Below are 135,632 nucleotides of genomic sequence, written 5' to 3'. Positions count from 1 at the left end.
ATAGAGAAGAGTAAAAATCTGTATACGTGTGGGTGTTCGCGGCAAGGTGTACGGGGGATAAAAAGAGGTGTGCGTCCGTCTCCCCCTCCCCCCCGTCTGGAACACGAAGCGTATCGGTCTACCGCGGACCCGCTGGACACGTCGAGTCCTTTAGCTAGCTCGAGACACTTTTTGGCCTGAACGAAGAACGGTTAAAAAAAAAATATAAAAAAAGAAAAAAGAAATTGAGCGGCTTCGCGCTCGGTGAATGCTGATTCTGGAACCCATTCGGGGAGACGCCCTAGCGATTGGGGAAGAGCACCTAGTGCGCCATCTCCGAGATGATAAAAGCAATTCGCGAACCCTTGGCTATGTACCGATACCTTTCGTCTCAACAAACGATGCTGGTGCTCGTGATATCGGGATCGCCTAGAAACCACTTAGATCTGTACGCGAACTCAACGTACAGAAAAGGAATTTTGTATTGCAAATAAATTTATGCAGAATGAGATTAACATGAAATTGAACGGCCATAGACTGTCATTACGTCGTAATAAGTTCTGCATAAATACATGAAATTGCTCAATTTTATTTTATACGTATAATTGTTCGATAAAATATTACGCATTTATTACTTATTATTCGCCATTTATCATATTTCATTATTTGTTTTGTATTTTTAATCAACTTTTTGCTAATAAATTATCGCGCCACAATTAACCTTTTATTTTAAACGCATTAAAAAAAAAAAAAAAAAGAAAAGAAAACTATTAAACTTTTATTACTTGTATAAACGTAAAAATAGAGAGTAAAACGAAAAGCACATGTCTCTTAAGTGTGACACGGGTGTTTAATATGTAAGCGTAAGTTTGACATGAAATTAATTACAGCTAAAGGAAAGTAGTAGTTGTGAATTCCATGGTCAAGGTTTTCTCGTCTGTCTTACCGATTGAGCCTTTTCAGCAATAAAATATATTTTATTTAGAAATAAATTCACAAATTTCTTGATTAAACTGCTCTTTAATTATAAAAGAATAAATTACAATTTTATAATAATTACATATGGCAATTTATAACAGATAATGAAAAATTTAATCTAACTTTCTTGAGGTATAGGTTTCGTGGTTGTGTACTGATAGAATAATCATAAATTCAATAACAACCTTTTTTCTTTTAACCCCTCTGATAATTGCGATTCGTAATTTTGACAGTTAAAAAATATATAAATCCTCTTACGTAATGATTTAAAGCAGGCGTGTAAAAGGTTTGTTTGCGAGTTATGAGAGCTTTTTTTCCTCTTCGTTTAATCGAGAGAAGAAGAGAGAGAAAGAGAGAATACGAGAGAAATGAAAGAAAAATGAGGAAGATAAAACAAGATAAACGCTAAGGTCTCGCTCATAAAACATCGCGTACATATTCGATGGCGTCATTTATTCATCGTCACTGGGAATTAAGATACAAGCGGTTGCAAAAGTGGGATGTCTTGTGCCCGATAATTTTGGATAGATAAACGGACAATGTCACGGAGAACCGTAATAAATTGATAAGTAAAGCTGGGAAAAGTATCGAGTTACATATTGTGCTCTTCAGAAACCTACCGCGTTTAATCGGTCGAGTAAAATCTTGACGTACAAGTTTAAATATATATATATATTTTTTTTTTAACTATCATTTTAATTACTTAACGCACTTCGCTTCGTAACGTGATGAAGCTCGACGATATTGTAAATATCAGAAACGCGGGAATTATTAAGTCGCCGCCGCGCTTATTGCAGTCGCAAATTTTTCCCGTAGCAACAAGTATTAAAAGTCCTTCCACCCTTGATATTGCTCAAAGCGTTAATTACTGGTTTACTTAATTAAGCCTCTATCGACGACGCGTATACTTGCGGCGGAATTTTTTTTTTCTTTTTTTTTTACGGTAATAATAATAATAAAAAAAACTTTATGTAGATAGCCAACACTTTTTAAGCAGTAACTAAAATCTTGTTAAGCAAATTAGACCGTAATAATCGTGCAATTAACTGTACAAGAAAGTACTAAACCTTAATATCAATAAGAATCAATATCTGGCTTCTGAATGCAAGATGCACACTTTACATATAACAAGTGCATAATTTATAATTAACGTAATTAGACGAATAAATACATAACGAGGAATATTAGTTTTAATTCCTTTTTTCAATCTTCAGAGATACTACCGTACAGTAATAACAATTGTTTTGTTAATCAAATCGCGTAAGAATCAATCGCCCGCGTCTCTCAGGGAACTCGGCTTTGGGCTTCGAGCTTCATTCTTGTCACAATGCGTCCGTGCACTCGGCAACAATTATAAAGTGGCAATCGCCAAAGCGCGCGGCGTCGAACAAGTCGGGTACGTGACAGCCGGCCGATCGTCTGACAGCCGCGACGTCGGTGACGTAATGACGTGCGGAAGGTCCGGAACGTGCGGAACGAGCAAAGCACGGGCGTGTGACAGCGACGGTCCCGCGGACGCGGGGCGCCGGGCCTTTTAACGACATCTTGCAGAACAAGAGAGCGAGATAGGATGCAAGGACCGGCCGGCGAGAGAGAGCGAGTCGAGGCGTCGCGAAAGGAGCGGGGCAAAACGGTCGGACTTGCGACTCGATGCGTTTTACTGCTGCTTTACGGCGGTTTATTGCGCCATCAAAACATAAAATGCCCGGTCGGGAAGCGTGCATGCGCGTGGGTACACCCCCACTTCACTTTTACCGCCGACTGCCGGTTAAACTGGGCAACATTCCCCCGATTTCTTGCCTCGTGGAACGTTCTTGGTCCGGCCATCTCGGATTCTCTCCTCCGCCGCTCGCCCTTCTCCCCGTAGCCCCTAAACGCGGTCACTGGCTCTCCCCTGCCGCTTCCCTTTTCCGTCCCGCCGCCGAAGTTCACGCCCTTCTTAATATCGCAAATTCCGCTCACCACGTCCATTCCTGCGTCTTCCTCGCAGACTCCGTTTTCCACTTTCGAATCACCGGAACGTAATTTTTTTTCCCTCGGTAATATAATTACGAGACTTTCCTTTTGTGTCAAACGTAGCCACAAAAATACGCGTAAGCATTCTTTAATTAAAAAAAAAATAATAAAATAAAATAAAATAAAGATCGTATCGATAAAATCGTAGGAGATCTAGGAAATCTTATCGAGACATCTTCGTTCGGTTGTTCATTAGTCGCGCTGCAGTTATCACCCGAAATAACCCGATGGACACTACGAGAGCGCCTTTAATGAAGGAGGAATACTCGCGAGAGCAAATTCCGTTTCCTTATCGCGCATCGGCGTTCGCCGTGCGGCAGTAACGACGGCGACGATGGCGAACGATTAAAATTCTCTATACGATGTAATTTCATCTCCAATTTCGTCCCCTTTTTCCCTCCCTCCCCTCCCCCCTAGCGCTGGTCGTTTATTGCTCGCGGCGATAAGAATCGATGGGCAAAATTAAGGCGCGGGTTTATAGTTTCGCTCACAATTGCGACGCCCGGCACAATAATATCAAAGGAAACGGCGCGAGATACCGCGATGCCATTTACGCGAGTTCGCGTCTAACAGAATAAACGCGGCTTCTCGTCGCGTTTCGCTCCCTCTCGATTTTCATTTCGGCCATGCGATAATGGACACCGAGATGCCGGGACGACGCGCGCCTTCGGTGGCTGCGAGAGATGCGTTATGGGAAATTTATTAGGCCGTAGAGTTCGTAAACCGGCGAGGCTTGCGCTGCAAATTTTATTAATCGCACGCGCGCGCTCGGTCGTAACCGAGCCCGAAGGTATTTTAGAATTGCGTCCTACATAATTTGATTCTTATATCTGTTTAACGTCATCTGTGTAATTAACACCGGCGATAAACTTGGTGCTGCGGCACGTCGTAGCCACGATTCACTGTGCACGCAACGTAAAAATTGCTTTAAGATTTTTTTTTTTTTTTTTTTTTTAAGAAATCAAAAGTCTCAATAATTATCTTGCCCGCAAAAGTACGGAAGGCTAACGCGAAGACGAAGGTGAACCGAAGTCTGGCTTTTGTGCGAAAATCAATAATCCTGCGGCAATCGTCTCTCTCTGGCCATTTATGATTAGCTATATCGAAACACTTTTCCATTTTCATTAATATTAATAATTTTATTCAAATATATAATCGCAAATAAAAAAAATTAGCGCATTACACAAATAAAGAATTCAATTAAAGTAAATTCTAATTAAGTTATACATATATTAATTATTAAATTAACGAGTGACGTTCTTTTATTGAAATCTTTTCGAGGGGGAAGAAATTTTTCAACGACAATTCCGCCGAGATAAAAATTAATAAAGAAGGAAAAGGGTGAAATACTTTTATTATGCAGTAAGAAATTGCGAAATTGTTGGGTTACAATAGTGTCACCTAGCGTGGGGTAAAGAAACCGTTCTGAACCACACGCACCCTTCTGTGCCGCGCTTTCAAGCTTCTCCGCAGGACCGGCCGATCAAACAGGATTCGATTAGCAAAATCCTCCCTTACTCCTGTACCCCGTAGTTTTCGTGAAAATCTAAGGTATACCCTCAGAGATAAATAGTTCTCCCGAATGTCACCAGGGTGGCGTTAGAAAAATCCGTCAGCGAAATACGTTTCGCTGACTTTTCCATCATTATGACGTACAAACGAACAATTTCCCGTTAAACAATAACGATAAACGTCTGTTTCTTTCAACTTTTGTTCTTTATTATTTTACTAGTCGACGATATTAAATGTAACTTGTTCGCGCGCGCATATTTCGAGATAACGAACGCTTTTACGAGTTTGATATGAATTTTAATGTACTTGGGAAAGCGAAAAATTCCACGGCTCTTACCACACTATATTGCATCTACGTAGCTGTGCCTAACCTATTGAGAAGTTATTCATTGAATATAAATTACGTACATGTACACATAAGTATGCTCATTGTTGGCGATAAACGCCAAGGAGCTATAAACGCGTCTTCCACTCCTCGAGATTCGTACGAGTAATAATACTTAATTTCGCGCCGTTGAAAAATCTTCGTTATGTTCGGCTTGCTACGTTATAAAATATCGCTTTAAATTATTAATAATTATCGCATCTATTAATTTAATTTCTCGAAGAAGGCATGAGGATTTATTAACAATCTTTTTGCAATTATTAACGCTCGTGAGAGAATTGAGATATTCTATTATTAATATATTTGATTTTTAAAATGCAATACACCGCGCTCGATTAGAATGGACGAACATGTGACGTTCTTCGCCGTGTCGTCGAAAACACGTGGCGGTGGTATCCCTCAGATATCTAACGGCAAATCGACCGGCGGTAGCTGTCCGTTGACTGACACATTCATAAAACTTTAACTGCTTAATAAAAGCGTTATACGAGCCACTGTCTCGTGTAAAAAGTCAATGGCGAAAGTCGAAACGTCTCTCATAGCGCGTCGAGGCGCCGGCGTTTCAAAGTGGTCGAACAATTTCTTCGTTTTTCTTTCTTTTTTTTTATGCAAAATGTACATTCTTTGCATGCCGATTTAATTTTGACATTAAGTAAACGCCGTTGCGAGTCGATGACAATTTTCCATCGCCAATGTAATTCAGTCTTAACCGTATATTTTGCTAGATTAAAATTAGTTTCCGGAAAACTGATCTGTTTACGCAACATTTTATTTATTTTTATGTTTGGATCGTTATCTAATGACTAGCTAGCCTATCCGTAGTTTATCTCGTGGCTGTCTAGCTAAACTGTTCAGAATTACGGCAGAAATGTAACGTTTGAAACGTCTTATAACGAGCTAAAAGAGTTAGATATTTGAATGTTTCTCGCCGCATACTAGTCTACCGCGCGTATTGACCTATGTTGACGCGCGTTCGACTGTCGAGTCCGTCGGGCCAGTCGAGTCCTCCGCCCGCCGCCCGCCGTCCGCCGTCCGCAGTCCGCGGCCCGCGCCACGTGCACCGTGCCGCGCTCGCGATGGCTGCCAGCTGAGGTAAACATCACACACACACGCACGTGCTTCCAGTCGACCACGGCAGTCGTCTGGCCCGGCGGACTCTGAGTTGAGCGCGCGTTGGCATAGGTCACAACGAGCAGTAGACTCGTACGCGACGAAAAATGTTTAGATATTCGAGCTTTTTTAACTTGTTATTACCTAATAATAATTATTTCGCCACATGACTCGCGCTGGACATAAGTTAGACGGATACTAAACATTTTTTTTTAACGAGAACCTTATTTTTATAATTCTATACAATAACGACGAGACATTTAGATTATCGCTAAATAACAAGAAAGTATACTTTCTTATAAATTATCGTCAGCATCAAGCTAATTATTAATTAAGGAATATATTAATCTGCGCGATTTAACCATTAGTTATAAAAATTAGAATAGCTAAATGAATCTCCATTCGGGTATATTTGCATTATTCGTGTGAAAGTTTAATAATTCCGCGTTATTGAGAAACTAAGTTCTTGAATACTAGTCAAACGGTCTTTCAGGGTGACATAAAATAAAGTACATAGGCGCTGCTCGAATCCATAGAAGGGTTGCGTGGTTGGCCTTGGAGGGTCGTTTGCACCGTTCTTGACCGTACCGCACGGAGTGGCCACCGTAGAGCGCGTTCCTTCGAAGAATGCATGAATCTCTGTGGGTGCATTATGCTTATTGCAAGCGCACAGCACATATGAATTCGATTGCGAGTATAAGAAATAATTTTTTTTTATCTATCCTCGAGATGCCACGCGAATACTAGGGATATTCCAGATTATTATACTTTTTTTTCAAACCGAATTGTTTAAAATACATGAGTATCTAAGCGTACGTTTTGACGAAGATATCTGACGTGCGAATGTAACATAGAATATGCAGTTTCGTCTCGGTTACATCCTGCTTCGCTCTATGTTTCATTTCGAAGTCGAATGCAAACTGCTATTATTGCTACGTGTTAGGAATTTTCATTGAAACTCTAGATTGGCGATGGCATTCGTATCGACAGCATGTGAATGGAAAGAAATACGATGGGAAACGTCATAGAATATAAAATATCAAATGCGCCAAAAAGTAAAAAAAAAGAAAAAAAGAAAAACAAAACGAAACGTGACGTCTAATATTATATTTTCTAAAATATTAAAAAGTATTCAATTATAATCTTCAAATTAAAAACCGATGTAAAATACAAATAAATTTTTATTTTACGTAACGTTAACGGGAAAGGCGTTAGAGACGTAATTAAAAGTTTCTGAATTAATAGCGCGATAAGGCAATTTTAAGTGAGGTGTGAGGCGACCCGTCGCGCGTAAAAAAATACGTAACGGCAAACGACATTTAACAATGTGCATTCAGCGGGACTTAACGCGACGGAGTTATAGTTGCTCGATAAGGTTGAGAACCCCCATCGAATTTACGATGTCGGTCGGCGGATGATCGCTCGCGATTGCACGGCCTTGTGTCGTAAAGCGACGATGACGTAGGCTTACTACGTGCGTGCACGCATATGGCCGCCTCCTGACATCAACCAAAGTGTGTATAACAAAGTGCAGGATTATCCCGGCACCATAGTGACTTTCCAAAGCTCGGTTTCCCAAGTAACCGCGTTTGAATAAATAAATAACACCTTTGAAATCAATACTCAATTCCCTTAAGCTTCAAATACCGAGAGTCATATGTCAAGAAAATTACGTAAACTTTTTTTACGAGCCGCATTCTGCGAGGCCCAAAAACTTATTCAATTTTTTTTTTTTTCTCCCAAAAAGCACGCGTTTAATTCACACGTCGCGTCGTCGAGGGAAATTATTACATCCGATTATTAGCATAATCGTGTTTTGTGAGCCGTGTGGAAAAAAAACGCTTTGCGACAACGCGGTACTGCGATTTTTGTTAGAGAAAAGTTAGACTTTATCAGCTCGTCGCGCCTCTCTTATGTTCGCGGACGCGAGATTGTAGTAAAATTTAGCCGCGACTATACTAAATTCGATAACAAACAACGGCAGAAGAAAATAAGTTCTCCGCCAAAGTACGTACGATAGAATCCCATTCGGATAACGTGGACGGCGTACACAGGCCAGAAGTATTTAGTACGAGCGTATAATATCGTGAAAACGAAAACCGAAGGCACATGGCAGGCAGTCTTGCTGCATTCGAATGATAATTGCGCCTGGATTTCTTATCTACCTCCTTTACTTTTCGGTTCCCGACTTAAGTGTACCAAAGAGAGAAAGGGAAATTATTTAATTTGCGTGTAGTATACAAATTAAGATAATGGCAAAATTATACGGAAACTGTCGCAGATTTCTTTCTTTCTTTTTCTTTTTTTTTTCCTACGTATTTTTTTTTTTTTTTACAACGCGAAAGAACTAATCCATTTTTATTATAGACATTAAATTTGTTTGATTTCTTTTTAACTTACAAATAATGATATTAATCTGCCCGAGAAACTTTTATCGAGATATATGTATTTATTAAAACTATTTAATTCATTTAATAATAAAATGTCAGTAAAAAAATTTTGTAATATTTTATTAAAATAAAATGCTAACGCAAAAGTTAAATGATTTCGAGCCCGCCATTTCGGTTCGTTGACCATCGCATTATTAGTCATGACGTCGCCATTATGCCTCGGATATAGTGGAGATAAAAATACCGCGGCAACTGTGGCCGCTACGCCATTCGTAACGCAGGATTTTATGTGTATCTTGCACTGTCGGGAGTTACGTCCTGGCGCCTTCTATTAGTTACAAGTGTCGTGCCGCTATTTTTATTGCAAAAGATTCGTATTTTTACACCTCGTCCCAGCGAAAAGTCGTTCGACCACGATTGGAAGAATAAATTTATTAATTCGTCATTATTCTACATCGCAAAAACGTTAGAAGAGCGGTTTCGGCATAGGTACGTGTTAATTCGAGAATTGGAGAAAAAAAGGAAAAAAAAAAAAAAAAAAGAAACGGTCTCTGAGTTGTTTGATCGAACAAAATGGGACAGGGCCGAATGACAGAAAGCAGCCGCCGCCTCGGGCTTCGGCGGGCGCCTTCGAAAAATCTCCCGACGAAAACCACGGCGAACCCCTTAATCTTTGCTCTTCGATAAAGTGACCGAGAAGCGGAGCGGCGCTTCTTGCGCGAATGAAAAACAAGAATCGTGGACCGACGACGGCGGAAGGGCGGGAGTCGAGAAAAAGGGACGGCGATAAGTAAGAGTGCAGTTCGGAAAAGGATATAAAAGGGAAATATATGATAATGCGCCCCGGGGTGGCTGGCTGTGCTCGTCTCCGCGAGGGCAGAGGAGAGGAGGTTGGGAGAGCTAGGGGTTCGAAATCGCCGGGGGTTGGGCGTGGTGCCTATCGCTAACCCCCGTTCCCACCACCGGCCTCTCGCCCCGTACCTCGCCGACCTCCTCGCCACTTGATCTCCGCCGACCAACCGCTCGCACCCACGGTGGTCGATACCACCGGGCCGCGTGCCCGACAAGCGTCGCGACGCCGGAATCCTGCGCCCGTCATGGCCGCCATCGCGTACGTACGTGTGTCCGCGCGCCCTCGGCTCGTCCCAGGATTCACCAATTCCACACCGCAGCATCGGTAAGTGACACTACGCCGCTAATTCCCGTCGCAATAACGTCGGAATCCGAATGGGCGCGTTGTTTCCAATCGCGGGCGACGTCGGCGCGATTAATCCGAACGGTCTTTTTATACGGCTCGCTAAAAATAATCAAAAGAAACGCGGTAGTAGAGATACACCGTAGGACTTGCAACGATTCGGGTGTCGTATCATTTTGTAACGTCCCGGCAAGTGAGACGCGCCGCGTTGCACAAGCTCGTGACCTTAAATCCGGTATTGATCCATACTCGATAATGTATAGCTATCTTACGTTTAAAGAACGTAACCGCAGCTAATCGAACCGTACAGTCACCTGACGTACTTGAGTTAATAAAATTAAAAAAAAAGAGGGAAAGGGGGGGAATAAAGCTCTTTAGCTCAAAATGAATAATTTAGCACAGTCGTGGCGTTCTTCTCGTAAAGTTAAAGAATCCGAGCAATTTACAAGTGCTATCGAGTCAAAAGTCACCGGAAGATCCTGAAGAGGAAACCGTTGAGCAAAGCCTGTCGAAGCAAAGCGGAGTAGAGAAGCAAAGCAGAAGGAGTCAAGTTGTTTATTTGATGGCGCCATAAAAGGCCTCTTTATGTTTATCTCCCATTTAAAACGCTCGCATAAAACCAGTGACTGCACACACAAACCATCAGCCGGGCATAAATCATGCCGTGAAACGGAGTGTGTTTGAGAGTCACCCCGATTCCGATACGTACGAAGTAAGAAAAGTAATTCCCCGCGTCACAACGTTAAGAGGAGATCGCGATTATGCTTAAGGAACATCGACATTCATTGCGCCATATTACTCCGTATCGGACATGTGTTATTAGCACTAACACGATGACAATATGATCAAACGCCAGAACTCATCATTGGAAGAAAATATATCAATAATATTTCAAATAACGCCTACACAATTTCGTATATTATTTTAATATATTAATTAATTTTTTCTATAATTTAAATCGCCGGGTTTTTTATTTTTATTTTTTTTTTTTTACACGTATTTATACTAGCAAAAAAAGTATTTTCTGGCTCGTCCCCCGGTTTTCAGCACAGGTAAAAAGAAAAGAAATTCCAACTGACGTAAAAGACCGTAGAACGGACCATGTCCTTGCCCTGCCATAATAAAAATCAAAATCGATTACTGTCTTGAGAATTTTTCTTTTTTTTTTTTTTTTTTTTTTTTTTAACTTAACCGGACAGGACCTTCAGGTGGAAAAAGAGCCGCGTAGTATCGCGCACACAGCTCGTAACTCACTAAACTGTGCCTCGTTGGGAAACGTTAGGTACACAAAGGATATCGGCACGAAAAATCTCCGCATATAAAGCGAATCCTTTCACGAAAAGCGTCAAGCCTCGGCGTCAAACATTGATATTGCAAATCTGCTTGGAAACTCGCGCGCAAAGTTATTCGGGCTGATGGGCTGCCGGTACTTCATATATTAAAATGAAAATAGAACAGAGATATAAATATTCACACATTTCGTTCGTACTTCGCCAACAGTCGCACACGTGTAACTTCATTTTATAACAGTGTCTCCGAGAAAAACACGTTCGCCGCATATGAAACTTTTTTTGGTCACGAACAACGGCGTATTGGTACAAATTCGTGAACAGCCGGAAAATTTTTAACAAGTCTCGGTATCGGTTGAAAAGAAAAAAAAAAAAATCCCCGCGGCGCTATTAACCGCACTTTGGACCAAGCCAAGGCTGCGAAACCCGGATCGACAACGAGCGGTCAGCGGGAAAGGGTTGTTTTGTGCGTTTTACTATCGAGGCACGTCAAGGCTGAGGCACCACCGCGGCGAGCACTAACCCTTCCTTCCGTACATACAAGCCCAAGGAGATCCCCCTCGGCCTTTATCCCACGGAGAATTTAACTGCCGCCCACCATCCGGCATTCAAAATTACACAGTGCCCTTTTTCCTCACCCAGGTACGGTGAGGAAGAAGGAAAAGAAACGACATAACGCCTCGACAGTTTTTTTTTTCTTTTTTTTTTACGATAAAGGGTACGAGATGATGCACATTCTGTCCCGCTGAAAATAACAGAATCTCCGTCTAGGACGTAGGGAGGCCTTGGCGTGTCGTAAAGGGGTAATCAGCCTGCCTCCGAACCTTGGCTGCAATACCTCTCTAGCATGTCCCATCCCGCGTTGTAAGTGCGTGCGTCAACCGGTGTGCCGGTGTCGAGTAGGTATGCGTGTCGCGTCGCTGCGCTTCTGTCATTCTACCGGTGAAGTTTGTCTAAGAAGCACGGATCAACGATCCATGTGGTCCCGTGACGTAGGCCGCGTCCGTGCAAACGGTCCCGCGAAATGTGCGCAATTTTCATCGGTCATCGGTAGCCGCGGTGGTGCTCAGTGAGTTGTGCAGTAAGGTAGTCAGTGAGCTCTAACTGGGTTTTAACGACCTATGTGTCTACCAACAGCGAACCTTTTGTTTTTTAAACAACGTCGCGTGTAGCGACTTCTTCTCCGCGTTACTTTAAATATTGTCGGACGCAGAATTAATTAGATACGGTTGTAAGTATATATTTAAGTATCCCAGAGCCTCTTCAAGTTCCTCTTTCACACTGGTATCGCGTTCAGTAAATTCTCACGCCCGACGGCATCGTCGTTCTAGATACCCTTACAAACATCTTAAATACGAATACTTCAATAACACGTAAATAATTTTAACGAGCGCCATTACGAGCCGTTAACAATCAAGTACAGGCTAATGTTCTTAGGTAATTACGACATTTTACTTGTCAAGGAGTAATGATTATGATTAATGAGCGATCGAGCGGTGACGCACAGCGTACTTGGCATTTACTTGGCCGCAATCGTTATCGAAGGGCATAAAAAAAAAAAAATAAAACCATTAAAATAATTAATTAAAATAATTGAACAGCTCAATATTTTTTTTTTTTTTTAATTAATAACCGTTCATGTCATCGTTTTAAATAACATAAAGAAAGCGCAGGAATGGCGATGTTCGTTTTTATACGCGTTTGTAAATTTTGTATGCGTAAGATTTATATACTCGAATCAGTTTCGGTATGTATGATTAAGCTAGCACGCAAGATCTCACGACATAAATATTTCCGTTCTTCATTTTAATGAGACCTGTCTTAACGGGAGATAGTTTTCGACTACGCTTGAAGCACAAGCCGCATTCCAATTCCATACGGTACTCGGAGTCCTTTTTTTTTTTCCTTCTCTTCTTTTTTCATTTTGGTATCAGTTGCGCCTTGATAACGTCACGGACTTAAGTGTGGCCATAATAATAATTTCGAGCGCCATGCTGCAAGCTTTATTCGACATTCCATTACCTTTTTGCTGACTCCTTGCCGACTCGCCAGTTATTATTATTACGAATATTGCGGCGCGATCGGTTTTCTGAACGTCATTTTGGACGCGCGGGTTATAATTAACTTAATTTTCCTCGTGATCTTTTTTGCAACTACGCCGATGCCTCTGCCTGCTTTTTGCGCGAACTGTTTCGTATCGCGAGCTATGTAAGAACGTGGAAAATCGAGACGCGTAAATGTTGAGCGAGTCAACAACTCGAATGATTAACGAACGTAATAATTAAGTACTTTGCTCGCATTTAAGTGTTCTAAAAAGAATTTGCAGTTTAGACTTAGATAAACAATTATGAAATAAAATATATTATGTGCTCGTTATTATAAATCGTGTTTAAATTTCATAAAGCGCATAATTACCAGCTAATTAAGTCCCCGGTATTAATTTATTGTACACCAAACGGAGAAATGGTGACCCGTTAATGAACTATAATGCACAAGTAAGACGTACTCAAGGTTATCATTTATATTAAAAAATTGCGCACTTTCTCGTTACTCGTGCAATTAACGCGCACCAAAATTACGAGAAATGATTTTCAAATGCCTCCTCGGGGACTTCGTTAATGCCGTTTCTGTATTAAGCAATCTGTTGGCGCTGCACAACGACGGCACGAATATCCATATATTACGTATTAAAATGCTGAGATTCGTGTCGTCAATTATTTTACAGTTAATAGCACGTCGCGGGGAAGAAAAGGACGGCGGGACCGATAAAGCGGGGAGAATACGAAATTGTTAACGACCGGGCGGCCGATCAACGGAACGAGAGATGCATAATTGGTTACGTAACCCCTCTATCGCCGACGGGGGATATATATTTTGCTTCGCGACGTCGCGCGAGGTATCGCGGACGGGGCTTGGTCCAGCGGATAACATCACAGAAACCGTCACTTCCTTCGGCAGAGTCGTAATTTTGCGGTCGCTATTAATAAGCGATATCGCTGGCGATCGTTTCGATTATCGTACAATAACCGGGGCCGTATACCGCGCGGTTTACTCCGCTCGTCGCGCACTCGGCCATGTTAGTTAGCAGCAAAGACTTGAGCGTCTCGTGCCTACGCCATTCCGTGCGCGGCCCTAAGGACGTCCCGCCGTCGCTTTCTCGCGCGTATGTGTGCGTACGTGGACCCGTGAGATGCACATGCGGCCATCTTGCGCGCGCGCGCGTATACGCGCAGCCTCCGCGGCTCGCTGGAGCCGGATGATCCCCTACGGTTTTCGAAGGCGGCGGTAGCGTTCACGGCTACCGGTCGGCCATTCGCGCGAACCTAACTCGAAATCCATCGGGGACCCTTGACGCCACCGACGTCGACACGGTGAGTGCTTTTGAATCTTCGGCTCGCTACTTCGCCGATTTCTGAATATATCGCGAGCGAATATCTCTTATCGGGATCGCCACGGATACGACGTCCCGTCGATCCCGGCGAACGCGTTCTCGATCATATTACATACATATAAATTGCGGCGGTGATCGGAGATTACATCGGGCAAGCAGTCGGGCGGTGATAAATTATCCGCTATCATGGAAAACGTCATATTCATATGTAGATGAGTCCGCGTATCGGGTTTGCGAAGCAATCAAATCGCTTTCTTTATGCGTTATGCAGTTTTTACATAATTACGCCCGACGCGACAATTACTTGTTTACGCGCCCGCGCACGTTATATTTAGACGGAGTGACGCTTGAAATATACCTCCTTCCGGTCGGCAAATCACTTTCAGTGTACTGCGAGCGGGTTGCGCGCAGACACACGCACAAATACGGGGATCTCCGGGGTTGCCATAATTAGCGGTTGAGAGAAGAAAACCGTCGGTGCAGCTCGAATCAAGACTCGCGGACGGGTTCGGGGGAGGGGGGGAGGCACAGTGGGCATCGTGGAGGCAGATACCTTTTGGTCAGCAGTGGCAATTTCGGCAAAATCGTTTCGAGTCCTTTACGGATGAACGGTAAAGAGGATACGGGATGGAAGAAAGAAGAAGGAGCGGCGGAAAGCGCGAGAGCAAGGTAGAAAAAGCAAAAGGGTGGCCAGGGGGATGAAAGAGAACAGAGGGATTCGACAATCCGGGATCGGGCGAAATTAGGTGGGCGTATTTCGCCGTTGGTGGAAAAAAGAAAGCAAAAAAAAAAAGGACGCGACTCTCCCGATTCATTACCTCACGTTGCAGAGTACCCTTTATGATCTTCAATCTCGGTAGGTTCGTCGAGCGGTGCCGTGAACGAATTTATTCGCCGATCGCGGGACGTGCGTCGGAAGGTTAGAAATACATAAAAATTACGCAGGCCCGAAATTAGATTGCCAAATGGACTTTAAAGACGACGCTTAAATTTCGACGCCAGACACACAATTTGGGAACGAGGCTGCTCGATCACAGTGGCGCATTATAGCGCACGATAATTACACAAGGCAATGCTGATATAAAATATCACCGCCTCCGTGCCATTCCTCTGATAAAACGGTAGTAAATACGGTGGAAAACACACCGCGATAAGGATCTTAAGAGACCGTACGCTTTATTAATAGTTTTCTCGCGTGCGATCCGCGACGTTAACTCTCCCGCTTCCTTCCCCGTTCGCCGCTTCAATTAGCCGGATGAGCGCGGATTGCAGGCCGAATATGTAACGGGCACAAAAAGCGCGAGATGCGAAATGTTAAGCAGGCGGAAAATTCAGCGGGACGCCGCGGGTGGGAAAAAAGCACACATCGCTGGACAAATTCTATTCCGCGTGACGGTATAAATTAGCCGGCGTCTATCTGCTTAACAATAAATACATATTACATTAAGCGAACAATGGAAACGGCCGTTTCGCGTGCCCGGCGTGGTTCTCCCCGCTATGCAGATACCGCGACATAATTCAGCATTCGCTTAAGCGGCGAGATTTTGCCATTTACAAAACCGATAACAGCGCACGCGAGCGCGCTAATATTTAAGCAGTCGAGAATTAATTTTATCTAAACATATATTGTTACATTCAGCCGACCACGAAAGTTACGCTTTTCATAATTAATTGCTGCTAAATTATTCCACGTTCGGCTATTTCGTCCCGAAGCCGTCACCCCGCGGCCGTTCACAGCCGTATAACAATTCATGCCTTGTCTCCTGCATCTAGACACCTACACATATTTTTTCCGATAGGTTGAAACTCCTCCCCATGGAAAATTGCAATATAGTAATTTCGCAATCGTGCGAATCGGATACATGTATATTATATTATATCGTATGCCGATATAACAGTGCGTCCGAGACGTGCGCGGCCGAGGCCGACGCCGAGGCCGTCGAAATCGAAACGACCCGCCGGAGGATTCTACTTATGTAACTTATAATTTGGGGATTTACGCCGCCGCGAATACCTCGATAAATCTCATCTAACAGCGCGCTTTACGAGGTCATTCGCGTTTAACGATCATGTTAATTTTCGCATTCGTAATTTCCCGCATTGATCCTTATCGCGACGGGCATTTCGGTCAATGATGGGGCAATTTGCGGGCCCGCCGGACTTGCGCGATTATCCGACGTGCGAACGGACCGACGATCTCCGGTCACTTTTGTCACTCGCCCGGAGTACTTTAAATAATATCGAGCCGTCAGGCCGTCCAACTACCTCCCTCCCCTCGCCGTTTTTTCTAAGACCACGAATTTAATGGACGTCCAAGTCGCAGGGCATAGCCTTTGTCGCGCAGTTGTTGCGACGCGGCACGCGAGGCGTTATAAAATCTCTCGACGATTACTCGTACACCGATCTTCGAAGATAGGATTTACACGACGTGAATAGAAAGAGGATTTTATGTTGCCTCTTTTGTCTTGTAAAGCGCGCATAAATAATTGTAACTGCATAGATGCGAGCGATAGACATGTCTTTTCTTTTCAAATCGCTCATATACTTAGCGTCGCGCGAAATTATTATTATACGTGACTAAACAGTCGTAAAAAAAATTAAAATGTGTAGAAATTACGCGAATAAAATTGACAGCGAACGCTTCTGATATTTGTTGCCTGTAAAGTGACACAACCAAGCAAGCAGCCTTACAGTTGAATAGTATCGATTCGTAAATTTCACGCAAGTATTATTATTAATAAACAACACGGTGCCGCGTGTAGAAGTCCACATTGAAAATGCGCGCAGCTTTCCAGATCCGCATAAGTAACGAAACTTCTTCAAAGGGGAAACTTTTTTCAGAGAAACAATCGGCCTTCGTACAATTTCTTTTACGACGCGGTAAGTGCAATTAGGAGCAATGTAACAATAATAGGCGCTCACAGTACCTGCAGTGCAAACACTTACCTATCATTACCTGTCTTCTCTCGGGTGCCATTACCGGCCTTCCGTGCAATTTAGCCAATCTCTCTGCATTTTTCCCGTGTGATTTACTACTTTCGGCGCTCTTACTTAGAATACGCTTTATTCATCAGAAAACAAAAAAAAAGAGAAAAAAGTTCTCTTCTACATTTCGTTGTAGGAATTAAAAAAATTGAAAGTTAAAACTAAATCTTTGCGGAGTATAGCTATTATTAGACTAGTCAACAGTGGAGGAATTAAAATATTATTGGATCGTTCTGTCCTTTTCGTGCTTAGAATATATCACCATTTAAACGATAACGAAACGACGTTATTAACTGTTATTCGCCAACTGGAGTACCAATTGCTCGACTCGGAACTGCGGAGAATGCACAATTTCGCATGCAAACGTAATAAACCGTGTTCGGCACTCGGGTAACCAGTGAGCCGCATTCCCATTCCAGAAACGTGCGACTTTACTAATGCCACCGCGCTCAGCATCGTAAAGAATAGTCGGCAATTAACGTTAGAAACTATGCGAGGCTAAACGAACGCTTTGTATAACCCTCCGTCTATTATTTAGAAAAAATAAAATAAAATAAAACGTAGTCACAGAAAGAAATTATTTAGATTAATAACTGAATATTTCTAATATTAAAATTTATATTTATTATTATTTAATTCGGTCAAGAGATCCCATAATTGCCTTCTAAGTATATTTAAATAAAATAATCATCGTGTTTAGCTCAGATCGACGTTTCCGTATCGCTGACGTTTCATAAAATGGGATTTAATGCCCTCATAAATTGCTCCATCAAACGGTACCAAGCAGAATTATACCGCAGAGATTAATCGAACTGAATTCACTGCACGCCTCGCGTAGGGCGCACTCATCGGGATCGGGTCTCTCGCGATCAAGTGGAGGCGTCATAAAGCGTGTTCGACGTCTGAGGCTCGGTTAACCGCATTCCCATTCCAGAAACGTGCGCGCCGGTCGAGCGTCGCGACGGCTGGAATCGTAAATAACACTTCAGCAATTAGCACACGCGACCGGGAGGGCGTTTCCAGCCCAGGGAGCGGTTATATCCCCACGAATCGTGGCCCGAATATGGGATCCTCGTAATAATAAGGATTACATCGGAGCCCACGAGGCGTCTCACCCCTCAATGCGAACCCTTCGGTTATCTTTGTCGAGGCACTTAGCTCGACCGTTTCGGAAAGGCTCGGGCGGCGGAAAAAGTGCGCGATGTGGTCGTTCGGGGTTCGCTGAACCGCTCGGAAAAGATCCCCCGCCAAAAAAAGAAAAAAAAAAAAAGAATTAACCTCGACGTAACAGGCCCGGGCCTTTCACGAATCCGGAGCCCGTTCGAATCGGAGAAATCGACAAAATAACACCCGATGAGACGCGGCCAAGCCATCCGCACATTTATTTCGATCGTTTGCGGCGATGAAGGTAAACGAGGAGTAGAAGCGAAGGTGTTCAAGATGAAAATTCACCGAACGAATTAGCCGTAATGTATGCACAGCACTTTGCAAGTCTTCATTGAAGAATATGGCCGGCCAATCGACTTACGTCCTTGTCAATGCAACGCGCCGAGCACCGATCTCACCGGAGAGAATAATTTAATTAATAATAAAATTGCTCGGTTTAGAAATAATTGCAGTTTAACAACGCGTAGAAAACATTTATATGTATATTTCTTTTTCTATTGCAACTGAAGAGTCGGTTGCTAAACGAAAAATATACCTATTACACGCAATCGGATACTTTTAGAGAGGCGACAGTTTGTTTCTCCAAAGCCATTTACGTGCACGGGAAACAGTATACGTTACATTCGGGTGAAAAGTTCCGCTATCGCTGGAGACCGGCGTGCATCCTTCAGTTATTGCTTACTAAAATAGCAGCACACGTCGTAAAGTGACGTCATCTAATGAACCGCGTATTAATATAGTATTTATAGCAGTTCCTTGCTCGTAAAATCTCCAGATCAAACCGATAAATATAGAAACCAGTTTCCGATGTGTTTCCGCCAGTTTGATAACAACAATCTTTAGACAATTTTAAAACCGGCCGAAAATAAATCAAATGCCAACTTCTATGATATAAATAATGTGAAAATATCTTCAAATATTATTTCGGTATGCTTATAAGAAACGTTCAATAGCCTGCGTCCAAGTATCCCGCGTGCAATTTAATATTGGCCAAGTCTTGCTACCGAACAACAGCGACATTTCCGGCAAGTCGGTGCCAGTTTCACATATAATGTAGCGCACATATTCGCGTGCCCTATTTTATTAACCCTCTAAATTAGATACGTAACGATGTCACGGATTTTCGTCCCGCGGATGAAGCTGAACGGCGCGACGGGAAAGTAGGGGGTGGGCGGCATAAAAGGGAAGATAGGACATAAAATCATGAAAGTTCGCAAACTCGTGCGAACGGCCGTTCGAACGTCCAAAAAGAAAAAAAAAGGAAAAAAGAAAGAACGAGAGAAAGGAGACGTCTGGAGATCGGTCACGAACCGACGAAGAAGGAACGGTGCTAGGATAGCCAAGGGAGCGACGCAGAGAGTAGGAAGGGGTGCGAGGGAAGGACGCGGCTCCGGAAAAGAGAGAAGGGGGTAAAAGTTTCGCTCGTAAAGCGAATGGAGGCAAAAAAGGAAAATTACATTAAGAAACTCGGGCGTAGTCGGGTGTGATGGTACTCGGTTGCTGGCATGCAACATGGTGGGCTTTCCGAAGAATGATCTCCTCTCTCTGTTCGCCTCCGGCGCTCCTCCTCCACTTCCATTTACATCTCTAAGCGAACGCAAGATTAGTTCAATTTGAGTAATTTCATTGCCGTTGCAAATTACCGCCCGATGCAATTACATATAACTATTCGCAAAGATATTCTATTTAGCATGCTCTAGCACGCCGCGACGTCATTTTTAATTAAGCCCGCGTATTAGTTTCGTTAAAATCGCGGAACCGCACGCGACGGGTGTATTCACTTTTAAAATAAACACAGGCCGGTATTAATTTAGGATAAAATCTGCGGAGTACAATGGGGGAAGTGCTTTAAGGGCCTGCTGCCCTTTACGTACAAACGGAGTGTAACAATAAACAATGGAATTAAGCTTCGGCGGCTTCGAGGTTGAGGAGGGGCGAGAATAGAAAAATGCGACATGTCTTATCTTGCCTACGAGTTATCGCCGAACTGGAGTATGCAAATTATATAAGAAAGGGTCGCGAAAGTGAAACGAAAAATAGGGAGAGACCGTCTACACGCAAAATCGAGATACGTATCGAATCGCCATAATATGTCACGTAATAGAAAAAAAAAAAAAAAAAAAAAAGAGTAAACGGACACGCAGTGCAATAGGCACTGCACCGGAAGATCCAGACGCGTTGGAAATATCTGCGGGTCGCAATAATAACAGCATTGTAATGCGCGAACAAAGAGGAAGCGTCGGGAAGAAGCCCCCGTAATGTCCTCGTGGAGATTCGAGCCCGAGATTAAACAAAGGAACGGTAGTTTCGTAGCGAAGGGGGAGGCGAGAAGGGCGAGGGTGACGGCTAGCTTCACCTCGCGCAGTAGTTAGCTTCAAGTACAAGAGAATACGTATAGGCGGCGGGCGAAAGAAGAGGCCAAGAAGAAAAGGGGAAGGACGGCGAGAAAGAGAGGAGCGAGAGGGAGGAGTTGCACGAGCGAGAGAGACGGCGGGATTGTCTGCATATAAAGTGGACGGGAAATGAACCGGGTTACATCGAGTCGGTAGGTAAAAGCGTGTGTCGGGGGTGCCTCACTCTCTGCGAAGTTTGCCCGCCTTTTTACTTGGCGTATATTTCGTTTACATAGAGTACAACGCTCGCGCAAACGCGGATGTATCGCACGGGGAGAAGGGGATGGTTTTCTGCGTACGTATATGTATGTATAATGCATACGTGTGCATGTATACGTGCAGAAGCGGGTGGGAGAGCGAATAGAAGGTCGAAGCCTGGTTAAAAGCGCGCAGGATGCTCGCAATGGCTAGCCATTTTCAACTTTTGCTATCGCGTAGCCGAGAATGGAAAATGGAGAATCTCGTCGGCGAAATATACGCCTGAACAGAGCTCATTTAGTTCGAAAGTTTCTCGAGGATCTCTGCGAATCTCTCTCCGTATGTCTCTCTCTCTCTCTCTCTCTCTCTCTTTCTCCTTCTGTCCTCTTCTCTTTCCTTCCCCTTTCTCGCTTAGCGATCTCTTCCGTCTCCTGCTCACCATCTTCGTTACCTCTATCAAGATCGCGGATAGCACAGCGGACGACATCGAACACGTCGGTGCGTAGTCTCAACTGACAGATAAACACCAGGATATGACCAATACGCCCCCGTCGAAACAATCCCCCGCGGTATCCCTGCATGATCTCGCGGGGCGTAATTATCCCTTTGTTTCCGCGCGGGCGCAAGGCGTTTTAATTTGCAAATGAAATGACACGCGGAAACGGACCGCCCGCCGCGGCGGTTCAATTAGAGAGATTCGAGACACGGATGTTCCACATTCCTGCGGCGCGGTTTTCACGATGGAAGTTACCGGCACGTTTCGCGCGCGGTCCGCAAACGGAGAACTTTTGTTCGCAGCTGCGACCGAACGTCCTTACGATCCGCTCAGGTGCCGGATATATCGAATACCTTTCTCGAACCGGCTCACTCGGCACCGCCGGTTTTTAGACAGATTGACATAAGACGACAATCCGCAATTCAAGGCATAAAACTAGCCATTCGTCGCGGGTCCCCGAGATATAAATTAAAACATAGGCCTCGCTGATAGAAACGGGAGGGGACAGCTCGATTTGCGATTATGCACATCGCCGACTGAGCCCGCGAGCGCGAGCTATGATCGGCAAAAAAATCCGAAATATAAATCCCGCTAATGACAAGCAAATAGAATACACGAGGCTGGAATGTTGAGAGGACCAGCTTAACGATCGTCAAAAGTCAGGGAGCCCGGTCGTAAATTCCCGTATGACGTTTATAGCCGGACACCTCGCGACGGGAAATTCTCGCTAGACGAGAATCCGAGCCGCGCGATGATCGTTAATCCGATCGGCCGGCGATGAGTACGAATTGGACTTTAGCATGATTTAACTTCTGCCGGAATAGGCGTTTGTTTTGCAATAATTAACGTCGCGCGGGATCACCACGGAAAGACGTTCATGGCAATTTCGAGTTTAAGGCTTTCTGGCACGTTTCCAAATAGAGGTGAAATTTTCTAGTAAATTAAACCAAATTCACCACAATTCGCGTGGAGTTTTAATTAACGACGAAGTTTCCTATCTTTAAGCCGACCTATCCCCGCGTCAAACAATTTCAAAACTTCGGCAGAACTCCGTTAAGAGATGAATATGATAAATAATACGGGTATTGTACATAACGTTTTTTTTTTTTTATTATATTACAAAAAAAAATTTCATAAATTAATATTCAATCTAAAAAGTACGTAATAATTTTTTTTAATCGACACTTTAATAACGATAAAATTAAATAATCGCAAATATCGGATATTTTGCACAACTAGCTCTTTTCGCAACTTACTCGTTCACGAACTATTTCCGGAACGATATCGGGTTCCATCCACGTTTGATCCTGCTCGACGAAATCTTCTCGGCGACTGAACGCGAATATAGAGATGCCAGTACAAACTGCAGCAACGACGATTCGCGGGAGATGGGACAAAGTAACCGTAAAAATTCCCATGACATCGGTAATAACGGACGTGCTCTTAGCGATGCGAATCCGTTCGTGACAAAATTGAATCGGTAAGAATCCATAAAACTTTCGCGACGCACTCAATTGTGAAAATCCAATGTCTAATAGCGAAATGCATCTGCAGATTTTTGTGCGGTTCTTTTTTTTTCCTGGAACTTTGTTCATCCGCCGCGCTCGAAAATAAGTCTCTTATACTCCAAACGTTGCGCTTTTAATTAAATATTTATTAAACAACAATTATACGAAATTGCACGCATTTCTATATTAAAAATATGAATCTTGAGAATTAATAAAAAATTAATTTTACTTTTTAAAATACTAGACGTTAAAGAACACATCGTTTTTAACGCGCCTCGCATGATTTTGATGTCTCGAATCACGCATTTTTCAGCTAAAAATCGAATAAATAATAACAGAGTTCCGTACATACGTATGTAGCCGAGAAGTACTTATATTAAGTTCGGGGAAAAGTATATTACATGCCGAATATGTAAATCGCCCTAAGATACGTAGTCGAGCTATTTCGAAGATTCTTGCGGGAGAACGGACGATTCGGCCGGCTCGTACTGGAAAAGGTATAATCTTCGCCTATGGGTGGATTGTGGGAAGCCGGAATGAACGAGTAAAAAGGACACGAGGAATCCGGCTGAACGTGTGTGCGCATGTATGCGCGTAGTACGCCCGTAGTGATCTTCTATCGCCGCCGATCAATACCTTATAGATACTTCGAAAGGCACGAAGAAAGTGAGAAACGGCGATCGAATGTATTAGATTCTTTCTCTCCTTCTGAAAAAGATATACACGCCTTTGTACTTGTCTACGGTTCCTTATAAAAATATGTCTTGCATTTATTTTTAATAATTTTAACAAACTTTATAATTGTATTATTTTATAAATAATTTAAGAAAAAAATTCTGGACATTCTAGCTTTGAAAAATTAAAATAAATTGTTCTACGTGCACGTACGCTTGAGCATTCGCGTCCAGTCTACAATGCAGGTTCTCGCCTTTCGATATTAATTTAATTTCGCCGAGGGTTCGAATTTTAACAAGCAAAATAGAGTTCACAACAAATTGTCACTTCGTAGAGATAAGCCGCGCCGTTTCAAAGGTTCTCGCAAATTGAGAACAATTTGCTATAAGGACTCGTAGTGCGGCCTGAAAGAAAAGAAGAAAAAAAAGAAAAAAGAAAAAAAAAAAGGAGCCGACGTCACTTCAGAAAATACGCATTACGGTGCCTAATAATCGCGCGCCAGTTGAGAGCATGATGGCGGCACAAGGCGGGGCTCTCCGCGAATATTTCTGTCCGCGTAAGTAACTTAAGAGCGGGAGAGAAAGAAAAAGCGCAGGAGAGAAGAGAACCGACGGGAACCGCGAAGGGGACGGGAAAGAGCGAGGCGGACAGAAGGGTAAAACGGCAGGTCGAACGTAATCGTTCCTCGATTCAGCCAAAAAGGGGAATCCGACGTTCCAATTCCACTGCCGTTCTCCTTCCTGCTTTAATTAAAATCAGGAGTTGACGACCGGCCGCCGCGCGTCCTACCTTTTTAACAAAAACGTAAAACGCCGTATCTTAATGCGGTGGAATTGTTTTCGTAGCCACTATCGCGAGCGTAACGGCGACGATTTCATCCGATATACATATTTCGCAAAGCCCGACCGGCTAGCTCGCACAAAGTTTGTGCAACGGAGCCATTTATCGGTTATTCCGCCTATTCCAGGGTACGTCGCATATAAATAGATAATGTCCGACTCGAGCGTAACACCATCTCGCGAACGTAAAATTTATCCGAAAAAGAGATTAATTTTTCTTACTGTTCCTACATTTATGCCTGATATTCTGGTTGGCGAATATTATAAGAAATTAGAAACTATCGATGAAATAAACCGTCTATTTTAAACATTTTAATGGACTTTATCATATGCAGCCGTGAGTCTTCCATTCGCGCGCAATATTTCTTTCGGCCGCGTGTACTATTTTTTTTTTTTTTTTTCTATTTCCACTTTTACTCTATTGACTCAGGGGAAGCCTCAGTTTTCAAGTCTACGCTCGATAATGTTTATCAGCGCCGTTAATAGCGCATTTCTATTTTCGGGTCCGCGTCGTAAATTGTCCGTTATATTTCACCGCGGGGTGAGAAAACTCGGAGAACAAGCGCGCGTGAAACAATGATGTGCACTAACCGGACTTGAACTTTCGTAACGTGATATCGCGAGATAATCGCAACCGTGTTCTACGTCATGCATTACTGTTTGTATCGTGCGAAGGGTCAGCTGCAGAGGGAGAAAAACGGAGAAAAAGAAAGAGAGAATGAGGGAGAAAGGTGGAGAGATTCACAGAAAGCCGGCGGAAATAAAGATGAGGGTATAGGTGTCGGGGGATGGACCATTCGCCGTGACCATCCTATGAAGCCGCGTACGCAGTCCGGGGTATAACAGAGATGCCCTCCCCTGGCCCCTTTCCACTTTCAGTACGGGGAAGTTTTATTGGAATAAAGGTTATAAGTGGAAGAGCGTGTGAAGAGGAGCGTATATATTCCTTCAGTTGTGGTATAGGGAAAAATAACGTGGAGGCGGAGAAACGGGTTTAGATATTAAAGATCAGCGTGTGGAGCTTACCGAAGAGCGAGGAGGAAAAAAATACAAACCCGCCGATTTATTTTTAAGTGATTAACGGATCAACCCTCCGTTCGAATATAGCTCTCCGTCGCTTCCCGAACGTTATCCTCGTTATTTACGCCGATACACCCGGCAATAAGTCACTCTCGCGCGTGACGGAAGCTGTGGAAAGCTGCACGACGAAAATGTAAAAACAAAACGAGCCGCGTAATCTTAATGAAACGCTGTATTTTCGCAGCAGCCATCGTACACGGTCGTATATCGTGCAATAAGTGATTACACGTCAATCGCGAACCACCCAGTTACATTAAGTAGAGTTAAGTGCAGGTTGATCGTTACAAAAAAGAAAAAAAGAAGAAAAAAAAAGAAAAAAAAAAAGCGAGAGAGAAAAGAAAATCCGCGAGCGAATATTCGAGCGTTGCATTAGCTTTATCTCGGCGTATTCGTGATTCATGCGAGCTGTAAATAACGAGCCCACTTCGAGAGTATCTCTCTCGTTCTATCTTTCTCCCGCTCTCCCTTTCGGACTCTGGTATGTGCGTATCTAAGTTTGCAAGCGAACGACGCTAGATCGTCTTTCGCTCGATTCTCGAATATCCCATCCTAACTCCCTGCCGATATCTCCTCCACCTCCGCCTCCTTCCTTTCCCTCGGCAACCCCTCGCGCTTTTCCTTTGCCGCCTCGCTGCAAGTCTCTCTCTGCCCCCCTTTTGAATCCAGTGCGATATCAACGGATTACCTTACCGGAGGTAATAAGGAAGATAGCAATACTGTTAAATCGATACGTCCCACAGACAGAGCACCGTCCTGCTCGCCGATCCCTTTGAGAAGCGTCGTTGCACGTGCTCGCGAACACGGCGCGGCACGGCAGGGCGGAATCGCCGCGCGCGATTTGAAAAATATCCGGCCACGCTGGCCCACGCGCGCGCGATCTTAGAGAGAACCGGATACGTATCCGTGACGCGTCGCGCAGAAATAAGATATTATAATCCCGCGGACGATCATAAATATCGTACGCGGTGACGCGGGCATTACACAAAGTAGTAAAGTCGCGGGACATGTTACACGGAGCGCCGGCCGCCGCGGCGCGGCCCCGCGACTTGTTTGGCACCGCCGGCCGGCTTGACGGAATATTTCCTTCATTTTTAATATTCTTCTCTCCCTTTTTGCCGTCGGGCATTCGTACCCGCGCGTAAACACGTCGCCCGGTCAAATCCAGCGCGCGATAGCGCCGGCACTAATTAAAGCGGTATCGCTCGTAGATCGTGCGGCTCTATGTATATCTCATTTGATGTTGTTAACAGTTCCAAATAAACGTAATTCGATGAAGAGTACACCTGACAGCTGAAAGAACGGCGAAAGTAATATTTTACACGTATTATTTACGACTACTTGAAGCTTCGAATGTTGTTTCTCGCTGCACTGTCTTTGAGTCATCCTCGCTCTTATGCATTGTCAGTCAGTTGTAACAGAAACGTGTCCTGTTCACGGAGGCGATTATCGCTCGGGTACAATAGCGTTTCTACAACACGTCATATTTTTTTTTCCTTTATTTTTTTTTTCTTTTTTTTAGTACCTATTACTTGATCCCGAGAATTACCACGTGCTGTACCTTGCAATGTAGACAATTTTCACCCGTGTTGCACACGGCTGTGCACACTTGTGCATTTATATTATATTTATGTTATATAGAATTATTTAATATTTCCTTCGCGACGGCGCAGCACGCAAAATTGCAAAAATATTTGCCGACTGTCCTAAGTTGCCGGCATCATCTATTTTTGGGTAATATAGAGTACCTCTAAATTATCAGCAGCGCACGTTCGCAGCGGGCGAATGCCATGTCCATGCTTTCACCGAACGCGTGGATATCGCGACGCGAAGGGACAATTATAATGCGCCCTCGGTCATCTCTATTCCGTGCACCCTCCCCCGATACTTTCTCGCCTTTTTTTTGCCTGTACTTCGCTGCGAAATGAAACTGCGATGCATGCACACTGCCCGCCCCGCGTCTCCCTTTTTCGTTCCCCTCGCTCGACGGCCGTCTCTTTTCTCGCTCGTCCACCTCGCGCTTCTCCCTCTTTCGAAAGAGCTCTCTCTCCTACCCCCGCGCCTCCACCGACCGAAGCTGAATACGTTCGCCGTTCCAACCCCTCTTCTCCCCTTCTCTTTTCCGACGGTTTTTCTTCCTCTCCGTCGCCCCAAGCGCTTCGAACCCCACCTCGCCTCCACCTACCAGCTCTTTCTCTCATCTGCTACACCGCCATCCCTTCCCCACCTTCTGTTCTCTTACCAACCGGGCCGCACGAGAATACATATTTTACAGGCATTCATGATGGCCGCCGCACATCTGTGCGAACCTGCCTGCTGGGCTGCCTCCAGCTCGCCTCGGGCAAGCTTCGCCCCCTTCGAACCAGAGCGATACCGGATCTACCCAGGACTCCTAACTCCGTTGTCTCTCTTACTCTCTTCAATTGCAATCCCGCACCATTTAGATGTATTGTAAAAATCAGTAATTTGCCCGGCTTTCGTTTTACGCATTTGCATCTCCGTGATTTTGTAGAAGCATCAGATTATTATCTCCCACTCGGTAAGCGTTATCGATACTTCGAAGAATAAGTAATGCATAAAAATAAATGTGCAGCACGTGTGGAATGCTTCTTCGTAAAGGGCTTATTAGAATTAAGAATAGCGAAGCGCGGCGAAACGTTGAGGACCTTAATCGAAGGAGCGAATGCGCAAATGTGAAATATCGAGCGATATACCTTCGCGAGATTATAGACGATTACCAGGAATAAAACTCTGCGAGATAGATTTGTGAAATTAATGAGCGTTCGAGAATGCATATAAAATAGAGGAATAAATTGTAAAAATAGATTTATTAATATTTTCTATAATAAAATGTTTTAGCAATTTTATTAATAATATCGATAGGTTAAATTATATAATAAATACATTAACTATCCTACGCCACGTATTAATAATAATCCCTCAATGGTGATTTCTTTCAATTACATAATTAAGAGCTACCATGCAACAAAATTTACATATATATTTATTCAATACATACGCTCACGCTCACGCAATACAACCACCTTACCTACGACGTGACACTGCGTTACGTTTAAAGCCAATTTCGCCGTCGCCGCCGCGAAAAAGAGGACGGATCTGTATTACATCCGCACGAAACGCTACCAGAAATTGCGGCCGTAATTGCGTAATAATTCTGTTTCGCGGCCGTAAGAAAACCACGGACAATAAGTAAACGGGTGCGCTTTTGTAGGTCAATTGCTCCTCACTGGACGGCGTTTTCGGCCAATTTGCTTGCAGATGGACGGCGCGCACCGATAATCATTATTATGACTATCAAATCCGAGGTTGATATATGTGTCTCATAATCTATTATTTCTGCGCGGTCCTTAACCCATTACGCTCCGGACGGTACGTATTTTCGAGAGAAACACTGCCTCGCCCTCCGATTTTACGACGGCACGCCGCGAGATGCGCGAGAAGTTATCGCCACCGATTTTAGTGTGCCTACGTACGCTTATGACTACATCGGTTCCCGAAGGCGCAAACTTAACAGGCCGCGTTAAAACCTCGGGGGAAGATCGAGTTTTCTGTCGGTGGCCTCGCTCTCGTTTCTTCTTCTTCCCTTTTTTTTTTCTTTTTTTTTCCTCTATCTTTTTCTCTTCCTTTTTCGCGGAATCCGGACGATTAAGTTCGGATTTTCATGGTGACGTTCTACGGCCGTGCTTCTTTACGCAGCATCGCTTAACTAGATACCGTGGAATTCCTTTGCATATATTAGGATTTCAGTCGCGAGATATACAGTGGCGCAGAATCGGGGAAACGTATGAATTTAACGAGATGAAGAAATTAAGGAAAGCGATTATATGTATTGCCCGGCTTACACGTCCAGCAGGTCTTCGATGTATCGCTATGAAATCACGCTCTAAACATCTTATGGAGATTAAGGTTTTAAAATTTAATCTAATTACATTGTTAAATATGTTGTTTCACAAATCAATAATATTAATTTTCATGAACAATATTATAAAACGCACGCAATGACAGCTTGATTAAAAAATGTGTATCTAAATTCTGTTTAGTTGCCAAAAAAAAAAAATTAATAAAAAAAGATGTTTTTCTTCTTAACGATTCAAATAAAATTCATTAGTTAATTTACATTAACTACTCTGTTATTGACGTTAAAATTCAAGAAAGATTATGTAGGGTCCAATGAACTATTTACGGAGAAAATCCTCTCTGAAATGTTGATCAATTTTGTTACTTTTATAAGATATCGTAAAGGAATGTAACAGGTTCTGGGAGATATGATTGAATATATTGATACTAGAATACCAAGCAAATGGCAACCAAATCAATGAAATCGTTGGTTTTTCTTAATTATATTTTTGTAATAATTTTTTTTTTTTTCTCTCAAAATAATCAAAAGTGATAAGGAACTTATTTTTCTCGGGAGTAATAAAATTAAGAAACAAGAACGAGATGAGTCTAAGGCAGCTTAATAACTCGATCTAATGTTCTCGTTAAACTCGCCTGCACGCAAGGAGGGCGAACAAGAGATTAACTGACTACGATTGGAACACTTAGCTTCTTCAGCCAAATTCCTCTTCACGACATCGCTTACCACGGGCTTAAATACACGTACGTGTACGCACGTGCTATGTGTGAGACGCCGAAAAGAGTCTATAAACGAACGTTTTGGATGCGTTGTACAGATGGCAGCAGCTAACAAGGTATTTCGTGTAAAGGTCAATATTTGAAGCTAAGGAACTTATCGGGGATTTTCACAAAATAGAGCTAATCGTTCGGAAATTTCTCAACATCTTCTAATCCCACGGACCTTTCGCCTTCTAATTAATTTATTATCAAGCTTCTCCGACCTCGTAATAAATCGTTAGCCGTAGAAGATCCCGAAACGAAAGGTGTTCCTTGATCTGAAGAAACTTAATTCTTTCATTCGTACTTTTTTATTTTAATTTTTTTTTTTTTTTTTTAAATTAATTTTACACGCGTGATCTGAGGTTGAATGTTACGTAACGTATCTCAATGTCTCGTTGAGCAAATTTATCAAAGCACGTGGAAAAATCTGATTTATCTGTTCTTTGAATACGCAGAATACGTCTTAGCGCACGCGATCCTCGTTCCGCCCGATTTACGAGCAAACGGCTCGTCGAATTAATAATTTTCACCGCCGCGGGGTTTTCGTGGCGAGCTCACGAAGTCGTAACCTTACCTGCGTACACTAGACAAAGAGTAAGCTGAAGAGATGCCCGTGAACGCGAGTGAGAAACGAAGGGAGAAGGTAAGCGGGACCGAAACCGCAGGGGCAGCTTGCAGCATCTTCTCTTTCCTTCTTACGCGTAACAGAGCGCCGTCAAATAAAAACGTCACGAATTCAGGGGCGAAGAGTTTCCGAACGAACGTCGCCTGGTGGCGCCAGCCTGCACCACGCTTCCTGAGCCCACGGGGGAGTTGCGTAAAGCTCACCCGGACTCGCTGTCGCACGCAACGTCGGCGGGAATGGTGGGGAAGCTGAAGAGGAAGGCGATATCGCGCGCACACACAGAAACGCGGCGAAATCAAATCGACGCCAGCGCGTTTCGAAGGAAGGGCGAGAAAGCGGCGAAACTAAGCGTCGAGAAAAACAGAGAGGACACCCGCAGGAAGACAGTACAAGAGAGAAAGAAACGCACCGGGGGAAGAAAGAGAAGAGGAATTGGAAAAGAAAGAGAGATAAATAGAAATTCGCGGGGTAGATGAAGGAAACGTAGACAGGCAGACGGAGCGAGAAGGGTTGATCGATACCGATAAGAACGAAAAAGATAGAGCGGTCCCGAGAGAAGCAGAAGGTGACGGAGGAAGCGGAGACGATGAGCGCGAAGGGAAAAGAGATAAATGAACAGGGTGGGCGAGAGAGAGAAGGAAAATGTCGCTCGGAAACAATGGGAAGGACAAAGAGCGGTGGCTCGAAGCGGGAGGGTGGAGGCGCGAAAGGGGAAACGGAACGAAGCGAGAGGGGTTGGTCGACCCTGCGCGTTATCAAGAGCCGCCCCTCCCGGTCGTCCCTACATCCACCCCGACTTTATATACCCCCCGTGCATCTAAAGAGTACGTGCACTCGTGTGCGGCGGTGGTGAACACCCACACAACGTTGACGTGGCTCGTCCCTAGACGCGGCCGGGCGCAGAGCGACGCCGCATGGCGTCGGCGTCGCGAGGCCGTCCCGGCACTAACTTCTCTAAACGACGGCATCGTCGGCCAACCGCCGCCGGAGGAAGCCGCTTCTTCGTGGCTCGTAACACGTTCCTGGACGGGACACCGGACCGGGACGCCCGGACAGATCGGCGCGCGTACGAAGGATCGGGGGGCACGAGGAGACCCTGACATCCGCGAGTGACGTGCAACGCCGAAGCGCCGCGACGCCGACAGTCGTCCGCGGGACGCGTCACGGTCGTCTCACGGGAGACCGGAGGCGCCTGTTCCAGCTGCATCGTCCTCCAGTTGGCGTTTGACGTATGAACGACACACGTCTCTAATCGTCCCGTCTCATCTTCCAGCGTCGGTTTTTCTTTAGTTTTATTTTATTTTCTTTTTTTTTTTTTTTTTTTTTTTTTTCCCTTTTTCGTTCCGCAGCCGCGCGCATTCTTTCCCATTCTATCCGTTCCTCGTTCTCTACGCCTCCCCCATTTTCGTCTCGTCTCGACTCGCCCGTTCTTGATTTCGTCTCTCTTTCTCCACGATTGCGCCGAGCGCTCTGTCCTTCGCATCGAGCCGCGGACTCGGCGAATCGGCGAACGAAACGGACGGAGCGCATCCACCGTGAACGTCACTCGTAGCATGTAGACCGAGCGGAGCTGTCATTCGTACGTCGCGAAGACGAGATCGGAGTGCCTTCTGTGATTCACAGTCCCGAACGCCCCTGCGGACTCCTCAGTGTGCGGTGTTCGACACTTGCGTGTCGGAAAACGGACCCCACGTCATTTCACATATCGGTTGATTTCAGTTGGCGATGGACTAGGAGAACTACGTGATACGGCGATGCCTCGAAAGTTTATCCGGTCGCAAGGAGAGAAAGGGGATGGAAACGCAACGAGTAATGACAGGAGGTCAGTATGCTTTCGACGAAATTTCTCGTTTTATAATTGACAAATATTTCTAGATGGTAGCACACGATCGCGCACGAATGTGTGGGTAACAAATGCATGCTCGTTGGGTAGAACGAATATTGATCGATTGTCACGCGGGGCTGCATCACATTTCGGCGGAAGATTTCCGCAACGGCCCGAACAGCAGGCAACCAGTCTCACATCTCGGCACGTTGGGCTTCGAAACTCCACGGGCTTTCGGGAATCATGGGTCGCGCGAAGACCAGGTCATTTTATGACCGATTAGTCATCGTTCTTTTTTTCTCTCTCTCTCTCTCTCTCTTTCTTCACGCAGGATCCTTTTAACAACGCGTTGCATAAATCTCTCCGGTCTACCGTTTCCGCGGGGCCGGGACGAAAACTTTAGAATATCCCGCAACCTGACCATTTGATAATTATTAATAACCTAAATGTTGTTTGTGTATATAGGCAAACTCAAGATGGCCGTGAAAAACGAATTACATGGACTCCCGCTGCATGCTAAACGATCAATTGGACTATCACGTTACTTGCGCTTCCACAGAGGTCGGCAAATACTCGATAAGCCGTTTCGTCTCGCGATCAACTAAAACTTAGCCAGAAGCGAAATTGGTTTGCGGTGAGAAAACACGTGAGCGCGATTATTAATATTAGATTATTTAACGTGGTTCATTTTAAGATTAACCGGACTTTTTATCTGGACTAGGGATGGAAGGTATTAACATATCGAGATTCTCTGCCGTTTCACGCCAGCGATTCCAGAAGGTACAACGTTACGTTCACTCTACGCGAGGCAGGATTGCTGTCGACTTTATCGGGCTCTGCGTCCATGGTGGCCACCCGACGATGCGTTATCCGATGAGGAATGTGAAACCCCCTGTACGTATACTGAATGTATCCTGAGTGTATTCCTGTCCGGTATACCTTCAGTATACGTAACAGGAGGCTACACCGAACAACGTTGGACCTCTTCGCCGGCGCGGTTCCCAATTCAATCAATAATCTCCGTGCTATTAAATATAACTTTAAAAATACGTAGAGATTAATCCGAAACGTAATAATTTATTCATCTAAGACGCCGCATAAACTGTATTTTAAACAATAAATATAATTAATTAAATATAATTAATTAATTACCTTAAGAATTTTTGATGTAATAGATTTCGCTACGTATGTCTGCGCATCAACGTTCGGAAATTCATTTAATTGTAATAATTGTATTAATAAAAGAATTATGAATACAATTATATGTATAGTTATAATATTATATTAATCACGTAATCAGTAAAAAGATCTGTACATTATGAAAATTAATGTATCTTTGAAAAAAACCACAACCATACCATGAATATCTTTACATACATGCATATCTTTAAAAATTTCGTGCATAAAATTTATAAGAGATTTAAAACTATTCAAAAAGATATTAATTTTTCATTAACTGATTTCCCGAATGCTGAAAATCTCCGTTTGTAAATATATTTTACAAGTATTTTAACTTATAAAAATATCTCTAAATTATATTATACTATTTATCTAAATTACATCATGTATTTAAAACGTATATCAAATAAAACACAATTACTTTTTAATGTTAATTGGAACTACGGCAGTCAATGTCTTATCTTGCAATTAGTTACAGAAAGATGTAGAAAAAAAAAAAAAAAGAAATATATTCCATTATTTCATAAATAAAATCCAAGAAAATATACGCAATTTTTTTTTATCTTTATTCTAGATTAAAAAGTACTTGTGTTTTTTAAATTCACAGCTGTTCTATAATTCTTCTAAATCAATTATTCGCTTGGAACGTGCAAAATGTAAGAGACAAAACTCAATTTTGTCACGAGTGGAAGGCATAAGGCTCACAGATAAATTTTTTCGGGCATAAATAAGAAGTATATTATTCTATTCAAAGATGACATTTTTAGAATAACTCTTTCTTCGAACTTTATTATATGGGAGCAAGGTTGAAACTTTCCCTTTTAAAGCGATCATAAAAAAGGTTGAAAGGGAAAGAAAAAAAAATTCAGGGCAATATTACCGTCAGTTTAAGCGTTTGCAATTGGTAAAAGGGTTAAAGGAAGTAGCCAAGCGCGATGGAAATAGAAGAATTTAGAAAGTTGAAAAAGGGTTGTCTAACGGGGAGGTAGAAATTTCACCTTTTCAGAAAACGTGTTCGGAGCTTACTCAGTTTCCGTCAGTTAACGAACGAGTTTGCACGATCGGAGGATGTTTAAAGTATCGCAAGAAGGTGTCGGCAAAAATTTACAATGACAGGTACGCTAATTATTTTATTAAACTTACAAAACGATCATTTGCACGTCTTTATGTTAGTGGCCAATTTCTAAAAATCTAAAACTGTAGACTGTAGTTTTAACCTTTCATCACAGAATGTTTTTAAATCCATTTTTCTGCAATAATTTAATACACTTTAATGGTAATGAAAGAGAATACAAAAAAATATAATATTTTATACAATAAAATTTATAAAATTCCAACTATATTCACTTCTTTGAGATAATATAAATGTAAAAGACAAGATGCAGATAATATCTATCATATCCTATTTACAATATTATTGTAAAATAAATTAATAAAGATATTTAAACGACTAACGATATCGTAAATTTGGTTTCGAGATATATTGTCGCGGTTTAAAATATTCTTCTTTTTAAATTAATTAATATTTCATAAAATAATAAAATAAAAACTACTGTTGATTCAAATGACTATCGCGAAATAGAGTCTCGCGAAGTTTCGGGCAACGCGAAACGTGCAAAGGGGTTTAGAAAAATTATTTGAACCTCCCCATTTTTTTTTACAAACGAGGTACCGTGCCATCGTCCGCGAGCGCTTTTCCATTGCGGGCACGGTGATATCTAGAACATCGAACTCGTGAAATAAATTTCACGTGGCTCCGCGGACAGGGAACGCGAAAGGGTCGCATAGCCGGAGGATGACTCCGAACATGTCCGACAAACATGAGGAATAATAAAAAATAAACCAAACTTTACTTGCGGGGAGACCGACGGGGCGAGATAGGAAGACTGGGAATTCGCCGGAGAGGCGCGGGGGAGGGAAAAGGCGGAAGGTAAAGATAGGAGCACAGAATTCAGAATGAGACGGACGAGGACGGGAGAAAACGTGGAGGACGAGAGGAACCGAGAGAGGCAGATGCGTACGCGCCGGGGGGGATGCCGGATAAAGATAGCACCGAGGGGGAAAGGAGATGGAACGAGAGACACCGCGATGAGGTAAGACGGAAATGGAGAAGCCGGTCTCTCCTCTCTTTCTTTATCTCTCTCTGTTTCTCTTTCCCTCAACTCACGGCCAATGAGTCGCCGTCGTTTTGATGGCCCAACCCTCGCAGCAACATGGCCGCCAAGTGCAAAAGGGAGTTAAGCAAGGGTTAGGCTAGACTCGTCCTTTCTGGACCCGTCGCTTTTGTGAGCGAGCTGCGCGCACCGGGAGTGGGGTGGGACACGCCGTCAGCCATCATGGGATAGGAAATGCAACGCTCCGTATCTCCATGGTTCTGGCAACTTTTGAAATAATGGAAACGTAATCCGCGACTTCTGCGTCTAAATAGTCGCGATGGTCGCCGCTATTCACCGGTACTTCGCGACGGGTATCGCCTTAATTGCGCCGCGCTCGGGCGGAAGATATTCGATATCGAGTGCGCGTGAATTAAGTTAACTAATTCCGCAGAAGTTATCGTACATTAGAGATCTTCGTGATACATTTTGCCGCGGAGCTCGCAAAAAGGAAAAAAGAAAAAAAAATGTTGATCGTCGCCGTGTAAACCCGACGGGCGATTTTTCCGGCAGCGATTTCGCTGCGAGTGAGAAACGGGATTAGTTTATATCGCGGATTTTTCCTCTGGAAGAAAAAATAAAATAAAATAAAAAAAACAGCGGTTTGCCGAGCCTGTAGCATGGTCAGGTTGAATCGCGCGCAATGGGAAACGAAAAAGCAAACCGGTCGCTGACCGCTACCAAAAGCGGGTCTGATAAGTCGGCATTTTTTATGTCGCTCGCACGATTACGCATACGCCGAATGATCAATGGCTTCTTATCCGTAAGTTCCCAATAATTGGCTTCTAATACGCAAGTTTCTGCTCGGCGAGCACTAACGTTAATATTATTGATCTGCGATGGCGTATAGATAATTACCGTAGAATTTTACGAAAAACGTAAGATAAGCTGGCGCATTAAAAAGATCGACCGATTGCATATTTATTATCTACTTTAATTTAAAAAAAAACAGAGTGTAAAAAGTTGTCGCTTCGTTCTTGAAAAGGGATCCGTAACCGTTTTACAGGTACATTATGAAATGACATAAAGTAATATTCATATTCATAAATATTCAGTAGCATTAAATATTAACATGATAATTAATATACCCGATTGGAGTTGAACCTTGATTTGATTCTTTAGATTAAACTTCATTTAATGTCCTCTATTGCAGCAGTGATTACGATTTTCCAGAATATTAGATTTATTCTAAGCAATTTAATATTATCATATTTATTCGTTTAAAAAATAAATACATACACGTAATATATTTAATAAGTCCAATTATACGGTTATAAGACACATTTTTAATGTTTCAAAAATTGGCGATTTCGTAGTGTTCGCTTGAAAAACGCGACTTTTGAATTGGTCCACGACACACGATATGCATTTAAAGTTTATCAAAATCGCTGGCGCTCGCGCATGTTTCCGCGTTAGATCGTAAAATCGGGAACGATAAACGTCTGTCAGTTACACAAAACGAGATACGTGACGACACGCGCGCACCGTGAGAGTATTAAAGCGCCTTAAAATGCCTCGAAACATCGTGGCTCGCGCGGCGGAATCGCAAAAGTTCGGTGCGGAGAGAAGCGCGAAGGCTATGACTTAACGGCGTCAATTAATTCGATATAAAATGAAGGCGCAATTACCTCGCCCGTCCGACGATATTAAACCTGGAATTCATAGCGAATGCCGGTTTTGCTTAATTAATTTCTTCCTCGCGGCTGACTTACGGCGAATACGCGACGGGTTATTAATCCGTACACGTAAATATTTGTTCGCGAGCAGCGTGTCAAAAATCTACGAGACCGTTTCGCTTTCCTGCGCGAGGACCTACGTCGCATCGGCGATTCGGCGTAACGTAATATTTGACAAGCACCTCCCGCAAGAGACGCAAACATTTTACAGCCGCGCGGCGGCGCATAAAACTCTAGATTCATAAGGGATTTTATCTTATCTGAAAACGCGATCGACGCCGAGTGTGAATCGAATCCGCGCTTGGGGTCGCATTTTTTTTTTTCCCTCCCCTCTTTTTCTTTTTGGTAAAATTGTATTAATATCAGCGCGTCCGCGAATTTGCGTTACAAGCTTTCGTCCATTAGCGCACGTACGATCCTATCGACGTACGCGCCAGACTGTCGCGATGGGAGAGTCTCCTCTGTCGTCCGGAAGGCAGAAGACGAGGGAAGACGCGCGTAAAAGAGAGAGGAGATAAGAAGAGTGTCGGCTCGTTTTTCGAATACGAACGGCCATCGACGGTATCGGTTACTATAAATTGCGAAGAAAATCGTACCTATCCGCCGTAAAGGGTGAAGTAAAATAACGAATTAACGGCGCAGGGTGTGTCGCCGCGTGCAAAAGTGCCGGCGTTCCGATGGCGCGCGTTTCCGAAACTGCGGGCGTCGCGGCCGCCGCCACCGAGATCTCGCCGAGCACGAATGTGAATTTATAATGGCACTGCACTTCGCAGCCTGCTTCTTACGAGCAGGCGGTAAATTACGTCTCCGACGATTAATTGAACGACGATCAAAAGGCTAGATTTGGGGATGAGTTCGCGAAAACGCGCAAGGAAGTTCATTTAATTCAGGGGCTTATAATTCTTTAAGAAAATATATGTATATCAAACGGCATTATTATAAAGCAAAAATGCATACATTACATACTGATAAAAAGTTATCCGTGCCAGTCTTTTATTCGAATAATTCAACGAAACGGAAGTGACGTTTCAGATATAACTTACAGAATCATTTTCCGCATTAGAACCAAGTTCTCGTCTCCCTTCTGCATCGAGCAATTTCGAGATTTATTGATGCTAATTAAGTATAATTCTAAGTTCCGCGGTATTTTACGATATACGGGCATGACACGCGCTGCTTGAGGATATACAATTTGCCAGCCGTTCTCTTCGCCTGGCAAAAATGAGTAATGTGCCCCGTAATATTATTTTCCGTCGATACGCGTGCCCGGCGCGATGAACAACGAGGGCCTCCTTAAAGCCGATGCATAATCGCAACGTCTATATTTTACGTTTTCCTACAGTTACGGTCGGCATAAAGTACAGCTAAGAGGATACTCGCAATTAAAGCTATAATAAAACACGTGCGGTTTCGCCTCGGCGCGGCCTCTTCCAGCATCGTCGTTTTAGAAAGTCGGCGGCGCCCGAGAAAATTGCTGGGATACCTGGGCCGTTACGTTACAGCTCTAAGTCTCTCGCGGATGCAATCCATTTCTTTGATACATTGTCATTTTTATCCCGGCGTAATCGTCCCCGCGCGGATCCTTTACGGGCGCGCTCGCCCCGTTGCACCATTTTATATGCATGCCGGTTCGAATTACTCGACTATAAAAACCGCCTTCGCTGCTTCGGTTATTTTGTTTTTTTTTTCTCTCTCCTTTTTTTCTGCTTCAAATTTAAATTACGTTCATGCGAAATGAGACGAGCGTAACGCTGCTTTAACGGTCGCTACCGCGAATCATGATGAATTTCTCGCAACCCATTGCCTCGGCATACCGTTACCGGAAAATCCGCGCGATTACGTGCAATCATCATCTCTGCGCGCGCTGTGGCATCGACATTGTTTTAAACTTACCGGGCCGTCCGGGCGATTTCGACGACTTAGCATGTCGGTAATCTGTAATTAAAAACGAGAGAAGAGATTATTAATTAAGAGTCTCAGCTTTTTATAGTTATTTAGCATGGAATAAAATGCTTAGAGTATATGTATCTTTGAATATATGTACGTATAAATTTGACTGCAGTGATTATTTTACAAAGCGCATCGCTGATTATTCTGTGAAGATGATATATGGGAGCACGCGGGGGGCAAAGTAGCCTGGACTAGTGAAAGCTGCATCACGGATCGACCGATGCGACGCTTGACTTCTCGCAAAAAAAAAAGGGAAAAAAAGGGTTGAGAGAAAGTTTCTTATTTACTGCGCTGTAAAAACGCCAGCGAAAGGGTTCCTTCTTTTCGGGGGCTCCGGATCTTTCTATCGAGTCTGTCGCCGTCGGCGTGTCGCGATTTCTCCGGCGGTGCGCTTTTCTTGCGAGCGACGAAATTTGAACTTTCACGTCTCGCCGGAGACGCGCCGAGAATTATTTCGCCGAATGTCGAAGCGTAGCTGAGCCTGGAGAGAACGCTTTGTAGTAGAAAATATTGTCTCGAAAGAAATTCTCGGCGTTTAAAATAACATACGGGATATTCGTCTCTAGCTCGGTGGTGAAATCGCTAATTGGCCGCTACGTGCCGCAGTAAATATGCCGCAGTAAATATTCCGGTAATATTGACGGCGGAGATGCGTGCAGTGCGCCTAATAGAAAGTTTAATTAAGGGATTGTGTGTCAATGGGAGACAATTGCGCGAAAGCTGAAGACATTTAAGCGCGATCATAGGTTGGGGTATCGCCTCGCCACCATTACGTATCTCGGGGCTCGTATTCGCGTGCACCTAATCGGGTGTCCTCCATCGCGGTTTCGCCATCGCACGAAGCCCTGTGCGATTTATGCGTCCGTCGATGTCACCCCCTGGCTCCGTCAAATTTGCGACTGGCACGTACATAACTCTCGACTAGCATCGGTAAATATACTTAACTTTAACCCTTGATTAAATGGAAATATGTATAAATGTGAATCTCGGGTTTATCAATGAGAAAAAAAAATTCCTCCTAGTCGGGTAATAACTTCAAGAAATTTCCGGACCCTTATCGAAACGCAAAATTAATTTCCGCGGTTAATTTGCAATCGTACGAAACTGATTATACATCAAATAAGTATTCGCGGGATACTTTCTCGTATCATTTCTTTCATTTCTTTTTCTTTTTTTTTTCTTTTAATGATTGCGAGTCGTGTGTTTATTAATAGTTCGCTAATAAAGTGCCGCGATTAGTACAGTTGTAAACGTCAGCGTCGACGACATTATTGTAACTTTACAAGACATTAACCTACAATACGCAATCCTTCTCTTTTCTCTATAAAATCATTCGTCAAGCGTAATCATTCCTCTTTTTTAATATAAATCTTTTTTATGGTAATTAAACTGCCTTGAAATCCATATAAAACCCATTTAAGCTATCTAATGGAGCAGACTTCCTTTCTAGATTTACAAACATTGAATAATAAAATTCTTATTTTCGCAATCCACGTGGTGGCTTGTAGTAAAATATTTTAATCGGCTATGTAATTAAATAATCGTTGAGAATATTAATCGCCAGGCACTTTTCCTTTAATAACGCCACTTTAATCGTGAATATAATATTGCAAAACCAATATCTCGCAATTTGTTACACAATTTTACTAATAAAATTTTCAATTCAAGTTTTGCCTGAAAAAGTAAACTGCCGGGAAGAGCTGCAGTTAATTATTTATTAATTTTTTGCATTTGTCACGTAAGTCATTAATTATTCTGTCATCGAAAATTGCGCTAATATTCCGTTAAGCCAGCCACATTGTTGCAAGGCGATTCCAATAGGACACATCAAACATTAGCGAGCCGTAAGATAAGAACGCACTAGATAAGTATCTTTATGAAACATAGTACATGGTACAACGTAATAGCGGCATGTAACCTCGGCAATAGACTGCAGTAAATGACAATTTTCTAGACCTAGATAGCACGCGGCGCAGAGATGGGGAGGGCTGGGAGGAGAGACTGTTATAGATTTATCACCGCGCCTCGCGCATTGTCTACGTCTCGAACAGAGGTATAAATCCTCATTTTAAAACGCCACAAACTGTCTGCACCTAACAGTTTGCTCATCCCCCACATATATCGCCGCGCTCCTGCTCCCCTTGGACACGTATCCGCGTTCTTTACAAGATGCATCTGAAGAAAAGAAATAGACGTCGGCTTAAAATAAGAAACCATCCAGGTCGCACCTGTTACGACGTAAATTACAAAGGTGGTTCTTTCAAACGTTAGAAATTGACGTTCGTAAATTAGAGGCTTAACTCAGAAAATCGCTGCTTCAGTGATTAACGATTAAATTGATTATTTCTGTAAACGGGGAAAAGGGGAGAAAAGCAGAGTACTTGGATGTCGTAGTATACGTCGTCGTTCGCGAGTTCAGGTTATTCGAGCTGAACAATGGTACCGCGGAAACAGCGATTTATTGAGAGAAATAGGGAGAAACCTTGGCAAAAAGTCGGGCGCATAGAGAGGGACGAAGAAATTACTCGTCCCGTAAATTTTCAGAGAGCGCAACTACGCGGGCAAACAAAAACTTCGGGCCAGACCGGGCGTCTTAATCGAGAATCGATACCACCGTTCGTTTTCTTCGGGTGGTTCTGAATTTTTTATAAAGAGCTCTCGTGAATGTCGGCCGTTCTTCGGCGGGATTCTTGGCCCCGTCAATTTTTATGCGCTCCAGACACGGCGGACGGATGCTGCGCACGCAAGAAATACAAATCGAGATCGAATAATTGCCGCACTCGTGCATAAAGTGCTTTCTATTTCGGTGACGAGGGACCGGGCTGTGGCCGCGAGATCTACGTAAAAATTTTGCCAAGTCTCAATTGTTGTTCGCGTACGAGTATTGTTGCAATAGATTATTTTCCAGTGCTTTTACTAAGCAAAGTAAGTAATTTTCAGTATTTATTTGGAAAATTTTGTAAGAAGCCCGGGTTAATAAAAAAAAAAAAAAGAGAGAGAGAGAAAAAAAATGCGAAGCGGACGTTCGGTGCGTCGACGTTCTTACACGTAAAATTATTAACATATCGCGAGGCTTAATGAGCCCATGTGTATGCGACGCGTTTGTGCGTAAAGTGAGAAGGCGCCTATGCAATTATTACAATCCTTTTGGACTTTACTAAAAAGATGCTAATGAGGTCTTACAGGGAGGAATTGCGAAAAACGGATAATGTACAACGAAAATATGCCGCACGTAGGTACGTAAGATAGCACGGAATATCCTTCCAGAAAGGCAAAAATATCTTATGGACGTGTAATGTGGAATATCGCGATATATCGTAAATATTGCGTAGAGATTCGGAACTCGGTGTACTGTTAATCGGCAATAAAAAAATATTATTATTACTACATTGACGCAGCAGATTGAGGAGTCTATTGGGCGAGGATAAAAGAAAATTCAAAAATGAACGTCGAGCATTAAAGAAAAAAAGAACAAAAAAAATAAAAGAAAAAAAAAGGAAAAGGAACATTCGCAAACACTGTAAAGCGCGTAATTAACTATTTTTTAAATAAAACACTTCTATCGAGCGTGCGGGCAACGTTCCGCGTTAACGATTACAACAACTCGTAAACATTTCAGAAATAACTAATGCTTCGTTAAAAATATTTCAAACTGCAAACGCTCGCCAGATGTGCAATAAGATATTGAAACATCCCATAAGATGGAATCTGAAATCCCCGTGACATTATAAAAATTTTCTCATTTTAATTAAAGACTCCATCGCGAGCAATTAAGTGCGGTCACGTGGAACCGGGAATGCTGAATGCAGAAACGAAATGGAGGCGGTGGAAATAAAGGAGAACATTTCGGCGATATTGGCTCTCGAGTTGTCGGGAATCGGATGCAGAGATATTTCGGAGGGAACCAGGGCATTCCGGCCGCATCGGTTAGTTCAATCGCGTACTTTTATGGCGTCGCCTTCGTTCCGAATAATGCTGAGGCATCTTTCCGCGTAAGCTCCCGCATATGGAGAGACCGATCCCGGGCGAGGCACCTAATTTGTATCGATGCATAAACGGAAAAGGCAGTTCCGCTCTACGTATCGACGGGCGTTATAAAGGCGCTTACCGAATTTAAAATAAACGCTGGTTAAGACAAAAGCGCGAGAAACCGTGCTCCCGGCCGCCTAATCGAAGGACGAAGGGAGGAACGTGACGATCGGCCATGTTCCGGCGGAGCCAGCCCGATCGAATCGCCGTCGAGGGCATGCTCCCTCGAACCGGCTACGGCGATTTAGCCGGCGGCCGACACGGGCACGTAGAAAGAGGGGCTCGAGAGGGTCCGGCAGGGACCAGCAACCAGGTGGAAAGAGGGAAAGGGAGAGGGTTGAAAGCCACCCTCGGCTTCCACGACGGTTCCCAGAATAATCCGGCGTATAAATTGGATTGTTGGCGAGACATGGAAACTGAATAGCGGGGCGGGGGGGAAGGGAGCCTCGCACAGATGAGAAGGGAGCTGCACGTTGCAATAGCGAAATGTGAGGCACGTATAGACGTGCGAATACCCGCACACGTACACGGGACCACCCCGTTCAAACACCCCCGTGATTTCGGTAAATTCGACGCTGCAAACCGGAGGATGGAGTTACACGAGTACGCGCGGATTTTCGCGAATAGGGCACAGGATATGCGGGTAATACCGCCTTCGTATGCGAGTTTGCGCGAGTTCGTGATACGTAGGGATCCGACGAGCAAACAAAGTCGTTCCGGACTATCGTGGTTTCGGCTACACAAGCTCGATGACGCGGCAGAAGGGAAAATACCATGGAAATCAGCGTAGAAATAGCCGAGAATCAACGAATAATTCTATCCGATTAGACGTCAGGTATTAATTATCGTTTTAATTATATTCGCCAGCGTATCTCGTTGATTTAAATTAAAATCGTCTTATTGTCGCGTTAAATAATAATTTTCAAATGAACAAAATCAACGGGCGCATTAATTTTCAGCACAAATAGAGCGATGGGTGGAGGAAGTTTAATTTGCCAAAATTTAATTAAACCAAATCAAACTTGGGAGAAGATTCAAAGGACAGCGGGTGGCGAAACTTAGATAAATTCGCGCTTTAACAACGGCGGAAGCGAATGGCGGATCCCGCCGCATCGCCAGGACGGATAATTAATCTCTGCGAATAATCTCTTTGCTAATGAGAGCCGCGCACAATGCGGAAAACTCTTGGACCGTGACCGACGCCGTCTCATTACACGGAGGGACAAACCGTGTGATATGTGAGAGGACCGCAGCGTAAACACCGCGCAAGATTACTTCGGTAAACTGTTTGCGAGATAAGAAATCAAACCCAGGGCGCTTTTGTCGCGGGGACAATTTTATTTGGGGAACGACACTATTCACCCTCTTTCGCGTTCGGAGATTATATGTTTTCGTGGCCAAACGGAGACGTTGGTCTCTGACGTAACTTGCCATTTAATTCGTAGCGACGAGAAATAAAATTGTAATTTACGCGTGCTTCGTTACGAGAAGTGAAACTGTCTGCTTTATTAATTATTAATTTTTATTTGAGCGAAACTAAACCATTCTTTTTTTTTCTTTTTATAAAGTCTCTCGACGTGATCTTCGAAGTTGAGGTGTAATTTTAAAATTAAATTATACATTTATGTAATATTATGCTACACGCGTCTTACATTTCCAGCTGCATTGCAGTTAGGGATGCTAATACGTGTTAAAAATCGATATTTCGAAATACGGCGAGAAAATGGCGACGGACGTGGTAGCGCAGGCGTGTTTTGTTCGCCGTACCCTTATAATAAATTCAACGCGACAGAGTACTAAACCTAAGTAAACCGTTTCTTCAAAACAACAATTTCCCATTTTGTCTGCGCGTTGATTACACGCGTCTTCGTCCCTGTCGAGCTATATTGGCCGGGAACTTGATATATGTATGTAGGGTATTCCATTTTCTCCCCTCTGTCTTCGCGAGACTGACAATGCAGCGACAAAGACGCCATACTTTTCGGGAAGAACTTACAGGCACGTGTATGTATGTGTGTGTGAGTATAAATCGATACCTGCATGCTAGCATTTATTCTTTTGCTCGCGAAGCAGTTCCAGCTATGTTTGATTGTTATTATCGTTACGATTGCATTGGATTTTAATACGATATATTTAATAAAAAAATTACCTACAGTTTCAATAGCCGAAAACATTTTAGTAATAAGAGAAAATGATATTTTTCAAAGTTAAAGTCTGAACGAAGGCGTAGGTCTAATAAATATAACGATACAGTTTAAAGAGTAGAATTATGATAATTTTAACTGCGTAAGCAACGTTAACCGACTGACTGGCGAAAGTCTGAATTGGAATGTGGCCAAAAATATGACCGCAAAGTACATAAATACAGATTTAAGTTGAAATATTGTAGTTTAAAGTTTCACTGAGACGTTGGTAGTAATAATATATAGCTAATAAGATAGACAAATCTCGTTTTAAGTACGCCTCTAGAAAAATCCAATTACGATGCATATCGGAACGAGTGTTTTTGTAGAAATCTCGTGAATTAGTAAAATAAGTTGAAACGTGAAGAATTTATTAAAAACATTTTTATTTTAAATTCAGTTAAGCGTGCAATCCTCTTATTCAAGTATTATATACTTTTCTTGATGAGAAATCTTTTTTTTTATTTCTTTACGAGGATATTTTTTTTTTCTTCTTTTTTTTTTTAATACGCGTAAGTATAAATTGGTGAGTATTGGAGTAAATCTTTTTCGTTCTATTTCACCGCTTTTCGCCGCGATAAAATTTAACGCTACTTGAATCTCCTGGGTCGATCAGTACATTCTAATTTCCCGAACAAACTTTCGTTTGACGCAACCACGAAAGAGCGCCACACCTTCGGAATGCCGGTCCTACATGCAAGCGGCCGTCCATGTTCTTTTATCGGCCTACGTTACCACGGCGTGCACGATGCTCGTTGTTTATTCACGAGAAGACGTTGCCTCCTTCGTGGCCGTCTCTTTCTCCCTTTTCTTTTTTTTTCTTTTTCCTTTTTTTTCCTTTTTCTTATTTGCCCGTCGATACCACCTCATCTCTCGCGCCGCGCAAGGACCTCCCTCCTATTCTCTCCTTCGCTTTTATAAAATATAAGCAATTTCATACTTTCCGCCCGACTCCCGAGCGACCCGCCGAGCATATCTTTATGACGCGGCACTCCGGATTTTGCCAACTTTCCAGCGCTCCCGCGCCTCGTCGTTTCGCCGATAGTCCTTTGTAGGAGGGACGTGTAATCCCTGGTAGCTCGAAGGGAAAAAAACAAACGGGTCTTATTTTTCTTATACCAGCGACTTTATCAGTCCTCTATTCCGCTCGATATCGGGGGAGATTCCGCGACGAATCGGGCTCATTATCGAGAACGGGGGTAATTTGCGATCCGCTCGACGGTAAATGCAGAAATAAATAATAAACGTAATCGTGAAGCGCGTTACACTGTCGCGTGATGATTCGAATGAGATCGCGGTAATTGGAGCATCGAGCTGCAAAGTAGCAGACCTTTACTATTTCTGCTGACACTTGTGTCTCTCTTATTGTTATTTTCGCTCGAATATACCATAACTGATCGCGAAGTGAATCAAATCGAGCGCTTACCGCGATACGAAATAATAAACCGTGTGACGCGAGGCGCATCCGCGAAAGGGGATTTGCTTTGAAGTCGGCGAGCCGTTCATGCGTTGAAAATAAATAAGCGCCAAAGAAAGTAGCCTCTTAATTCTCGATTCGTAGCTCCCCAATCGCCATCATTTCAATGCTGTGCTCGACAATCTCCAAGTCTAATTCGCGGCTGCCAGCCGCGAGCGGCCTCGTTCATTCCAATTTTCTCCGTGCGTCCCTGATTGGAGTCTACGATGGGCAATTTAGTCCCACCTCTCGTACACCCGCCACTTACGAGTCCATTCCTTTGCAATATGCATGTTGCACCTGCATCCACGCCCACGCTATTAGCGGAAGACAGCTCGAGAGGTCTGTCTTCAAGTAGAGTGCTGGTCTCGGGGGAGTTTAGGGTAATAATGATAAGACGGAGAATGAGAGAGGGAGGATTGAGGGGAAAAAGTGAGTATTCAAATAATGCATCTTAATGATGCCGCTTTTACATGCCAAACATTGGCCGTTCGACACGCTTGCAAGTTTGATTATTAAATATATTAATTTCTTATTATATTATTTAATAGATTATTTAATAAATTATTTAATAAATATATTTTTAATATTATTTATTATATTATTTAATAGCGCGAATTTTTTTTTTTTTTTTCTTAAGACAAGACTTCCAGATATATTTCAACATTAATGCAGAATATATCATAATAAAATACAATATGAATTGGCATGCACTCTCCATCCCCGCCTTGGTAAGAGATTGTGTTTCATGTGTCGACGAGTTGATAACTTTTTCTCTCTTCCAGGTCGATTCCATTAAGTTTCAGCTCCAACCTGTCATTAGCGTGAAACGCAGCACCTGTACGGTGCAGGTTTGATATAACGACGGGGCCCCCCGTCTTTTTTTCCCAGGGAAAATACCGAAGAACGGAGCAGAAGCGGATAGGAAATCTCGATTCAGCCTCTCTTTTTTTCTTACGCGAGAACGTAGAAGAAGATTATTCCGCCAGACGACGAAATGGTAAAAGTTAGCCCACTGGCGCATGCCGGGAGTAAGAAAGCGAGGGTGGCGAAAGTAACGGAGAGGTTTTTTCAGACCTTCTCGGAGCCCTGCAGACGCAATGACACGCCCTGCCGTCTTCCTCCCCTTCCCGCCTGTCTTTCTCTCATCTCCTTTCTCCCGACATCTCCGTCTTGTGCCCTGGCAACCAGGGTCGACGGAGACTCACGTAGGGTAGGTTTGACTACGAGGCAGGGTCGATTTCAGGCTGGAGTCCTTGACGACAGCTCCGGCTACGGCGGAGGGGATGATGTGGATGTCGATGCTAGCCGGTGGGTGCCCTACGTACAAGTTCGATGGAACTCTAACGCGGGCGGGACTCGTGTGTGCTCCTCGCGTGATAGTTGTGTGCCGTCAGACGGGCCCTGCGATGGAGGCGCAGCCCGAAGGACGTGAGAGTCTATGTTAGCTCCCGGTGATGGTACAGCTGATTGTGTAGGTAGTCCGGGCACTTGTGCCGCTCTTGAGGTGGGTGTGGATGCTGGTACGCAGCCGTGGTAGTAGTGGCCGCTTCTCTCAACGTGTCCCCCCATTTACCCCCCTAGCCACCTAGCTCGGGTTGGTCCACGGAGTAGCGCTCAGATCGATACGCGACTCCGGCTCACCTATTCGGGTGTACCTCGGCGTCGCAGCTGTTCCCTCCGTGTTCTCCGCGACTATGCGAAAATACAATTCATCGTTCACCCCGTCTCCTTTTTCCGAAACGCATGATAGCGAACGTAAACGTCGGTGCGACCCGAGTTCCTCGAGCAGCCTTCGCCGGCTATTGATTCTCGCACTGTTATCTAAACGAACGTTATGCGAGATCAGACAAGCGTTCAATTCAACGGGACAGGAATATCTTCATATCGGGGAAACATAATTTACCGACACGCACGAGTGCACCATCGGTGATCGCATGTTAATACGAATGCGCCAGATAATTTTATTACCGTCTATCATTCCGCGTTGAGCGCCGTAATCACCGAATAATTAACGAAGTTCGTAATGCGTAATTTCGTAAATATCATTGCTTCCTTGTCTGCGTTTAGCGAAATCACTTTCACAGATTATGGCGCGGAAATTTATGACTGCGTTCGAGATGGTCGGCTATTTTTTTTTTTTTTTCTTCCTGTGGTTTAATTTTCCCACGTGATCGCGTGCTTATTTCAGATAATCTCTCGTCGCTAAATCACGATAAACTCGTTACCGCCGCAAAAAATCACGGATTCCCGTCGTTCCTTCCCCTTAATTTTCCTGATAGCGCGTAAGTCCATCTCGGATTGCACGAGATACATTACGCAAATGAAACGAGTTCGGAGGCTTTAGTAAAAAAAAAAAAAAAAGAAAAAGAAAAAAAAAATTATTCGTAAAGAACACAAGGCGTCGCCGTCATTTTGAGGGAAATTGTCGAAATCCAGGGTCACGTGGAACGAGTCGGCCCGGCTCGACATTGTCGGACACAAATTGGCAATTTTATTGTTCATCACGACGGGGGCTATCTCTTTTATTGGCGTGCCGATCCCTTTCAGCTTCTTAATTTAACGCGAAATGGATCGATAGCTTTACGGTAAATTAGAGCGATAACTCGAGCTCCGATGTCAATGGAGCCCTAATAAGCTGCCCACGTAATTAACTAATTACTATATAACGTCGTCGGTACCGGCGTCCGGGGACGCGAAGATAGTATGCATAATAAGCGCGTCCGTCCTTTGCGTCTTCGCCGTTGAAAATGCAATTCTGTTCGTATCTACAGGTAAAACGAAAAGCGGAGCGTCCCCGAGAAGGCGGAATAAGCAATTAAATAAATAATTAAGGAATCTTTATCTGATATAATTGATGCAAAAATTCGATAAGTCGTCGGCCGGCGGAGGGACTTTGAGACCGGCTCATGTATAAAGATTCTCTCGTTACGTGACTTCCCCGACGTCTATCGAATGGACATGTAAATGGGGGGAGGACGAAATCGGGAGGACTTTATCAAAAAAATCAGTTACTGTAGTAAACATCGCACAATATGAACGCTGGAGAGACTCCCGTGCGCGTCTCTCTTTTTCTCTCCCCGTGTTATATTATAATAATAGACAGACAAACGAGCCGCGTGTCGTTCGTTCGCGAAAAAATGGGATCTATTAAATGCGCAAAATACTGGACGCCCCACGTACGAGATTCGCAACGTCGCTCGCTCTGTAAATTGAGCGAGAACGAAATGCATGTCATGCCGCTCGGGATAAAGTCGCAATTATTAAAAAGAAAAAAAAAAAGGAGTAATTAACACGTACTTTAGCGGCCATTGAGCCCCGGCGACCGAGATGCGTTATTCAAAGCCTAGTCGGCCCCCACTTCGGTACCTCTCGAAGAGATAAATCAAACGCCACCTTCTCTCCCTCTGCGGTTGTTGCAAACACGTACGCGTACCGCAACCGGAATAAATAAATAAATTAATAGGTAATGAGTTTTATCTCCCTCCCCCGCCTCCGCCGCCCCGGAGAAATTATACAAGAATCCGATGTTATGTTAAGCAGCCGGGGCCTGAGAGCTCTCGGGTATAAAAAGTACGCATTATGCGAGCTGTCCAATGGGGAACCACCAGTGATGACGTGCAAAAAAGAGCAGCGAGAAGACGCCGAGAGAAGCCGTAGGGATTATCGGCCGCGGGAGAAAATCGTCGTTGTTCCTTATGGAACGGGTTCGAGTTTTGCCACAAGACGCTGGGTGCCTTGATTGCCGATACGCGCCAGGCCATATGGCCCAGGCGAAGGCGTGCTGCTGCGAAAGAAAAGAAAGAACGGAGAAAAGAGAATGAAAATGGCCGGGACCGCGTAATGCAACATGAAGGCGGCCACCCCACTCCCACCGGGGCTTGATAAGTTTAGAACTCTCGCTCTCTTTCTCTATCTTTCTCTTCTCCCTTTAGCGAGCTTTTATCGATAGTTCGGCATCTCTACTTGTGCCATATATAGACACACCTCAGATGTGCGGAGCATATGGAAATCGACCGTGCAAAGAAACGTCGCGCCCCACGTTTGGCTCCAATTTCACGTTCGACTTGAGCCTCGCATTGAAAACCGCACACTTTATAGGTCTGTTAATTTTAACGACTTTTCAACTGATATTTCTTTCGTTAAGATTTTGCGATACATAATACATACCAATTTAATAAAAAAAAAAAAAAAAAGGGCGGGTGTGCAGAGAGGTATCCTTATCATAGCGTGTAATTTACATTTTAGATATTGTTTAATTATTTTGCTTAAATGCATGTTTGTCAGGGACGCTTGTTAATTGCAATAAATTTTGTTTTAAACCATATCGCGCGACCGATAATAATTACGTCCGGCAAACTCGCGAGACGAAACTCAGTGGAGGCTACTTCTCTTTCTTTCCTCGCGTCTAGAGTTTCTCGGGCCGATTCTCTTGAAGTAATATCGGCGGCGCCAAAAAATCAGTTTATGATTATTACGTATTCCATGGAGTTTAGGTATAAATATAGCCCGGCGTCGCATAATACGGCGCGCCACTTTTTGGCGTGCTCTCTTAAATCACACTCTTCCGCGACGGGTGCGGACTCATTTCACGAAGATATTACCGTAACTCAATCCTCCTGCAACAAACGTGTACATAACGATTGCATCTTCCAGCGAGTGCTTACAAAGTTTCTGAAACGACACACGTGCCGACCACCCGCACTTTAAATGCGAAGCGAAAGCTGGTCATCTTCAACAAAGACGTGTTATGAGATTGCCGATCTATCCCTGATGCCCGTAAGAATATGCGAATAACTTTTAAATTGCGCGAAACGTCCAACGCGTACCACAAAAAATACGAAAATTTTTATTCAAATTGGAAATTAAAATATGGTATAAAATATTGCTTGCGTTAACAATTACAAATAATTATTTACTGATAAAGAAACGCCTTGTACGACTTTAAAAGCCTTGCCGTAATATTTTTATACCGTCTGAGTTTCTCGATGGAGAGTAAAATGCAAAATTTAATATTCCGCCATCGCTGATCTCCAAAGTCATCGATACGAATCATGAAATATAAGACAAACGGAAGCAAATGTAAAAAAAAAAAGAAAAAAAAAGCAAGGCACATTTATATTCGCACTTTATTTATAAAGTTCAATTGCCGCAATAATCCAATTCAAGATTCCGTCGGGACTGACATTACGCTATAAAATCGGAAATTTCATTAGGTGGTAACACGTTCTTCCCTAAAAATAAGTGCTCAGCGAAAAACTCAATCCCCCCCTGCAATTTGTACGCATTGACAGAATACGTATATATATTATTAGCTTTTTATCCAAACTAATAAGATTTTCTCTCTCTTTCTCTTCCTTCTTAATTTAAAAAATAAAATTAAATACAAATTCTATTTATTCCTATTTATTACGTATATCTACAGCGACGTTACCTAAACAGATAGTGACTAATTCACATTGCCAATCCGCCGTAAGTCGGCCAAAAAGAAGAAAAAAAAAAAAAAAGAAAGAAAAAAAAAACTCTGGTTGATGCCCGAACACGAGCAGCTCTTTCGCGGCGCCGCGGCCGTTTTATTCTAGTTCGAGGCATCAACTCGGTAATTTTATAACGTCGTAAATAAGACACGCTTATATTGAGTTACGTGTCGGTTCTCCTCCCACCTCGGAATTCGTCGTGGTTTTACAGGAAGCCGCGGTGCGGTGAAGCAGGGCCCGAAAGAAAAGTGGAAATAAGCGGTTCGTCGGATCTTCAAAGCTCGACAATTCAGAGGATCCGTTCAATCTGGTTGTTTATCCCCACAGCTTACCTGGACATCTCGCAACGTTGTCCAACGTTCCTCTTCGTTCTTTTGCCGCCGCTCCAAATTCAGCAACGGAGAAACCGGAGAGGGCGAGACAGAGAGGATTTTACAGGAATGTGTGATAAGAATAAATTGAACCTCACCGAAACGCGCACCGGCACGCAATTGTATCTTATAACGAGCATAATCGTGACGCACATCAAACGGAGAATACCGCTCTTTCCGTTGCCCAGAGCGAAAATTAACCACGATTTCAGGCGGTGTCGTGTAACGCAAGACTAACAATAAGTCGACTGAAATTAAGCCGCGCCGTGTCGGAATAAATACAATAATTTATTATCCTTTCTCGTAACACAATCGCACGCGCGAAGAAATTAACGAGATCACCCCGCGGTAATTATTTCATTCTTCTCTAATAAAAATCTGATAAAGCGAATCAAATTTTCGTCTCTCGAATTACAATTAACCAGGCGCTTTATAATATTACCGAGTGAAAAAAAGTCTTACTCGCGAGCCAGCAAAGATTGCTTCCCAAATGTCACGATTGTACCAACCGGCAAAATTTATTTCCACGCGCGCCGCAAATAACGATACCGTCATTGCGAAGGTATCCGAGAGGTTTCGCAGATACTCACGAAGTATTTATCGGCCAACGTCCGCAATTAACGTGGCTGGCATTAAAATCGTAAGATACAACGGCGCGCTACGATATTACAATTATAATTACGTAACGTCCGCTCGATTGCATGCGCCGTACTTATTCCTCGCTCTCGCGCGGTGAATTATCCTCTTTTTAAAAACGCCGGTTCAGGACGGAGACTCTACGGAGGGGCTTGCCAAGTCTCTCCGGGCTGAGATACGAGCTAAGAGAGGACGAGCTCTATCTCCCGAGGAAAGTCTCGCGCATAGATTTCGTCGGGGAAAAGGAGAGGAAATTACCGATACGACCTGCGGGGTTTGCCCTCTCGCCCAGACGAAGGGTACCCCACGTAACACACGTGCGACGGCTGCGCGTGTATGTGTGTGCGCCACACGAAGCGGCGCGCGCACCTCAGTCCACCTTTACGCTCAGGCTAACTGCTTCGGAATCGATAGGAGGAAAAAGAAGAAGATCGGCCATCATGAATTCCAGCCGTGAACTTTTCTTCGCGGAGTCGTCGCCGCCGCCGCCGCCGTCGCCGTCGTCTCCGTACGACGACACCGGAGGGGGAGAGATATCTCCGGCCCGCGTTCCTTTATCCTTTTTATCCAACGAAATAAAGTCGCGGATAACCGAGCGTAATAAACACGCCGACATAATTATCCGGATCCGAGACGCGGATAAGGTTGCCCCGCTGTCCTTTAAAGTACCGCGATGCCTCCGTGGGTAGGGTTACTGTAAATTTTCGTTTCGCTTTCGCCTCCGCGGGCCCGTAGAAAAGGCATCGCGGGTTTAATCTTGGCCGTACCTACCGGCGCGCACGTAACGCCGAAGATGGAGGAGGACTGCACAGATAGCGAGCCTCCAGAAGGAGGCCGGCGTTAAATGCATCGCATTTTCCTCGCTTGCGCGTCGCCGGATTGTATAGATCTGCCCTGAATTACCCTAGATTCACTGCGACGCCGTCGTAACTTTTAATTAGCCGGATCTTAATGTCGCGATCATTAATCGTAAAAGTCCGCCCACATTTTTGCCCGCATATCTTAACACGTTTAATGCACGATGGATTTCGCATGCTTTATTTCCTTCCTTCCCATTTCTTCGTCTTCGAAGCGTATGTTTTATTAACGGTGATGTTATCTTTGCATTTGTAATTTAGCCAGCGTTTTAAAATATTATAGGCGATAATGTAAAAATTGACACGTTAATAATGGTGTTGCGTATTTTTATATTCTAATAATTTATTTATTGTTGCGCATGTTTAATAAGACCTGTCGTTAAAATAATTACTTAAGCACCACACTTGAACTCATATTATCGGGAATTGTAACATGAGAGCGCAATATAACATTAGAACGCTATTATTAATTTCCTGAATTGAAATCAAATCTCAAAGTATTTCTTAATTACAGATATTCTTGTTTTATTGACGTAAAATAATTTTACGCATTTGATTATCAAATTACTTTATAATTTCGTAAATAGTTACAGACTGATGAAATATATCGATCCTCTGAACTGAATTTTGATACATACAAATTAATAATTACAAAATTCAAACTATTAATTAATAACAAAATGAAATAAAATTGCTCTCCGCTTTAAATAATCTGAAAATATAACTTTAATATTATATTTAACAAATCTAGATTTCTTTTTCAATACGCATCTTGCGGCTAGCTTTATCGCAACCGGGAACAAGGTTAATTTGTTAATTAACTAACAAAATTTGCGCAAAAATTATCGGCAAAGATTAGTGCAGCGTTCTAAGTGGTAGAGACATCTGTCAGGTAAACCACGAAGTCAGAAGTTGTGAAGGCAACCAGCAGAGAGCAGGCTTGACCGTTTTTCTCATGGCTGCCAGTAAGAGCGCCCGGATTGGCTCAATCCACAGCGGCCATCATGAATTCCGGGCACACAAAGTCGCATAATGAGTCTCATGATGGCCGACGAGACCGCCAATGACGTCAAGAGGGTGGTGCTTAATAAGGACCGGTATATCAGTAAAATGGCGCGCCCCTCGCGGCAGACATGCTGCTGACTGTCTCGTGAAAATTCTTCGATCGCGGAAGAAAGGCACGTCGCTTCGTGTCGGACTTGTAAGCGTGTAACTTTGAAAAATTTTATAGCCAGAAAAAAAAAATAGACGAACGAAATGCAAAGATAACAATTTTTCTATTTTGTACTCGTCGTTCTAAAACGCAATTAATTCGGTCATGAATCTCTGATAATAATATCGCAAAAGAATAATTAAACTTTTTTTTTTATAACGCACGAGATCGCACCACTTTTCAGCTTTACACGCAGGTATTTCAGCTGAGGCGCGGGTGTCAGGGAATTAAAACGAGGTCAATGTGCCCGAGTAGTAAAAACAATAAAGCGGCGCGGAACATAAAACCATCCACGGACCGATACTCGCCGCGATCTCGAGTAAGGGCACGCAGGAGGTCCGCGTGTAAAAACTTTTATGATCGCAGTCAATAAAATGACGTAACCTAAGTGGTCTACGAACGGCGCGGTGACGTCACAGACCGGAAGTTACGCATAAATGCCACGTGGACTTGCGGGGGGGCGGGAGGAGAGAGGGCCCGAGATAGACGATGCCGAGGGGTAGGTGGAAAGATACGACGAGAGGAAAAGAGACGGGATCGGGTAAGAGTTGGCCGTGCGAGTGACTGGAAGGAAGAGAGAAGAAACGAAAAGGGAGACAGAGCTGGTTGATGGTTTACGACATTCTGTTGATGGCCGTAGTGGCGTAGTTGCGGCGTCGAGCTCATAAAAATGTAACGAGCCTGTAAACGTTCGTTTATATTGCCCTGCCTTTACACCCGTCCGGATTGGGGCAGGTCGTAGCACTTCTCCCGCGAACCCGTTGCACCGCGTGACGTCAGGGCGAGATAGAAACCGGGAAATCTCGTACGTACAATCTGTTTTAGGAGGAAGACGTACCCCCGCGTTTTGCTGGCGCCCCCGCTTTAGCAACGATAAACGAGCTTCCCGGCCGCAGAATCGTTATGTTTCGAGGTAACGCGTACACTTCGCGTGAGCGACGACTCGTTCGCGGCCCTGACCTTGTGTGCCGATCGTGGAGGCAAACCGGAACTCTTTAAACGAGAATTGAACTTCGGAATATTCGGTGTAATAAAACGAAAAGCCTTTACGTATCGCGAGAGCGATCCTGAAATCGCGTGGAAAACGATAGTTACGCGGCGTAAGCATCGTACGGAATAGATTAAAGGAAATGTTCTTGGCGGCGGTACGTAATAACGAAAATAATACCGCTCACTCGTCATTTACGAGTGCCGGCACCGCCGGCTCTCTATCCGTTACTCGGGTAACCTTGACACCGATATGTAGCGCATGTGCGCCCATGATTCACGCGAATGACCGACTCGTCATCCGTCAGGTGTTTTGTGTGCATGCATACGGCGCACGTGTGTCCAGTGGTCGCAAAAGTCGAGGGAGGCGAGGCGGAGGTGAGGAGAGCACGCGAAGACACGCGGGTTTAAAAGCCGCGGAGGAGTCGAAGCCGTCACGCCGCTCGTTTCGCTAACACTTAAAGCTTTATAGACGCTCGTAAAAACACTCGTTCAGCTTTATTTGGGCGGAAAGGTGGCGGGGACAGAGGATGGAGGCTCGACCGGATGGAAGCTAGAGAGATACATTCTTATCTCATCTGACTGTCGCTTGTTTTCTCGCACGCTCTTGTTTCGCATCGCGACGGTACGTATTTATTTCGCAATTTTCTCTGTTCCTTTCTACGATTCTCCACGACGTCGCGGCGAAAGAAAGTGTTTGCTCAGTAACGCGGGATTAATTAAACCGTGCCAGCTGATACGGCGACGTCAGATATCATCGCGCCCGCTCGCGTGTCATTTGGATTTATAATCTGTGTTATCGTGGGCAGCGAGGACGATTCATTGCTGTCTCGACGCCGTCTCTCCGCGAATTTTATTACCCACATAACCGCCACTTTGCGCAATAACGTGCGATGTCAACCGTACACGTTCATCGTTTTGATTACTCCGGCCAGTTCGCACGATCGGAGAGAATCGAATCGACTGAATTATTTATGAATTAAAGGCGAAAGGAATTAGCTCGCTTCGTGTACGTCCGATACGCGATCGGAATAACGTCGCTCGAGGTTCCTGCCCGGTTTACAAATGCCAATTACGCGTGGTGAAAGGAACAGAAGTCGCGAACGATTTTATTTCGTAATAAGTTCGACTTCTACGGATTTTATAATAAAAGAACTTATTTTCTACACGCCGTATCTTATCGCACGTGTCGTCGTTCGGGTCGTCGCAATTTGCAGGTCATCGCTGTTATCAAAAACGTCGGAATCTCATATCAGTTTCCTCTTGCGAAGGCTCAGCGAGTAACAAACTTCGCTCGTGGAATCAAACTTTGAATTGCCGGTGCCCGTCGAGTTTCAGAGATAATTCCTTCGCCATTGTCCGCGGGATTGATGAATTTAGGGCCGATTCGCGACATCGAAATAATCATCGCGGCGGCGTGCACCACCGGTAGGTCATCGTCGCTCTCGTCTGGGAACTGTCTGTGTCTAGAGTCGAAGAGATACCGCTTCGCGTTTGCTCGTAAAGTCGGCCGCTTGCGTAATCGCTCGTTCCCTCGGCCGGTTGACTGGCTGCCGTTCCTCTACGACACGTACCGCCTTCATTCATGCTCGCATGCCGTCCGAGAGGGAGTTTTATGCGGCCATCGTAAACAGACGTTATGCCTCTCCGTCCGCAAGCCCGGTTTTTTTACGAGGAGTTCGACGGCAACGCCACGCGCGATCGTACGTTACGGTTTCCTTTCTATTCCGAGGGAGCCCCGGAAACCGCGTTACGCAAATGTCGGAGCGAAACGCGAAGGATAGAGCGACGAGGTCTTTTGACGGACCGCGCGCGAGTCGATTCTTCGGTCCGAAGGCGGTAAGCACGGCAATCTGTCCTTGGCGGGGCATTTGTAGCTCGTCCTTCTCCGCTTTACTGGAGGGATTTTGCATTCGCATCGTACGATTCGAGACAGTGCGTATCTCCCCGATACGTTTATCGTGCCCCGAGAGCGAAAAAATTATTCAAACGACGGCGGATTATCGGAGAGGACGTCGCGGAGCGGTTGGCATTGGCTGGCACTCAAGACATCGGCAATCCGCCGAGAGAAACGAATCGCGCGAGGTTGCGAGTCTCGTTTGACATCCCACTGATCCCCGAAATACAGAGTAAGATGGAGAAAAAGAGAGAAAAAGAGAGAGAGAGACTCGCTGATACGGCGTGCATGTTAAATATTTATGATTTTCCGCGGGCTCATTGGTCTCGTGCTGTTCGGCCATCGACGACGAAGCGTACCCACCCAATGGATTTCTCCCCGTGTTCGCCCAAGTATCGGCATTCGGCTTTCACATCAAGACGATACCGGCGATGTAAGTTACGACGATAAGCCGCGAAACTTATTGATATGGACGGGAATTTTAAACGAAGAGGGGGAAAAACTCGAGGACTCCTCCGGCTTCAAGAATTCGATTCGCGTTGCTAACGATTAGTAGATTTGAACAAAGCCTCGAGTGCAACGAAAAATGAGAACAAGTAGCGCGCGTTTATTGTAAAAAAAAAAAAATTAAAAGAAAAAAAAAGGAAAAAAAACAGAAAAGAACGTGTATATCAAAAATTTCGGGCCGAGAGTGTATAAAAGTCGATCCTTAGTCGCACGCGTAAAAAGGAAAATGGCAAAGAGAGCGATTGGCATTCCGCGGCATCACGGCGACGTTGATTCTCCCGGACGATACCGCCTCGTCGGGATAAACGGCGCGCAGTAAATAAGATCGCAACAACGTCGGATACGCGCGCGAGAGGAATCGGGGTGGTATAAGCCGCGCATTTACATAGCTCCGAATTAATTTACTAAACTTTGTTTACGAGAGAGGTGAGAGCGTACCTCGCGTCGTAAAATGCAGTTTTTACACTTCCGCCCGAGCGGCGACGGTGGATTGGCCGGCCGGCGTAGGGGAGGAGTGTACGAGTCAGGTAGATAAGGCGATATCGATAACGACGTCGGTTAGCCGCGATCCTGTCATATTTACGAGCCCTCGAGCGCTCGATGGAGCCAGGTAAGAGAGAGAGCAAGATGGAAGGGCGTAAGGATTCTCGTGGAAGCGACTGCGTAATTGCGTTGCGTACGGTTCATTAGTTCCACTCGAACTTCTCGGGGGCATAGAGGGAGGAGGGCGAAAGGGGGTGGGACGGGCCAGGACGACGGCTGGTGAGTTCAACGTTTATTCGCGGAGCCGGCGGAGTCGTTATCCCTTCGGTGTGCCTGGTAATATTTCGCGATTCCCTCGGCCTTATCCTCCGCGGTGCGCAGGCCCTTAATTAGAAACTTTACTTTGCGCGTTTTAAATGCATTACCGCGCCGTAATATCGTACAATTTATGCTCTCGAGCTGTGACCGTATGCACGCGTGGCTCCGTGTAAAAAACCGGCTAACTGCCGGCGCGGTGCGGCAGGAAAAATCGAATATATCGCGGCCGTCCACGTCTCGTAACCGGGTATCTTTACAGCACGGTCCAGGCGATATCAATATCGCCTGAGTTATCGATATCACGGTTATTGATACTCGCGCGAATTTTTTTCCCGCGCCGGGAACAGGTTTCCGCTTATTTTTATAACGCGCCCGCGAGCTAATTTACCGCGAGGCTGTACGCGCGCTAACGTGTCCGAAAGCGAGTAAAAGCGAAGAGAGTGTAAAGAAAAAAAAAAAAAAAAAAACTTTGTTACACCGAGGACAGCCACTCGCAAACGACGAGAGAGCCCGCGCGTCGTTTGTTTCGCTGAATAAATTCAATCCACGTACGTGCACGTATGCAGCAAATGATTCGATTCCATTGGAAGTCGACTAAGCAAGCCACGCCTCGCGCGATCAAATAGAACCTCTTTGGCTCTCAGGTCGATGTTTCAAAACCGGCCCTCGATCAATAAAGTTGGAAGTTCACTCAATCCGCCGTATACCTTATCAAATCAATGGCACAAAAATGTCCTGCGCACACATACGAATTCTATCCGGGCTTCAAATTTCCATGGCTATATATTTTATGGAATACTCCTTTCGTTTCCTTTGTATTAACATTTTTTTATTTTATTGCATAAATTTTAGAGACGTTTAGAGATATTATAAAAAAAAAAAAAAAAATTTGTGAAGAACAAAAATAGGTCTTTATCCTGACAAAATTCTTCGCGATTCGAGGGTTAGCCTCGGACAGAGAAAATTGCCCCATTATGCACGCGAGCGTATCATCAACGATTCCACGCTTGGCTGCGTAGGAATATTTTCATAGTCTCGATCGGTTCCCAAAGATTACATGCTTATATGTTAATTACTTCCCTCGGGGCACTTTGAGCCGTCTATTCATATTGCATACATTATAACTTTCCGCGTAGTTCTTCTGCGTAATGCACAATGTATCATTGTCTTAATATTCATCAAAGTAGATGTTAAGCGGCAAGAAAGCCTCCCGTATTTTGCAATGAATTTTTGAACGTGCTTATTACGTGCATATACGTGCATATACAGTTCTTTTATATTTAACGGTGACGCAATTGTAAACGAATTATATTATTATAAATTATAACATTAAAAGGATATTCAAATATTTCTTGGTATTCCCGGGGATATCAATTGCCGCGTAAAGAAACTCCGATTCGTATCTGAGATTATGGATGGGACGTTGTCTTTATAAAATTTCAGCCGGCAATGTTACGGGAGGAATTTCTGCCTCCTTCGATTTCTCCGAGAAGTCTAAATGTACTTCGTATGCATATTTGTCCGATAAATAAGCGCGAGTTCGAATGCGCCTGCATCTCGCGGAACGATCAGGAGGAGAACTTTTGGAGTCCGGAGTCGCAATCTCCGGCGTCCACTTCGCGAGGCTTTCGGGCCATCTCGTTTGCGTGACGCCGGGTCATGTGTTAAGCTGTAAAATCCCGGCCGGTCATTCACCATTTACCTCGGGACAAAAGCGTAAACCGTTTCTCACGCACGAAGACGCCTGTCCGCTCTCGCTTATGCTAATTATTTTGTCGAAGGGATTCGCAGGGAGGAAAAAAGAAATGGTGCCGGTTCACGCGAGCGCGTTTAATTAAAGCTCGAGCGGAAAGTCCCGCGCGCTTGTTTCTTGTACGATCGTCGACGCGGTCGCTATCGTTGCCGTGCGTGTTCATTCCCAGCGGGCCCTAATTTTCGGTGCCGGAGCCGGTGACCGATTAGCGCGCGCGGTTGCGCGCGTCCCAGCGCTTTCATTAAAATCTTCCAATTAAGACGGGATTTCATTGCACGGGGCCAGTTCTGGGCCCCGCTGCGTCCACGCCCTCGGACTGGGCTCTCCGCGGTGTCTCATTTAGGTCCAATGAGGTGAAGCCGGGCCGCGCGACGTGCCAACGGCCATGCTGCGTCCGAGTGAAAACTGGTATTGCAGGTTTCGTGCACACGGCCGCTATTTCGATACAAAATGGCCTTACGCTGTGCCCACGCGCGGTGCGGCTCGATACGATCAAAGTTAAGTACGAAAAAACTGTCTCGCGAGAAACAAAATACACTCTCGTCTTTCAATACGCGGCGGCGTCACGGAATTGCGGCCTTTTCGCAGCAGAAGAATGAAATGTGTGGGCAATTAGGAAGCGCAAGGGCCATATATCTCGTGTAACCGAATACAGACTCCTAATCGGAAGTCCCATTGGAAACCGAGCGATCGCGCATATATGTCCCGGTGGACGCTCATAAATATTCTTTGAAAGCAAGGAGCCATAAAGAAACCGCTTGTGGGTCGAAAGGGTTAATTTTTTCGCTTCGACGGAAGCGAAAAAAGAAATCCCTTCATAAAAAAAAATATCGCTTGCTGACAGAACAGGCAAATGTGGCCGAAGGTCATAAACGAGAATAAAAAAAAAGTCCTACTGTTCTCTCGCACAAACGGTCACGGGGAGGATTATATCTAAATTCATGTGTACGCATGCGGCGCGAATTCTGGAACATCGGGATACCACGCGGTAAAATCGTAGTGTCCAAACAATCTCGAATATGACTGTCGTTAAAAGTTACCGCTCTAATTAGAATGCAAATGTATCGGGAATAAATATATCGGTGTGTTATCGGCGCGAAGGTGATATCGGCGGGGATGAATCGATAAATTAAAATATTCCGAGATATTATCTGCGGATGTAAAAATGGATGGAGTCCGGAGGGCGAGTCGATAATTGCCTCCGCTTCGAAAAATTCACATGTCGGCCCGCGCGGTCCCACTAATTAGAGAGACCGTCTCCCCCTCCATCTCTCTCTTTGAACGTCAATTCTAGGATCTTGCCTGGTGCCGACCGCATAATATATCCTCCGCATTTCGCCTGGTAGCAAATAACCAGGAAGATCTAATTAAGCCAATCGAACTAGACGGTATAATAGTGATTAAACGGCATGAGCTCTATGCGCGACTTTACCTAGTAATCTACTTGTCGTACGCTTTCCAACGAGTCGCCTCGTTCAATATCGAAACTTTTAGCCGCTCTCGAATTACAATTTCATACCTGTTCTCCATTCCCTAAGAACTCAAACTTTAATTAAAATTATCCAGAGAAGGCACAGAAATTAATTAATATCTATTTGAGCACGAACTAAAAATTTCATGTTACTGCAGCGAAATGTTGCGTTTGTTTTACAGAAACAACTATTTTTTTTTTTTTTTTTTTTAATATTTTACAAAGAGATACAGTGCCAAAAATATAAACCGAAAGGTAAAGCGGGATGCACGATAATTTTCGAGTCTTTCGGAGTACAGGGTCAGAAATGAATACGCCGCATAAAGAGGTTTAACAACGAGGCTAAATTTGAATTTTATTCGGAGACCCTTCAAGTGATTGCGCCAGAACCTTGAGCAGAAGAGTTGCGAGGCAAAAGGAAGGAAGCGAGTGATAAGCTTCACTTGCACCCACGCCTCGCCGCGCTGTCAATTGTACCCGAAATGTTTCCGAGACAAGCGGACAGCAGCCTTCGGAGGCTTAAATATTCATGAACCCGCCGCGGGCATAATTCCATAGGCTACCTAGGTGGTATCGGCAATGGACGCCTAGACGCCCTGGAAGACGCTGAAAGGGCAAACGTGACCACCTTCATTGACTTTACGACCAGTAAAACGTGGCTTTATAGTTCGCGCTCGGAACAGTTCGCAGGGCGCGCATGTGTTGCGAAACATTGTTCCTGTATGCCGCGTAGTAGGTACGTTGAATATGCACGGCGGCGCTCCCGTTGCGTACGCGCTACTATTTTCCACATATACCCGGCTCCGCCGAACTCGGACCGTTGCATCATCCAAGGAATCGATGCGCTATGTACTGCACGTGCATCATGCGAGCGAGCGTATAATACGGTCTATACGTGGGAATAGAGCCTCGTATAGAGCATATATCCCACGTGCGCAGACGAAGCATTGACCTTAGTCAGTAAACAATGGAGAACTCCGTACTCCTCGCTCACGGAATTGAAAAACGCGAAGGGATATCGCGAGAAAATTCTCGTTCGAGAAAAGAAAAAAAAAAGAAAAAAAACGTAAGGGTTGTTTTTTCGTTATCGTCTAACTATTTAACGCTTTTATCTACGTGTCTTCAAATGGGAGAAAAACTTTTCTCGGACGTGGACGCGCGCGGCTTAGTCGGCTTTAGAAGTTCCAAGTTTAGATCACTTAAGCGGCCAATTACCGTTTACCGTCGGTGAGAGCCTTGCCAGCCACCACATTATCAAACTTTGAAACTTTAACGTTTATGGTAAACCGCCCTACGACATCCGCAATTCCAGCGAACTCGTTATTTGCGTAATGTTTTTCGGGGCGCTTAATTACGGCGGGGGAGTAAAAGTTTTCCCTCGATAAAAAATAAATACATATAATACAAAAACTGTGAGTGCATAAAAAAAACGTCCTTCGATTAGAAAATTAATTACTTAATTTTAAAAGGTATTAAATAAATTTAATTATTTCTATAATATTTTTTTATACGCGCGACGCGTTATCTAATAAATCTGCGAAGTGTAAATGTCCTTCGGACAACAATATCCAGCGAAAGAATTGAGGTTGCTTAAGAGACTCCGACACTGAATTGCCGCGGAAAGCAATAAAACTATAAAACGAGTGTGGCAGAGAAAGGGTTAAAAACGGTCGCACACCTTGCCATTCTGACCTTAGGCAGAGCCCAGCTTCCTATCCTTTTTCAGATTGCACATTGCTAGATCTTCCTGGACGAATTCGAGGGAAGACATTGGTAAACTGGTTCAGTATAACGAGTGCAACCTTATAAAAAGTTTCGGGAATCAATTTCACGGTAATAAAGCATCCTCGGACCAATGCAGTCCACACTGACTCGCCACTTTTCTTGAACTTTTTAGTTTGGACCTCGAAGTTTAAAAGAAAAAAAAAATAATAAGATTTCTAATGATTAGAAAATTACTCGACACGAGTTTGCTCTTCGAATAGATATACAAAATTAATTAAATAGAGAGATTACAAACTACAGTAAAGAAAATTAAAGTACGCGACGCTGAAATTACCTAATGCCAGCGGTCGGGTATTTATATAAATTCCTAAACTGATTGTAGGCGATTTACATGGATTGAGAGAGATTCTCTTAGCATAGAAATAGCTGTACGTGTCACGTTTCGATACCGCGCGATGAGATTTTCAACTTTTCCAAGCTGTGTGCGTTGACCAACATACTCGGATGCTTTTAAGAAAATGAAATGGATATATGATTTAGTCATAGATGTAAAATTAGCTAATTTAAGCTGGAACGCCAGTTATTTTTATTTCTCTTGCTATACTTTTTTTTTTTTTTTTTTGAGAGGCGAAGGATACTCCGAAATAATGATCTGCATCTTTTTCGTGGGAACAGCAATTAATGGCAATATTTATACGATCGAATTTTTAACATCAACGACTCCTCGGCCTGAATGGCTCCCATCGTGATATGGCGTTCGAATTTCTCCTGCGCTTCGTGATGACATTTTACGTAAATACTTCGAGATGAAGATACTTAAGTAAGAAACGGTTCAATCATTAGTTTATCGCGGGAAGATAGAACGAAGGCCGTCGAGTGCTAAAGTTTTGTTTCACCGAATCTCTTTTTCCGGCTTGTCGAGTGTGTTTTAGCAATTATCGTTGGCACGTTACATTTATTTTTATTTAAAGAGAAAGTGTTTGCCTCAATTATAAATTATAATTAACAAGAAAATATGTTACATGCGTTGCAAAGTGCTACATTCCATTACGATGAGCGTTTCCTTGATACTTGAAGATCGCTTATCGCATTTTCAAGACGCACGGACGATTAACTTCGCGCATAACTTTCGCGGCGTATAATGTAATTCAATGCAAAGTGAAGTCCAGTTAAACAAATATAAATTTTAATAAGCCGAGCATATTCCGCTAAACGCGAGGATCCCTTAGCGCTTCCACGTGATATGTAAATCGAGGGACATTTTTATTGTCACGTTCAAAGCAATAAATTAAAAATTTAAAAATAAATGAGATTACATTATAAAAAAAAAAAAAAAAAAAAAAAAAAGAAAAATGTAAACTTTCCACGGTTACTTACGATTGTCTCGGCGCAATAACTTCGCTTTCGGTGGCCGGGCCGATAAACTGATAAAAGTTTATCCGTCACGGAGCCTGCATACTCGTGTATTTCGAAGAGCGATATTTCTCTCAACCCGCTCGAGAAGCAGCCCGAGGTATGGACCTCGTGAAGTGGACCCTCGCGGAGAGGCGCGGCCCATGGCGTAATCCCATGGGAGTTACGAGAAATGAATTATACACTCGGTGTCTGACGTGAGAGGGGAACGAAACCAGACAAAATGGTGTCTTAAAAGGAATGCCACCCTCCGTTCCCCTTTTCCCTCCTGGCCCTTCCTTGGGGCCCTCTCACCCTCCCGCCCCGTCGTCCGTTTCCTCCGCGCCGTCGTTCCTGCCCGCTGTTACTTCTTACTCTCTTTCCCATAGCGGAGAATGTTTACGACGCTCCTCTCTCAGGTTCCGCCTGAGGAACCCCGTGGACGTACACTTACATACACGCGCCGCGTATTCCGGATAAAATGTTGCGTGCATTTACGTATATTACGTCGAATGTGGAGCGACCGGATATATGTATATCGAAACGCGGGAATGGAGCGGATAAAATTAGCATCACAAAAGTTGGCATGCGTTATTTATGCGCCACGCCGTTTTCGGGACCGACTTAAACCGCGTGGGCACTGCATCCGTTATCGCGAATATTTATTCAAGGTTCCCGTGCGTCTCCTCCGCGTCAACGTTTCTGCGATCAAGGTCCGCTTGGAGGAGAGATTTCAAATAAAGCGGAATGAACAAAAAAAGAAAGAAAAAAAAAAAGAAAAAAAGAAGAAAGAAAAAGGGACCACGCCGTTCCGAAAAGACACGCTGTCGCGCCGCCGCGCGGATTATTTTATCGCGACAATAAATTTCCGTTCGGACGATCTGAATTCCTGTTAATATATTCGCGCAACGTCGATCAGATAACATTATAACCGTAGAACCTGATTGTAAGGCAAGAATTACGACGGAGGAGTGGCGGAGCGAGAGGAAGAATAAAAACGCAAGGGGTAAATCGTGGCGGCTGTCAGGGGGATTTTAATTGGAGCAGCTTGGAAAGAAGACGGCCGGGTAGTACCTTATATCTCTTATTGCGCAAGAACATTGACGCGTCACGCGGGTGTTATTATTCCCGGTCTCTCGCGCCTCCGGCGTTCAGCTCTAACGCGAACGACCGATTCTACGAACCGCGGGTATCGTCAAACCGGATAATGCACGATATTCATGCATAGACGAGAACGTTATCCGTTACTCCGGTCCCGAGAGAGACGTCGAGCGATAAAGTTGCGTGATAAATACCCGTACGGGAGCTTTCAAAAGGTTTACTCGCGCCGGCAAATAAATATGACTCTTCGGCGGCAGAGGATATATCGGAAAATCCGGGAAATCGAAGAGTGCCCTGATTAATTCAGCTCGATCGAACGAGAGATATGACAAAGGCAAAGGCGCGTTCGATGAAACGTGCTGTAGACCCCGAGCGACCTTGCGGCGAGCTCGCATATTTGGCGGCCACGGGAATAGACCGTAGACGGGTCGGCCAGTTACCACCGAAATTGCCGCACCGGCTAATTAGGACTTGATTGGCACCCCCACCTTCCCCGCCGCCCTCTCGCGGCTCTTCCCCCGCGGTTGCCTCGCGTGGAATTCACGGGGTCCTTCTTCCCACCAACCGCCGTTCTCTCGCGTCGCTTAAGCCCAACCAGCCGCCATCTCGGCGCATCTTCTTTCCAGTCGATGCCATTTGCCGACCCCAGCTCTTGTCCCCCCCCCTCGCCGTATTTTGCATGCTCTCCTCATTCTTTCTCTCTTTCTCTCTTCCTCCCTTTCTCCATTTCTCTCTTTTTCTTTCTCTCGGTCCCTCGATATCGTCTCGAGCGAGCCCCGCGGCCGGTTTCGCGTGTAATTGTATAATTTACTCGATAATTTACTCCGCGGTCAATTTATATAATTTCTACCGCGGCTGTGTACGTAAATTTGACGGGTTGTGCGAGCTGCTCGACCCGAGAACTCCGACGCTACATTCTTCTCCCGAGAAGAGTCTTCGGCCCGACCTTCTTCGAGCGGTATTTCCAACGCATGTCGAAACTATGGGCGCTTAAATGTTCCTTATTAAAAGAACGCTTTTTAATTAATTTTTAATTCACAGACCGCCGTCGGCCGATTCATTTCTCAACGTCTTCTTTAATTGATTTAATAATTAAAAAATTTTCAATTATAAATATAAACAAAATAATGTATAACGTATTACTGTTAGTTGACTACACGCTCGCGCTGCACACTTTATTTCCTCGCCGCACCGGGACAATCGCGACTACTCTCTTTTTACGGTGACAAGGTATTTTCCATCCAAATACGCTCTGACCCTGTTATCACATTCCATAAGTCTTCGCTTCACTTAACATTCTTCCGGCGTTCTTACGAAAATACGGCACGTGACAGAAAGAATGTGATTTACGGGCGTGGAGAGTCGTAAAGAGCCGTTTAGCGCGTTTAAGTGTTCGGCAGAGACGGGATTTTCCTTATCTGGTGTAACGAGGGTCCCACGTGTGATCTGCATGTACGAACGACCCTGCTTATCTTCCAGGTGCCGCGCAGCCGCGCACAAATATACGTTGACATTTACCGATTCGCGCGCGGAGAACGCACCCCGCTTTCTTCTCCGGCGATAAGCGCAAATAAATAACGTAATTTACTTTTACGCCCGTACGAATTATCGGCCCCGATCCCGGCCTCCGATACCGCCGGAGGATGGAAAGCTGATCGCGCGAAAATTAACCGATCGTCGCCGCCCGGTAAATTGGATCGAAAAGCGCGAGTGGCGCATCGAGAACGTGCTTTTTTTTTCTCTTTTTTTCTTTTGGTTTTTTTCCCCCTTTTATGATGCCGTCGAGTGTGTAACTTTACGCGCGTTTCGCCGACTACCGACGCCTCCTTCTCCGGCGCGTTTTAATAAAAAGAATTTTTTTATCGACGCGGTTGAACGATGCAATCCCGATTACGCAAGGCAGGATCGGTTAATAAATAAACTTGTGCAATTTTTCTTTTTTTTCCTTCTGCGTACTGCCTTTTAATAACTTCGAAGTCGCCGGTTTCTGGCGAGGGAAATAAAAACGGAGAGAAAAAAAGAGAGAGAGCGAGAGAGAGAGAAATGCACCGCGAGCCATTTGTTTAATAATGCATTATTGAGGCGGCTATGTTGCGCGCGGACCCAAACTTTGCGCGAGATGATCCACGCGGCCGTCGGACAACAGCTCCAGCAAGTACTTCAATCAGACGGAAATACTTGTCCCGCGTCGAGGCCTCGTAACCCGGAGCTCACTTCGCTTTAATGGACGTTGTAGATATCGGCGTCGGCGTGAAAATACCCTCAGTATCACGGCAGCGCATTAAAACTTTTCTCATCTTTCGTTAATCTTGAAAAATGGTCTCTTTCGAAGGTTACTTCGAAGCAGTGTGTATAAGGCGCGTGTACGTATAAAATATACCCGCGCTTGTGTACTACACGTCTACTATTTTTGCTGCGACTTTTTAATGTATATGTATAAAGGGAAACTATACCGGTTGTTTTTTTTTTTTTTAATTTTATTTTACTTATTTTTTTTTTTAGCCTGACCGTGAAACGCCGAAAGTTATTCCGAAAATTCGTTTCGTTTAATATTATTTTCGCGGCGCACCCTTCCATTCTTTCTCTCTAACGTACGCAAACCGTCGACACGTTTCGGTAACGATTTCACAGAGTTCTATTCATTTTTTTTCCTCCTTTCTTTCTTTTTCATGTGCCAGAAAAGAAAGAATTCAACTCCGGCGTTACAGCGGAAAGCTTGATTTTCTTTAATTTAAATTCCGGCAAAATTGCACAGCGTAAGTGCATCGCAGCAAACGAGTTTCTTCGCGAAAAAGTAAACTGATTATTTTGAATCCTGGGCGAGTTCTCTAAAATAAAAATACAGCCGCGTAAAAAAAGAAAAAAAGTGCAACCTCCCTTAAAGACTTATAAAAACAAAAACTTAAATGCGCTGCCGTTTAATGCAATTAAAATTGTATACCGAAGAAACTATTCCGGATGCAAGATCTCGTCGAATTCAGTTCTTCAAAACTTCGAGTTCTCCACTCGCATTGTCGCGCTCGGGTCGTTCGAACGATTCCGGAGGAGTGTCTCTGCGGCAAGCTGTACTCGCCCAGCAATGCGGACCTCGGTAAAAAGGGACGGGACATGCCTCCACACGCAAATAAGGCGAATAATGCGCGCGAATGTTAGTGGATACGCGATTCCGAGGGAAGTTCGCTACCTTAATGCAAAAGTTTGCTCGGCAGCCACGAAGAATCACGAAAGTAAATGGCCGCGTATCCCGCGGCGCGTAGGGAAAACTAACACCGCGCTGCGGAATGCCGCAATAAGCAAGTATTTACCATGCGAACTGTCTTTCGGGCTGAAACGTGAGGAAACTTTGTTGGAGCGGGTCAGAAGGGAGGGAAGGGAAGCTGGATGAGGGGTTGAAAGGAGTGGAAAGAGGATGCCCGGAGGAAAGAGGACGCGGGAAGCAGCTCGGAGAGAATAGACGAGATGCATTTTCGTGAGCGGGCGAGGATACGACTCGGCGTTATGCGATACACACACGCATGTTCGAGAGGCTCAAAGAGGCCGGGTCAGCCATAGTGGGCTCGTATTGAACTGTTGCGCGCGCAGTCCCCTTGTTCTGCCGCGAAACGTGACGAGATCATCCGTGGCCACAAACACGCGCGTTGAGAACAATGTACCACCCGTTTCTACATTGCATAGACTACACCTCCTTCCCGCTCGTACCGAGAAAAAGTCGAAGAGAGAACCATTGGGAGCGATTAAAATGTTAAATCCCACCGACATTCATGCAGTATAATTTTAATACTAGTCGCAAAGAAAGTCGTTAAATGTTATCCGAATTAATTGCAGAACGGAAAGTTGTTTAAATTTTTTTTTTTTTTTGTCAGAATTGCTCAAGTTTGATATTTCCAGGTTCGTCGACAAAGAAAACTTGTTATACTAAATCATAGCTAGCGATTATTAAGCGGGAATCCTTGCCGATACTATAGTACAGTAATAAAACCATTTCCAACGTTTCCAGTCAACAAGCTAAAGAGGACAATCGATTTTGACGCGTAAACACCTTTTTACGGCACCCTTTCCACGTCATGTTGCCCAATGACGAGCATTTTACCTGAGGCTCACCTTGACGATAAAACGTCAAAAGATTCGAACGTTTCGCGGCAATAAACTATATTTTTTTCCACTCGGAATGCCGAAGGCTGAACCAGGAAAAGCAGCGCTTGGCCACGTCGAAGACGGAAGAGCGACAAAAAAAAAAAAATCTGTCCTACGATCAAGTTAAAGGGTTGGAGCTCGACGCTCCAGCCGCTATTGTCTCGGCAAAAAAATCGTAACGGTGAGCAGTTCGGAAAACCACAAAACTGGTGGGCACGGGACAGTTTTGCCTCAAGGTCTCGCGAGGGAAGTGTGCGCTGTGAAACGTTCCCGAGTTCTTTAAGGTTCTAGCCGGCGCTCAAGGCTTCGCGGGAATACACTTGTTCATCGTTTCCGTCAAAGCGTCGCGCACCTGTGTGCAAGGTAAGTGTGTCTCCTCCCTGGTTGTATCTACGACGACCTGTCCAGTAAAAGTCTAAACGTTCGTGCGATTCGGTTCTTTATTTTTTTTTTTTTTTTTTTTTTTTTTGTTTTTTCTTTTTCCTCCGCGATCGCCCGTAAGTCGTCGTAAGCGCGTCGTTCGCGGACGGTACTTCGCTATTTATGCGAAGGGGACCGGCAGGAATGGCCGTGAGACAGAGAGACTGGACTTCCGTGAGCTCTCCGGGTAAATACAATTTCCATAATCGTCGCGTTACGGTGGATACTGGCCGGCGCAAACACGCAGCGTTATAAATGCGCGATTTACCGCGCGCCGTGCATCTCGATTCCCTCACGCGCCGATCGAACGTAAAAATGGATCCGCGCGGTTAAAGAATCGTATATTCCGTGAAACGCAGCGTTCAAAGATCTTCCGCGCTTCTCTTTGATATTGAGAAAGAAAAAAAAAAGTAAAAAGCAGTTGTACGATAGCCAAAAAATAAAAAAGAATTAACTTATCGCGGAAGCTATTTTTCGCGATTAAACAATAAAGAAGCAAGCTTTCTTAAATTTTCCGATCACCGAATCCCGTTTTTTTGCTCGAGACGAAAATTACTCTATTGTAGCCAGACGCGTACGTGCGAGAGGTGGAGTAAAAACGTCTGGGAATATTCGGTAGGCGAGACAAAAGAGGTGAAATAAGATGAGTCCCGTGTCGCCGAAAGGAAACCGAGAATAGATGCTGCTACGAGGCAGCCAGTCGATAGGGTGGAACAACAAAACTTCAATTTCCGGAAATGATGCAGGAAGATCTTTCCCGTGTATTGCGCCAATCCGCAATGTGCCTCCCGTCTTTACCTCGAGCTGGCATTTTCGGAAAAAGAAAGGAAAGAAAGAAAAAAAAAAAAAAAAAAAAAAAAAAGATAACACTGAGTGTCTTCAACGATACGTGCGGCTATATCTCCTTTTAAATTTACTATTTCGCGAAGTGCGCTCTACACGTTGCGTAATAAATTAAAGTATTTCCTATTTAAAAAGATGAATGCGGAGATTTCATTGTTGCTCGATCGTTTGTCGCTTTCTCGTTTCACTCACTTCGTGCCGCGAGATTAAAATATTGGCTTAACTTTTGAAGATGATAATAATAATGTTGTAAATTTCAATCATTATGATTTTTCCACGTGTAATTTTTTTTTTTTGCTCTTTTATGGCCATAAATGTACAAAACTATCTGTTAAATGTAAAATAGTTTTTTTAACGTAAAAGGAAGAACAAATAACGCGCAAATAACGCGTGTTCTTTAATGTCCAGTTGTTTTATAAAGTAGAATTAATTTCTTGATTAATTATAAAGATTTAAATAATAAAAAAATTAACAACCGCGCTTTGACACGTTAGCCATCATAGAATAAATCTCAGAGATATGCTTGTTTTCGAGATTGATAATATATTTATTATTCACGTGGCGCTTTTTCTTTCTTTTATCTTTTCGTGAAGAAGATTTTACGCGCGCTCTTCCGAGCAAACAGTGCGTGTACTATGTTCTTTTGGGGAAAAAAAAAAAGAAGGAGATATTGTTAGTAGTAGCTTTAAATTTGGAGGCCTCGTATTCGCATATGCCTGGAACAATATTTTCCTCAACGTTGCGTCATAAAGGGGCGCGTGCAAACAGATTGCAAAGAACGAAGGTGGGAGCGGAGCGGCTGCTGCACGAAATTCCTGACTGATCTCTACAGAAATACCTCGGAGAATAATTTTGCAGCTGCTCTCTCATTGCCATCCCCATCTGTCGTTTCAAAAGGAAGCGTAAAATTATCCGGTAGATTCACTGACTTGGAGCATTGGTACGGAAGAAACGCGTCTTTCTTCCTCTAAATAATTTAATAAAAAGTTTTGCGCGGAAAATCTTCGTATAGAATTCTAAAGAAAAAAAAAAAAGAAAAAGAAAAAAAAAAGGAAGAAAGAAACCCAGAAATAATTTTCTAATTTTGTAAAATGTAAAGTATAAAACGTTCTATTCGCGTTTGTTGTAATTCTCGTTCGATCGCGCTGTTACACTGACATTTCAAAATATTCGGTAATGTCAACTGCACGCTCGTGCTCGCCGACGATACGTCAAGCTAGAAATAAAACGAAGTTCCGTGCTGCAGTATTAAGACACAGGCAAAATAACAAAATCGTTAAGGACGCCGTGTTCTACGCCGTGGAAAAGCCCGCATTAACACTGCCGACGGCTGTCTAGAGAATAAAAAAGAATCTCGAATGTTTCACGCTTTTAAATTGTAGCGCTCTAACTTAGTTGCGCTGTAAAACATTTTAATTTATTTGCTAGCAACTGTGATATGGACCGAGCAATCAAATGGCAGCAGGTGTTAGCAATATTGTGCTCGTTTAACATAAAAAACTGTATAGCCAATTTTTCAGACGATAAAATAAAAATGCAATGTACAATATATTCTTATAAACCGTACTTCTATTTTTTTTTCTTTTTTAATATACTACGTATATTAACCATTAATTTAATTATCCCGTTTGTCCTCGAGATCTTTCGGAACTTGACTGTATTGCGAGTCTTCTTTATAGATAATGATTTGATTGACATGGGAGGGGCATTGTACCCGTTTATAACACGCTACATACTTAACTGACAGTGAATAAATAATGAAGGCTAATTAGTATACGGCCTCGACGATAATCATCATGTTGCAAGGGAGTAATTTCGCTTTCGCAACGATATATTTCTTTTACTTAATTTATGCGAGTTTCATATCTGTTATTACCATATAATGCATTGAACCTGTTTCATTTTTATTTTCCTTTTCGCGCCGATTAGACTGCGCACATTTGATATAAAGAAAGAAATTACTTTTAGTTTGACGTAATAAAAACTGCACTCTTTTACGCCTGGTTTTTTAAATTTAAGCATATATTAATATTCGATCCAAAGAAATAAATGAACAAAAGTTGACTAGAAATTTATTAACTTATTAGGATAAAAATTAAATATACGCATTATGCTTTTTTTCTTAAAGACTATTTTGAATAATTCCCGTAGAACCTTGTAGTAAACGGTACTGCAGTAAAAAAAAAAAAAGGCCAAAGCAAATAAGGACTTAAATTAAAAACGAAGTCTGCAAGAGGTTCTCTCGTCCAAGAAGCTCTTTCTATGTTGAAGAAGTACATACCCACCCTAAAAGTTTCATAGAAAAGTCATTCTGTTTGGTACGTGCATGCAATTTTTTTTTTTTTTTTTTTTACACACTTCAATATAATAATAATATTATGTGTAGACATATATTTAAGTATTAACTTTTAAGTTTCCTCACAAGAACTTTAATGTAGAGTGATTTTGTCGATATCTCGCTAATGCAGGGTACCGTCGGAAGTTTAAAACCTGCGATACACACGCAACGTTCACTTGCCTTTCAAAACTTTACTTTCAAAAAGGGAAAATGTAACGCGGAGAAGGTACACGAGTAACCAAGCACGTAAATCCTTACTTAACATATTATTTTTTAATAATAATAAAATTAAAAGTCTTCGTTAAAGGTTTGGTTAAATAAAAATTTACCCAAAGATTATTTATCACAGCTTAAATTTCACCAAGTCCTCACGTTTATTTTCTATATTCAATAAATAAATAAATCTCAATTAAATATAGTTTCTCGTAGCGCAAAATTAAACAGAAATTAATGAACTAAGAATATAGTTGAAGAAGTACCGGAGGAAGGAAAATTGGTCTTATTTTCGTGCGAATTATAAATGTTGTCAGGATTGAATGAAATATATGGAAAAAAAAGAAAAATTCACAGACAGGGTGTTATGAAAAAAATCGTGCTTGGAATACCAACGGTGTACGTTCTACCGCCATGCTGCCACCATGTCCTCGATTACGAGGACCGTGATTCGAGCTTGGTTGGACCACTCAGGCTCCATGAGGGTGACTGATTTGTGCCGCCATCTAGCAACCGATTGCCCAAGTTTTTACTTGTGTCCACGTTACACGACACACGAAAGGACCTCCCGAATTCGTCGCACGAATCGATCGCGAGTTTCGAGAGAACGTGTGTTGGGTGTTGCATGCATTAAAGCAGAAATGTATTCTCGTGTGTTACATTGCGCGAGATTTAAGTTCAAGGACGTTTAGATTTATGGCATTCGAAATGCTGTTCCCACGACATTAGATGTTTTCTGATAGATTCGTGAGCGGATGTTAAATTTCCTTTCGCAATCCCTCTCCGAAGTTGAGTAATTTACACGTATTAAATATTCAAAGCTAAATTTCGTATATTTTCAGTAATTAATAAAAACCGAATAGACGTGTATAAAATTTTAAGTCGACATAATTTTAAAAGATACAATCTTTTGCGACGAATATAATTTAAATAGCCCAAGTTTCTGGTCTAATTTCGTACGTAAATAAATGCGAATTTAAATGATAGAAGAGGAGATTCATAAGCGTCTAAACGTCACGTACGCACGAACTGCTACCAAATAACTTCAATTCGGGTAAAATATTCCAACATAGGCAACGATTTGCCGACTATCCGCCTGGAACGAGCTACCGTGTAATTCAAAATGATTACGAATCGTGTAACATGAACGTAAGGATCGATACTAGTCGGTCTTCTCCCTCCCTTTATTCGTCCAGTTTCCAGGGGTCGGACAGGGTTGTTGGGGCGCGACCGACTGGTCTGGACTGGTTGACCCGTCTCGCCTGGACTCAACCCACTTCACCCTGATTTTCCCCTGCCTCTTTTGCCACATTCCATGCACTGTTTCTCACACACACTGCTCGGCGAAGGGTGGAGGGTTCGAGAGACGGAGGGGAAGCTACGTTGAAACTTGACTACAGATTTTCCCCAAGGATGGCGCCACGGACATCGAGGCTGTCGCGTCGAGTTGCTATTTAATCAATAGAAGGCCTTGGGTAGGACATAGAATAGTTTGATATAAAAATCTCTTTAAAACGAAGACGAAACTGTAATATCTGATAATATATTTATATAATTTTAATCGAAAACGTCCGTCATATGTAATTAAAAAGAGATAGAATATGAGAGAAAGAAGTGGCTGGGAAATAAATAAAATTAAAAAGGAGGAAAGTGTCCGTCGATGTAAGCATTTGACCGATTAACCGGTCAATTGATTAGAATGTCTTGTTTAATATCATAAGTTTGCTATAACTGCACATTCACTTTCTCTACAGTCGTAATTGATATTAATAGAAGTAAGCAACTTGATTGAAGTAAAAAGAGTTGAAGATTAAATCAAACGAAAAAGAAAAAGAAAGTAAAGGCTTTTAACAAATATCTAAATAAAAGAATTATTAACGTTCGGAGAGAAATTAATATGTTAGAGTATATTTATAATTTTAGATTCGTATAGATGAATGCTTGTAACGCTATCGAATTTTCTATTACATTTTCAAAGGTAATACGATTTTTCTTTTATTATCGTTCGTTGCATTTTAAGATAAACAATGTCGTATCGGTCCGAAATTTTTTACCTTCCACGATTTCTCTCCTCCGCTTTTTCTCTCTCCCTCTTTTTCATCTCTTCCGATCTTTTTCCCTTTCCACCATTTACATCCCAGCGCCACTTTTTTCCCTTCAATTTCTTATCTCCTTTCAATTTCGTAAATCGACGGACTTCTCTGTCTTTCCCCGCGAGCCGTGTGACTTGTCTTTTTTTAATCAACGACCGCCGCGGATACGCTCGTCCTTGTCGCGTTCACGTAGTGGAAACAGGAGTGTGGCAGAGCCGAGCCAATCAGAACGAAGCTCTCTTAGTGCCTGCTGATCAATGTGAAACCCCACTGTACCGACATGTACGGCATGCCAACGTTCTCGTTGGAGGACCCAGCCCAACGAGGCTTCCCGATTCAGAGGAAACGCCGGTCGTGCAATCTCAAACACTGTGACGAATGCAACCGCCATGACGTTTCGTATTGGAAGCCGGACACGATTTCCCGATAACGTCGAGGCACCTCTCTCGTGAAAAGAGAAATTTTAACGCACGTGCCTTGGAGTATTCGAAGCTATCCAGTTACTACATTATTACAGTTATTACCTCTTTCAACATCGGCTCACTTTACATTTATGTACAACAAACACGACCATCCACCCGTTGCTCCATCCCGCACGCACGTTATTTAATCAACAGATATTTATCGCCCACGGTTATACGAGCTACGCGGCTATTTTTAAATTATTTTCTATATCAGTTCATACGCATACGTATCAACGGGGATTAAAATAGATTTATCTAGTCCAACTTTCGCACTTTATTTAAATAAAGATTTCGGAAGTAGCTCTTTCTTGAATGTTACATAAGCGAAGTAAACTAATTTTAACTTCTCCTCGGTCTTTCTAAGTTTAAATTAAATATAGTTTAACGTAAAAAGAAAAAGTTTCTTCACATAGAGAATTTAAATAATATTACCAATTTTTTATATCTCCCTCGAGTTCTATCCTCTTCTACAGTTTTTGTTCTCGAAAATCTATTTAAAAAATTATTCCTATCTCGCGGGATAGCTTCCATAGGAAGGATATTTTCAAGAAAATGCCGAGTATAAAAATGTATTCTATTCTCTTCGCTGTTTCTATCGGCGATCTACATAAAGGCAAACCGTTAACTCTCTACTTTTCTTTTTTTTTTCTTTTTTTTCTCTTCTTTTCTAATCTCTTTGCCCTATCTTAATGATATAGTTGTATTCTTCTAGATTACGAGATCGTTTTTCAGGACGAGCAGAAGATCGCGTCTTAATTGATTAATAATCAGTTTCATTAGTCGTAAAAATTGATCTCGTCACATCAAGTTTCTTTCTATGAGACTTTCGATTTGTTTTTAAATTTATTATTTAATTATTCTGAGACACGTTAATATTTTATATAAATTGAAACTAATAATTTCTAATATTTCCTTCGGAAATGGTCTACTCAGAGCCTCGCACATCGCAATAAAATATCACGGGCAATGGTGAATCGTGAGGGAAAAGGTGAAAGCTTTGTCGCGTACATATACTAAACGTAGGGACATGGACCCGCGAGGTTAGCCCTTCAGCTTCTTAGTATTGCTAAAACGTTTCTTTGTTATATACGTTTCTCCGTTCTCCGTCTCATGTTTTATGTTTATCCGGTCTAGCGTCGGATTGGCATAAACCGTGAGATTACGCCGAGAATTCTACCGAAACCGCCAAAAGTAAGATTCCCGAGTTGTATATGAAGACTTAGAAATCCCATGTGACACTCGAGCTTTCTTTTTTTTTTTTTTCTATTACATTAAGAGACGAAAGAGAAAATTATCGATCGATCGCGGAATTCCGTAAGGGTAAAATAGTTATTTTCTTTCCGAACATAAATACAAAATTAAGAACGTATCGTTATATGCGGTGTAAATTTATAAGAAGTCTTGCTTCTTATGAATAAAAAAAATTTCAACTTACCCATAAGATGCTAAGTCGCCAAATCGCTTATTCCTCCCATCTGCAACAATTGAACAACGTTAGAAATTCAATATTTAATTAACAAGTTTAAAAAAAATTACAAAATACCTATCTATTCTGTCTAGTGTTAAAAAAGTTTTTCGTAAATACTTTGCAAGCGTTTCTATTCAAGTAACGCTTCGGTCATTGAACGTGACATTTAAAGTTTCATGAGACAAGACTTACATCAACTTCGTTCACTGATTGCAATGCACTTTTTTTATCGTTGCGATAAGAATTAAAAGGATCATTGGGTGTCACAATGAGCTGCCGCGATCGGAAACTTTTATCAGCCAGTGTCAGAGCGCGCGTGTTCGGGCCTGATACAAATGCGCCAAAAGTTAGACACGCTTCGGCCAGCCGGTAAGTCTCACGGGGGTTTCGCATGATCATCCTACCTGTTTAGTGTCACTCGCCCCCACTCGACTACAAAGTGATCGTGATCAGCGGCCTACTGCCGCCTCCCGCGAATCGTGTTTTTCGTTCGATTACCCGAGAGGTCCGGTCGCGATGCATTGTAATCGGGCAGCATTCTTAAGCCACGGTCAAGGCGGGGCATTACGTAGTCAAAAACCGCATTGACAAGGCAGTTTTCAGTCCCCGACGTTCGCACGGTAGATGTTCAGTCCACCTATTGCTTTTACAACGTCGTAAGGCGACACTTGGCGAAATCATTTGCCCCACGTCGTCATAAGTCGTGACTCTCGTTCGAGCGTCCCGACTTCGCGAGCAGCGAATAAATAAAAATAGTTTCGACGTGATAATCGTCGAAGTGAAGAAGAAGAAGGATAAAAAAAAAAAAAAAAAAAAAAAAAAGTGAAACGTTAGGGTTCGATGAGAAAAGCGACGGCAAAGCTGGCACCGTTACAAGACATTGCTCATGGATACAGTGTGCGCTCACGTACAAAAAATAAGGCAATTTGTATGAGGCGCGCGTTTGGCTCTGCCAGACACAGATAGTTTTCTTCATTCTGTGATTTTTAATTAAAAATTATCGTTTCTCTCGTGGCAACGTCTTGCCCAAAAAATAATTTGGATTTTAAGCTTAATAATTTCCTCTAATAATATTAATTATTTTCTTTTAACATAACACTCCCACGTTACTGATTAACTTACGTTAATTAACGTTCGCGCATTTATTTCGATACAGTGGTAATTCAATGGCGGTGAATTTATGAAAGGAGCGGAAACGTGTCCTAGAAACTCCGCAACGCGAATTAAATTGAACGAATGGGAGTTCGTGGTGATAGGAATTGAGACCGAACTGGTCTCGCACCATTAATTCCTTCGTACCGGAGTCGATCGGCAGATTGGGCATGCGCATGCACTGGTTTATTCTCTTCCCGAGTCGTGATTTCTACGTTTGCATTTTTGTAATCGCCTCTGGTAATATTGAATCGTGTTCGTTAAAAGTTCACACCGTGAAGGACCCGCCTGTAATCCGCTGCGAATTATCGATTCGGGTATACTGTTATAGTCAACCCGCTACGAGTTCACCATATTTTGCTACATATTATTAAATTAAACGTAAAGAAATATAAAAAGCATCGAATATATTATTAAATTAATATTTAAAAAAATATTAAAATTATCGCATAGAAGTAAGATAATAAAAAAAAAGGATCCATTTAAGTAAATTTTATTTTCAGTCTTATTTCTTTTAAAACTTTTAGTACCCTTTCTATCTAATCACGATTATTTATCCGCCTTCTTCTTATCTTCTTTTTTTTTTTTTTTAATAGAAATATGCGTGGAAACTATTTCACAAAGGCGTTTGTAATATTTAAGTTCGACTTTTAGTAGCGCCGCCATTCAATTATCGTTGGCTCTCGCTGATAAGACCCAAACCTATAAAAACAATTGGATCAAGAGCGCAATCATGCGATTGCATTTACGTTATCGCCGGGTACCGATAATTTACGGTTAGTGCGGACAAACGCATTGTCTATCGCTCGTTGCTTATGCCGCACATAAATGCAGTAGTCGCCTTATAAATCTACGAGCCCCAATTGGAAATTTCGATAATACGGTAATAAGCAGACCTGCTTTTCGTACGTTTCTTACGCAATTCTCGGCCGAATCGTGGGATCGGCTAGAGAGCCACTCCGTTCTTTCCCAGCGTAGTTCGGTGGTGGCTCAGCTTTCTAAGAAACACACGGCCACTCTGATACTAACCACTTGACATATTTAGCTCTACGGCTGTAGTAACGCATACCGGCAATTCTTTTACCGACACGTTTCGCTTTATATCCCTACGAAAGTGCACGCGCCGCTTTACAGCTCAAGAAGTTTTCCCGGGGAGACGCAGCGCGAGAGGGCCGCGTACGGCAATGTTATAATACGACTGTATCTAAATGGACAACTTTCACGTCGGCGAAGAGAGCACGCGAAACTCTAAATGCAAAATGCATGTACGAAAAGGAAAAAAAAAAAAATAACGGGGGGGAGTAAGCGAGTGCGTTGCAAGGAGCACCGGCCGCTTAGACGTGCATTATTTTGAAGTTTATTTTATTCCGTGAAGAGTTCTTGCAGTAACAGAATTAAAGTTTAACGCGAAGTTGTTACAGTAATGTTACACGTAGAATAAATAGAAATTTCTAATAAAAACGATTGAAAATTATGCTCCAAGATAATCCCCGCGCGCAACGAAAGTATTTCGGCCGAGCGAATCTTTAACTTTTCGTCCGGTGCTTTACATAACTCTGCGGAGTGCATAAACCCACCGCGGGCAAGAGTACACATCACACATTCATCCACAAGTGTCTGCTTTACTTTCGGATACATGCGCGGCAACGTGAACCCGGCTAAGATGTACCCTCGTCCTGGCTTTACGAGAGAAGTTTCGGTTTTTCATGTATTCGACAAAGCAAAATATACAGGGTGTCTTTGCGAAGATCTCTCGAGCGCGGTATCGAATAAAACGGTTTGACGCCAAGGCCGAAGAGGGGGAGAGTAAAAAAAAAAGAAAAATTTAGCCCGTAACTTTATGATACTTCCAGCCATAAATATAAGCTGACTCAAACCACCGTAATGGTTGAGCCAACTATATTTATTCGTTAGAATCATCGTAAAATTATAGTTGGGGCCCCGAAAGTAACTATAGTTGTCTCCCAGTGCGGGATGAATATTAAGAAGTCGCAGATTGATTTACGGTTCTTTAAATTAGAGATTTAATACGCGACAAAACGCGGGAGTTAATCGATTGGTCAATCGGGCTTCGTCATTTCCCACTTGCATCAACGAGGACGATATCTTATTGTTACTCAGAATCTGTGGAAACAGCTTGCTCTCGTCTTCGTAACGCGATACTTCTCAAGGAATTGAGATTATTGTTCGGAAAAAGAAATACAAGTCTCGCGGCACACCGGATACGTAGGAATAGTCTTTCAGTGTTTACAGGTCAAGCCACGATGCCTCCATCCTCTCGAGCACCTTGGGCCGTGTACTACGTCGAGATGCGCCCATCAAAGCAACTCAATCGCTTTCCATCCCGCCTGCTTCACCTGCCCCCCGAAGGTAAGTATTGCGCGACAAGAAAACGAAGTAGTGGACGTTGGGCGAGATGCAAAGAAAGTCGAGAGCATGGCCCAGTCGAAACTATGGAACGTACGTTTGGTTAGATTGCGTTCAGCCATGGTTGGCCGGGAACGGCCGCCATATCGCGCGTTTCGTTTCCAAGCGCGATTAAACGCCACGGTTAGTCGATTAATTCCCTGCAGTTTATTCAATATTATAATAATATAAATTTCGACGTTATAAATTTGTTCGCGCGATACCGCCGAAGCTTAACGACGCGCACAGAAATCGACATGACGCGCCCGGCAATGATTCAATCGCTCGCGAAAACGCCGGGCGTTACAATATCCATAAATTCCGCGCGACATATTATGCGAGCGTTAAAACATTCTGCGACATTTTATATCGCGATGCCTCGGAGCCGCTCGCGGCCTTTTTATCGCACGTAACTACGAGGCGGCGTAGGCCGGCAATTATTTAAGCTACGCATGATCTACGATTATGAAGATGTATAAAGTTCCAGGCCGCGAACACGGGCGGTAAGTTCGGACACGCGCACGCAATGCCTCCATATGGGTGTCGTGGGTCTTATCGTAAAATGAAAAATTGTTGCCGCACGAGGGTTTCATTAGCGTCCCCCTTATCCGGGAACGTATTTTACATCGGGCCTCGTCTAATAAGTTTCGCTCAGCTGCATATAAAGACTCGCGTTATCTTATAGTATATTTTCAAATAAAGAGGGGCACGTACGATTTCTTGTTAAAAACGTACGGAGGTGAAATCAAACTGACTCTCGTGAAATCGCAATTGCCGGGAGAAATAGAGAAGCAGGTGGAAGGGCCCTTATCAGAGGCGCGCATCAACGAGAGCTCGGGAACGCCCTCGAGAAAGAAAAAAAAAAAAAAAAAAAAAAAAAATAAGAGCACTGTTAGAGCAAATCGATATTGCACGATAGGTCTGACCCAGTTTTCACGACTTGAGTTAACACACTGTCGCTAAACAGCAATAGCGGTGCTCCCTCCCCCCGGTGATAATCGCGTGCTTCTTCCCGAACACCCCCTATTATTTTCACGTCTTGGCAAACGGCGTGAAAATACGGTCGGCTACTGCGGGAGATAAATTAGACGATGTAATAAACAGCCCGGGAAAGCGTTGATATTTCATCGTTCCGCTCTCTCTCTTTCTCTTTGTCTCTTCTTTCACGTCCGCTTCCTCGAGGATATTTTGCATAATTTCTTGCAAATATTTTACGTCGCGAAAATAACGACCGGCCGAAGGCTTCCGTCTTTCTCTCGGTACATTTCGTACACCGAATTCTGGGGCGTGCGGAAGAAACGATCGTTGCCTGGGACACGTAGAGATCCAGAGGGAGAGAGAGAGAAAGAGAAAGAGAGAAAGAAAGAGAGAAGAGAGAGCGCGCGCGCAATGTTTCGAGGATGCTGGGCCAAGATACGCGGAGCCGGCGCGCATGCACGCTGGCATCGAAATTTCGCCGTCGACCGGCATCACCGGTACACGCTGTTTATGCAGTATATGCAGTTTATACGCCGTCACACCCGCGGCACCCGAATAATATTCTATGGACAGCCGGGGACCGCGCGACAACTGCATGAAAGTAAATTGGCGTAATCAAGCGGCGCGTATGGAGAACGCGCGGCAATCTCACGCAATATTGCGCATGCAGAGTTTATAAATTCGGAATCCACCCGCCGGCGTACTCGCGCGACGGTGCTCTTTATGCGACAAAAATATACATACGAAGGGGTGGGTACATGGACAACGCAGACATGCACCACCGAATGAGAGGCTAGCCGGAGTCTATCGATCGCCAGGGTATAGAACGCTTTTTCCACTCCGCCGTCGTGGAAAATGCAGAACTCACTCTACCGTTGGTCTATTTTGCTTTTGTGGAGCGTCTTTTTTTATCTAATTTGTATTCTAATACTGTTACGTTTTATTGAACCATCAAAGATCTTTATGTCTTTATTTTGCTAAAATAATTGACGGTTAAAGAGTATGAGCTTCTCGTGAAGCATTCCTATGTCGGAAATGTGAATCTCTTCTTATTTCAAAATGCGACAGGGACGATTCTAAAAAGAAGGGAAGGAAAAAAAAAATAAAATAAAGAGAGAAACTTATTACGGTTAGGTGATTGGAAAAGTGTATGGGCGTACGAGTCGGACGTCTTTCAGTACTAGAGATGGCTTCAACGACAAAATGCTGGGACCCTATTTTCCGTGAAGATCACGACATATCCCCGGGGGTATTCTGACCAGGATCAAATCTTATAGTCTCCGAGATATGATATTTCAGATATATACATAAATATTTTCGGCCTCCTGTTCGAGTCGCAAGCACGTTACGAAGACGAGAAAAACGTAATAAATAATACAATTTAAAAAAACAAAAAAAAAACATTCTGACACAATTATTTAAACGTCAACTAAAGAAATTAGCAATTTTTCAAAATAAAATGTGTATCTTTATTTTTCTTCCGAAGCCGCTTGGTAACACGATGTAAAAAGAAAGATTTATAATCCGAGAAATTCTCGAATCCTTCTCGGTCTGCCGGAAAAAAAAGGGTACGCTACCGTGTAAGACAAAATAAACCCGAGCCACTTGAGAACGCGGTGGCTACCGTATAACTAAAGCGAACGGGGCAAAAAGCGCAACCCTTTTTCCCGGGGAAAGAATACCTGGTTAAGGTGGGCGAAACAAAAAAATCAAGTAGGAAGTTGGCACAATATCCCGCAGTACAAAAATACCTGTATCCAATTGTACAAATATTTCCTGTTGTACCACTGATACCGTTAGGTCTATAAATTCTTATCTGTTTTTTTCCCCTTGCCGAGTGAAAGAGCCAGAAAAATGTCATCTCGAGGATGGCACGTTTTCTGAGCTCTACTTCACCTCGAAAACTTTTGGACTGCAGTGGCGCGGATAAAAAAAAAAAAAAAAAGCACCAGGGAGGAGAAAAACTTGCATTCGAAAGAGGTAAGTGAACGTTAACGTTTAATTTTTCGACGTTGAGAATAGATTTGTTAAGTCGCTAAGGAAAAATATAATTTTTTTCAGAAATCTTACCCGGAGACAGAAAGAGAACCAGCCGAATTTGTTGATATCGCCCACGGTGATTACTGGATAAATTTATTCCAGCCAGCAACAGTAATGGAATTAAAAAAAAAAAATGTACGAATAAATCCAATAATATCAATGTCTATCGCCGTCGTCTAAGTCATCACTGCAACGGATTGTGTCGGACCAGCGGTACTTATATGACGATACGCCGGCTGTTCTCAGTATAAGCTTTATTGCAGCTAGTTATGGACTGTTATACCGCCTTATCGGATAGCAATGGGAGCATAATTTCTTATTGAAAAAATACTCTCCGCAAATCGAGATTATCAACTAATTGCACGCGGGAAGTTTTAATGATAGAAGATACTAGCGTGAAAAAATCTCCGTAAAATATTACAATTATACGCGTACAATTATTCCGTATTTATTATTTTATTAATTATATTTCTAATATTAAATTATACAATTTTTTCTTTGCCAGAACCAAGACCGTTCAGTTTTTAAATAAAATTACGAATGTCTTATAATAAATTTGAAATATATGATATAACGTAAAAAGATAAATCAATTAATTGCAGCGCAATCGAGATTTCGTTACAGAGTTAATGTTTCGGCTAACAAAAATTCTGAATGCACAATGCACGAGCAAATTAAAGGGTACACTCAATGACTTAAGCGATAACGCCAATAAGCATTGACGGTTTCGTAATCGTAGATACCTTGCTCTACTAATCAAAATGCAGTAGCCTTTCGCGCCTCCACCGTACAAAGTAATTTCTTATCAAAACCAAAACACAATTTAATTAAATTCGGTTGGCTACGCCTCCTCCGGCCATTGCCGACCACCCCCGCTCGCATTTTCACCGTAAGGCTGCAAGCGCCGTAAATGCCACGTGTTTCTGTGCACAACCGACTACGTGTGTTCCCGTTAAAGCCGTCTATGAGTGGCTTTTACGATCACGATGACCCGGTAACCCCGAGATAAGAAAACGGCGGCGCGGCTTTTTCAATTTACGGATTAATTGATTGCAATTTTTTCTTTTTAACGACGCCTTTAGACCCGTGCGCTTTTTCCGTGCCAGTTACACGCTTGGTCGCGATGTCGCGCCAAACACAGCGAGCGCAACATTTTCTTTACGCGGCTGTAAATATGACGGAATCTCATTCTCCTTTCACGAAATAGGCGGGAGGACCGCCGGACGCCCTCCGCCTCCTACCCTTCGATCGCGGTACTTCCAACTTCGCGTAATAAAAAGACGCCGGCCACGAAAATGTCAGACACCAAAATGTCAGGAGCGAGGAACAAAGTAGAGCTCTTAGTCGCGAATAGTCGCGGCGAGGTCTGACTCGCAGAAAATGTATTTGATCATTTATGTACGGGTGGAAGTTCTCTCCGCACTTTGCGGAATTGGGAAGATCCGCGGCGGATCATTTTTATCTCCCGGCCGAATTGTCTTCATATTTTTACGTCGGACTCGCCGCCAATTTACAAATTACAAAAATCATCGGGGACCCGGCCCGCGTGCATCGGGAAGCGCGCGCTCTCGAGATAAATTTGCCCGTTCCCGGGCCGGAACTTTATGGTGCAGTAAGAAATTTAATTAACATCCTGGACGGCTTCGTTTCAGCGACGCGAAGGAAACACGCTCCAGCGACATTCGCTGAGGGAAACCTTTCATATCTTGTACTTTGTGGAAATTGGGATGCGGAGCCATCCTCGCTCCTCTACCTTTCTCATCCCCCTCCGGCGTCCTCTAGCCGCGTTCCCGTCGGCAGCCACCCGAGTCAGCCCCGAAAATGGCTGCCGTACATTTGCTTTTGCACGCTTCGTGATCTCTGTTCTCCGATCTGGAATGGACCCGACGTCCCTCTGGGAAATAGAAAGCAATACCTGTCTCTCGGAATACGGCTGAGTGGCCGCGCCGTGGCGGGACGGCGGAATATAGAAGCAAGCGAGACGGAACGGAGAGAAAGGTAAAGGGAAAATGGAGAAATGTACCTTCGCCTCCCGTAGATATTTTTGTCCGTATTGCGCCGACGGTTTCACGGCGACACAGATATTTCGGGGTACGGCTGGTTATATACAACGCGTCCGGCATACGTTACGCCCATGTAACAAACATACGCTTATGCAATATGAAATACTTTGTGTAATAAAGTAATCTCGTCCAGCGTTACTTCGTGCCCAACGGCGGGAAAAAGTAGTAAAATGCCAAGAAAATAACATACAAAATTCAACATCCTATTCTTTTCTTTTTTTTTTTATATATAACTTCTTATCTAGTTATTCATGAAATTCTAAAATTTTACGAGCATTTACATTGCGTAAAGGAAATAAAAGTAATTATAAGAGATATCTGATATCGTTACTGGAAGCAAAATTTAATTGTTCTCGAAGACAAATATATTTTTATCCTTACCGAGAATTAAATACCTATAAAATTTTATTTTTTTTTTCTTTTTAATTTATAAGATGTTTTGCCACGTCCAAAAATCGAAGTTTTCTTTTGCCGAACGACGGAAGGAAAATATTACGCTTGGCCACGTTCGCCACATCTACATTACGAGTTTCACGAGTTGGCTTGTTTACGGAGCAATCTCGCGCGGATGCAGGCTGCGCGAAAATGCTGCTTTTTTCCGAAAGTATAAGCATTCAAACTTACTGCTTTAACCTTCAACTTCTAAAACACCCCTTTGAAGCTCCTCGTGAGAACCATTGCGAACAACTGTCACTACTGCTTTATTTATCACGCAAATCCGAAAGCGTTGTGTAACACTTTATTTTTTATAGTACTATCAAGAATACAACCGCGTGTCCGCTATTTTTGCATTATCAAAAGTATTTATTAAACGTTTTGTTAATTTAATAAAGCAAACGTAAAACGAATCGACGCAGGACGATACTCGCGGCTCGGGACACGAGGAAATATTCCTTCCATTCGCATTCTAAACAAGACGCTCTTAACTTCCGAATGTTTTTCATCATCTTAAAATGTTGGTGCGAAATTTCTGCCGCGGCGTCGAAGAAATCGCGATTGAGGAGAGGATTCTACGCGGCGAATCTGATTTGAACGCTGGCCCCGCACGAGTTTTTATTTCGTACTTCGATTCAGGCTGCACTCTCTGGCTATCTCTCGGCATACGTGACGCCGCGATGATGAAGAAAAGCGTGGACAGGTACATCCGCAGGTATCCGTACGTACGGTAGCGCCTGTGTTGGTGGCCGCGGCAGAGGGTGGATATACATCGGCGTCAGCAGAGGATCCGTGCTGCCATTTTATCCAAACGTGATCTCGGCCAAATACGAAAATTCGTACGTGTTGCGGCGCACATCGTGTATCGAGCGAGCGTCGTCGTCGGCGAGGCGAGAAGCCGGGCGTGGGCAGCGTCGCTTGGAAAATATGACACGAGTACTGATACACGAACGCCCACACGGACCGACGGTCTTTTTACGCGCGGAAACATTGATGTTAAAGGCGGAATAATTCCCCTCGCCTCAAAGCCCGATACGACAAATACTTGGAAAGTTACCAACGTGGTCTTTGAAATATTTAAGCCACCCAGTTAGCCCCGTATCCTACTCGTCTTCAAGGCATCGAACACCTTGGCTTCGTAAATTAATCTCGGTTTTATACAGCGTGCATTGTTGAAACTTTATTTAACGTCGTACATTTCGGCGACTAGAGTGCATTTTAAAAATGCATGTATGTTATTAATGAATATCATATAAATTCGTGCGTGTATAATTTTTAAAAATTATTCGAAGAGCGTAATAAAGACGAATTCTTCTCGCTGCGAGGTATACTATTTTCCAATGCACGTGCGACTGCTGAATCCGAGTATCACAATAACCGGCATTGATAATCGTCGAAAATTCAACGTCCTTCTACAAACATCTCGTCGCCGTGAGGCGGTTAATTAAGTAAACACAATTAAGCCCTCCCCCTCCATTTTGCGCGAGCTTAATTAAATTTAATTGAAGAAACACCGCCACGGGTAAAAGCAGCTGCAATCGGTGCAATTCTTAAATACGCGCGGCTTCGTCCCGATGGCCCACGAAAATTCAAGTCGTTTGTGGGACAGCAATGAAGTAAATGTGACCCGACGGGATTTGAAAGTATGCGAGCGTGAAGCTAATAAAGTACGAGCTCTTCGGGAGGCTCTGGAAATATTTCTGGCCCTCGCTCGGACACGCCGTCGCTCCTCCCTTTCCCGGCTACTTTCTTTGTAAATACGCCATTTGGAATTCCATTTACGCGGCTTTGGAAGAAAGAAAAAAAAAGGAAAAGAAGATCGTCACGTTGTAAGCTGAAATAGAAGAGAAGCTGAACGACACGTACTCATCTCACTTGGCCGAATCTCGCGCGTATCGCGGTATCGCGAGATCGCGTGTTATCTCGCAATTCCCCTGTCGGCTTCGTGATCGCGATTTCCTTCCAGTCGTAAATCACGACGCTCGCTTTATCGCGATTTGGTTCACGTATTTTTAATCACACGTACACCCGGCATGCGATCCTCGCGTAATCTTAAATCCAGGACGGAGATATACACATAATTTTTATTGCGAAGAAGTACGATATCGATTTTAAAGAAGAGAGCGACGCCACGGGGTTTGATATGTACGATAATTCGGTAAATGCAAAATTAAAGACGTCGTTAAACCATCCAATTAATAAAGTAGCACAAACGTGCCGCATCGTTATCAAAGTAGGATTACAATCAACGTTTTCCTACCGCGGCAATAAAAGAGGAGGCTGAAAGAATAGGCGAATGACTTGCCTATAAATGTGTTCGCACCTAACAATTAGCTGGTATACGTCAGGGAGCACGTAATAAAGCAATGATCGTGTTTTACGAGGCAGTATATAACTCCACCAACAAACCACCCAACCGCAAACCTACCCCTTCTCTTGTCTCTCACCTAGCTTAACGTCGGACGGTCCGTCCGTCCGTCCGACACTTATCACGGAAAGAACGTTTTGTCCGTGTGCCATAAAAGTAATGTCTTGCAAATTGCTAGGAATGGATTTCTTCCGGTGGCTACTTTACTTAAATCTTGGACTTCGCGAGTTGACTGCCGTTTAAAGATCAAAAATTGATTTCCAAACACGTCGTTAAGAACTTACGGCCGTAAACTATTGTTTGGTTGAGCATTAGCTTGCATAACAATGCTCTTCGGTACCTTTCGACACCTTTAGTGACTCAGTACAAATTTTGAAGGGAGAAAAATCCTTAAGAAACTTTTTAGAAAGAACTTTTATATGACGGACGATAAGTGTAAAATCTACAATTTTATTTGATCTCTAATTCGCTTCCGAGCGTTAATTTGTTATTTCTATACACGCTCTTTTAATGAGACTGTCTCTTTAAAATAAGTTCAAGTGTGTTTGCGGCGGAAGAAAAATGATTTCTGAGCGCAGAAATTTTTAGAATCAAAATTTTAATATAAATATTAAAATAAATAGTACCAAATACATGTTTGATTTTTTTTTCTTTTTTTTTACGCACACGCAACGCAGCATTTTAAGTTAGGGTACCCTTTGCTGTTACATCTATCAAATAACCTTTCTAATAATATATTACACTATTCGCGATTGGCGTCACTTGCTCGCATACGCCTGTCGGATTAAAGAGAAAAGAGGAGCGAGTGAGAAACGATCGAGAGGAATAAGTCTCGCGGACGATAAAACGGTCTTAGACAAAAAATCAATAAAATGCAATACGAATGCAATCTCGGTTTCAAAACGAGACAAATGGTTCCTCCTTTCCTTCTTCTACCCTCTCACCCCCTTCGATATAAACCTACCCATTCTACGGCCGTTCCATCTTTCCATCCTAATATCTCCCTCTTCCACCGAAGGCACCAATCGAGTTCGATGCCACCGTCGATGTCATCCGTGAAATACATTTTAGCTACGAAGTTGCCGTATCTCCGTGCCGTCCTCACGAACGGGTGGAGGTAGGACTCCTGGCGACCCGTTTCGTACGGATGGCAGCAGATGGAGTTGAGACGGAGGGAGGTATCGTTCCACGGATCTCTTTCTTCGGTGTTCTCTTCCTCGTCCCTTCCCCCCTTCTTTTCTTCCCTTCCGTCTCCTTTTCTTTTTCGTTACGGCTCTTTACGAGAATGAAAAGGCTACATCTTACCGGGCCAAGTCCTCCCTCCGTCGTCTCCTCTTTTTCCTCAGTCAGCGACAGTACGCGCTCCCTCCTCTACGAGCCCCGGGGTCCGTTTTACCTCGACGGTGCTCTCGCAGCCCTTTCCCCGCGACTGCAATGCACTCCCGTGATTCGCCACGGCAGGGGGATACGGGTGCAAACATGATTTAGAGTAATGTCCCGGCTGAAAGAATAAAATCCGCGAGGCTGATGCCAAACAAATAACTTGTGGTATCCGGGCGTGTATGCGGCTTAGATATCCTATCGTACCCGCCGGCTGTATCTTAGATACGCGCTGCCATCGGAGCCTCATTCGCCCTTTTTCTTTTTAAGACGTTAAAGATGGTATATTACATAGTTGCACCGAGACAGAGAGACGGTCCAGATATAATAACGGAGGTGATATCCAGCGCGAATCCCGCGGACGAGAATCTCGCTCGTATTTTCAACTGAGTTATATCGATATTTTCCAAGGAGGAGAACAAATAAGTCCCGGAGTTACGAGAGGATGTTAAATATGCGTGGTAAATTGTATACGCGCGTGAAAATACGTGAAATAAATGTATATATGTCGTATCTCTGTTTTCGCAATACGTTTACGATATTATCTTTGTACGACAAAAATCTAATGTACGTAAATTATTAATTTTGTAAACTATGTAATTATAAAGAACGAGATTAAAGTAATTTTTATTAAGTCTTTTTACAGTGACATTTATTTTATTTTATTTTTCTTTTTCTATTTCCTTCGGTAGCGCCAACGTTTGGCGTTTGCTGACTGAAACTAATGATCCAAAATGTCAAATAGCTACTGCAAATGGATAATGACGGATGCTTCAACTGTGGCAGTTATTCACCTTTATGAGTAGGTGCTAAATGGGTTAATGTTTCGTACCCAACAGGTGGTCGCTTTTAGCCTGCAAGCTTATAGCTGTACGACCTTTTACAGCAATATTGTTTAGCAATTTAATTAACGCTGTACACATATGTATAATTAAAGAACACATCAATCTAATCGATGAAGCAACATGAAGCAAAATTAAATTATATCTTATCTTGCAAGTCTCGTTTATTAATTAAATTGACACGCGTAAAAAAAAAAATTCTTTAATCTCCGTCTTTAATCTTTAATCACGTCTAATAATTCGTCTGCTGCATTTAGTCTTTATTCTTCTTATCTCCATATTTTGCTCAGCAAAGCGCAACGTACGGGTTCGTTTGTCTATCTTTTTACCGTACATTTTATTAATCTCATTGATGTAATACGCGTGTACGCGAAATCATTGAAAGATCATCGGGATCCAATGATTATCGCAGCGGCATCTGCATGGCGGTTATTGAAATAGTAGAGTATATGGAATGGTTCGCCCAGAATCCATTCCGCTAACGGTAACGACCAGTCGGTTGGTTCGAGTCTCGGCTAAGCTTGGAAATAAATTGAGCCGTCATAGCGTCGGCGGCAACCGGACCCTCCCCACGGCCGAAACTTGTTTCTCTTTCCCGTGCTATCATATGGCTACGTAATATCGAGGCGCATGCGCGACATCGACGGGATTCCACGATGGATTGAGGAGAGAGGAAACTAGCGCCGTGAATGGAATGAAGATTTTTCTTGCCCCTGCGGCGATCGCGCCATTTTTGCGAGAAAGAAATCGATAAAAAAGCGATATTTGTTGCGGAACACGTTCGGGTCGGTTTTCTGACAAGCTATGACGAATAATACTATAGATTGCGGATCGTAATTTAAAGTTGTTAATAATCTTTACAAGTGGGAAGACAATTAATTTTTAATATTTAATAAAAGACGAAGATATATGAGATTTTATTAAAATCTTGTTTTAAATTAATGTAACTTGAATAATCGTTAAATATTGGTTTTGTAAAAATGTACAGTATATGTTAGACAGTGTGACCTATGTATAAATTTTGACGCAATACGTCCTAAAAATAAAATTGCAATTGGAAAACCATATAACCCTACCGGTAACCTTCAGTGACTTACGGAAGCTACTTGGTTCGTGCGCTTTATTACCGACACGAGGATCGATTCTACCGGCTACTACCTGCGTCCTTTAATCCATTAGCAAAGTCGTTCGGTTAAAATCCAAGTTAATTAAAGAAAATCTGGACGACTTGAAGATCGACGGCTAGATAAAAATGCAAAATGCAAACCGTTACCTTATCTAAAAAAAATAAAAAACTAAAATAATTTAATTAATCGAATTTTAACTAAAACTCGTCGTATTTTAAATAGTACGATTTAATTACGAGACATTTGAATTTTTACGACATGTAAAGACAGATCTGCGACGTCGCGTTCGACACATTAAGTTTATATCGCACACTTTAACGAGGCGTAAATTCACGTGTGTAAGCACGATTTCATTAAACGAATGGCTTTGGACACAGAAGTGAAAATAAATGGGATGTAATGATTCAAAGTAACGTGAGTGGACAATGTCTATTTTTCTCACTTGCAAAGTCTCCGGTCTCCTGCTTATTTTACTGCGGAAATTAATCTTTCCGTTACAATTTTCAACAAAGTACTATACTTGCACGCAGAAATAATTTTCTTTTTTTTTATTAATTGTTTTGTATATTGAGCCATTAAAAAAACTTTTTTTTTACGTACTTTTACAATCTGTACATCTCCTTCCGTATTTCTCGAATATTAAGAGCACGTCAAAACAGAATAATATTTCAACTTGCGTATATCGGTATATAATACCACTTCGAAACCCGCAATAAAATTTCTGCGAAGAGATCAGCGGAGCAATCCGGGGATACGGCGATGTCGTGTATCCGGGTGTTTCACTTTGCCTCGCGTGCAAATCGAACCTACATCATCACGACACAAAAACGGCAACCGCTGAAAAGCAACGTCGTATCTTACCAACACGTGACAGAAAGGGGAGAAGCTATATGCAGACAGCCCGCAAAGACTTTAGCTTTATAGTGCCGCGACATGGAATTTCAGAACTACGCGTGCAGCTTAAAAGAATGCGGACGGATATTATTTTGTCGGAGATATCAATATTTTATCCGCGACGTTCGAAATAAGACTAATCACCTCACGCGACGCACGTCCGCAGTTCGGTCTTCTCGAGCGACATGCGATATCCTCTGGAGGAGAAAGTTTAAAATATCTGCTCGTCCGAGAAGCAACGAGTTTTTCACGACAATAATGTAATGAACATAATTAAAAATATTTTAGATACATGACTAATAACTAGTATAATTAAATTAAAAAAAAAAAATTAAATAGCCCGATAAAAGAATCCAGTTAAAAACGCATGTTTACATTGATTGTAACAAGCACATTTAGTTATGAATTTATATTAGAATAAGGCCGTTCTCCGAGACTTTTGCGTAAAGCAGTTTTATTATTAACTCGTAAAAAGAAAAACCGAGGATTCCAGGATAAAATTTAGCACCATGTAAGGGTATAAGGGTGGGGTTCTAGAGGGTGGAGTAAACTCGAATAAGGGTGCGCGCTTTTTCTCCAAGCGCACTCGACCAAAACGAAAGCGGTTCGCCTGGCCTCTAAGGTTCTTAATGTTCTACAAAGTCTTCCTTGTTCAAACAAATGACTTTCTAGACACGGAAAAAAAAAATTATTGTGTCATAATTATAAGTGGTAATTTGATGCCTGACCGAGGTTTTCCATTTGTACTTAAACCGTCGTAGTCTCTAACGTTGAAAGAAAAATCGACCCTCCTGTGTTCCTCGTAACTCTCCGAGTAATTTTCAGCGTGTTAAAATCGCCAAAACATAAGAATGAAATTAAATACTTTTTAAAATATTCAATAAACTATCCCATCCTTTGTAAAGAATGTTAGATTTGGTTTCCGTTTTCTAGCATCGTCTTACAATTAGAATTGCAAATGAGAAATCTCACGACGGCTTGCGGTTAAAAATTTTTTTTTTTTTACCGATGTTTTGCCGCTCGAGGCTGAATAATTCGAACGAAGAGCCCGGGACAAATTACATTTCTCTCTTGAAATGAAATAACTCGTAAAACAGTCGCATTGTAGAATCGCCATCTCTTGCTCATGCTCTTTCCCCTCCCTCCTTTTTCTATCTACCCTCTTCTTACCCTCTTTCGCATACAAATATTCGAAAATAGCGACGCGAAATCCGACAGCGTCTCGCAAACCCGCCATCTCGGTCTTTCTTTTGCGTCAGGGCCATTCGGGCAGCAGTCGTCGACCAATCACTTATCTCAAGAGTCACGGAACACTTATCGTTGAATATGAATTTCGAAAGCGCAATGTCGTGTGCTCTCCGCGCCCGAAGTTGGGTGGGGTACGTCGCGAGGGTTGGGAAAGACAGAAGAGACCACACCCTAGCCTGAACATTGCGATTTACTAATCAAGACCCGATGCAATAAAATGTCATTTAAAGATGTAAGATAATTCACAAAAATTTTTTTCTAATTATATCGTTAAGTAATTATTTTAATAACGGTACTGTGGGTTTTACTGATTATAAGTTCAGTCGTTCGCGTTATTGGAACAAACAGTTATCAGGCTGGTCATAAATGTCGCTAATACATCCAGGAGCGATGCTCCAGGAACGTTCTAAAAAAAAAAGTATGGTACGACTTCAAGAAGTCTCTTGAGCGAGACGGGTTTGCGAGCAAAAATATCGGCCGCGTCTCCGGCCAGCGCGAGCTACCCCGCCATTACTAGATTCCTAATTAACATGACAAATTAAAAATGAATCGCAAGTTACAGGCACCGTCCGGCCGCTCGAGCCATCTTGTTGTAGAAGCGTGATTGTCGGGCCAGTAACGGAGATCGGAGATTACCACGTAGAAGCGCGGTGTACGTTCCCCTCCCCGTTTATTGCTCCACAGAAGCACCCTTTAAAAACGCATCATGCACTTTTATGAGGCAACGATTATGCTCTAAACTCCAAACATTCCGGCAGCGCCATCAAGCAGGGTCGGTCGGTTGGCGCGGCTATAAAGAGCAGTTCGTACTACAAGTTTACATCGATCGCTTAAAATACATTACCAGTTTTCTTTTCCCTCTTTCCCCCTTCCTCCCCCCGGTCTTTCCCGCCTTTCTCTTTTTCGCCGGCCGTTCTCCGTCCACCATCATCGCCGCGGCTGAGCGCGGGGGCGTGACACGTCACAATACCGGAGGAAAATCGCGCGCAAGGCAGAAAAGAGGAAAGTCATCATAAATTAACGTCGATAAAATCGTGAAATACGCTCGCGAGTCGGAGCCGCGATATTAACGTCGGCGGCCGCCGATGAAAAGCAACACTGTAGCACGCTAGATAACATTTGATGCGAGCTGGATTAGATTCCCCTCCCCCTTCCCCCCCCCCGCGTGGAATGTTGCACGGACACGGACGCCGGCCGACATATTATTGCTAGGGCGCGAAGGGCCTGGTGTCATATTTGTTCTGCAGATAAAGGGAGCATAAAATACCTCGGATTCTCCGGGTGAGCAAGTACATCACTTCTCGGCGAGTAAATAAAAAAATCGTAGAAGTCGCGCGGCATTTAAGGCCCGGAGTTCAATAAAACTCGCGCGGCGAGCGGTAATGGCTTGTGCGGCTTGTTCCTCGTTTGTAAATTCAACCGGCCAGAAATATCCCCGGGGCCGAAGTAACGAACCGCGGTAACATATTAAATGTATTCCTTCAATTAATTCGTATATGATCCGAGCATTTTTGAGAGAGGCGCACCGTTCGGCTCTTCGCCGTGGAACATCGTAAACGAACCGGGGAGGGTGGAGCTACCATTAAAGTTACGAAGATCATGCCCATTACTTTAATGAACGATACCCAATACAGGCTCCCCGGGGGCTTATGCCGAACGCCGAACTGGAAACCGAGTATGTTAATCCACGCCGACATTGCCAACCACATCAGGAGGGAGATTTCACCGAAAAAAAAGAAGAAGAAGCAATCGGCCACACACGAAGATCAGACTTCTTTCTTCAGAAATATTATTTCTTAGATTTTTAATCCGCAGATAATTGCAAAAACTAGCCGCTTAGAAATTTAAACTAAGAACCTGATACTGTATACCCTGATAAAATTCTCGTTACATATTTTTTTTTTTTAATATTTATTTTATTATAAAATTAATATATGTGACTTATATTTTTATGGTTTTAAAATATAACTGCTAGATTCCAAAATTTCTACACAGAGTGTTTAAGATTCCAAGAGGAGTATTGGTTTTTGTAGTATGGTCGACGGTCGAAATAACAGCCTGAATTTTTTTTCACTCAATTTTTTGTGACTGAACTACAATCTTTGTTCTCCTAAAGTTTCACGAAAAGTGTCATCTTTCTTTAATTTGTTTCCTACATCTTTTCGACGTTATCTTTTTGTTCAAAGTAGTAAAACTGACGTGAAAAATAACACACAATGTGTAATACATAATTATTTAATATAAAAATATATAAATAATGATTATTTTAATAAAAATGCATTTTAACCTGTACATTCGTACACATTTCAGAATCATCCAAATTAAATAGAATACATAATTTATGATATTGCCAAAGATCAAAAGCATCACATAAACGCTAAAAAAAAAAGTATCGTCCATTTAAAAAAAAACTTAAAAAAAAACCGCACACAGTGTCCTTTTTTTCACGCCATTTTTTGTCGAGCAATTTTTTCCTTACCGCCAGGAAATCCGAATCCAGCAGAGAGGCACGAGAAGACGAGAAGATGGCGGAAGGTGGCGCAGAGAATAAGAACAGCACCGTTATAAATTCGAGAATAAAAAACGGCTTGCTGGCAGCCACGTTCCACCCTGTCCCTGCTTTACGGTTGCACCGGTGCAAAAAAGGGTTGGTCTCCCTCGGGATCGAACCGAGAGACCCGAGGACCATCCGCGAGGGCCGCCGTTATTACACGAATGCAAAATGTCTTCCCCTAAGCTCACTCATCTCCGGACCGTCGACAGTAAACGTTGCCGTCGTAACTTAATTCGCGCGCCTGGTTTCGCGTCAGCGAATCGTTAATTAGGAAGTTCCGTCGTCGTGCAACTTCGCGCTGAAACCAAGTCGCCTAACACCCGCGATTCCAACGGCTCCGCGCTTACTTAGGAGTGTACTTTGAGTGAACTAAAGTTTGCCGAAGGAAGTGAACTGACGGAGCGCAGGTTGACCACACAGCCATTGATAATTGACGCCGAACAGGAGCACTTTACTTTCCGTCCGATCACTTTCAGTCCGTGATATTTATCCGTTCGAAATATTGCATCATAAAATGTACTGGTTTGTATCTATGAATTTATATGATTTTACTTTAAAATTAAATTTGTCTCCTTCGAATACTAGCATGGAATGGTCTTTTTGTTCATTTCTTATTTTTTCTGATACAAAATTAATGCTAATTAAAGTCAAAGTATATTTTAATTAGATAAAGTCAATTAGATTCAACATATTTATTCCAGATTACGTTGCGCTTTGCATAATATTTGCATAAATATCTTTGAAGATTAAGCAGTAAAGAACGGCGGTCGCGCTTTGATATACCGCGGCATCTACGTTGCGTGATCAATTATCATAACATAGTACACACGTGTTCACCAATCCTTGATGCTTAGCATGTTTATTGAAGCCGAGGGAGACTCACTTGAGCGATATTAAGGTGTTAGCGGTCCGTGATTTATTTTTGGACGCCTCCGCTCTGCGTTTCGAAACCGTGTGATTATACGAACTTACGCCGAAGGCATTCCCCGTCTTCGCGAAAAAAATACATTCTCAAAGTTAAACACAGTGACGTTAAAAGTAATTAAAATTAACAAATTAACGAAAAAAAAAATTTCAATTTTCTCAGATAGTGTCCGAGTCACGATCAAATTTTTCTTTTCGCGATAGTTTCTACTTTTTTTTTTTTTTTTTATGGAATCATAAAAGCGGCTTCCTCGATGATTTACGTGTGCTCAAATTGCATTTATGTGTGAATATAAATTGTTGCTCTTCGTAAACCAGGAACTTAGAGCGGCCGCTCCTCTCGAGAGGATGCCGGAGCCTTGGAAATACCTCGAAGAAGGGTATAGAGATCGAATACACTGGCAGGTGGAGAACGGTTACGGGTGGTAATATCTTCATTTGCATTGATGGCCTCCTTTGTCGATACGATCCGCTCTCTCAGCCCTCATGTAATTTCGAAATCTAGCTCCCCGCGTCTGTGCCCTGTCCGTGTGAGATGCGATATCGGGAATACGGTTCGGCGTTGATCGATAATTTGAAATAACGAGACTACAAGCACGAAAGCGATACCATTACGACATTATATCTCTCACACGGCGTAGAAAAAAGTACCGAGCGCAAAATGGATACTAAAATTTTGTCCGACTTTGACCATCCTGCTATCGATCGACGTTAACTCGCAAAGAATAAAAGAGGGAGAGAAAAAGAAAAAAAAATCTTGCGATGTAAAAATGTAATAAGAAATATAACAGAAAACATTCTGAAATGTGGCTCTTTTCTTTTAGAACGCATAAAATTAGTTAAGACGTCGTATTGCGCTTAAAGACAAAGTGCTTAAATAATTTTCAATATAAAAAAACGTCGTTACCTTCAAAACGTTTCGCAAAGACTAAATTTCAAAAGATTAAAAATTGTTTCGCATCGAGGAAAGAATTTTATTTTCGGATTTCACGCACATTGCAAGTAGAACTATACTTATCTCGCGATAAAAAAAAAGAATAAATAAAAATACTTATCTATCCCAAAGAGTTCCTCCAATTAAGAGTTTCTAAATAATTTTCTGAGACGGGCTAATTCCAAGAAGGGGAAAAAGATACGACGTGAAGTTGCACTGAAAGCTCAATCGCGAGGGAACATTAGCACTTAATATACAACCACTTAATATATCCGCGGTTACATGCCGCAGCCCGTAACGAATTCGCGGCTAATTACGCGAACAACCTTGTAAGAAACGAACCTCGTAAGAAACGAACGGTCGGCTTATTTGTTAGCCGATCGACGTTAGAGATAAAGAGGGCGGTACCTTGCGCCGTTAATGGATCAAGTTTGCTACTTTGATACTACTTCCCCGGCCGACTATCTGCCCGAACTTGCAACCTCTATCGCGTCCAATCAACTCCTGTGAAACCGCGCGGGCCCTTTTCCCCCATCCCGTTCGCGCTCCCTTTTTCAATGTCGGCACGTCCGACTCCTGCCGGTAGTGATTACGGACGATTCATGTGAGCGCGAAATTAGTTCGAAACTTGGTAACTCGAGCCGCGCGGCGTTTGCCCGCCGGCTATAATTTGCGACGATAGAAGATACCGATACGACGGCACGTACATTACGTCCGGGTATCCGGGATTCACCTGCCGGCCGCCGTAATAAGCGACTATGGCATACCATAATCTTCTAGACCGGTATAAGTTCTTATAAATTATTTTTGTAAAACTGCCTATCTCCGCATTTCACCGTGGGACTTCCCCGAGTCCACGTATGAGACGCCGGCGATCTCCGTTTTCATAAATTGAATCGCGGTTATTTACGCGTGAGTTCCTCTTCGGAAAGGGAGGAAAGAGAAGAAGGGGGACGGGAGGGAAAGAAAAAAAAAAAGAAAGAAAGAAATGGTCCGAGAATGTCGAGCGATTATTTCAGTTGAAGATCGTTTTCCCTCCGTGTTCGAGAAGGCGAGACCTTCCTCCAGACCCGATATTTACATTACCATAAAGTGTGGAAATGTATTTTATTGCCCGCCGAATTTCGACAAGCGTTAACCTTTTACAAATTTAGGACTTTTCTCGGCTGATACGGTTTTTTCCCTTCGGCGCTGCAGGCCACCGTTGATAGGCGCCTAAGCATAAATCTCAAAGTGCTTTTAAGCTTTACAAGTTCTAAGAGAGAGAGACCTAAATGTCGCTCGCCGCGATCTGAAAAGTTCCATCGCGAGCAGACGGTTCCTTACATAAACTCCGCGAAAAGTTTGCTATCCCTTTACCGGCGCTCTCGCTTCATCTGTCTCCGCGGTTATTACAAATTTTACGATAAAAAGGGTTAAATCCCGGAATTAGTTGAAAACTTATTTAAGTCCGCGACGTAAAACTTTCACAATTGAACACAGTGAATTATTTTAATCCGTTTGTTTTTGTTGAATATCAACCTCTGACTTCCTTCCTACGCCACGGGGTCTCTGACGGTAAAATTCTAAAATTCGAATCCGTTGTTCTCCCTCTGTTTCAATTCAATTTAATTTAAAGGAAAAAATTTAATTTACTCCCTGTCCGTCGCGATGCCTGGAGAATTTAGAATTTATCCGCGCTCCGCATTCACGTCGGACGTCCCTTTGATATGCGCATGGATATAAAGCTCGAAAGTGCTTTTAAGCTTTACAAGTTTTGCACGGCGCGCGCAGTTGAAACCAAAATGTCGCTGGTGCGGATCTTAAAAGTTTCATGGCGCAGAAGAACTCTTACGACTCCTGCGAAAAGTTTCGTTGTCGAACGGAATAGGTTTGACCATGCAACTGCCTCTGGAATGTCTGTGCAATGTTTCCCGGAATAGATTTTCTCAACCGTTAGTCATCGAGGACGCGGAGATTAAGAACGCGATAGAAGCGATTCTTAAAGATACCGGTAACCGCAATGGCACAAAAGTACAATGGCAAAAATCTTTTCTCTACTCGCATAATGTTTAATATTATAAATTCCCAATGCGATTTCACAATTTCTATTTTTATTGAAAGTGACACTAAGAAAAGAAAAGAAAAGAAAAAGTCAAGTAACGCATTTGAATAATTTACCTTTGTCATATTTTATGCAAAAATATATTCCATCGAATTTTTATGTAACGTATGCGCAAGAAACGTACAAAATCTATTATTTTTAATACAATTTTGATTTAATTTTATGTACTTTCAATATTTTTCCATGTATTTGTAATTGTAATTAATGGATGCAAGTCGTGACCAAGCTTTTGGAAACTATATCAGCTACGGGAAAGCACAATCGTAAATTCTACGACAGAGTTAATCTGCAACGATCCGAAGCGACGGGCCAATGAAGCAGAAAGTAGCGAGAATTGCCAAACGGCGCCAGAGAGATTCTTCGAACAACGATCTCTTGCAAATTGTTTCAATAATAATTTACATATGCATGCTGCACGTTAAATTAATAGCTTGCAAAATTTAAAATGCTAAAATTTACGTCAAATACATATTTAATTGTTGCTTTTCATTATAAAACTTCTAAGTTATTGTTAAAAATAATTTTTTTTTTTAATATTAAAGACAAAAGGCTAGAGTTGCAATTATTAAAAATTAATCTTAACAAGTTTAAATAAACAAAAATATTTTAAGAAGCTGGTGGGTACATGCAGTATCTTCCACATACGGCGTATAAAAAATTTATTTCCCAGCTTTCGACAGCACGCCGAACGATAAATATTTTAAGACTTCTAGAATTTCGTATTTCCGCAAATTTATAATTCATCGATATCGTTGTGCGAACTATCCCAGAAATATTTGCGGCTGCTCGCTATCGCCTTGTGGGCTTTTTAGCTTGTCTTCTAGAATCGTTTACGGGTATCGATACACTATACAGATATATCTACGCAGCTGCAAACAACAAAATGCACACACGCAGGGCTTCAAAATAAGGGAAGACACACGAAAGGCTTGCCCATTTTATCGACCTGCGACGCGCGCATGATTTTCCACCGAAATAACGCGGAGGAGCGAATAGCATGGCGACGGATTCCGAGACAATCCCCAAAATGCATCGTCCTGAATTTTCCGAATTCAACATTACGGATTTTATTAAACTTCGAGGCCCGCTGAATTGCTTTCCAAAAAAATCATAACTTTCTAAAAAGACAAATTAAACGTAACTAAAAAAAAAATTTAATTTTCTATCTTTTTATAATTTCTATTACATTATATTTTTTTCAAATTGTTAAGCCTTATACTTCCAATCGATATGATCCCGATCTCGATACGGCGGCAATTTCTTTTCCGCCCGACATTTATGATAGGGTTTGTTATTTGTCCCGTAATACGTTTACCATTTTTTTTTCTTTTTTTTTTTCCTAACGAATAATTTTATCTTTTTCCGATACCTGTGCCTGGGAATCGATCTCTGTTACGACGCGTAAATTCAGCATCATTTTTTTTTCTTGCGCGTGGATAATTTTGCCTGTAGAAATGATATATGCGAAAGGAAACCGAGTTTATTTAAAATCTCGCTCGGTGATACAAAATGTAGCCGGTGGCGTACTGAATTATGACAACGTCACGCGCGATAACAACGTAAAGTCGCATCCGCCGGTATCTCCCCTGGGAATGGTCAATTACGTCACGGGATCGTGTATTTTATATTCCGTCCGGTGCGCTTAAGCGTGATGTAAATCCAATTAACTTCACTCTTCACGGCGCGGCGACATTTTCCCCGGGAAAATACGGGAATGCGACTGGATTCTGCCGGCTGAAAATTATATTGCCGGCGTCCGCCGCCGGCCGCACCAAGTGAATTCCGCGTCGTCGCCGGCCTTAGCTCGCGCTTCCTGCGCATTTTTCCCGAACCGATGCGCGCACGCGTGTTAACAACCACCCCGGCCTGCACGCGAAACACCTAGTTCGACGGGAACGTGGAGAAAGAAACAGGAATTCATACTTTTAACGCACATATAGCTCGAAATATTTATTCCTTTGAAGCGACACGCGAAAATCCCAGCGTCATCTTCGATGAATTTACGTTAGCGAAGAAAGGAGGAGATTAAATACGCACGTATCGTCTTTTACTCGCGTTATTTCTTTAGCTACGTACAAAAGTCTGATTCTTTTTACTTCTAAAGTGTCATTAAATAATTGAATAATTGTAGAGAGTGCAACACACGGTCGTATTTCGGCAAGAGCATCTTGAAATTACGCGAACTCGTATTTATTCTATATTTAAAAACGAAATAAAGTACAGGGCGTAAAAAAAATGCAGGGAATATCGTATAACGCATGGGTGGTACCCGTAAACATATAAGACCATACATTTTTCACTTCTCCGCGAGGGTCAGTCATACGCACGCACGATAGAAATTTAAGACCACGAATGGAGGCGGGTTAGTTCGAGATAAAGGGAAAAAAAAAGAAAAAAAAAAGAAAAAAAACGGAGAAGATCGATCGCGGGAGTGGAAAACCCTGATCGGGACGCGAGATGTTACAACACGGTATATTTTCTCGCACCTTGTCTGTTACGCAAGTCCTCCTGGGCCGGTTTTACGATAGCTATCGTTAGAGGTCAACGGTCCACGAAATTGCAAAGCCCCTTGATCGTGAGTTTCTCGCGGTTTTGCCGGGTCGAGTGGTATATCTTCCAAGCCGGAGAGTTTCCATTGGGAAGCCGGACTATCGATCTTTCGGTAATGCGATTCGGACATTTCGAATTAGGAAGGCCCTCAAGGTGAAGCTACGTCGTCCATTCAAGTTCTCCGAAAACTATCGTCAACCGAGTTGCTCTAACGTAGAAAGATGAACGCGTAATACAAAATGGTTGCCGCGGAATACAACGATAAAGACGAACGATCGCCCCGCTAATTAACCCACGCCTGTGCAATTTCGTCGCTCTGCATTCCGAGTGACGTATCATAACCGAAGGGTTAACGAACTGCGAAGCTGCGCTTTTCGCCGATCGCGAGGCAGGCATCCTGCGGATCTCGAGGATCCTGCGAAGTGATTGTCCAATCCGAAGGCGAACGCTCGACCGGGGCCCCGACTCTCCACCTTCGGCGAGTGTATTAGATTGGCTTCGGGATACGTGACCTCGCTTGAGAATCAACCTCGTTCCCATCTCCACCCACCCTTCGCCGGCCTTCGGTCCTGTCCCTTGCTGCGCTCTTCTTCACTCCCTCCAGCAGCTGCCTTGGCCAACCACCGTTGCAACCTAACTTAACCTTCCCGGAATAGGTCCGATCCCTCCCGCGTTTCCCTTCGATCTCCCATCGTCTCTCTTCATCTTCTCTTCTCGCGTCTCACTGCTCTTTTCCTTTTTTTTTTTTTTTTTTTTTTTTTTTCTCCTTCTTACATTCTAGCGAGCGACGATCGCTCGACGCTCAACAACGAAAGGTAGTAAAGTAATTTTGAAGTAATTCGCTCGCCTGATTTTCACTGTTTTTGAATTTTACTTTGATCGCTTCTCTCTAGAAGGGAGTTAATCGCGTTCGAAACAGCGAACATCGAGCGCAAAGTAGTAACCCGAGCAATTAAATGTTTGATGGATTGAGCTGTACGAGTCTCGTCGACGAAGTATTATTTAAGGCGCAATATAAATGATATATTTCTAGCTTTTACTGCGGAATCACGGAGGTTTTCGCGTGGTCGTTTTTTTACAAGCGTGATTTATGCTTTTCGTTAGCTTCAAGGGATATGTAAAACAGAGTGAGATTTTCCGCGGGGCGAATTTCTCCGGCGTTTTTACCTCGCAGCCGCCTTCCGGCTCGACGACGTCGCGTACGACCTTTTCAGCGTCGTCGGGATACGGCCTTCGCACACTGGGGACTCGGTGTCGACGAAGTTTAATCAACAGACGCGTGATATAAACCGGCGGCGGCCGGCGTTCGCGTTTTATAACCGCGAGCCGAATCGTCCGGCAAAAAGTCCGAAGAATCCGTCGCCACCGGACCCGGCCCCTTTTGACTTTTCGTTATAAATGAGATTAGAAACGAGGAGAGCATGGCCGCGCGCGACATCGGCGGATTCAGCAAATGACCGGAATTCCGAGGTGGTTATAAAATCTTCGTGTCCCCGATGCTGCCAGACGTAAAGAGGGCCTTGCGTGTGTATACATTGTAAATACCGAGAGAAAAAGGAAAAGAGCAGGGAGGCAGCGAGAAAGAGAGATAAAAAGAGAGAAGGAAGAAAGTGCAACTGCGAACTGTACGTATCAGCTGGAGGAGCAAACTCGTTTCCAATGTGTTCAACCGCCGTCTTCCACCGAAGCCAAAGAGCAATTCCTATTCCAATGACTTTCCGTAAAAACGTCTCATATCGTGAGACATTGTTAAATATATTACGCCGTTGCCTTTTCTCTCCGGGTACCACCGTGTAATACATATGTATGCGCGCACGGGGGAAGCCATTCCAATAGAAGATCACGTGCCTACAAGGTTTTACAATCCCGCGCGTTGATCAGAGTCTAGACGGCAGGTCTGCCGGCGATCCGGAACTTCGCGGCAGCGCCTATCCAGGTGGTATCGCGCGCCGCGAATATCGCGTTGCATGTAAAATTGATACCGTCTAACTAAACCGAGTGAAAACAAATCCGGGTCCATCCGCGTTGACGTTCAGCGGACAAAGTTGCTTAGGCCCGGTCGCGAGACGGTTATCTTCGTGAAATTCTATCGCGTCTGAGTTATAATTTCTTTATTTTATTTTTTATTTTTTTTTTAATCACGCTAATCTGAAAATTCTCACGTGTTTGTAGCGAAGACGAACAAGACGCGCAAGATTCGCGGAAGGGAAAATTCTCCGCTGCGTTTGATACGTCTCTTTCCTTCCCTTTATTCCATCCGACCTCCCGTTCCCCCGCGTCCCTTGCCCTACCGCGGATATTCCTACGTTTTCACAACCTCCGAGTTTTCATGTCCCTGGAATATCCCTTCATTCCAAGTTTCTTCGGCTCATTCCCGCGACTTCAGTCTAATAAGACTGCAACGTCGCCATCGAGATAGACGCATGGCGGTATATATCCATACCTAAATCCCGGGTACATGGTTTCTGGTATATAAATACTAGCGCATACCAGCACGGAGACGCGCGCACCAACGTTAGCCGCGGCCGCCGACGTTTCACCAACGATATTCCGCCTTCTGATCCCTCTTTGTTCATCCGACGACTCGCGCTTTTACGCCGCCAATCTTCACGTCAACAATGTAATACGCTTTAATCTTACGACGGAGACAAATAAAATTTCGCGAGCGAGAGACCCGTTCCTGATGAGAAAAGTTAAGAGGCGCTCAAAGTCTCGAAATTTGTCCCTTTCATTCGATAACTAGAACGCGAGATAACGGCGACAGTAAGCTCCACGGCGACGGAAGAAAGAGAGGCCCGGCATTACCGGACTTCATAATACCCGGCAGTAATCAGCGATATTTCCTTCGTAACTCGTTCGTTCTGCTGAAAACTGGCACACTTTGCGTGTTCAACTTATTCGTCTAGTTAAAAAAAAAAAAAAAAAAAAAAAAGAGAGAAAAAAAAATATATGCAATGTGATTAAATCGGCGCGCGTTTGTAACTTTGTTAGAAACTGGATACTTATAATAGAGGATGTAAAGACGGAAAGAATAGCGGCCAGTTGAACAAAACGCCCGCGCAGAAACATAAAATCGGACATCGCGGACTACCTGCGACGACCGTCTGTAAGTATGAACGTAAAGAATCCCCTTTCGGGATAATATTCCGGCGTGGACTTTTTCGATTGAGAGGTGCACGTTCGCGTTCGCGCCATGTCGCAAGTAAGTTGCACAAACGTGCGCGCGGGAAGCCGAACCGAGAGGACATATGGAAAACACGTGACGAAAAGTCTAATTTTACGGGAATATTATGAGCGACGGCTGTTTCGAATACAAAATTATGTAAAGCTTGCGCGACGCGTGAATGTTCTAAGCCCGCTTCTATGTACGTGATCGATTAATCTTGCTGTAATTTCAGGAAAAGAAATGGAAAAGGGAATTTACAAAGTGTTCCATTTGCTAATGAAAGTTTCAGACGATCGTAATCAAGAAATTGGCCCAAGAGATGGACGAAATCGATGACGCAAGGAAGAAATGTGAAGCAAGGTGCTCGAGAATTTAATCAGCGTTACGACGTAACAATCTATTTTTACCTGTCACGTAACTTTTTACTTATTACTCAGTTAATTAAATTCTCGAAATAAAACAAAATATAACGTCTTAAAAATCGAATTAATTAATTTTTTTTTTACTTTTACAATTAAAATTATTATCACGTATTCATCAAAACTGCATGATTTTTTTTTCTACTTATTTCTGGAGATACTTGATATTTTAGAAATATTGCGCGAAAGGAAGTTTCTTTAACAAGATTCTTAACACAGGCTAAAGCAAATTGGTTCCAGAAGAGGCAGAAGAGCAGTGTGGGCGAATCACGCACACAGATGGGCAGATAACTAGACGTTTACTCAATCTCCGGTGCGAGGACGTGAGGCAAATGATATTGAAACTACTCGGATGTGCTCATCGATGTAAATATCGGGGATGAGGAAATCCTCGTCGGGAGCGTCGGTACGTGCGACCATTACGATTGATTGGATCTCTTGCTCGCAAGATTTATACACCCAAAAAAAAATATAGTCACCTTCCTTTACAAATATCTTATCAAATTAAGGTTTCGTATCAGCGTTTCACATTGGCATTAAATAAAAATATAACTGTTTCTTTTTCATTTTTTTTTTTAGAATAAAAAAGAAATGCGAATGCGCCAAACGGCATATTGTTAGATTAAAGTGAAATTGTACCTAAGACCCGAGAAATAACTCGAATATGTCGGTCGACGTATTTATTTAAGGCTGCAGAAATAATCAACAGGGTGGCGGACCTTACTACGGCACATAACTCCCTTATCGCGTTGGATATAGTTGTAACGCAGCGACAATGTTACACATCCAGCGGCCGCGATGGTGTGCGAGGGAAATTTCATAGCGCGGGCGAGGACCGCGGCCGCAATAAAAGACCGGCGCATGCACGGCCGTATACCGAGAGAGACCAATGGCGACAGTGGGTCGAAAAAGAGGGTGAGCCGTGTGTGTGCCTGCGTGTTTGTGGGCAGACATTGAACACCCGGGGGCCGACGGACGACACGCGAAAATGTTGCAGCGACTGCAACGGCTACTGCGGTAACGCTGCGGGTTTATTCATGCTCGGCAAAATATTTCATGCAAGTCGGCGAGAAGGTTTTCGGTGGATTATGCACGGGAAAGACATTGTGCCGGCTAAAATCGTCTGGCTATCAAAAGTTGGCTCGCCACGCGGCTAATACCGCGTCCTCCTCCCTCCCTCCCTTTTTCCCCGCCACGGCACTTAGGTACGTCGTGGAAGGAAGGGGTGATTTATAATTTCAACCACGCCGGGAGTTTGCATCTCGATTATCTTAACTTCCTGTGCAATCTGCTATTTCTTTCAGTCACGATACCGCTCGCATGCTAGATTTAATCAGACATGCAGTTTCTTACACACACAAAAAAAAAGAAAAAAAAAACCTATTATTTCTGTTTTATCTTGAAAGCGGGGAATAAAAAACTGATTAAAGTAACGAAACGAAAATTAACATTACGTTACATACAACGTACCAGTTTTTAATATTAATAAAATAATAATTATTCAAAAATATCCTGTACCGCATTAAACTTTATCTCAATTTATATTAATTCTTAAATATTCTTGTACGTACATACAATTAATCTTGTAAATGTTAATTTCGCTTCTTTGGCGGTCATTTAAAAGGCGAAATGAGCAGCGAAGAGCCAGGTACCTTCCGGCGTGAAATAAAAAAAAAAAAAAAAAAAAAAGAAGCGTCTTACGTTTGTCCGGGAACAAAAGCAAAACGGAAAAACTGATAACTGATATCCTCAAGTCTCATCTCAGCGTCATATGTGGAACGTGCGTATGTGCTATACTATACCGGTACCTCGAGCGTAAATCTCGCGGGACATGGCGCTTAATTGTACAATTGCAGTAAATCAAGCGATCAGCGGGAAACCGTAATTATCTGTGCGCGCGGACAATGATAAATCATTTAGTAAGGATGTAGAACTATAAAATGTAATAGCGCTAGTACCCGCGGCTCTTGTAGCGAAGTATATAAAATCCGCGTTTCGCGTGTTTCCCACTGTGCCCATCCGAGACGTATCTCGCAAGAAAGAACCGACGGTGCATATTTTTCACGAGATACCGTACACGTTATTTCCGCGGTGCAATAAAGTTCGTTAAACATTACGCTCGTTATTGCAATTTTGTGAATATAAAGCGAAATAGTCAAGTATTAAACCTTCCCTCGGCAGACGATAGGCGCAGTATAGTCCGAATAATATTTCTCTCTTTCACGTTGCTTATTTGTCCTCCTAATATCCCTACCTTAATAATAACTCGGTTATCATCCGAACGAAAGGTACGGAGAGAGAGAAAAAAAAATTAAAAAAAAGGGAAAAAGAAATCTGTTCTATTAAATTTTTCCTAAATAAAATGTTGATGGAATCTTGATTATACGACCGGAACCTATGTCGATTTCAGATGCGGGATACTTGCGCGAGTGCACGTGGCAAATGCGATTAATGGAAGAAAGCCGCGGTACAATTTATATAAAATGCAGGCATTCTAATGTTGATAAAGCTACCCATTAGCCCAGAATATCATCGCGCGCCATCGTTAGGCATCCATCCTAACTACCATCGTGTTTCCAGCTGTGCGTAGCTTACGTATAAGTGTATCTATGAGGGTGCGTGTAAGACTCACACCGCCGTCGGCGCGTCGTCGTGTGGGTGGAAGTACTTGCCCGAGCAAGTGAACGGTGCCAGCAAAGGATGGCGTTACGTTAGGATAAAAAAAAATGAATTTTTGGAAAACTGACCTGAGATGACGTAGCGGACCCCATGCAATCGTAGTCTAATCGTCGTATGCATGTACATCACGTGGCTATGGCACCCGCGTGTTTCCAAGGAGAGAAAGAGAGAGCGTGCGAGAGAGAGAGAGAAACGCGGATTCCATAATACCTTTTTTTACGCATGCGCGTTGCCGTGGGACGTTCATTCACTCACTCATACGCGAAACGACGCGAATAAAAGCTCTTCTAATCGGGAAACGAGAGCGGCACGTTGGTTACCACGATCGGACAGCGGCGAGGTGCCGCCGCCCGCGTTCGGCCGAGATTTGGCCAAACCCCCCGATCGGACCGGTCGTGTGTCGCGGCCCCAACTGTTCGCGGTTAGTTCCTGCGGGGACTCCTCCACTTCCTCCGTGTCCTCCGTGTGCACATGCACGGAAAATACCGAGCGGCGGGCGCGTATTCACGACACGCGTGACGGGACCGAGTCACGTGTCGATTACGCCCGGAGTTCACGCGCGTTTATCTCACTGCGACTCGCCGTAATCGCTCGCGATCAGCTTCCGACGAACGAATAAATTAATGCCGTGGAATTTACGGTCGATTTCACCCCCTCTCCCCCCCATTTCCCCCTCGCCCCGCGAGAGAGTCACGATTCCGAATGCGCGGCACGTTAGTACGTAATTTACGTTCACGCGATCGATCCTCCGGCCGGTTACTTCTCGGCGTTACGCGCGACAAACGATGTCGGATCGCACCGTCTGTCTGACTGCGTAGCAGACGACATAATCGAGCGGCATGGGAAACGCGCGAGCTCGATTTCGCCTGGCGCTGTCGTCGTCGCCGTCGTCATCGCTCGCTACCCTCGTCACTTTCGTCGCCGCCAAAGGTGCTCGCTACCGTAGGTGGTGCGGCCGTTTCGGTCCCTAAGTAAAGGTAACGCCGTCTGGAGATCCAGAAGCGAGAGGAAGAGACAGGATAAAGTGGGGGGAAGGTTTATGGGTTTGTATCCTATGTACTCCATCGTATCTCTAGTTATGGCTCGACGACAAAACCCACGTGTATAACCTCTCCTCTCGCGGCGTTACTCCGAGCGCATATCCGTATATAATTCCGCCCGCGTGTGTGTACATGTACGCGCTCGCGCGCCCTCGCGAAAATTTCAGAACGAGGATGATGCGAATACGTGTAACCCGCGCTAAGAGACCCTCCTGAGTGCCTGCATGCAGACGCTGAGTGCGTTTTAGTAAAATTGAGTTGCCGCGCATTTCCCTATCATCATCTTAGCCGTCTATTCTGGAGTGCGCAACTTCGCTCCTAGGTATACACACGCGTACCCACACACACATACATGTACCTCATTCTGAAGCTTCTCCGGAAGTATGATATCTAACCCGCGAATGAAACACTTTACGGCAACCAAGTATGATTTTTTAATGCCAGAATTTTCTTTTTAATATTTTTTAATTTTAAAATTAAGTTTAAAAATATTAATAAGCTTGAAAAATTAATATAATTATAAAATGAACAAATGCGTCAAAGAATATGAAAAGAAAAAATTGTAAGATAAAAATATAATAAAGCTAGTATGTGCATTTGTAACCAAGTTTTTTTTTTTTGCAGAGAATAGTGGTCAACGGCGGGAAACAGCTGTGTCGATAAGAGAGAACACTATGTGCGTATTATCGATTTGATAAGTATAGTACTACTGTAAGATAGAAATGTACAAGACGGATACATCGTACATATGTAATAACTCTATTTTTTAAATATATTAACAATCATAATCGTTTGTAAAATAATTAATTGACATTATCGTTAAAATTGTTAATAATTAATTTTACTAAATAAAATTAATAAGTGCTCTACAATTTTTTTTTATAATATTAATTAATCCCATTTAATGCATAGGAATTTTTTATCAAAGTCACAGTGCAACACCTGGATTGCACGAGTTAAACAACCTGAACACGCGTCCATTCCCATCGAGTGTTTTAAACCTAAGAAAGGATGGCTAGAATCAGTGGAGAGATGGAGGCGCATGTCGCGATAGTCTGGAGGGAGAAATACGAGATAGACGGCAGCCATGATGGCACAACCAAGCCAATCGCTGCACCGCTTCGAACTGTTACTGCATAATGGCCGCGTAGCTCCACCCAATGTAAAACTCGATGGACGTTACGCTTATTGGACACGAAAGCGTTAAAAATTTTATTGCCTGCCTGGCAGTTACACCCCGCTTTTGAAACTGTCCCATGCCACGATCCCCTCCATTTTCATTCGCTAATAATAAAAACCTGACGCACCGATCTGCAAGAGTTGTTTCTTTAGTGGACTTACACCCCCTCCCTCCCCCCCGGAATGTATTTCACAAAATCTACTTGTCGCGATGCATGTGGAATTGAGCTTCATTAACGATATCGAGGTGCCATTTAAAATATTAAAATTCTGGCACAGTAATATGCGACATTATTTTTAAATATCATAAAAAGAAATAAAAATTATATTGCAAAATATAAAGTGTAATATTAATCAAATATTATTAATGTATGTATAAGTTTAAAAAATTCTAATATTAATTTGTGCCCCGCAGCAATTCGTTACCTGGCTTGTTATTTACAACATGCAAATGCAAAAATGTCAAATAGTTGCGTAAACCGAATTATCATTAACGATAATAGTAAGGTAGTAATAATAGCAAGATATTACGTGCATCGCCGTAAAAAGTCTAACAGATAATTTCCAGCGTGTCTTTTCTTATTTATGGTTGACAGTTGAACGTTGCGTAATATATCTAATTCTCATAAAAAAAGTAACAAGTCTTCCTTTTTTCTTTTTTTTTTTTTTTACAAAGGTGCAAAACTCGATGGTTTTACATCGCGACGCGTAGGAATTGTTAAAAGTATTGACTTGTCAGAATTCCACCGGCGAGATAAATCAAAACGAGATAAATCGGACTACGGGAAAATAATCACGGAACTGTAATTTGTACGTCAAAACGTTGAGCGACGGCGTTTGCGTTGTTAATTATTCCGCCGTATTGTACGCGATGCTTTTCGGATGACACGCAACGGCTTTATCGAAGCGATTAATGTACAATCGCGCACCGCTCGACTATTTTTCACGGCGACTGGTTGCATAATGTTGTCGTTCACTCGGACCCTATCACCGCGCGCGTGCTTATCTCGCAATCGCGACTCGTGCGGGGAAATTAGCCGTACGCGAAACGTGCATGTCACAGGTCGCTGGTTTATCTAAATAGCAGAGCTTAGCGTGAATAATTACGATATTGTCCGGGACAATTCATGACGCTGATTACGAATCATTAAGACATTCTTATGTTAACTAGCGTTTCAACATAGCTATTAAAAAAAAAAAAAAAAAAAAAAAAATACATTGGGAGAAAAAAATACTTCGCATGGTGTAACGTGCAGCAACGTAGTAAAGTAAAAACGAAAATGTCAACTAGAAGTAAAGCACTCCACTCACCTGTGCTGACGATCGACGAATTTTAGACATCCAATGAATACCACATTCGTCGCGATGCAACACAGAATATGTATGTTTGTCACTTCAGGCTTTTAAATTTTTCTCTCTCTTTTTAACAGGACTCTAAGATTGTTTTGCGTTTACACGTATCGTCCGACGATATTTCCCGGCTAGCTCGTTACAGCTTTCAATCACATTATCGCCTTTTTTTCCGCAGACTCGACAAAGAGGAGCCGGATACGACGGTACGACGTCCGTAAATCCTTACGATCGTGGAATAACGAAAAGCCCCCGGCGCACAACGTCGCGCTCGACCGGAATCCCGAGAATACCGTCTACTCATCCGTCCGGCGTTAGTCATCGGCGACGCGCGACGAATGTAAGATCGCTTAACGTGACATCGGGCGTAGTCACGACTCGCTTATCTCTACTCGTAGGTCAGGGAATCGCGGCCGGGGCCAGGTTCAAGACCGTACGCGAGTGTCTCCTCCGCGAGCACCGGGAGATCCACTTTGCGATTCACGCCGCCGCGCATCTCCCTTGTTACGTCCTTCAGTTGCGCGAGCGACTCGACCCACGGGTCACCGCGATTATTTACTCGTTACCGAACTTGTGTAAGTAAGATAGAAGAGCGGCGGTGTCGCGGAATAGTAGCCAGGGGGGCGACCATGTGCTTCGCGGGGGCTCACGAACGTAACTGCGCTTGCGCCCCTCGCCTAAGCTTGACCCCTACGCACGTCACGGAGAGAAGAGAGAACTCTTCTGTCGCGCTCTTCCCCCTCGTTCTTGTCGCTATGGTCGCCACGTTGCTCTCTCTGCGCGCGAGCTGCACACGCGGAGATGGATACGCTATAAAACCCCGTCGGAGTCAACTGTAACAACCCTCTGAGCGCGCGTGTAGGCGCGGGAGGAAAGAGGAGGGAGAAGCGGAGGTGGTCCTATGAAAGGAGGGTGAGGAGGTGTTGCGAGATACATGCTTATCCATCGAGTAGCACATCATGTTCTTGGACAAAGAACACGTCGTCATTGTATCCTCCGCTTCTCTCTCTCTCTCTCTTTCTTTACGGACGGACTTCATTTATTCGTCGGTCGTTCACTCGTGCTTTTTATCCTCAAAAGCCTTTCAGAAAAATCACGTAAGATTTCTCGCGTGAAAGATGAATAGGACTTCAAGTCTCGAATATTATTCGGAATATCACACGTATACGAAAGCATTAACTATCGCATCAATTCTTATTTTTGATTAAAAATTGGAACGTTCAATGCTGAATTAGTTGCACCGATAAAAGTTAATTACACAGAAGTTATCTTACGGAACAGGTAGCTTTAAACGTTTCTTGATTACGTACAATGAATTCGGGATAAGAATTTAATAGAGAACGTCGCGACGAGGCGGGACGAGCTTCGGCTTTCAAACGCGATTACTTTTAGGCAGAATTTCTTATCACAAGAAGCACGGAGCTTCTGAAAATGCAAATTAACGTGATTTATTTCCGTTATCGAGATACCCCGGGAAACGAACCTGCGCGGGAGGATGGGGAGGGCCACCTCGGAAATGTAATTATCCGTGAAGTTACGTGAACTCGCGCGTGAGAAGATCGCGACCAGCCCCGACAGCAGTTACTGATCTCCCGGCTCCCGTGTTCCGGGAGCATCCCGGTTGCATCCGTTGCACCCCCTTTTACGCACTTCCTCCGGCCACCGTCGGAGTTTCCTTCACAGGTACACCCATGCGCACTACACGAAAAACGAAAGAGGCAGTATCGAACGAAGAAGGTGAGCCTCATTCGCGTATCGAACATTCGCGTCGCATAGATAGTGAATAACTTTGTGGACACAAAGGTTACGAGCCAATGGCGTCGGGGTGGGCGGTCATACCGGTTTCTCTGTGCTTTTAATGAAATGCAGATTCCGACCGTTTTCCACGTATGAAGTAACGATAACGCTTGATGCTGCGAGATATCCCTTCGTGATGCGTCCTTCGTAAAATCAACTTACGCGCGAGACTTACCACGCGGCACTACACGCAGCTACAACTTCCTTCTTATCGCGCGGAATAAAGAAATATCGTCCAAATTTAATAGATTTACAATCGATTCGAATCCTTGTTAGTATAAAAAAAAACTCAATGAGTTATCGAATATGTTCCTTTCACAATACAATAAAGTGTGATATTAACGACGAGAAATACAAAGTGTGAAAAAGTAACAGGAAAATGTTTTTAGAAATGCCTCGGCTCGCAGCAGAATGACGCTCAGGTATCATAAAACCTTATTTGCAGAGAAAACATGTGCCATAACTTCTGTATTTTATCTCTAAATGTTAATTTAATATATGTATAATTTCGTTTACTTTAAACGCCCGTGTGCACTTCGCGTAATCTTTGACCCGTGTTGTGCCGGTCATTATCGTCAAAGATTATGGTATACGTATCGTTTACCGCATTTATTTAATGATCCCCTGTTAACGATTGCTGTTTTTGTTCGTTAACCATTGCAAAGTAACGTAATACTTAATTTTAAGAATTTTGGCATGATTGTAACAGAAAAATATAAGGTTTGCAATTTTCTAATAAATTCGCAAGATTTAATTAATTTAGAATACGCTCTGTCAATTAAGAAAAATTTTTTTAGATTTGCGTACAAATGTAATTAAACCAAAATTCGTATTATTTAATATAATACTTAATTTTAAGAATTTTGGTATGATTGTAACAGAAAAATATAAGGTTTGCAATTTTCTAATAAATTCGCAAGATTTAATTAATTTAGAATACGCTCTGTCAATTGAGAAAAATTCTTTTAGGTTCGCGTACAAATGTAATTAAGCCAAAATTCGTATTATTTAATATATTATCTATGTATTTCAACGTAGACGAGCAAATTATCATCGCATCTGTAGAATTAATTTAAAAATTAAGCATTGAAACTGCTCTTACTTTTATTTTTTTTTTGCGACAACATAAATTAAGTTCCTTGAAGAAAGGAGTGCAAACAATTTGACAGAATCTTTGCCACGGTTTTTCTTTTCTAAACTTCGCTTTTCAAAAGGGTGATATAGTGACGTACAAAAACTTGGGTCAGAAATCATGGCACGACCTACTTTCACTTTACGAAATTCATCCCACATTAACGTCATTATAAAAAAAAAGGACACCCTAGCCGCGGGAAGTCAAAAAAAGCCGAAGAGAAAGTTGAGCGTTTCATAAATGCACATCGTTGAACTACTAAAATTTATATGCCTAGAAAATAGCAGCCGCAATATGTAGCATTATTGATAATAATATAAAAATCATGTAATGTACTCTGTGCAATGAATATTAATCGCGGTAATCAGTGTCGCGTTACATAGAAAATATTCTTACACTAATAACACCGGTGACATTACTGAAAAGTTTAATTAAACGTGATATCTCGTTTGCGCTAAAATTTTATACGTATAAATTTAAAAAGCTGCGACATTTAGGTGCGATTAAATGTACCGTTTAGCGTACACCAAATTTACAATCTGTTGAGTTCAAAATAATGATCTATAATTGTTCTGTTTTATCTTCATCCAAGCTTTAATTTATTAACTCCTCTCTCGCCGGCAGGCATGTATCTTGTTTAATTTATAAAATAATAAAAACCGGACGATATTCTCATAATAATATGAACGATTACATTTTTGGGATTTATAAATTATTCTCAGTACTTTATTCTAGTTTAAATGCCATCGCGTTTCATCGAACCTACGTGTCGGACATTTCGGTAAGAAAATTTTCTTTGTACCGCAATGAATGATTGAGCTGTCTCCGAAATTCAAATCCGTCACTCTGCATCTGATAGCTGATTATAAGTTCCGACCTGCCTAAGTATTTTCATGCATTATACTTAAAATACATATACACCCAAGTCACATGGCTGCGCTGTGGAGTCTGCTACTGTCTAGCTTGCTGGGCGTGGTCAACAACCTAACGACACCTCGACCAATCGATAAGATTCAAGCCCTACTACATCGTGTCCGTGCAATCCGGCTTGCGGAGGTATTCCTTCGCTCTGGACCTCGTCGCCGATGAAATATCCTTTAATTGATAGCCCGTACGACAGGATTAGTTTATTTTGTTTTAACACTTGTCGCATATCGGCAAACATATCGTTGAGCCGCTTTACAGAATAATTAGCAACGTTTCGGGGACATCCGCGGCATTCTCTTTGCTCGTAACGTTACTCGAAAAGCGCGACGTTAAATTGAAGAAACTTAATTGTTTAAATATCGATTGAACTTAAATATGCATCAATTAAATTGCTTCTACAACTTACAATATTCTTATAAAAAGCATTGCAACGCGGAAGCTTGAATTACACTTGTTTAATACACGATTTGATCATACTGACGATTCGTAAAAATGCTTTGCTATTTTTATGAAAAATATACATTTATGACTCAGAAAAACATTATTGAAATTAACATTTATAAGATCTCTAGATCCACGTGAAGCTAAAATCATGACTAACCTATAACTCGTTAATAACAGAACTGTTGCTTAAAATTTCGTGCGTTTGCATGATAATCTTTCAAAGTTTATAAATAAAACGGTTTCTTCAACATATTTGTCAAATAATTACATGATTAATTGTACGTATTACGTCCAGTTACTACCATCTACGTCAAAGTATAATTATCCGCGCACGTGATAGCTCGTTGTGATGCTTACCATGATGGTTGGCGGCTCCCGGATCCGCCGGCGGTGTCGATAAACATCATGGCACGCTACGCACTCAACATCACGTGAGATCTCGATGGACTCGCGGTGCTCGATCATCGCAATCGTCGATCGCTTTACCGTCTTGTCGCGATCGTGATAACCACGAGCTACACTCATCACAGGCGGGAGAGGAGAATCTACAAAACGCGGCAGCCCCGAGCGGCTGGACCCGGGCCTCTCGCACTCACTCGTACCAGATACTCTAAATTCGCGGGACAAACCGAGGACTCCCGCGGGTACTCGGCACTTAATTACGTATCGATTAGAACCGGGGCAGAACGTAGACGGGACCCCGCGGAATCGCCACCGGCGGAGCCAACGACCGGCGGCCCCGAAATGGACGACGTTCTAGTTCAAGTTTTCGCGGCGCCGAGCGACGCGGCCGGCTTCTTTCTTTCGCGGGTCACCACGCGGAGACGGGGACCGAAATGCCGGACGAATGCAACCGGCAAACGCGATGGAACGTCCGTACGTTCGGCGTTCGGCACACTATACGCCTTTGGCTTTTGCTATACTATAAGGTAGTAAGTGAGTGAGAGACCGAGCGGGACCCCTACCGGCGCAGCCGTACATCTTAGTATTATGGGCAACTCACATTGGAAGATACGCCATCAAGCATAGCCCTAGCGAGAGCGCGAGAGCGAGCGAGCCGAGCCGAGCGATTGTAAAAGTTTTAGGGACACTTTGCGAACACCCTCTCCCCTCCCCTCGGCGTACTCTCTCGTTTCCCGGCGCCGCCACCCCACAGAACCGCGCCCTGGTTCTCTCACCCCGCCGGCCGTAGGCGACTAGAAATACCGGAGAGAGGCGAGCGAGAGAGAAAAAGAGAGAACGAGAGATAGAGAAAGACCCTGGTGGTGCCACCTCGAAATCCCCCTCCCGGTTCCCTCTCTCCGGCCCGCGGCTCGGCCACGCCAGAGAAAGATGGCGAGGGTCCGGAAGAGAGACCTGGGAAAGAGCGCGTAGGAGAGATGCGTTTGCATTCCTCACGATTGTTGATAACCGAGAGTGGAAAAAAAGATCTCGTAAAAAAACAAAAAAAACAAAAAAAAACCGGAGGATCGGAAAGCTGGACGCGGTATTCTCGTTCGGCGGAAAAAAATAGAGGGTGACATTAAGTCGTTCTTTTCTCCCGTCGCTTCTTTTTTTTTCTTTCCCCCATTATTATCTCTCATTCTTTACTCTCTTCCGTTCTCTCTTTTTACCCGCGAGACGAACACGGTTCGGACGCGGCGAGACGAACACGGTTCGGACGCGGCGAGACGAACAGAGACGAGCGTAGACGGAGAATCGAGACGGGTCGAAGCGCATCGTGATAGTTGTTATCACCGACGTGGGCGCGGTCGGAAGAGAAACGCTGATAGACAGATGAGAAAAGAGAAAAGAGTGTAAGGCGATTGATAACGAAGAGAAAGAATGAGACCGACGAAAATATGGGGAACGGAGAAAAAAAAATGTTTCTATTTATTAACGCGGAGCAGAATTTCGATGAGCGGGTTGCCGCGAAAGCGAGAGATGCCGTCGAAGACGAGGAGGAAAGTTTTCCACTAGCACGCGGTTTCTCGTCACTGTGCGGTGGCGCCCTCCGCTATCCGGCAAGAACCATTGCCATTCCTCCCGCACTTTTTCCGGGTCTATCTCCCAATCGGTTGCATCTACCAGTCGCTGGCTGCGAACGCCAGGAGACCGAGGCTTTGGTGCTGTCACCGCAGCCACCTCCGCTGTTTTTTGCCAGCGAAAACGAGATCTCAAATTATCGAACTCTAACTGGGGAACGTGGTTCACGGGTGGATTCGGGATTAAATTATATATTTTTATGCAGATTTTAAAAATAGTAATATTTACCCTCCCGAAATAAAAAGAATAAAATTGCGAGAAGTGTATAAATATAATTTTAGAATAATGAAAAATCAATTTATTTTATTGGGCGTCTTACTAGGCATCCTAAAATTAAAATCCGGCTGAAAATTTTCCTGACTGTTCGATTTCATGGTGTTGTATAAAAAGAAAAAAAAATAGAAAAAAAAAGAAAGAAAAAAAATTAATTATCGCGATCTGCCGCAGAAATAATTTTGTATCCCGAAAAATTCTTTGATTACGGATCTTCGGACGACACGGTGAGGGTTCGCAAAATGTAAACTTAATGTCGTTTCGGTAGCGGGGCCGGTTTCGGATTAAAACGTGAAGAAATTTCGTGCGCCAGCCGTTGCGCGCACGCCGGGACGCAACACATGTCGCGCCGTTCATATTAATCCCAATTAAGGCAAGGATACCAAGGAGCAGGTTAAAAGCTCCTCCTCTTCGCGGACCGACGGGGGATGCAGCGATATAATAAAATCGTAAAATGACGGCACTGACCGCGCGGCCCAGGCGATATTAACCGGTCGCGATGGCGAGGAAGGGGACCCCGGCCATGGAGAGAGACGGTCCTCCACACGCGAAGCATAAAATACACGGTTAAATGCGCCGAACGAATACGAAAAAGTCTAATATGAAAAACCCCATGCCACTTAGAAAGACGACGAGTTCGAGTTTATGTCGCGGATCCCGGCCGGCCAATCTGAACGCGGGGATTTCGTCGAACGGATAAATAAATTGTGAACGCGGCGAGCTTCCTAGAATTCGGGAGAATATCCTTATGGCACACGATTTTAAAAGCATGGTTATTGTAGAGCGCAAATTTTTGCAAGCATTATTACATTCAAGCATTAGGTATTAATTAATTGAATTAAAATTTAAAAACTTACATTTGAATGATGTATGGCAGGGAGCTAGTTTAGTTACGTTGATAATTGCGGGTTGTTATTTTTGGTCCGTCCTTCCTTCCTTCCTTCCTTCCTTCCTTCCTTCCTTCCTTTTTTCTTTCCTTCCTTCCTTCCTTCCTTCTTTGTTTGCGTGGGAGTAATTTGGATGATTGTAGATTAATCCAATGTGTTGTAGCACTTTAAATCACTCGGCACTATATCACACTGCTTTTTTTTTTTTTTTATTTGCTTTCACTTTCACTCACACTATTATTAACACTCACTCGAGAGACGAACGCCCGAAATAATAACGGTGGGTTATCGCGGCGATTTTGGACGATTAAAATTAAGAAGCGCGACGAGCGATCATTTATTGTACGAGATGAGAGTCTTGGTCGCGACGAAGAAGGCGGGCGAGGTGCAAATCCCGCGCTCTGACACTGGCGATCGCCGGAACCCACCAAAGAAGCCGGCGAACGAGACAGGCCACGATATAAAATGTTCCTCCCCGCGCACTTTTTCTTTCTGAAGTTCCATAAAAGTCATTTTCTCCAAACGAGATGAGAGTTCTGGCCACGACGAAGAAGGCGGGCGAGGTGCAGATCCCGCACTCTGGTACTGACAATCGCCGGTACCCGCCGAAGGAGCCGGCGAACGAGACGGGCCGCGATATACAACGTTTCTCCCCGCGCACTTTTTCTTTCTCATGTTCCACAAAAGTCACTTGCTCTAAACGATAAGTCTCGGTCACGACGAAGAAGGTGGGCGAGGTGCGATTGCCGTTAACGACATCTCACGTAGCGATTATTTCGATTGTTGGAAGCCGCTGAAAAAATTCGCAAGTGCAGCGAGTCTAACATGCCGAACGCGACCAAGTTCAAGTCGGACGCTTCGTGCGCTGCGACCGCAGTGCACTTAACCTTTCCGAAGCACTTTTTCGACGGCCGAAACGAGGCACAGAACCGCCAGTGGAATAGCTCAGGCGTGCAGAATTAGATCGCTCGTACTCGAGTCGACGATGTCGACACTTATTCGCGTGAGATACTTTCCTATCCGCGGCCGAAAATACGCGTAATTGCAGAGCGATTATGTACACGTCCTCGCGCCCGTGGTTCTGCAACTAGACTGGCCGTTGGAGATTTCGGCCCTTAGATGGAAAGAGAGGTCCGCGTAAGCGGTGTATAAGCGAGTGAGACAGCGATAGAGTCGATCGTCAATTGAACGCTGTCCTTTTCTCGCAGAAGAGAGACGCACGGTGTCGCCGGATCGCCGAGTTCGACGCCGAGTCCGTCTGTTTACATTTTTTTTGTGCGCTTGGCGAGCTCGAGGCTTCCTCCCCCAAGATAGAAAAACATTGCGAGCTCGGACCCGAGCTCGAAGGTCTCTTAAAAACGATTCCTTTACACTCAATCGCGACTTTCTAGCGTTCCGAAGTCGTCGCCGTTATAAAACTTGTGTTCACGCAAGCCCCAAAATTAATCTGATCGTTTGATTGTACATTTTAACAGCAATTAATGCATTTCACACGTAACGTAACTTTTCTATTATATAGAATTTTTAATATTATTTGTGAAAATAGCATTTTTAACGCGGAACATTTTCTCATTCCAATGGAAATAAAAAATTAAACATATACAATTACCGTAGCGTGGTTTACGTACAAAATAAATTTACGCAATTATATAAATCTTCCGCACAGTGTGCAGAAAAATTTTTTAACATCGACATTACGTAGACAAACCACGAAAAAGAACTTCGCGAGAAAGAGCGAGGGAGAGGGAGCGGAACTTTAAAGTTTCTTTTTTCATTTCTAGCGTTCTTAAACTAAAATAAAAAATATTATTTCAGAAAAGAAGGGAAGAACGCGCGATCGCTGCTTTCATTTGCACGATGCTACAAAGTGAGGGAGGCGGCCTGGAAGAAACGGCACATGGTAGGAGAACGAAGTTCCACATTTCAGCGGACGCTGAACATGGTGGCCATGACGAGGACGATTCTCATTCCAGCAGAAGAGGCCAATGGACAGCGACGGACCCGTCCCACCCCATAATGCCCCATATACTCGGCAATTTATGCGCCGAAACGTATTAAATAGCTTTCTGCTCCTCCTCTCCCGAAGCCCCCCCGCTGTATATCGCGCGATCCTCTCGACGGCGCGCGGGCCGTCGTCTCCGTGGCTGCGGCGGTAACTATATATTAAAGCCAATATTTTTAAATGCGATACACCTACATTGTAAATACCGGAGTTTCGTGCGACCCTTTCTAAGAATAAACCCGCTTGCGACATTCGGCCGCGCTGAGAGCCACGCGGAGGCGATTCTTGCTACGCGAGGCTACGAAGAAGAAATTCTCCCCCCGGCCTTTGTATCGACGACTGGGAGAGCCTACCCAATGTCTTAAGGCCTGCTGAAGACAACGAGGAATGCCGCGAGGTGTACATTAAGGAAACATAAACGGTTAATCAATAACCGGACGGTAATCGTACACCCGCTCGTAAATCTCGTACAGTATGCATGCAAATGCCGTACAATGTGGGAATTTGAAGAGCTAGTTGACTCTTCTTTCCATTAACGGCCCTCCGTTATCCGCGTGCAACGGCAGGTGTCGAAAATTCATTAGATTCTTTATTCTACGGCACGTTTTTCTATTCGCTAACGAGTTAAATTTATCTTCTACTTGTAAGGCTTTCAATTAAACGTTAACATTGGCATTGTAATTTATATTTTACTCGAATGTAATAAAATAATTAAAAAAAAAAAGAAAAGAAAACTTAGATTGCCGCTTATTTAACGTTACTCGCGTTTCGTTTCATTTCGTCAGGATCTCGTTCTAAATTTTCTAAAAGCAATGGTCTTTAATCATCGTCATATTTATTCAGAGTTTATTTGGACACACGCGTGTTAATTTGCAAACGGTAATAAAGCTGCGGAATGCCCGTCGTAATCCCTCGTCCAGTCGACCAGAGATAGAAAACTGGAGAGCGGGTCGAAGAACGTCTCAATTGAGCTCGTTACTCGTTCGACCGGAATTTGAGATACAGTCGAATAATTCTTTCCCATCTCTTTGCTTTTCTTCCCGACAGTTGTCTACTATCTCCTAATGGAATTGCTGGCCCCAATGCCAGTGAACGAAATTAAAGTAATACTAAAGCGTCACCAAAAGGAAACAAGAATACTTTTACACTTCATTATTCTCTTTTGTGCGTACTCTATTTTCTTCGCCGTAAAAATTGTAATTTTTGTCTCAGTGAAATAAAAATTTTCCTTTTTCTTCTTTAACGTTTTGTTGAAACTTGAATTAAAATATTTATAAAAAAAATGTTTAAACGAATTTACATAATAATTTCCTTAAAAAAAAAAATCACTGAGCATCTTTATCAAAGTCACTATTTAATGGCAATTTTTATTATTTTCTAAAAATAAAAATTATTCTTGAATCCTTAAAAATAACGAGTCGTACATAAATCAATGGTGCATGTTGCGTGACGGAAGGTTCGTGTAATCGCGGCCGCAGTACACCACAGGCGGCTGCATATTCAAGCGTTCTAATAAAAAATGCAAAATGTATCACGCTTCTCTGCCTCAAAAATTCCATCAAGCAATGCCGCAAAAATGTCGTATATCTTCTGCTTTCTCTCGCTTTATAATCCGGCTGGAAAATTGCTTTTCCAGACTAACGCGCAATCCGGACGGAACGGTGAAACTGCATCAACCGACGATGCAGCGTCGCAAAGAAGCGCGGAAACTTGAGATTATTTTTTTCCTCTCTTCCCTTTTCTTCTTTCTTTCTTTTTTCATCGGGTATCTTTATTTCCCCACGTTTCCGCGTGACACGTAGAAGTACGGCGAAGTCGAGGTTCACGCTAATCCCCCGAGGGAATGGAAAAGTCGGCGCGCGAGTCGACTCGTAACGTGGAATTCAATTTGAGTGAAACGACAAAACTGAGCTGCGGATAGATCGCATCCCCGTCTTTCCTCGAACGTCTGGCCGCGGGAGGCTCTACTAAGTTGGCGGCGAATAAAAGGTGGCAGAAGGGACGGGCATATTTCCTTTTAGCTGTTTCGAACTGGCCTCGCCGAACCGCCGCGAGAAGGACGTGCCCGTCTTTTTATTGGAATGGGATTCGGGGAGACTCTCTTATTGGTCATTTTTCGGACAATGTTGCACATCGGAGCCTCCATTCGAATAATGCGAATATCTCGAGATACCTTTCGGCGCGGCACAAAAATAGAAAAGGCTTATCCGAACTTCAGCGGCTGATTAATGCAAATCGTGGAAATTAATGCGCGCGTTTATCATCGTCGCGAAACATTTATTGGCTTGTTTGTGCGCGAATCGATCGACAACGGCTACTTTGTAACGTTTTGTACTTTCCGGAATAATTTTACGCTTAATGTTGTACGAAATTGTAAATGCCATGCCCAGACGTTGCATTAACACACGACTGACTCGACATAGCGTGATGCACAACTGAAGATACGAATCCAGTTACGGCAGAATTAGAAAGTTTGCTACGAAGGATTCTAATCTTTTTTTGCATCGATCGAGGTACATAATTCTAAAGGGTTTCACCCGTTTTTTGCTGTCCCGAAATAAAGCATTAGGTGACCTAGACCCTATTTTTTTTCTTTTTTTTTTGTCTTTGCTATGTAAATTATTTTTGTAAAAAATATAAGTATTATAATAAATCACATTAGAAATTTGGTACTTACTGACACATTTTCAATTTGCATCCTTCTTCATGTCCTGGAATACAATGATTAAAAATACAGCTCTACGTTTCATCAGTCGAAGTCTAAACATGTCTATTTTATACATTAATTAAACTGCCTTATATAATTTACAATTTTAAGTAATAATTAATTTAATACGTAATATTTCAAATAATTACTGAATTACATATAATAAAAAAAAATTATATAGTATATAAAAATATGTTATATGTATATTTGAGTAACTCACGAATTTTTAATATCAAATTATTACTATTAAATTATAAAAAGTTTTGTATGTAGTAATATTAATGTAATAGGAGTACTTACATCGTGGAATATATTTTAAAAGATAGAGAAATAATTAATCAGTGTATACTCCTGTTTAATACGGAAGGAACTTCAAGCTCTATTTTGCAATTGCTTTGGCACTAATATAACATATTTTATTATTGCACTTCGATACAGGAATAATCTTGTAATTTTATTTACAAGTAGCATATAATTTCTACCTTACGGACATATCTTAGTATCATACAAATACAATTAAAATGTGAATGGATAAATATAGGAATGGAAAAAAAAATTGAATAAAATGCACACATTTTGAAAAAAAAAAACATGTTTAAAAATAACGAAAACAATTTGCATTTTATCTTTCCCAAAATCTAGACATATTAAAAAGTAATATAGTAGTCGTACTATAGTTTAAATATTTCTTTTCAACATGTTAAAGATTAAATTCTTTAAAAATGTTTACGTTTAACTTTAAGTAGATTAAAAATTTTCGTGGATTAAACAGCATTACGTTTTAATAAATATATTAAGAATTATTAATAGTATGTATGTAATGAATTATTTAAAACAATTTCAGATAAATATTACAGATGTTTAAAAAATTATTATGTTGTATTACATTTTGATATGTTGCACTGAATAATGAATTTTATTAAAATCTTAGGCATCATTATTACTTTCAATTGTAACGCGTTTAAAGCCACAAAAATTTATAAATTAAAAAGTTAAACCCGCAAGAGTGTTATTTTATAAAAAAAACAGTCAATATATTTAAACGTAAAGGATTAGTACATGATTTTTTTTTTAACATGTTGAGTAAAAAAAGAAATTAAAATAATTGTATAACTCACATATAGACAGAATCGAAATATTATACAAAATTAAATTAAAAAATTTTGCATTATCCTGAGTGCTCTTAAATAACCTATCATTCTCCTCACAACTTTCAGGTTCTGAAAAAAATCAGAATTAATTTTAAACATATTAATAGACTTTCAGCTATTAAAAGAAAAAGGTTTATACATCATATTTTAATATACGTCTGTTAAATCTGTATTACAATAAAAGAGGTTGCAAAAATATTTTTTTACATTATTTTTGCGTGTGTAATGGGTTAAACATAATTGATTTCATAAAAAAGAAACATGACGATTTATTTGTAATATTTTGTGGTTTATGTCTTTGTTATATGTGGTATAAGGATGGAGATTTTTAAACGGAATATTAAACAATTAATATTTACGCATATAATTTACAGATACAGCGCATGATAATATACAATTATGAAGTGGCAAATTAAGATGATCTTTACTGCACGAAGAGCAATATTAGACAACGTAAACGGTACAATCAGGACTCTTTTACTTTTACTTCGCGTATCGATAATCACTTCATGCATTATAGCTTCGTTATCGCCTATATAAAAATAACAGAAAAATATTTTAGCAATTAAGTCACAAAAATACTTAAAAACATTTTTATATAAAACAATTTTCTTTCTTATTATTATTTTTTTAAATAAAAAGGTGCCAACTCTCAAGCATTCTACCTTTCCTTTTCCAGCACCTCAACGACACAATATATAACTTTAGTTTTAGATTACTCATTCTATCGATCCGAAATTAAGTACAATCTAAAAAGCGTTATAAAATTCTTCATAAATTGAAAAACATAAAAGTTCCGTTTGCATGTCAGAAAACTGGGAAATATTCTTTCCCACCGGACATTGCCAATTTGCAAATCGCGAAATCAAGTCGTTATTTGGAGCGGATAAACGTGATAACCAGTTTTTTTTTTTTTTTTTTTTTTACTTCCTTCCCCTGTTCTACCGTGTCTGCGTGAGCGTGGGTGTAGATTATTGTAATGTTAATATTATAGGCTTGATAAGTACATACAAAACAACACACAATAAAAACAATAACATAATATTAACGTGACGCTCACAATAATAATCATAATAATATTAATAATATAATAATATATAATATAATAATAATCTTAAGAACTTTTCTTTTAATAGTCATAATAAACGTCGTCAGTGGTATATTTAATAACTAATTACAATCAACTTGCGGCGAAGCTTCGAGCGGCAACGGTGAGAGCGACGGGATCGCCACCGTTCAGCCGAGTCCTCCCGTTTAATCGTTTCCCACTTGAAATCATTTACCTTGTTATCGTTTATATTGTGTTATATTATCGCCGTTACATAATTAACCGTTACAGTATCGTAGCAGAACTATACAGTTGTCCGGAACTCAGTCTCTCACGAGTTAAAAACTCACTCGATCGCGATCCGCGTCCTGTCGTTCGCGCCGTCTTCACGTTTCATTTCGACTTCATCCGCTGCCAATCTCGTCCGCGTTGCTGTTTCACACGCTCGAGAGCTCTCGGTTCGCGGTTTTCAACACTTTCCCGTTCCCGGTCTTAACCATCTTTTATTTCTCTTATTCTTCTTCTTTATCTCAATCTCTCTCTCCTTATTCGTCCTATCGATTCCTCTGCTTTTCTCACTTTGTACCGCGAGACATACACTCGTATCCACAGCCGTGCGAGACGTTCGTACGCAAATGCTCAAAATGAAACAAATGCTCTTGCTTACGGAAGGCGTACGTACACGTATGCACGCTAACATACCCCCGGTATAAACGTGGATACGCGTACGTATTCACACGCCCGTCCGAACCACATCCACACACACACATGCACATACACAAAATACACATGTATAACATATTGTAGCCATTCACGCGGACTCCGCAGTCCTTTGTAATTTAGATAGTTGCACCTTAGAATAGAGATCCAGCGGGTCTAGCTCTTTTCCTTCATTTAAGATCTGATTAGATTATCTAATTACTCGCTGACGTTCTGTTCAGAGTTGTATTCCGGCCGCGCTTAGGACTTCGTTCATACGAGATCGAGATTGCTCTTTCTTTTTTTTTTATTTTCTTTCTTTACGTTTGCTTCTCGTCGTGAAAGACACGAGCACAGGTCTTAAAAAAAAAAAAAAAAAAAAAATTATTAATTTAAAAAAAGATGCAGAACGACCGGAAGACTTTCGTCAGAAGAAACATCTATTGGATGTACGTACAGAGATCAATACTTGTGACATTCATTGAACGCATAAAAAAAAAAAAAATATATATGCATATATATTAATAATTATCAATAACCGTGGGTGTACGGTTATTGATACTATTAATTAACAAATACTTTTTATCTTAGATATTTTTAAGTCTAACCAAAAGCGTAGAATATAATCAATATCAATTATATTTAGAATATAATCAATTCAATTATATTAAATTAATTTTAATTAAAATAATTTTAATATTAAAACTTAACGAATGTCGATTTGAGATATCGATCGACCACGTTCGGATTTTCACCGACGAATACTTAAGAGACCCAACGAAAGTATTATTAAACATAACAAAAATTTGAGGAAAACAATTCCGACGTCAGTTTTTTTTTCTTTTTCTTGTTTTTTTTTTTTTTTTATTTTTTTAACAAGTAGTAAAGCTCATAGCGTTAAGTACCATAACCACTTGTCCCTTTCACGGCAAGAATTTCGCTCGGAAGTGAGAATACTGCTCGTACGACTTTGACCCTGCATTGTAATTTCTATGAAGATCCTAAACTCAGCCTAGAACAGTACAATTGACTACTAATCTGGCTACTAGGTATATTTTTAACGTAAATCGCTTTTATTCAATATAGTATAAGAATTATAGGTACTAATTTGCGATCCTTGGTAGGCGATTAGTACGACATCGTGGACGTAACTATCTAACTTCTCAAATACGCTCGTGTTCTACGCTGACTTCAAAATTGGCCACACTCTTTTATTTTGTCAGAACGAGCAAACAATTTAACGGCAAAAGAAAATAACGCTTAAATCATTGGGTGACAATATTAGATATTCGAATTGAAATATTATTGTGCAAAGATATTTGCCGCGATATCTTTACGTCGTTAAAATTTGTACAATTTATGGCCTTGAAATAAGGTATTAAAAGCGACACTGAGAAAACAAAATTAGATTCAGGAACGTCGAGTGAGGAGTAGCAATAAATTTTCTTGCTAACTAACTCTTTAGGTGTTACCTAATTATGCGTAGGCAGGTTGCTTTTAACACGACCGTATATAACCCATACCGAAGTGAAAAGTTAATTTAAAGAGCGTTACACATGCACTTATACGAGATCAGTGAGTCCACTTACCCCTAAAAGCGACCCGTCCGCTTAACACAACTTGCGATTCTCGACGGACCGTCCAGAACCCTAACTGCAAAATCAATGATGCCTGATTGAATCAACCCCGGGTGTGACTGTAACGGCACGTTCCAATCTCCAAATGCATGACCCGGGGGCCTAACAATAGATAGGGATGTGAGACGGAGTAAATACAACGCACGACTGGAGAAGGGAGGAGGAAGCTCCGGGGCGGTGGAGGAGGAGTGGAAATACACTAAGTGACATTAATTACCTCTTTACTTTATGTTTATATATATATAATATATATATATAATATATATATATATAACTGGAGAAAATACTACCGAATTACGAATTGGACAGATTGCTTAGTGTCGCCTGATGACGCGTATTACTCGTGGAATACCGGCACCCGACACCGACACTCGAAGAGAGTCTCCGGGCCGCTTGAAATAATGGCCCTAAACGCGCCCTTTCTATACAGTAGCGAGGCCCTCGCTTGATTGAATAATAATAATAATAATATAATTAATAATTAATAATACAATTAATAATTAATAATAATATACTACGCGCGAGCTTTCATATTTCCTTAGTGGAGGCAGTCTTTAAACGGCTGCTCGACAGAGTCCATGAGTTTTCATCGAATCCCCGTGGACGTGGATGCTGATCGACGGTTTAACGAGATCACCTCGGATTTCAGTCGAGGTGTTTCTCTCGACGGGATTTCTCTGGGGCGCTCGGCGCGTTCAGGCGGCCAAGCCGTGAGACGTTTGATGCAGAAGAGCGGGATATTGTTGAGCCACGTGCGCCAGCTGATGATGATGGCTGCCGGAGTGTGCGTGCGTGTGCGTGTGTGGATGGACTACGGCCGTGGCGGGCGTGACGGTGCCCGAGGACGACGACGACACGTGAATCGGCGGCAGCGGCGTTTGGGACTGCGGTGCGTGGAGGCTATGGCTGTGACCTGCTACCAGGCTGCTATGGCTACCCCCGTGGCTGCCACCGCTGCTGGACGAGGTATGGCTGTGGTGATGATGCCCGAAAACGACCCCAGAGAAGGCCACGGGTCACTGATGATGCTTCGTAGAGCCGTTCGCATGATGCGCCTGCGCGACTACGTGGTGACTCGAAGGTGGTGCGTGAGCGGTGCTCGCGTGATGATGACTCCCGGTTGCCGCATGATGATTCGCGTTGTTGTTGCTGCTGTTGTTATTGTTGTTGTTGTTCTGCTGTTGCGACTGCCGCTGACTGTTCTTCTTGTTCTTCATCCGACGATTTTGAAACCAGATCTTCACCTGGCGCTCGGTCAGGTTCAAGTTTCGCGCAAGCTCCCATCGCTTTTGCTTCGAAACGTACGCGTTGAAGAGGAACTCCTTCTCCAGTTCGAGAGTTTGAAACTTTGAGTAGGGCTTGCGTTTCTTCCGTACTGTCACCTGGCCCGTCCACTCCAGGGGGTTGGAGCCGCCGCATCCGACGCCCATCCCGGCAACGCCAACTCCAACACCCACGCCCGCAAGTGAACCTGCGGGAAACAAGGAAGATGGGGAGGAACCCCACATCACTTAACACAATTAGTTTGTCGACAATAAAACAACCTAGCTGCTAGCTAGAAATTTTCGGGACAGGATAATCGATTTCAAAGGCAGTGATAATCATCGCAAACGTGAGATTTCAATACCGTATATATTATTTTTAATTTCGCAAAACTTTTTCGTCGCCCGATCCGAATCAAACGTCGAGATTATAATAAAATGTTATAAACCAATCGATTTATAGACTAGTTCGGTCGCCGGTATGTTCAGATGGATTTTGAATGAAGAAAATGATTATGCCTGTTTCTTTTTTCTGCAGACACCGCCATTCGTTACTACAAAGTGACTGGTAGAAAGGAGCGCAAATACGTCGGTTCGTTAGTTGGTGCATCGGCGCGTAACCGATACCGTTACTCTTTCTTTTTTAATAAACGTTCCGTAATCATTTATTTTAAATAACTCTTCCATGTAGCTCATATAATAAATTAATGCACAGATAGTACGTAGGTAATGCGTAGATAGTGTTCATTTATCGCACGAGTTTATCATTTGGCGAATATAAATATATTAATCACGAGAAATCGTTGAAAAATGTACTTTTTAACGCGATTTTACATCTCTAATAATATTAAAAAATTATCAAACGATCGATATTACAAGCAAAAGCGTAATTAATTTTTCTTTTTATTTTTAATCTTTCAAATTTCTGTAATAAATCATTAAATAACGCGTGTAAGATTCATTATTGCATTAAGTAAGAAATATTCTTTTATTAAACATTAATTGAATAATAATTAATAATATTAACGTCTTTATTTTTCTTTTTTATTAAAATTCCGTATGTCATGCGAGAAGCTAATCCGTCTAAGAAATATCGGCGACTAAATCCACGCTTGACACAACTTTCCGAATGTCAAAGCGTGCACTCCAGCTGTATGTGCGTGCGCAACATTATTCGACATATATACGTGTATACGTACACGTGTAACAACATGCGCGCGAGGGTTGTCGTGGTCGTTCCTGGCACAGTGGTATGATATAATTGGACCGGTTCTACTAACCGCACAAAAAACATGAAGCCGGGAGTTAGCGCGGAACCGTTGTGTTAGGCTCGTTCTCTAAAGCGTCTCGGATGGTCGGTGGTTCTTAACAGGGCACACACTATGCCCCGTTGCAAACCCAGAAATGTGGAGCGACGCGAATGAATTTGTTGAAGCGGAGTGTGCACCGATGGGACGGGACGCGAGTCAAACGGTACGGCAAAGCCGCGCCGGCGGAATGAAGCGATTACGAAAGCCCGCGACTCATCTGTCTATCTTTAACCCAGCCACGGGCTGAATAAACGTCCTCTTAACATACGCAAATGCAACAAAATTATGTCTACCCGGTGAATCTTTTTCCGATTATTTATTTTGTATTTTTGCGTGCGCGAGAAAGAGAAAGAGAGAGAGAAAAAGTGAGACCCACTTGAAGACACAGCGTCTTTAACCGCACAGAGATGTCGAATTTTCTTTTATTATCGTAATTAGATGCATATTGATGTTATAATAAATTTAATAAGAAATCTTGATTCATAAAATTCTTCGGAGATTAAGCGAGATAGATCGAATCGTATTTTTTTAATGTGTCTAGACAGATATGGTTGTTCTAAATGGTAACATTGTTTAACCCGTCGGACGCGTGCAACGAATGCCATTTGCGCAGGATTATAATATCTCGGATGTCACGCAGATACTTTTATGCATTTCGGTTGACAGTTCTCTAAATTTATTATTATTAAAGCTATAGTTCCTTTTTCCTTCTCTCTCCCTCCTCTTTTCCCTGCACCAGCTTAAGCTGTAAAACAAAAACACATAAACGCAAGTCACTTAACATGCAAATTATGAAGGTACTTTGATACCCAAAACATCTTAATCGATAAAACGTATGTTTGAATAAATGAGATATTTCGCTCCTCGAGATCTGCCCCGGTTCAATCCCCGAATTTTCTTTATTTCATTTTCTAAACCTTTCCGTTTTCCTTTCTCTTTTGATACGCGCTTTTGCCCCGCCGTGATTGCTTAAGAGATAAGAATTTATTGCACATTAAAACGTAAAAATGTTAAACAAAGGTCAGTTACTTTTAATAAAAT

At 42.9% G+C, this 135,632-nt stretch overlaps 1 protein-coding gene, 1 long non-coding RNA gene and 1 pseudogene across 3 annotated transcripts in view; all 3 read right to left on the bottom strand.

The window, feature by feature from the left end:
• Positions 1–26,816: 26,816 nt before the first annotated feature.
• LOC139103244 (uncharacterized) lies at positions 26,817–33,541 on the bottom strand (annotated as a pseudogene).
• A 3,047-nt stretch (positions 33,542–36,588) lies between these two features.
• LOC139103345 (uncharacterized) lies at positions 36,589–115,716 on the bottom strand. Its single transcript, XR_011545869.1, has 3 exons — positions 115,252–115,716; positions 79,426–79,465; positions 36,589–39,614 (listed from the first exon to the last, which is right to left on the bottom strand). It is a non-coding gene; the product is annotated as an uncharacterized lncRNA (long non-coding RNA).
• A 12,162-nt stretch (positions 115,717–127,878) lies between these two features.
• Positions 127,879–135,632, bottom strand: part of LOC139103331 (homeobox protein abdominal-B) — a 12,894-nt gene continuing 5,140 nt past the window's right edge. Inside the window, exon 2 of one of the 2 annotated variants that reach the window (XM_070657887.1) lies at positions 127,879–133,490. In XM_070657887.1, coding sequence (XP_070513988.1) covers positions 133,036–133,490 — 455 coding nt within the window. In that variant the 3' untranslated portion in view covers positions 127,879–133,035. Of the gene's footprint in view, positions 133,530–135,632 lie in introns of both variants that reach the window. The other variant, XM_070657886.1, reaches the window with a different exon arrangement.

Source organism: Cardiocondyla obscurior, linkage group LG06 (assembly GCF_019399895.1).
Source record: "Cardiocondyla obscurior isolate alpha-2009 linkage group LG06, Cobs3.1, whole genome shotgun sequence".
Classification (NCBI taxonomy): Eukaryota; Metazoa; Arthropoda; class Insecta; order Hymenoptera; family Formicidae; genus Cardiocondyla; species Cardiocondyla obscurior.
The sequence above is the reverse complement of the archived record's forward strand: the minus strand, read 5'-3'. Positions and strand labels throughout refer to the sequence as shown.